Source organism: Delphinapterus leucas, chromosome X, assembly GCF_059928025.1.
Source record: "Delphinapterus leucas isolate spDelLeu-1000000601 "Yukka" chromosome X, BTC_Dleu_Yukka2, whole genome shotgun sequence".
In the NCBI taxonomy this organism is placed as follows: Eukaryota; Metazoa; Chordata; class Mammalia; order Artiodactyla; family Monodontidae; genus Delphinapterus; species Delphinapterus leucas.
In genome coordinates this window covers 30,658,689-30,760,627 of record NC_143150.1, presented here as the reverse complement: position 1 = coordinate 30,760,627, position 101,939 = coordinate 30,658,689, and the positions used below count along the sequence as shown (strand labels likewise).

Here is a 101,939-nt window from a genome sequence, read left to right as displayed (position 1 = left end):
AAGATTTTGCCTCTGTGTATGGCATCTTAAAACTTTTTCCAACAGGCTTTTTTCTCTTCTGTTTTCCTCTTTATTGAGCTGTGATTCACACACCGTATGATTCACCCATTTGAAATGCACAATTCAAGGGTTTTTAGTATATTCAGAGTTGTGCAACCATCACCACAATTAATTTTAGAAATTTTCATCACTCCAAAAAGAAACCCCATACACATTAGCAGTCACTCCCCATTGCCCACCAACCAGCCCCCAGCCCCTGACAATCAGTAATCAACTTTCTGTATCTACAGATCTGTATTCTGGACATTTCATATAAATAGAATCACACAATATGTGGCCTTCTGTGGAACTAGCTTCTTTCATTTAGCATAATATTCTCAAGGCTCATCCATGTTGTAGCATGTATCAGAATTTCACTCCTTTTTAATGGCTGAATAATATTCCTTTTGTATGGATACACCACATTTAATCTGTTCATCAGTTGATGGACATTTGGGTTATTTTTGCTTTGGGGCTATTATTGATAATGTTGCTATGAACACCCACGTACAAGTTTTTGTGTGGATATGTTTTCATTTGTCTTGGGCGTATACCTAGGAGTTGAATTACTGGGTCATATGGTAACTCTACGTTTAGCGTTTTGAAGGACTGCCAGACTGTTTCCCGCAGCAGCTGCCCCACTTTACAGTGCCGGCAGCAGTAAATAAGGATTCCAATTTCTCAGTATTCTCAGCAACACTTGTTATTATCTGCCTCTTTGATCATCACCTTCCTAGTGGGTGTGAAGTGGTATCTCATTGGGGTTTTTGTTTGCATTTCCCAAATGGCTAATGAAGTTGATCATTCTTTCATGTGTTCGTTGACTATTTTTATGTTCTTTGGAGACAAATCTTTTCAGATTCTTTACCCATTTTTAAACATTGGTTTGTCTTTTTATTGTTGAGTTGCAAGAGTTCTTTATATGTTCTAGATGGAAGTTCCTTATCAGATATATGACTTCCATATATTTCTGTGGGTTGCCTTTTCACTTTTGTGATGGTGTCCTTTGAAACAAAAGTTTTTAATTTTGATGAAGTCCAATTTACCTACGTTTTCTTTTGTCGCTTGTGCTTTGATATTGTACCTAAGAAGACATTGCCTAATCCAAGGTCATGGAGATTTATACCTACATTCCCTTCAAGTTTGGGAGTTTTAACTCTTACTTTTAGGTCTTTGATCCATTTCAAGCTGGTTTTTGTATATGGTGTGAGACAGGGCTTCAAATTCATTCTTTTGCACGTGGCTATCCAGTTGTCTTTGTACCATTTGTTGAAAAGACCATTCTCCCCCATTGAATTGTCTTGGCACCCTTTTCAAAAATCTATTGACCATAAATGTACAGGTTTATTCTGGGCTCTCAGTTCTTTTCCACTGATCTGTATGTCTGTCCCTATGCCAGTACTGCATTGTCTTGATTACTGTAGCTTTGTAGTAAGTTTTTAAATTGGGAAGTGCAGGTCCTCCAACTTCAATCTTTTTCAAGACTGTTTTGGGTATTCTGGGTCCCTTGCATTTCCATATGAATTTTAGACTCAGATTATCAATTTTTGCAAAAAAAAAAAAGTAGCTGGGATTTTGGTAGAATTTGCTGTGAATCTGTAATTTAATTTGGGGAATATTGCCACCTTAACAATATTAAGTGTCCCAATCCATGAACGTAGGATGTTTTTCTGTTTGCTTTGGTTGTCTTTAATTTCTTTCAAAAGTATTTTGTGGTTTTCAGTTTAGAAGTCTTACACTTCTTTTGTTAAAGTTATTCCTTAGTATTTTATTCTTTTTAATGCTATTGTAAAGGGAGTTTTTTTTTAATTTCATTTTCCGATTGTTCATTGCTAGTTTATAGAAATACAACTGACTTTCGTATATTGACCTTGTATCCCGAAACCTTGCTGAATGCATTTATTAGCTTTAATGGTTTTTTATGGGTTCTTCAGTGTTTTCTATGTAAGATCATGTCATCTGAAAATACAGATAGTTTTACTTCTTCCTTTCCAATCTTGATTCTTTTTATTTCATGTTCTTACTTGGCACTTGGCTAGAACTTCCAGTAGAATGTTAAATAGCAGTGGTGAGAGCAAGACGTCCTTGTCCTAGTACTGATCTTGGGGAGAAAGCTTTCAGTCTTTCACCTTTAAGTATGGTATTAGCTGTGGGTTTTTCACAGATGCTTTTTATCAGGTTGAGGAAGTTCCCCCCCAACATGACTTGCATCTGTTTTCCAATTCAGTTTCCCCTGGTAATCATATGATCCGTGTATGACATGTAAGGAAATAGATGAGAAATGGTTAAGAAATGTACTCAAGGTACACATCAAATTAGAGATGAAACCAAGGCATCCTAACTCAGTCCACAGTGTTTTCAACTATTATATGCTATTTCCTATAGTCTCCTGCTGCAACTTCCTGCAGCTTTCTACAGAGACCAAAAAAGTTTCCTCTCTCCCTTTTTACTAAGAAGGTAAGCTCCATAAAGGTAGAGTCTGTGTCTAATTTTTCACCTCTGTTTCCTTGAAATCTAAAAGTGCCTGCCACAGAATAAGTACTTGAGCGGTCTCTAGGAAATAAAGCCAGTTTAGATAAGCAGATACTTCCAGGGCTTTTATTATGATCAAGCCAATGTAGACAATATCCCAGCCCTCGGAGACAGTGCGGTTGAGAAGGTAAGACATAGTCACATAAGGTATGAAGAGGTCTGATAATAGCAAATCAGTGGTAATGGCAAGTGCTTGAATAGGCAGAGCTTTTCTAGATGTAGAACAAAAAAGGCTTCGTGGAGGAGCACAGCCTTGAAGGATGGGTAGGAACTAGCGTGTGTGCATTAAGGAAGTACGTTAGGCAGGGATTTTAACGAGAAGTTGAAAAATTAACTTCATTTTAATTATCATGTGGACTCTGACCGTTAAAACCAATCAGTATCACAAGGAACATGCAAAGGAAAAATAATAATAGAGTGCATGTAAAATCAAGTAACATTCTCTATCTTGTTTTTCTGACTCCCTTATCCTTTCGTCTTAGATTCAAACTGAGTAAATCAGTCTTTTCTTTTTGTCTAGAAAATGTATGCTCTAGTTGCTTCATTCCCACGTTAGAAAACTTTTTCAGCCTACCTCAGTCAAGTTCTGACCAACAAGTCTTGTTCTTTGTGCATTGTAGCATTTTGTAATAATCACTGCTTCAGTAGATCTCCTAGTTGAGAGTCTTAAAAAGCTCTGGACCCCTCATTCTGCATGCCGAGTGTGTGCCTCTGATAGGAAACCAATGGAAGCTATCATGTGAGCAGTTCAGGGCTGCAATCCGCGAATTGTAGACCATTCGCCACAATTTTTTTTTTTTTTTTTTTTTTTTTGGCGGTACGCGGGCCTCTCACTGTTGCGGCCTCTCCCGCTGCAGAGCACAGGCTCCGGACACGCAGGCCCAGCGGCCATGGCTCACGGACCCAGCCGCCCCGCGGCGTGTGGGATCCTCCCAGACGGGGGCACGAACCCGCGTCCCCTACGTCGGCAGGCGGACTCCCAACCACTGCGCCACCAGGGAAGCCCTCGCCACAATGTTTTGATCTCCCATCGTGAACCAGGTATATGAATGATCAAGGCAGTATTCGGTGGGCAGGTATACAGATGAGAGATTATAATTAAAATCTAGTAGTTATTCCAAGGGTAGTCTTTTTCTGTCAATAACTGGACTGGGTCTTCTGAATTCTGTATCCCTGAAGAGAAACATCTTATGTCTCTTTGAGGGATATAAATAATAGTGTCTGGAACTGATATACTTGAACATTTAATATTAAGAAGCAAAAGCAGACCTAAAATCGATGTGGAGTTCTGTTCAATGCAAAGACGATCAGGTCCTATAGTGCTCAGGCAGTGAATTATTTCAGAATTCTTCTTTGTCAGGATTTGAGATGCTTCCAGAACCACTGTAAATCGTGATGATAGTACTATGCCCTCCCTCCACATCCCAAACTAAATCTAGACACACAAACACAGACAAAATGAAAGAGGTCGAGTGAGGGAAAAGGGCCGAGTTGACAAAATTATCCCTATCAGAACAACTACGGTGAAAATGAAAGACTTCTGGAAGGAAACTTGGCTGCACTTTGTTCCACTGCAACCCCAAGTAGGTACAAGGTCAGCTGAAGACAATTCAGGTCACATGTAAGAGAATTTATGGTCAGGGAAGTAATTTGGGGGTATTTACGCAGAAAATAAGGTAACCCCCCCACCACCACCACCACCTCCTCCTCCTGTGTTACGGAAACAGAACTTAAAGTTCTAGCCCTGGAAGGAGAATCTTCAGGAGGGGAAGTTCCACCTTTGTCCCCGTTGGTTTAACCATCTTGTGATTATTCTGCTTTCTCTTAGAACTGCCACCACTGTGACGGCCCCCAGGGGTGTTTCATGATAACCCTGTGCTTCTAGATGAGCCTTTGGCAGGGGGTGGACCAGTTAGGGGTCCTCCTAGCCTACCCAGGGGCTTTGTCTGCCCTCCAGTGATTACTCTCATTTTGAGAGTTTCGGCATTCCTTCTATATAGCATATGGTGGTTAAGTGCACAGACTCTGAAAACCAACTGTCATTTACCAAGCTGTGGGACCTTGGGCATGTTACTTGATCCCTCTATGCCTTCATTTTCTCATCTGTAAAACGGAGGTATTCATTTGACCTACCTCCTGACGTTATTGTGAAAACTCAATGAAGTAAGGTATGTAAAGCCCAGACAGTGATACCTGGCACATCTGTTTGACTGTTACATCTATATGTGTGTTAGCTAAGAAATGTAATCTTTACCCCAGAGCATAGCAGAATTTTGCCAGCCACCACACCCTGTATGTCTCTGGACCCATCTCTCCATTCCAGGTGGAAGTGGGGTAGGGACAATGGGTGGGTCAAGGTCAGGCCATTTTTACCACTTGATATTCCACAGATCACCCCTGGCCTCACTAGATCTCACCATGTGCTGGAGAGCTGTGCCCCGTGCAAGGACGTTATTTCCTGTGTGGTACGGGCGCCGACAAACATGCACAGATGCTGGCTGTTAGCAGCAAACACTGCCATACTGGTGTATCCTGGATGAATATCAGCCCTGCCCCTGTGTCTATCTTCCTGAACAGAAGCCGGTTATTTATCTTTATAGCTTCCACACACATCTGAGCATTGACAAGCTGTCCCTTAGGCCCCTGAGCTCTAGGACCTCTCGGCTTACCTCCTCTGGCTTCCTTCTGCTCTCAGAATTACACAGAAGTGGTTTTGGATTTGCGATTGAACTGGTGGGATTTACTCCCTCAGTATTCCCTCTATAGAGAGTCTCTAAATACACAGCCTCCTTCAACTGAGTTTAATTTGTATTTCTCATTTGGATTTCTGCTGTCAATGTTCACAGATAACCAGCTCTCATGAAAAAGATCAGGAAAGTTTTCAGTTTCCCTTTCCCATTTCCTACCCATTTCTTTGTAGCTATAGAAATCCTTTAGGGGCAAATTTGCCCAACCAATCTTGTTTAAAGACATTTCATCGTCACTTTAGGTGACGGGGCTTGGAGTTGAGGCCTACTGTCCCCGTGCATTGCAGTGAAGCGCCGGCCCCTCCCTCCCAATCCCCTCCTAGACCCTGTCCTCTTCCTCCTTCATCCAAGAGCTTGCCACACTCCTATGCTGTGCGCTCTCCTCACACTAGCTTCTCAGCGATCACTGTCCGAATGAATCAGCTTCCACAGCTGTGACCCATAACTCCAGCTCATCTCACCTAAGGGCATTTCAGCAAGCTTCTGCAGCCACTGCAGCTTGGAGAAACTGACATTTAGTCAAGATCGGACAAGCCTGCATTAAGGAAATGTCTTGAGGTGGAACTGGCTATATTTTCCCTCTCTCCACCCCAAATCTGAAGTTTTCCTCATGGATGGATACCTCTCTACCGTCATTCTCCCTCCCTGCCAGGTATTCCCCAGCAAGGATTTCTTCCTTCAGATGGCCGTGAGCAAATCAGTCCCTGTCCCTACTCTGCTTCCTCCCCCTGCTCTGATGTTGGGGCATCCGTAGGAAGTCAGCTACCCGCACCATCCCACCCCATCTACCAGGATGTGGCAGAGTGTGGGTGGTTATCTCGCACTTCCCGTTTCTAGGAGGCCAACCGGCCAAGACTGAATTGCCTTAGACCCTAAACTTCAGCACCAGCACCCTGCTGGCTGACCTCACATGCTCACTTCTTTGGTTATTCCTTCGCTCTCTGGTCCCTTAGATCTCAGAATGGTGGTTCTTAATTGGGAGTGATGCCCCCTGCCGCCCCCCGCCCCCCGCCAAAGACATATGGCAATGTCTGGAGACATTTTGGAAGGTGGGGTAGCTACTGTCAGGAGGGCACAAGTTGCACTGCTGCCTACCTCACTGGACTCCTTGAAGGCTACTCCACCAGCTGGTTTGTCCTCAAGGACCCTTCTGCTGGCCATCCTACCAATAGTCCACTGGGAGATCTCTCCTCCCGACTAATGACGTTTTTTTACCCTCAACTGCAACTATATGCCTGCTTGCGTGCCTGACCTTCATCTCTAACTCGGCACTTGGTCTGCAGATGGGCTCTGCTCAAGAACCTGAGGATGCTCAAGGTCTGCTTCACCACCTCCGTAGCTGTCCCTTCCACTTTCTGGTGAAGTCTTTCTCACTACTAGTGACACTCCCAACTCGCTAACTTGGCCAAACGATTCCAATTCTATTGCTGCTGCCACCTATAAAGCAGCTTAATTCCTCTAATAAAACAAAACCCAAGACTTCTACGATATTAGCCGTGAAAGAAAGAAGCATTAGGTCGAGAAGACTATCTACTGAGCGATGTAAAAATCAAGTCCTGAATCAATGGCGTTGCATACCTTGTCACAATTATAAAGATGTGACTTCTCTGCTAAATATCTAAATTCAATGCGATCCTAATCAAAATCCCTAAAGGATATTTTTAACTTGAAAAAATGATTCTCAAGTTTATCAGAGAGAATAAAGATGAAAAAATAGCGAAGAGAATACCCCAAATAGACGAATAAGAAACAAAGGCTTGCCCTAGCAGACCTTAAAATGAAGAATATACCTATTTAAAACTGGGCATTTACAGAAGAACAAAATTGGGAGGACTAATTACCTGACTTCCAGACTTACTGTGAAGCTACAATAATCAAGGCAGTGTGGTGTTAGCAAGAGAATAGACAAAGGGATCAATGGGACAGAATAGAGACTCCAGAAATAGACCCCCATAAATATAGTCAATTGATCTTTGACAGAGGAGCAAAGGCAATGCAATGGAGCAAATATAGTCTTTTCAACACATGATACTGGAAGAAATGGACATCCACAGGCAAAAGAACAAATCTAGACAGAGACCTTACACCCTTCACAAAAATTAACTGAAAATGGATCACAGATCTAAATGTAAAATGCAAAACTATAAAGCTCCCAGAAGATAACATAGCAGAAAACCTAGATGACCTTGGGCATAGTGATGCCTTTTTAGATACAACACCAAAGACAGGTCCATGAAAGAACTAATTAATAAGCTGGACTTCATTAAAATTAAAAACTTGTTCTCTGTGAAAGACAATGTCAAGAGAATGAGAAGACAAGCCACGAACTGGGAGAACGTAGTTGTGAAAAAGAAGTATTTACAAAAATGTTCCACATTATATCTCATCAAGAAAATGCAAATTAAAACAACAATGAGATACCACTACACATCTATTAGACTGGGCTAAAATCTAGAACACTGACAACACCAAACGCTGGCAAGGATATGGAGCAGCAGGAACTCCATTCGTCGCTAATGGTGAGGCAAAATGGTACAGTCACTTTGGAAGACAGATTTCTACAAACTAGAGATACTCTTATCATATGATCCAGCTATTTACCCAAAGGAAATGATAACATGTCCACACAAAAACCTGCACAGGAATATTTATAGCAGTTTTATTCACCATTGCCAAAACTTGGAAGCAACCAAGATGCCCTTCTTGGTAGCTGAGTGGATAAATAAACTGAGGTACGTCCAGACAATGGAATATTATTCAGCCCTAAAAAGAAGTGAGCTATCAAGCCCTAAAAAGACGTGGAGGAACCCTAAATGCATATTACTAAGGGAAAGAAGCCAGTCTGAAAACGCTACATACTGTATGACTCCAACTATATGACATTCTAGAAAAGGCAAAACTATGGAAAGGCTTCCCTGGCGGTCCAGTGGTTAAGACCCCACGCTTCCAACGCAGGGGGCGCAGGTTCAATCCCTGGTCGAGGAACCAGGATCCCGCATGACGCAAAGTGCAGCCCAAAAATAAATAAATAAATTCTGGAAAAAAGGTGGACATCCTCGTTAAAAAAAAAAAAAAAAGGCAAAACTATGGAGACAATAAAAACATCAGTGATTGCTGTTTGGAAAGTGGGTGGAGGGAGATGAATAGGCAGAGCACAGAGGATTTTTAGGGCAGGGAAAATACTCTGTATGATATTATAATGATGGATACATATCATTATAGATTTGTCCAAACCCATAGAATGTACACCACCAAGAGCGAGCCATAAGGTAAACTACAGACTTCGGGTGATTCTGATGTGTCAGTGTAGCTTCATCCTTGGTAACAAATGCACCCCTCTGGTGGGGGCTGTGGGTAATGGGGGAGGCCGCGCACGTGTGGGAAAGGGGTACATGGGAAATCTCTGCACCTTCCTCTCAATTTTGCTGTGAACCTAAAACTGCTCCAAAAGAAAAAGTCAATAATTTTTTTCAAACCGGGAACTTACTAATATGGAAATAGGCAGGCAGAAGGACGTAACAGAATAATATATGTAAAAATCTATATGACAAAGCTTTAATTTCAAAAAATAAATCAATAAATCATGTTGGGATTATTCAATAAATAGTATTGTAATAATCAGCTAAGTATGTGCACAAAAGTTAAGGGATCCCTGCCTTACTATTTACACAAAAATCAATTTCAAATTGATCATAGGTTTAAAAGTTAAAAAAACAAGACCCTTAAAGAGCTAGAATTGAACATGTATTGCTATGTGTACAGTCTTGAGGTTGGGAAGGTCTTTCCAATGAAGACTCAGAATTCAGAAGTCAAAAAGAACAAGCAACTGATAAATTCGATCCCCCAAATTGTATTTATTTTTATTTTTTATTTTATCTTTAATTTTATTTTTTTTTGGCCGCGCCGCAGTGTGCGGGATCTCGCTTCCCCAGCCAGGGATCGAACCCGTGCTCCCTGCAGTGGAGCGCGGAGTCTTAACCGCTGGACTGCCAGGGAAGTCCCCCCAAAATTTTAAACTAAAAACATTATAAGTAAAGTCAAAAGAAAAATAACTGAGTAAAATATTTGCAGCTCTATGATAGATTATAAATATCCTTAATATAAAAAGCATTCTTACAAATCAATAAGATGAATTTTCTAATAGGAAAATGGGTAAAGAACATGAATAGGCAATTTTCAGGAGGGAAAACACAAATGGTTTATAAATATATGAACAAATGTTCAACTTTCTTATTAAAGAAATGTAAATTAAAACAATGACAGTCAAAGGAGGAAGGAAGGACATCTTTATTAAACTCTAAGGAGGAACAAAAAGGAAGTAAACATCTGAGACATCTAGCCTTAAAAAAGACTGGCACAACTTCAGAGACTTCTTAACCTGGGGTCCTCGCTTTTTCTCCCTGCTTCTCACCACCCACAGCCTACTTCTCAGCCCGGGAGGTCCCTCCTAGACACTGTGACACCTTCCCGGGGAAGATGGAGAGTCAGTGTCCCAATAGATATGCCAATGAAGGTTCTCCTGCCCAGGGCAAGTCGGTTGTTTGTTTTTGGTTTGAGAGACAGGCATCTTACCGAGGTGACCGACACCTGGAATTGACTGATTCACGTGAGGATTCACCTCTGTGAGGTTCCACATTGAATAAATACACAACAACCGCAGCACTCACGAAAGGAAACTCAAGCCTAGGCAGTAATCCAAGTGGGATCATTGCAGGACAGTAAACAATGAGGAAAGGAGAAAAAAGGATGTGGAAGGGAATGATGACATAAATAATAACTCAGACAGTACTTAAATATGTGCCTGGCACTGTTATAAGTGCTTTGCATACAAGAATTCATTTCATTCTCACTACAAATTTGTGAGGCAATTACTAATATTACCCACCATCTTATGACTGGGGAAACTGAGGCACGGTGACGCTAGATAAGTTGTTTGAGATCACACAATAAGTGGCAGAGCTGGAGTTTGAACCCAGGGAATCTGGTGTAAAAATTCACACTCTGAGCCACCGCACTGAGATGAATCAAGGGAAAAAGAAGAGAGATGCTGGAGCATAAAAAGATGAGGAAGGAAGGAAAGAGGAGGAAAGCCTCAGTTTCCTGACGTTGGAAGGCAGTTGCTAGATATATACATATATCCACTCTTCCTTAGATTCTTTTCCCATGTAGGTCATTACAGAGTACTGAGTAGAGTTCCCTGTGCTGTACAGTAGGTCCTTATTAGTATCTATTTTATATATAGTAGTGTGTACATGTCAATCCCAATCTCCCAATTTAGCCCCCTCCTCCCTTTTCCCCCCTGGTGACCATAAGTTTGTTTCTACATCTGTGACTCTATTTCTGTCTTGTAAATAAGTTCATTTGTACCATTTTTTTAGATTCCACATATAAGCGATATCATATTTGTCTTTCTCTGTCTGACTGACTTCACTTACTATGATAATCTCTAGTTGCATCCATGTTGCTGCAAATGGCATTATTCCATTCTTTTTTATGGCTGAGTCATATTCTAATGTTATTTTTATATTGTGAGAGTCAATTGTTTTCAGAAGCAACCCATGTGAATTCAGGAATACCAAAATGCTGCCTTTTGGGTTTGTTTTTCTCCCCTCTGCCGAAGCACAACCTAGAGCAGCAAAATCAGGGCGAGAGAGAGGCATGGACATATATACACTACCAAACGTAAGGTAGATAGCTAGTGGGAAGCAGCCGCATGGCACAGGGAGATCGGCTCGGTGCTTTGTGACCGCCTGGAGGGGTGGGATAGGGAGGGTGGGAGGGAGGGAGGGAGACGCAAGAGGGAAGAGATATGGGAACATATGTATACGTATAACTGATTCACTTTGTTATAAAGCAGAAACTAACACACCATTGTAAAGCAATTATACCCCAATAAAGATGTTTAAAAAAAAAAAAAAGATCTACCTATGCCCCCTCCCACCTCCCCATTTAGCTGTAATTTAAACAAGAAAAGGCCTTACGTCCTAGGAAGACTGGAGACTAAACTGAAGATAATTCCAATTCTCAGATAAATTCTTAAAAGCCCTCTAGTCTTCACCTGCACCATGCCACATCTTTAGGGTTCTAAACGAAATTACAGCTTTATGGCTAAAGCAAACACTGAAATTGAGGAAAAACTGGGAATTCTAAGGCCACTACCAAAATAGTTGGAAGAGACTGTGGGATTTGGGGCATTTACTTCTGAAGAAGGGGAAGGGCGCCAGTATTCACCAGCTCGGTGTCCTGCCCTGGCCTCTCTCCCAAGTTCTAGAGCCTTATACCCAGCTGCTTGCTGGGCTTCTCACCTTGGGGGCCCATGGGCACCTCAGGATCACCATGCCCCCACCCAACCTCCTCCTCTTCCCTAGAAACCTGCTTCTCTTCCTGTGTTCCCCATCTCAGCGATGACACCTCCCATCCAGTCACCCAGGCCACAAACCCACAAGTCATCTAGGTCGGCGTACTTTTTCCATGAAGGGCCAAATAGGAAATATTTGAGGCTTTGCAGGCCGCATGGTCTCTGTCACAACTACTCAACCCTGCCATTGCAGAATGAAAGCAGCCATAGATAGCATGTAGCAAATGGGTGGGGCTGAGCTCCAATAAACCTGCAGTTAGGTGCACTGAAATATTTTCACATAATTTTCATATGTTACAAAATAGTCTTCTTTTGATTTTTGCCAGCTATTTAAAAATGTAAAATCCATTCTTAGGCCATGGGTCGTACAGAAGTAAGTGGGCTGGATTTTGTTGCTCTAGAATCCTCACCTTCCTTCCCACATCTAATCGGGCAAGTCCTACAGAGCTCACTTCCTAAATACTTCTCGAATCTGTCCCACCTCTTCATCCATATCTACACCGTTTTAATTCGGGTACTTGTCCATATTGCTTTCTGACATGGACAGTTAAAGTCGAAGGCTGCAAAGAAAAATCCTCTATAACTATGGCAGGTGGAAGCACATGTCCCTTCCCAGGTTTTTTAAGTTCCTCATAGCGCGAAGCATAAGCTACAGATTAGTTTGCCACTTCCTTCATCTGGCACTGGAGAAACAATCTATTAATGTATGCCACTGTTTCATGAGGTGGCCTGGGAGGAGAGGGTAAATGATGCTCTGTAATCGAGTCCCGGTGAAAAGCAGAGAATGGGAGCGAGCGCTTGAATGCATGCTGGCTCCGTCTAACCTCAGGGGCCGGCTGGACTAGGTCTGGCCCTTGTCTCCACTGGTCTCCAGACTGGACATTCAGACGTGCTTTAGCTTGGGGCCAAGCCGTCTGCTGGTGGCTAGGACTCAGCTAATCTACCCAAGACATCTGTGGCATTGGTCCTCAATTTCTAGTCCTTTGCCCTATGTTTTCAGTGTGGCATTGGACAGCAGCAGTGTTCTTCTCTGGAAACGAGACCAGTGGCCAAACATCACGGGAGTTCACCCTGCCTGTATGATGACACTCACCAAGTCTTGGTGGGAGCAAGAGACATTAGACGAATCACTCCCTGATGTCACACCTCCCACGTAAATAAAGGGGAAAGCCAATTTAGTTTCTATTTTATCCACTTTCTGGAATTTAAGAAACATTTTAGATTTTTAAAAAAATTGTATTGAAGTAGAGTTGATTTACAATGTTGGGTTAATTTCTGCTGTACAGCAAAGTGATTCCGTTATACTTAACATACATTTTTTTTTCATATTCTTTTCCATGATGGTTTATCACAGGATACTGAAAATAGCTCCTTGTGCTATAGAGTAGGACCTTCTTGTTTATCCATTCTCTATATAATAGTTTGCATCTGCTAATCCCAAACTCCCAGTCCTTCCGTCCCCCACCCCCCTCCCCCTTGGCAACCACAAGTCTGTTCTCTATGTCTGTGAGTCTGTAAGAAACATTTTAGATTTTTGATTGTTTCTTTTTTCTATGTTGTCTAACATGTCAGTTTCTTAAGTAAAGCATCTTTTGGCTTATTTTGGATAGGATGATTGTAAGTACCTACATGTCTTTTAATTTAAAATGACCTTTTTCCCTCATCATAAAAGTGAGCTACAACAGCAAACTGCTCATTGGATGACGCAAAAATCCCTCCCACAACGAACACCTAGAAATGTTGTACAAAATATAACATCACAAGTAGATATTTCAGGACTTCCCTGGTGGTGCAGTGGTTAAGAATCTGCCTGCCAGTGCAGGGGACATGGGTTTGAGCCCTGGTCCGGGAAGATCCCACATGCCACGGAGCAACTAAGCCCGTGCACCACCACTGCTGAGCCTGCACGCCTAGAGCCCGCGCTCTGCAACAAAGAGAAGCCACTGCAATGAGAAGCCCACATACCACAATGAAGAGCAGCCCCTGCTCACCACAACTAGAGAAAGCCAGCGTGCAGAGAGCCAACGCAGCCAAAAATAAACAAATAAAAAATTTATTAAAAAAAAATAAAGCAGCATCTTCACTGTCTGTTCCTTGATTCTACCTTATAATCCTACTTTGCATAATGTTGCATAATATACTATATTTTAAAAAAAGATATTTCACACCGTCTCCCCCCTCCTCAAACCTCCAGTTTTCTCTCTACCATGTCACTGTTAGCAAATGATTTTTCTACTGATTTCACTGAAAAAAAAAGGAATAAGAAGAGAATGTTCTGGGCTTCCCTGGTGGCGCAGTGGTTAAGAATCCACCTGCCAATGCAGGGAACACGGGTTCGAGGCCTGGTCAGGGAAGATCCCACATGCTGCGGAGCAACTAAGCCCGTGCGCCACAACTATTGAGCCTGCGCTCTAGAGCCCGCGAGCCACAACTGCTGGGCCCGCGTGCCACAACTACTGAAGCCTGTGCACCTAGAGCCCATGCTGCACAACAAGAGAAGCCACCGCAATGAGAAGCCCACGCACCGCAACGAAGAGCAGCCCCCGCTCGCCGCATCTAGAGAAAGCCTGCACACAGCAAAGAAGACCCAACACAGCCAATAAATAAATAAATGAATGAATAAAATTTTTTTAAAAATTAAATTATATTAAGAAAAGAAAAACAACCTTCCAATGGCCTCTCTTCTCACTCCAATAAAAGCAAAATCCTTCGACGCTCTGGCTGATCTGGCACTTTGGAACCTCTGGTGTACTGCTGCTCTCTCTCTCTCCACTTTCCAGCCATGCTCCAGTCACACAGGCCTCCTTGCTGTTCCTTGAACATACCATGTCCACTTCCACCTCAGGGCATTTGCACTGGCTCTTGCCTCTGCCTGAAATGCTCTCACCCAAAATAACGTCGTAGCTTTCTTCCTCATTTCATTTAGGTTTCTACCCAAACGTCGGCTTTCCCTGAAATAATAACTGCTCCCTCCACTCCCAGCACTCCCCATCCCCTTAGTAAACATGCTTCACTTTTCTCCATCCCAATTCATACCCTCTGACATTATAGTATTGTACTTTCTGGTTTGTTTGTGGTCTGCCTCCTTCAATTAGAATGTAAGCTTCATGAGGGCAGAGCTTTTGCCTTGTTCACTGGTGTAACTCCTGAAAACAGTTCCTGGTTCCATAGTAGATGCTCAATAAATATTTATTGAATGACTGTCTGAAAGGCACAGTTGAGAGTACAAGAAAATAAGGTGGCAGAAAGGATGAGAGAACTAAAAACTATAGTGGTATATGGGTAACTTGTCATCTAATGACTTGAGATTTGACCACTGTGGCCAAGACTGTCATCCCCCAATATCCATTCTCCTCTGTATCTATAACAGAACTCCTAATTTTTAGTTGGACACAGTCACACAGAATAAAGACTACCATGACTAAGTTCTGACCAATGGGATATGAAAGAAAATGTTATTTGGAAGCTACTGAGGATCTTCCTTAAAAGACAGCTGCCATGTCCCTTCTTCTTGACCTCCTACTCTTTTCTGCTGGCTGGAATGTACAAGCGAAGGCTAGAGCTGGAGCAGCCATCTTGGACCATGAGGTGACCTGAGATACAGAGACCACATGGACTGGAAGAACAATATAGAAAGAGCCTGGGTACCTGAGACCATGGTAGGGACAAACACTCCTTGCCGGCGTGGCCTGCCTTACTCTGGACTGTTACATGGGACAATTTTTCTCTCACTTATACCTCTATTATTTTGGAGCTCTGTTGCCCTCAGCTGAACCTAGTACTAATCAGTACAATGCACATGCAGAGAGAAGAGCCAAGGCTTTGGAACCAAGAACCTTATATTAGTGTTGGACCATCAATTAGTTTTCCCCTCAGTGAAATGGCAAATTAGGAAAAAACCTGTCCACTGGCAGAGGAGACTAAATGAAAGATTGCCTACCTAGGCCTGGGTTCTGGGCAGAAAAATAGAGTTCCTTTGAAAATTCATAACCACTAATAGGGTAAGATTTTTTAAACAATAAAAAGCACAACCCAAAGGGGGAAATGATAAATCTGAGTATATTATTTATTTATTTATTTATTTATTTGTGCGGTACGCAGGCCTCTCACTGTTGTGGCCTCTCCCATTGCGGAGCACAGGCTCCGGACGCGCAGGCTCAGCGGCCATGGCTCACGGGCCCAGCCGCTCCGCGGCATGTGGGATGTTCCCGGACCGGGGCACGAACCCGCGTCCCCTGCATCGGCAGGCGGACTCTCAACCACTGCGCCACCAGGGAAGCCCTGAATATATTAAAATAAAAAAATATAATTCTGAATGACAAAAGACACCATAAATGAAGTTAAAGACAGGCCACAGAATACATAAGCAACAAAGGATTAGTGCAAGAAAATATAAAGACTTCTATAAATCAATAAGAAAAAGGCAACCTAGTAGAAGAACAACGGGGAAGGGACATGAAGAGGTACTTCACAGAAGAGGAAACTTTTTTTTTAACATCTTTATGGGAGTATAATTGCTTTACAATGTTGTGTTAGTTTCTGCTGTATAAAAAAGTGAATCAGCTATATGTATACATATATCCCTATATCTCCTCCCTCTTGCATCTCCCTCCCACCCTCCCTTTCCCACCCCTCTAGGTGGTCACAAAGCAGCGAGCTGATCTCCCTGTGCTATGCGGCTGCTTCCCACTAGCTATCTATTTTACGTTTGGTAGTGTATATATGTCCACGCCACTCTCTCACTTCGTCCCAGCTTACCCTTCCCCCTCCCCGTGTCCTCAAGTTCATTCTCTATGTCTGCGTCTTTATTCCTGTCCTGCCCCTAGGTTCTTTAGAACCTTTTTTTTTTTTTTAGATTCCACATATATGTGTTAGCCTACAGTATTTGTTTTTCAGAACAGGAAACTTTTAATGACCAGCAAACAAATGAAAAGGTGCCCAACCCATATTGATTATGGAAATGGTAATTAAAATAATAACTCATCCTTACTGAGACCCTACTATGCGCCAGGCAACATTCTAAAGGCTTTACATAAGAAACCATTTCATATCCATCAAACTGGCAAAACTTTTAAAAGCACAGCAAATAACAACTTCTGGCGAGGATGTGAAGCAATGGAAACTTCCAGGCATGGCTGGTGAGAGTACAAGTACTTTACAAGGCAATTTGGCAATATCTAGTCAAGTGGAAGATACGAATATCACTTCTAGATGGACGTTTAGAGAGATCTGTACATATGCCCAAGAATTTTCAGAGCAACCCCATTTGTAACAGTGAAAACATGGAAATGATATAAATGTCCTCCTTCAGGAGAATGGATAAGTGAACACACACACTCTGGAGCTCTCTACAACAAGGAAAATGAATGAACTAGAGCTACATGTATCGACATGAATGAGTCTCACAAAGTACTGAATGGAAAAGATTGTTTCAGAATGATACATGTACAGATTACCATTTGTATAGAGTTTTAAAATATGCAAAACCCCCTATATTATTTATGAATACCCTCATTGTAGTAGTATAAAAATATTCAAGATAATGGCACTTCTAGGGAGAGGTGGTGTTGGAGAGACAGGGAAAGGTGCATACAGGGTGTCAACTCTGTAACGTTTTAATTCTTAAAGGAAACTCAGGTAAATAGGGCATGGGGTTACAGTTTAATAAAGCTAAGTAATGGGTATACGTGTGTTCACCATGTTGGTCTCTATACATTTCTGTAGGCTTGAAATATTAACAATAAAATTATATAAACAAATAAAAGTAATCCAGTCATTTTGAGAAAAAAATTAGAAACTGGCTTAAAACTTACATAATTGTATCATCCAAAAATGTTAACATTTTAATCTAAACTTTTTCACCGAATTCTAATACTTACTGAGCCCCTACTTTGTGCCCAATCAGGATACTGGACATTCTAGATACCTGGGGCCAATAAGACTGTGACATCCCTGCTATATGTGCCGCCAAAATCTCCAGCAAAAGGGTTACAGCTCTGTTAAGAAGTGTCTTTAAAATGTATGTTTAAGTTTTTTCACTGGACAAATATTCAATATTCATCAAAGGGATTACCCACAGTTTTCTGGAAATAACAGTAACTGATACTTTCATTGAGTGTTTACTATCTGCCAGGATCTGTTCTGAGCACTTTACATGTATTAACACATCTAATCCTCACAACAGCTCTCTGAAGTAGGTGCCATTATTATCATAATCATCCCCATTTTCAACAGGAGGACGCTGAGGCACAGAGAAGTTAGGTAACTTGCACAAGGTCACACAGCTAGTAAACGATGGAGCCAGGATTCAGACCAGTCTGACTCCAGAGCCCTTGCTCTTAACCACGGTGAAATCTTATTTTCAGTATCACTAATTTTACAATAATAATGCTTTCGGTTAGTTGTGTGTGGCAAGTGGACATGAGTTGATAATTGAACTCCAACATGGCATCGTCTTAATTAATCTCATTTCATGTGTGTATGGCTTGTCTCCTTAATCAGAGAGCAAGCTTCTGAAAGGCAGACACCATGGTTTAAGACAATATTTTTTGTTGTTGATCACTATGTACCTTCAGTAGTGTTATTTTCCCACAGAAAAATTGCAATAAATACTTACTGAATGACTGAGGGGAAATACAAGAAAACCCATGAACATTTCCACACGGAGGCATAAGAGTTTAATTTCCTAGGTCAATCAGGAAAGATATTCCTCAAGAGTCTTTTCTACGATTTTGGTTTTCATTAACCTTTTTGTTAACGAAAGCTTTATTGAGATATAACTCACTCATTTAAAGTGAATTTAGTGATTTTCAGTATAGCCACTGAGTTGTATGACCATCACCACAATCAATTTAAAACATGATCATCTTTCCGCCTCAAAAAACCCTGTGTCCATTAACACAATTAGCAGCCTTTCCTCTTTTCATCCCATGTCTCCTCCTAGCCCGAGGCAGCCACTAAACCAGTTTCTGTCTCTATGGACTTGCCTCTTCCAGACCTCTCACAGAAATGAATCCTACAATACGTGGTCTTCTGTGACTGGCTTCTCTCACTTAGCATAATGTTTTCAAGGTGGTATATCCCTACAATGAACTATTACTTGGCAATAAAAAGGAATGACTCATTAACTATTTTATGCAACCAATGTATTGCAAGATTTCAAACATACTTATACTTAATTTGTTTATTTTTATTTTTTGCGGTACGCGGGCCTCTCACTGTTGCGGCCTCTCCCGTTGCGGAGCAACAGGCTCCGGACGCGCAGGCTCAGCGGCCACGGCTCACGGGCCCAGCCGCTCCGCGGCATGCGGGATCTTCCCGGACCGGGACACGAACCCGTGTCCCCTGCATCGGCAGGCGGACTCTCAACCACTGCGCCACCAGGGAAGCCCCTTATACTTAATCTTTAAAAAACTTTTTGTGGTGAAATATTCATAACGTAAACATTTCCATTTTAACCATTTTTAAGTGTACAAATCAGAGACATTAAGTATATTCACATTATCGTACCACCATCACTACTATCCATCTCCAGAAATTTTTCATCATCCCAAACTGAAATGCTGTATGCATTAAGCAATAGCACCCCATTCTTCCCTCCCCCCAGCCTCTGGCTGCTACCACTGTACTTTCTATCAATCTGACTCTTCTAGATACCTCATATAAGAGGAATAATGCAGTATTTGTTCATTTGTTACTGGCTTATTTCACTTAGCATAACGTCTTCAATGTGCATCACTGTTGTAGCATGTCTCAGAATTTCCTTCCTTTTTAAGACTGAATAATATTCTACTGTATGAACACACCATATTTGGCTTCCGTTCATCTGTCTGTGGATATCTGGGCTGCTTCCATGTTTCAGCTATTGTGAATAATGCTGCTATAAACATGGATGTACAAAAATCTGTTCACGTCACTCCTCTCAATTCTTTTGGATATATACCTAGAAGTAGAATTGTTGGATCATATGATAACTCTATGTTTTAACTTTTTGAGGAACTGCTACACAGTCTTCCACAGCAGCTGCACCATTTTATATTCCTACCAGCAATGCACAAGCATTCCAACTTCTCCACATCCTTGCCAAAGCTTGTTTCTTTTCTTTCTTTTTCTTTTTTTTTTTTGCGGTACGCGGGCCTCTCACTGTTGTGGCCTCTCCCGTTGCGGAGCACAGGCTCCGGACGCGCCGGGCTCAGCGGCCACGGCTCACGGGCCCAGCCGCTCCGCGGCATGTGGGATCTTCCCGGACCGGGGCACGAACCCGTGTCCCCTGCATCGGCAGGCGGACTCTCAACCACTGCGCCACCAGGGAAGCCCTCTTTCTTTTTCTAATAATAGCCATCCTAATGGGTGTCATGTGGTACCTCACTGTGGTTTTAATTTGCATTTCCCTAATGGTTATACCTTATTTTTCGTAAATCCTATTATCCAAGAAATACCTTAAGAGATTTTAAAAACCTCTTTACAAAATGAATAATCCCCACATGTAGCTGAGGAAACTGGTTGCTGCCATACTTTAAGCATAAATATGGTAGGTCCTGTGCTGGACACTTGTCACAGGTTAAGTTCCCCCAGGAAGTGAACTCTGAGACAGTTCAGAGTGCAGGCTGTTAAGTAAGGAGTGCCCTTGGGATGAACAGCTGTGGGAGAGGGGTCCTCGATAATTTTTAAGAGTTTAAAGGGGTCCTGAGATCAAAAAATTTGAGATCCACAGTCTGGAGCATGCTAGGTGAGGTAAAACCCCCTCAGAGTCACTTTAAATCAAATATCAGCCATAAAAAAGGAACAGAATTGGGTCATTTGTAGAGACGTGGATGGACCTAGAGACTGTCGTACAGAGTGAAGCAAGTCAGAAAGAGAAAAACAAATATCGTATATTAACGCATATATGTGGAATCTGGAAAAATGGTACAGATGAACCAGTTTGCAGGGCAGAAACAGAGACACAGATGTAGAGAACAAATGTGTGGACACCAAGGGGAGGAAAGCAGGGGGTGGGATGAATTGGGAGATTGGGATTGACACATATACACTAATATGTATGAAATTGATAAGTAATAAGAACCTGCTTATTAAAAAAATAAATTAAGTTCAAAAAATCAATGAATCAATCAATCAAATATTTACCTGACTACTAAAATTGGAAGACCCTCTCTCCCATTTCCAATCTGTCTGTCTCTCTCTCTCTCTGTCTCTCTCTCTCTCTGACCTTCATTCCTTTTCCCACCTTATCCTAGAACTCTCTCACCTTCCTTGATGTGTTTCACTCTGCATCCCTGTCTCCAGCATATGTTTATCTCACCTTCTCCTCCAGACCTTTTCTGTGGATTGCAAGAAATTAAACTGCTCCTGTTTCCATGCTGGCAGTAGCATTCTCTTGGATGAAGATAAATACAATACATTATATATAGTTTGGTTTTTTAGAACTTCTGAATCACAGAGAGGCATTTTGTTATTGTGTATGCTGACAGGGGTGTACCGCATTTCATTTACATTGTAAGTTGAAATTGCACTTTTGTAATAAAGAAATTTCAAAAAATACCAACAGCGTCTATTTAAAGTTTATCGTAAAGAATAAAAGTATATGCTGAATTGCCATCAAAAGATTAGACTCTCATATTTCCGTGAGGCCCATTCAAAATATGGATGAACAACACCGCTGCTTATTTCAATCCAAGTACAGAAACCACCAGAGAACCGAAAACTACCCAAAACTCAACCAAGTTCCAATGTGCCTCTGGTGACATAATCTCTCTTGGAAGAATGTCATGGACACAGAAAAAGTAAAGATCTGAAGTAGGTGGAGTAAGGAATCATCATGGCAATCAAATACGAGATGAGAAGAGGGCTTTCTTTTTGGTCTGGGGAGTTTTTGCTATTTGGAAACATAATGTGCTGCTTTCTCCAAGCATCACACACACACACACACAAAGTACGTAGCTTGCTAAATTTAGTTGCAGTTCTGTTGCAACAATGGTGACAAAATTTTCCTCTGACCACAATGTGTTTGAGTAAAAATGCTTCCTCTTTCCAGGCTCTGGTTAGTACATATGCAAATTCCTAGTGAGGTGGCACCCACTGTCCCACAGCAGGACTCCTTCTTGAGAGCAGACAGCGAGGATCCGGCCATCCTCTCTAGGCACAGGTGCAAAGGAATTAAACTGTATCCTAGCTGTGAGTTCTCTGGCCTTATACCCATTTCACAGAAACCGATGATCGCAGCTGATCCAGTTTCACCGTGGTCAGCCAAGAGTGACACACAGATTCGGCCGCGTGTTGGGCAGTACCTTTGTCACCTTGTGAAATGGGAATCAGTGGACAAGGCATCGCTGTCTCTCCTCCTGCCCCTGCTGCGCCACAGAGCCCCCCCACGCTGACTCTCTTCCCCAAGGGGGTTCACCACTGCAGCTTGCACATGGAGCTGGCTTGGGGATGAAAGGGTGAGCAGAAACAGGAAATCAAATGGCAGGAAAGGAGAAATGAAAGAAAAGGGACTGAAAACAAATGGAATATTGTCAGCAGAAAGGAGAACAACAGAAGCAGAACCGTGAGAGACAAGGGAACCCTAAATATGAAAGAGTACTACAACTTCTAATAATGGTTCCCATTTAGTAGTGCTTACTATGTGTTAGGCACTGGATAAATATTTTATGTGAGTTTCTTCATCTCATTTAATCCTTACAACAAAACCTGTGGCAGGCAGTATTATTATGACTATTTTATGAAAAATAAACCATGCTCTTGCAATGAAAAAACAACCCCCCACATACACACACAACATTTAAAAGAAGTCAAAAGTGGAGAGGATAAAAAGGAACAGAAAAAAAGGGACACACAGAAAGCACAAAATCAGATAGTAGAAATAAGTATAAACATACTAGAACTAAACTGTACAGTTAAAAGACAAGACTGATATGATTCCAATTTTCTTAAATTTTCTGAGGCTTGATTTGTGACCCAAGATGTTCTGACGACAACGCTATGAGATTGGAAATCAATTACAGGAAAAAAACTGTAAAAAACACAAATACATGGAGGCTAAACAGTGCACTACTAAATAACCAAGAGATGGCTGAAGAAATCAAAGAAGAGATAAAAAAATACAAAGAAGCAAATGACAGTGAAAACACGATGACCCCAAACCTATGGGATACAGCAAAAGCAGTTCTAAGAGGGAAGTTTATAGCAATTCAATCTCACCTCAAGCAACAAGAAAAATACCAAATAAACAATCAAACCCTACACTTAAAACACCTAGAGAAAGAAGAACAAAGAAAATCCAAAGTCGGTAGAAGGAAAGAAATCATAAAGATCAGAGCAGAAATAAATGAAATAGAAATGAAGAAAACAATAGCAAAGGTCAATAAAATGAAAAGCTGGCTCTTTGAGAAGATAAACAAAACTGATAAACCCTTAGCCAGACGCATCAAGAAAGAAAGGGAGAGGACGCAAATCAATAAGATTAGAAATGAAAAAGGAGAAATCACAACTGACACTGCAGAAATGCAAAGAATTACAAGAGACTCGTGCAAAAAATTATATGCCAATAAAATGGACAACCACAAAGAAATGGACAAATTCTTGGAAAGGTACAATTTTTCAAGGCAGAACCAGGAAGAATTAGAAAATATAAACAGACCTATCACAAGCAATGAAATTAAAAATCTTCCAACAAACAAAAGTCCAGGACCACATGGCCTCACAGGCGAATTCTATCAAATATTTAGAGAAGAGCTAACACTGGTCCTTCTCAAACTCTTCCAAAAAATTGCAGAGGGAGAAACACTCCCAAATTCATTCTACGAAGCCACCATCACCCTGATACCAAAACCAGAAAAAGATATCACAAAAAAAGAAAATTATAGACCAATACCACTGATGAACATAGATGCAAAAATCCTGAACAAAATACTAGCAAACAGAATCCGACAACACATTAAAAGGATCATACAATACAAAATGATCAAGTGGGATTTATCCCAGGGATGCAAGGATTCTTCAATATATGCAAATCAATCAATGTGATACACCACATTAACAAATTAAGGAATAAAAACTATATGATCATCTCAATAGATGCAGAAAAACTTTTGACAAAATTCAACACCCATTTATGATAAAAACTCTCCAGAAAATGGGCATAGAGGGAACCTACCTCAACATAATAAAGGCCATATATGACAAACACACAGCAAGCATCATACTCAATGGTGAAAATCTGAAATCATTTCTACTAAGATCAGGAACAAGACAAGGATGTCCACTCTCGCCACTCTTTTATTTTTTTTTATTTTTATTTTTTATTTTTGGCTGCTTTCGGTCTTTGCTGCTGTGTATGGGATTGTCTTTAGTTGCGGCGGGCGGGGGCTACTCTTCATTGCGGTGCACAGGCTTCTCATTGGGTGGCTTCTCTTGTTGCAGAGCATGGGCTCTAGGCGTGCAGGCTTCAGTAGCTGTGGCACCCGGGCTCAGTAGTTGTGGCTCGTGGACTCTAGCATGCGGGCTCAGTAGTTGTGATGCATGGGCTTAGCTGCTCCGCAGCATGTGGGATCTTCCTGGAGCAGGGCCTGAACCCATGTCCCCTGCATTGGCAGGCGGATTCTTAACCACTGCGCCACCAGGGAAGCCCATCACCACTCTTATTCAACATAGCTTTGGAAGTCCTAGCCACGGCAATCAGAGAAGAAAAAGAAATAAAAGGAATACAAATTGGAAAGGAAGAAGTAAAACTGTCACTCTTTGCAGATGACATGATACTATACATAGAAAATCCTAAAGATGCCACCAGAAAACTACTAGAACTAATCAAAGAATTTGGTAAGGTTACAGGATAAAAAATTAATGCAGAGAAATCTCTGGCATTCGTATACACCAACAACGAAAAATCAGAAAGAGAAATTAAGGAAGCACTCCCATTTACCATTGCAACAAAAAGAATAAAATACTTAGGAATAAACCTACCTAAGGAGACAAAAGACCTGTATGCAGAAAATTATAAGATACTGATGAAAGAAATTAAAGATGATACAAATAGATGGAGAGATATACCAAGTTCTTGGATTGGAAGACTCAACATTGTGAAAATGACTATACTACCCAAAGCAATCTACAGGTTCAATGCAATCCCTATCAAACTACCAATGACATTCTTTACAGAATTAGAACAAAAAATTTTACAGTTCGTATGGAAACACAAAAGACCCCGAATAGCCAAAACAATCTTGAGAAAGAAAAATGGAGTTGGAGGAATCAGGCTCCCCGACTTCAGACTATACCACAAAGCTACAGTAATCAAGACAGTAGGGTACTGGCACAAAAACAGAAATATAGATCAGTCGAACAGGATAGAAAACCCAGCGATAAAACCACACACATATGGGAACCTAATTTATGACATAGGAGGCAAGAACATACAGTGGAGAAAAGACAGCCTCTTCAATAAGTGGTGCTGGGAAAACTGGGCAGCTACATGTAAAAGAATGAAATTAGAATACTAGGTAACACCATACAAAAAAAAAAACTCCAAATGGATTAAAGGCTTAAATATAAGACCAGACACTATAAAATTCTTAGAGGAAAACATAGGAGAAACACTCTTTTACATAGACCACAGCAAGATCTTTTTGGACCTACCTCCTAGAGTAACGGAAATAAAAACAAAAATGAAAAAATGGGACTTAAACTTAAAAGCTTTTGCACAGCAAAGGAAACCATAAACAAGACAAAAAGACAACCCTCAGAATGGGAGAAAATATTTGCAAATGAAACAATAGACAAAGGATTAATCTCCAAAATATACAAACAGATCATGGAGCTCAATATAAAAAAAACAAACAATCCAGTTAAAAAATGGGTGGAAGACAGAAATAGACACTTCACCAAGGAAGACATAGAGATGGCCAAGAGGCACATGAAAAGATGCTCGACATCACTAATTATTAGAAAAATGCAAATCAAAACTACAATGAGGTATCACCTCACGCTGGTCAGAATGGCCATTATCAAAAAATCTAGAAACAATAAATGCTGGAGAGGGTGTGGAGAAAAGGGAACCCTCTTGCCCTGTTGGTGGGAATGTGAATTGATACAGCCACTATGGAGAACAGTATGGAGGTTCCTTAAAAAACTAAAAATAGAACTACCATCTGACCCAGCAATCCCACTACTGGGCATATACCCTGAGAAAACCACAAGTCAAAAAGAGACATGGGGGGGGCTTCCCTGGTGGCTCAGTGGTTAAGAATCCGCCTGTCAATGCAGGGGACACGGGGTCAAGCCCTGGTCTGGGAAGATCTCACATGCCGCGGAGCAACTAAGCCCGTGTGCCACAACTACTGAGCCTGCGCGCCTAGAGCGCATGCTCCTCAACAAGAGAAGCCACCTCAATGAGAAGCCCATGCACCGCATCGAAGAGTAGACCCTGCTCGCCGCAACTAGAGAAAGCCCACGCACAGCAATGATGACCCAACTCAGCCAAAAATAAATAAATAAATAAATTAATTTTTTTTTTAAAAAGAGAGACATGTACCGTAATGTTCATTGCAGCACTATTTACAATAGCCAGGACATGGAAGTGACCTAAGTGTCTGTCGATAGATGAATGGATAAAGAAGATGTGGTACATATATACAATGGAATATTAGTTAGCCATAAAAAGAAACGAAATTGAGTTATTTGTAGTGAGGTGGATGGACCTAGAGTCTGTCATACAGAGTGAAGTAAGTCAGAAAGAGAAAAATAAATACCGTATGCTAATGCATATATATGGAATCTAAAAAAAAGAATGGTACTGATGAACCTAGTTGCAAGGCAGGAATAAAGAGGTAGACATAGAGAATGGACTTGAGGACATGGGGTGGGAGGGCGAAGCTGGGGCGAAGTGAGAGTAGCATCGACATATATACACTACTGAATATAAAATAGTTGGCTGGTGGGAAGCAGCAACATAGCACAGGGAGATCAGCTCGCTGCTTTGTGACCACCTAGAGGGGTGGGATATGGAGGGTGGGAGGGAGGCTCAGGAGAGGGGATATGGGGACATGTGTATGCATATGGCTGGTTTGCTTTGTTGTGCAACAGAAACTAACACAGTATCGTGAAGCAGTTATACTCCAATAACGATCTATTTTTTTTAAAAAAAGACAATGATTGACTATCGGATAGAAAAGAAACAAATTTGCACTATATGTTGTTTCCAAGAGCACATCTAAAACATAATAGCAGGGACAGGAAAGTAAGGATGCGGGGAAAACGTACGAGGCACATACTACTGACCACAAGAAAGCTTATGAAGTTATACTAATATTAGAATAAACCCTGAGGGCAAAAGCATCCATAGATTAATGAAAGTTACTTCATAATGATTAATGACTTGCTTTACTATGAAGCTATAACAGTTCTAGACTTGCATGCATCTGATGAAATAGCCTCAAAAACACATATATATAAAGCAAAAATCAACAGAATTATAAGGAGAACTTGACAGATACGCCATCATAGTATGATGGTGGGAGATTTTAACACGTCTCAGTAACTGATAGGTCCAACAGGAAAAAAAAAAACAACTCAGCAAGTACATGGATTTGACCAACACAATCCACAAACTTGATATAATGGACACATGTAGAACATTTGGCCCAATAATTGGAGAATTGTTCCTCAAACGCTCATGAAACACTTACAGAAATGAAGTATACGTTGTGTCATAAAGCAAACCTCATCAAATCCGCAAGGCTTGGTACCATCCTGGGAAGGGAGGATGCAGAGAAGTTAAGTTCCGGCCTTTGCCTCCGTGGCTGAGAAGTGGGGAGGGTGGCGCAGAATGCACACAGCCATGGCCCAGCTCCAGGAATGCTACCCACTACGTGGTCGTGCTGCAGCCATCCTGCTGTAAGCAGCCCAGTCAGAAAGGGCAATCCAGGTAAAGGGCTGTGGGCGATATGGCATAATTCAGGAACTAAATCGAAACGGATTTTGCTGCTCCCCCGCCCTCCCCCAAGCCTGGTGTTTTCCAAGTGAAAATTGAGGCCTCAGTCCCTCAGAGGGCACTGTGCAACAGCCAGATAGGCGAAGTGACCTCTGGGGATGTGCAAATTGGAGCACTGATTCCTTAGCCAGTCCTCTGGGAGGCACAGTAGATTGAGGCAAGAGGGACTGGAGGGTTCTACGTTCAAATGTAAATAGTAACTACCCTACACATTCAAGACAAACAATGGAGACTTTTCAGGACAAAAAGATGCAGGCAACTAACATGCAAGTGATGCATTTGAATCTTTAAACTGAAGAGTCCTGAGTGGTGAGGCGCTAGCACAGATGGGACTGTTGAAGGCTGTGCTTGGCAGTGTGCAAAGATTGGTCCTGCCTGGGCCAGGGAAGGGGCCAGGACCTAAATAGGGTCTTACATCCAGGGTGGAGAGGGTACAGTGAGAAGGCTGCAGGAATCCTGGCTGAGATGCTGGGGTAGTGGGCCCAACGACAGCACCCCAACCTGAGGCCAAAGGAGGAGCCCCGGATTCCCGACAAGGCACAGAAAGTGTCGGAAAGCAGAACGGGGCCAGCTCCGTAGAGGGAGGGTTTACGGTCTGAAGGGAGTGAGGCCACGGAGTCCCTGAAAGGGATCTTGAATGCTTTCCAGGGGAGAGAGGGAGAGAGAGAGTAGGGGTGCCAGGCCCCAGGCGTACGTCCTTTGCAACACAGCGCCCCAAGTTGTTTGGCCCAGGGAAGAATTGGCCTCACAGCCCCGGGGGTCTGATGGTGGAGCCCGCAGTTTGCCTAGAGGCTGACCCTGTCCCTGACTGCCAAGCCTCAAATAGTCTTTCCCTAGCCTTCTTCCCTCTGGGCAAGAACTAAGGAAGTCTTGATAATTCCTCTTAGACAACCAGATCTCCTAAACACCACTTTTATTATGTAAGTCACCACCTTGCTGGTAAAAGTCTCCTTATTACTTCTGAGATCTAGCCTTGAGCTGACTGCTGTTGGCTTATGCTCTCTCTGTCCCTCCCTCCCCCTCCCTCTCCCTCCCTCCCTTTCCCCCCACCCCTTTCCCTAAGTTCTGGTCATCCTTCAAGGTCTAGTTCAACTCCCAACTACTCCAAGAAGACTTCAAAAGCAATTCCAACCACACTGATCTGTCTCGCCTTTCTCTGAAACCTGTACCACAAAAGAGCATTTTTGCCATTTATGTTTGTTTGTTCCATTTCCTCTAATTGTTTTATATACCTTTCCATACTTAGGCTGGAAGTTTCCCAAGGGCAACAGCGAGAACTGTTGTCTTTTGTTGGTTGGTTGGTTGGTATCCCTCATAGCACCTATCAAAGTGTAGCTTATTCATTCATTCAAACGTATTTATTGAGTATGTACTATGTGTCAGGTACAGTTCTGAGTGCTGGGGATACAGCTGGGGGAAAAAATCAGAAAAAATTCCCTGCCCTCCTGAAGCTTACATTCGAGTGTTAGAGAGACAGAGTGACCCAGGAAGGGAGATAGGGAGTGTTGACGGGGTTTGCAATTTTTGATGAGGCGGCCAGAGCAGGCCTCAATGAGCTATCTGAATGAGGTGAGGGAGTGGGGCAAGTAGCAGCGGAAGCAGGCAGGGCAAAGGCCCTGAGGCAGGAGTGCGCTTGGCCTGTGTGAGGAACGGCCACAGTCCTGTCACAGGCCTCTTGTGCAAACAGCACTTCCTTGAGTGCACCCTTTTCTAGAAGAAAACCACTTGCTGAAGAGCAAGAACCTTTAAGTCAATTAAATCTGGACTGATCATGTTACATTCATCTTCATATTCTCTGTGGTGCCAGACGCTGTCTTCCCTACAGCCACCCCAAATAAACTTATAACCTAAGTCAGGGCAGTGTGCTTGCATGCTGTACGCATGGCCTCCAATCAGATTGCTGGCCCCAAGCTCCTCCTAGGTGGAAATCCTGGAGTCACCCTGGAGAGAGTCTCCGGCCTCCAGGAACGTAAATCCAGTGACAGAAATTGACTTGCACGCAAACCTCTGTATTATCTGCTATGGTAGAGGAATTTGTCGAGTGCTATGGGCACACGTATAGGAGGGAGTAAAGTATTTTGCATTTGGGGGTTAAAGAAGCTAAAAAAATAAGTGACATTTGAAGAATGGAAAAGCTTTCTGGACAACAGAACAGCAAGAGGAAAGGTCTGTAGTGAGAAAATACCAGAGGTGACAAACAAGTAGTAAGTAAGGGGAGTAGGCCAGGCCAGGGAGCTTAGGGCCTGTGCAGACAAAGAGACACATGCCCTCTTGGTGAGGTGGCAGCCCTGTTTAGCGCCCTCTGACAGCTGGCACAGTGAAACGCAGGCCCAGTGTTAGCAGAACTTCTGGTTTCTTAAGAGAAGCTAAAGATCTGCGGTGTTATGCAAAATCGCCTGTTTATTTTTTTTCTTCATTTCTGGCATCTACATCTAAATAAATACAAACATGTTGTGAACCAAACAAAATTGCCTGCAAGGGACATTCAGCCTGAAGGTGGCCAGCAGCTAGGAGGGCTAGAGCTTCCAGTGACCTGGGGAGTCTGGCTGGACATAAAGCTGGGAAGAGTTTGGGGAATCAGTCACGAAGAAACAAGCCTGCAGGCAAAGGAGTTGGGACTGCCTTTTGTGGCATTTGAGAGGAGGGGGTGTCACTGAAGAAGCTTAAGCTGGGAGTGAAATGGTCAGATTTTCACATTGGGAAGGTCTGTCTCCTGGAGGGTGGATTTGAAGACCATTGTGATCTATAAGGGCAAGACGATAAGGACCTGAACAGAAAAGTGGAGGTGAGGAGGGGGAAAGGGTAGATCTGAGAGATGTTTTCCCGTCTAAGTGACCTCATGGCTAATTGGCGGGGTGGGCAGACTATGTACACTAGATACAGGGAAGGGAGGTGTCAAGGATAAGTTTTAGCATTAATGTCTCACTGATTTTTGGTGGGCATGAGGACAGTGGCTGGGTAGGGATAAAGTACAAAAGATAACAAAGTACGCTAGCTCAGAATTTCTCAATTATTGTCATTTTGTGCCGGGGAAGTCTGTTCTGGGGGATCATCCTGTGCATTGTTGGATGTTTTGCAGCATCCTTGGCCTCTACCCACTAGATCCCTCAAGTTGTGACTGCCAAGAATATCTCCAGACGTTGCTTCCCCCGCAGAGGCAAAATCGCCCCTGTTTGGGAACCATCTCTAGTGTCAGGAGGGAAATTCCCTGTTTGCTACTTCCCTTTTTTCTTTGCATTGCAGTGGTGCTGAGGGTCTGTTCTGGTTTCGCTTAGTAAAAGGTAGAAGACCTTTTGTGAGATTTTTTCCTAAGGAGCCAGAATTCTTGACTAAGCCCTTGGTCTGTGTTGGGGTCTGTGTCCTTTTTTTTTTTTTAATTTTATTTTTGGCTGCATTGGGACTTCATTGCTGCGCACGGGCTTTCTCTAGTTGCGGCGAGCGGGGGCTACTCTTCATTGCAGTGCGCAGGCTTCTCACTGTGGTGGCTTCTCTTGTTGTGGAGCACGGGCTCTAGGCGTGCGGGCTTTGGTAGTTGTAGCACGTGGGCTCAGTAGTTGTGGCTCGCGGGCTCTAGAGCGCAGGCTCAGTAGTTGTGGAGCACGGGCATCGTTGCTCCGCGGCATGTGGGATCTTCCCAGACCAGGGCTTGAACCCGTGTCCCCTGCATTGGCAGGCGGATTCTTAACCACTGCACCATGAGGGAAGCCCGGGTCTGTGTCCTTTATGAACTCAGCAGGGGGCCTCTCGCTGGCTGGAAGGAGATCTGACTTTGGAAAGGGGGACATCATTCTCTCCCCCCAGATACTTTCTTGTTTGTGCCCCTTTCTAACTCCATTTACAGAAAAGAAGAAAGCCTTCGTGAGAAGGGTAAAAATCAAGAAAGCCAACTGGATGCGCCAGTCAGCCCAGAACTCAAGCCACGACCAGCCAAAGTGAAAAGAACTGCAACCGGGAATCTCACACCCAAGTCATCAGGGCTCAATGGATTAAAGGTTAAAGCTAAACTTGATGTTGACTCATCAGGACTTTGATTACACAAAGCCAAAATGAGAGCTCTTTGTTTATTGCAGTTCCTGGAAAGCCTTGCATCTGTCTTCATCTTCTTGTACGCGGGGGCAGCGGCCTAACTGAATCAAGATGTTCTTTGAGTAAAAGTACACAGAGATTACAAATAAAAGCTTGATGTTGAAGAAACAGCATTCCTAACCCTCGCCTAGCCCTACAAAAAAAATTCTTTTTTTTCAAATGTTGCATGACGTTTAGGGTCTAGAGGAAATGGAACTGACTATAAGAGTCTTACCCATGACAGCAGGCCAGGACTGTCGAGGCCATGCCACCACGCTTGGTTTTTTTCCCTCACGATGTGCACACTTTCAGGGCCTTTTCTGAAGGCTAATGACAAGTCGTGACCCTTATTTTTCTAATCGTTTGCAGCCATTACTGTTCATTTCATTAAGGACTTGCTCAGTCTATGCCAGGCGGTGCCCACGATGGCACTCAGCCAGTCCCCAGGGGCTCCTGTTCCAACTGGAGACTTCTTAAAAGGCAGATGACATCATCATTTTGGAAACATTATTATAAACTTATTGTATAATGTTTATAGCAAATGTCAACAAGTGTATGTGTGTGGTGATGGGGAAGGGGAGGTCTTAGGTTAGAGAGTGGCTAGTCTATTTGTGGGGCGACTTAGAAATGATAGTAATCTCTGAGTTCTGCTGGATTCAATAGTTTACACAGTGTTTTCATAAACATTATTTTGTTCGGTAATATACACAGGCAAGGATTCATTCTGAACTTTGGAGTGCAAGACTCAATATCTCAAAATTCAGCGCGGGCAGGCCTGCCCTCTGGAAGCCTCTCCTGCCTCTGCCCTCCCATAGGTTGTCCCTTCTTTGTGTCCCACAGTTCCCTGTTCTTGACCTTATGATCGCCCCTCACACTGGCTGCAGCTCTTTGTTGGCAGGGCCTGCTTTTAATGAGTGTCTACTGCAGTCTAGAAGGACAATAATATTTATTGAACTTGAGGGCCTTAATTCCGAGAGTGAGGCCTTTGTGTCGGATAGGTTAAACATCCCCAGGCTCTTTGAGTAGGGTCTAGACTAGGTGTATTATCTGCAATTTTATTGCTATATTTTTTGCAAAAGATTTCAGGTGTGTCCATTGGCTTAATTCAACTCAAACACACCCTAGTTAGTGGGTCTCATCATCCATCCAGACATGACACTTTTTTGGCAGGATAGTGCCAGAATAATCCCCCCCCAATGGTGTACATGACCTAACCCCAGACAACTGTGAATATGTTTGTTACCTTATATGGCACAAGTGACGTTGTAGGTGTGATTAAATCAAGGATTTTTCAAAATTCATTTTTATTGGAGTATAGTTGATTTACAATGTTGTGTTAGTTCCAGGTGTACAGCAAAGTGAATCAGTTATACATATACGTATATCCACTCTTTTTAAGATTCTTTTCCCATATAGGTCATTACAGAGTATTGAGTAGAGTTCCCTGTGCTATACAGTAGGTTCTTATTAGTTATTAATCAAGGATTTTGAGATAGGGAGATTATCATGGATTATCTGGTAGGTCCAAATCTATTTTTTTCCTTAAAAAAATTGTTTTTAAATTTATTTTTGGCTGCATCAGGTCTTAGTTGCGGCATGAGGGATCTTCGCCACGCACGCGGGCTTCTCTCTAGTTGAGGTGCTTGAACTCAGTAGTTGTGGCACGCAGCCTTAGTTGCCCCGCAGGCGTGTGGGATCTTAGTTCCCCGACCAGGGATGGAACTTGCGTCCCCTGCACTGGAAGGCGGACTCTTTACCACCGGACCCCCAGGGAAATCCCCCACCCCCCCAATTTTTAAAAATTTGTCCACAATTTAAAAAGGTTACACTCCGTTTACAGCTATTACAGAATATTGGCTATACTCCCCGTGTTGTAGAATACATCCTTCTAGCCTATCTACACCCAGTAGTTTGTACCTCCCACTCCCCCACCCCTGTATGCCCCCCCCCAACCACTAGTTCCTTCTCTATATCTGGTAGGTTCAATCAAATCACAAGGGTTTTTATAAATGTAAAAGGAAGGCAGGAAGGTCAGAGTATGTGACGAGGGAAGCAGAGGTCTGAGTGGTACAGGAACGAGCCAGGGAATGTAGGCAGTCTCTAGAAGCTGGAAAAGGCGAGGAATAGATTCTCCCTTAGAGCCTCCAGAAGGAACGCAGCTCTGCCTACACCTAGATTTTAGCCCAGGGAGACTTCTGACTGCCAGAACTCTAATATAATACAGCTGGGTTGTTTTAAGTCACTAAATTTGTGGTAATTTGTTACAGCAGGCACAGGAAACTAAAGGGTTCCCGTTTTCCTCCACCCTCAGCGTCATTAATCTTCATAGTCACCCGCTTTCAACATATTCAATGTGTATCCTTCCCGCTCACCTTCCGTCTCTCAATATATATCTATCAAAAAGAAAGATGAAGAAAGTTCTTTGTGAGCTTTGAAAAATCGAAGTACATAGTATGGCACTGTCCCTCATATTTAGAATTTTTTTTTTCTTCGACTCAACATTATGTCTCACCAGCTTTCAAATATACCTTTTGTCCCGTTGACAAAGCACACTCCCGCCAAGTCCCCTCCTTGGTCTTCCAAGTCCTCCCTGTGAGGTCAGGCCTGGGTTTACTAACCCCGGGGTCAGAATTTAGGAAACAAGGACTCAGAGGCCAACGATTGGAAGCCTCGTCTCCAGACTCCCAGGGCAAGGCTCCTTCCCCGAGGCCGCCCGGGCCCGGTGCCCAGCAGGGCACAGCCCGGGACCTGTCCGAGGCTCAGCCAGGCTGCACAGTCCGCACCGGGCCGGGCGGCGGGGGGGCCGCGCCGCAACAAGGTCAGGGAAGTTCTGTCTGGCCCGCGATCGGACTCCGGGGGCGCGGTGGCGGCTCGGCTGCCGCGGGGCCAGGCGTCGCGCCGCGGGAGCCGCGGGCGCCCCGCCCCTCTGCCCTCGCTGACCGCCTGGGGTTACCTGCGGCCTGTGGGCGGGGCGGCTCTTCCAGTCTGCGCCGGCCCCCGGCCTCCAGGGCGGCGGAGCCGGGAAGTGGGAGAGGGAGCGAAGGAGGCGGAGACTGCAGCGGCTGCAGCCCGGCCGGGCTCCGAGCGAGGGACTGCATGGAGTGGCCGGCGCGGCTCTGCGGGCTGTGGGCGCTGCTGCTCTGCGCCGGCGGCGGCGGCGGGGTGGCCGCGCCCGCGGGTGAGTGCGGCCGCTGGGGCCCGGGGCGGCGGGGGTCGCAGCCGAGAGGCCAGCAGGGGCGCTCCGGGGGCGCCGCGGCGGGGGTGGGCGCCGGGGGCCGTCCCCACGACGCCCCGCGCCCGCGGCGGCGGCCGCCGCCTCCCTCGCCCGGCTAGAGGTGGGGGAACCGGAGCGGCCGGGTTTTTCCGGATCCCGGGCGGCGGGGGCGGCGGCGGGGCCGGAGGACGACGACTTGTCGCCGCGCTTTCCTCGGTCGTCGGGAAGCGCCGAGCCTAGCGCCGGGGCCCGGGGCCGAAACGAGTCCGTGGCATCGGAGGGCCGCGGGGTCGGGAGCCGGAATGTCGCCGGTGCCCCCGGGAGGGGATGAGGGGCCGGGAGGCCGCGGGGACGGCAAGCTAGGTCCGGGCGAGCTGGGACGCGCCGGGGCTTCTTGCGCGGCCGGTCCAGCGAGGGGGTGGGAGTCGAAGGGAACCTCTAAAGCTCCTAGTCCCTGTAGGAAAAGGACGTGAGGGTCGCGGCCACCTCTGGCGTCCAAGAAATCCGGTGGGAATCTCGGAGTAGCATCCACGTGGATGCCTTTTCCTTTATTAACCTTTATATTTTGGAATAATTTTCGATTGACAGAAAAGTTGCAAAGATAGTATAGAGAGTTCTCGTATACCCCTCACCCTGGTGCGGCAATTTAAATTAATCAACCAGAGTTACTGTGAAAAGTTGAGGGCTAATGAATTCCTCACGGCCAGCTTTTGCCATGAGCGGCCTAATGGACATTTTTGGTGACGATAGTATAACTCCAAATTCTAGCCCCAAATTCGATAGGTCTTATTGTCACATTGACACAAACACCCACAATTTGTTTATTGCATTTTCAACCAGTGTGTTGTGCTTTGAAACCCAAGTTGAAATGTTGATTAGGAAACCTCGATAGCCTCTATTGATTCAGTCAACAAAACGAATGCACAGTCTCCTCTGTGCTGGGCAGTGTTCTAGGGGCAGAGAGTGGAGCCGTGAGCAAAACAGGTCAAGTCCCTGCCCTTTGGAGTTTATATGCTGTTGGCAGTCAGAGGAAGGGGCCGGGGGCAGGGGGGGAGGGGAGTAAAATATAAGATATGTCGGGACGGCGATAAGTACTATGGAGAAAAACAAAGCAGGGAAAGGGTTTGCCATTGTAAATAGGGTGGAGTAGGAAGACCTCCACTGAAAAGGTGGCATTTGAGTAGAGACTTGAGGGAGGTTTGAAGTTTGACAGTCAATGATTCAAGTGCCTGCCTTGTTTAGTACTGAGCCAGGCTCTGTAGGTCGGCTTAGAACCTTAGAGTATACTGCGTAATCGTTGCCCCCAGTTCACTTGGGGGGATCTGATTCCCATAATCATTATGGGGCAGCTGCAGTCCAAAGAAGGGAGGGGGTCACCCATCTCATTAGTCTCCTGATTTTCACAGTGCTACTCTAACCCCCTCCCTCCTACAGATTTCCTCCCCCCACGCACCTGGAACAACAAACAGCTGGCCTTCTAGTAATACTGGCAACCCCCAACTTAATCAGTTTTGTCACAGAAGTTCATTAGTAACTTGGTTACTTAGAAATAGAAAACCTTTTTTCCCATTGGAAATATTGATAGAAGTGCATGGTAAAAAAAAAAAAGAAAGAAAGAAAAAAAACAGTCAGGGGACTTGAGTTTTAGTGGTCTGACATTTCCCAGGTGTGGGACTTCAGGGCTTGTCATTTCCCCTCCCTTGCACAGCAGCTTTCTCATCTGTGACAGGAGGTTGAACTCCATAAGTTTTAAGGGCTCTTCAGCGCTAATCTTTTGAGTGTCTATAAAAGATTAGGTTACCAGCTTAGTTTAGTCTGTTTAGATTGGTAGCCCACATTGTGGCATGTCTTAATAACAGCTAGCATTTATATAGTGTTTACTCTGCCGGGCAGCGTTCTAAGTTTTCCACTTGAACTATTTCATTTAATTTTTACACAAAACCCTCCTGTAGGTGCTGTTATTAGTCCTGTTTTGTATGTGAGGAAGCTGAGGCACAGCAAGGCCCAGCGCTCTCGTAGGTGATAGAGTGGAGGAGCTTGGCTTCCGACCCTGGCAGCCTGGTTCCAGAGGCCGTGCCCCTAACCACTGTATTCAGTGCCTCTCTCTGCAGAAGTGAAGGGAGTCCTTGGCTGGGAGAGGAGCTGGGCCCCTCCCAGAGTAGCAGGGCAGGACTGGTTGGCACCCATGCAAGTATGTACAGGCCATTGGTATGAAGTGAATGATCATGTATTGGAGACTTGCTTTATAATTGCCAGACTGTGTAGTCCAAGCAATAAGTACTGTAGGCGTTCAGAAGAGGGGAAACTGAGGGCTGGGAGTGTCGTGGAAGAGCTAAAGTTTGAGCTAGACTTTTAGGGTGGGTGACATTTGAGTAGGTGGAGGAGAAGTTATTCCCAGTTGGGGGGAATAGCAGCTACAGAGGCCCAGAGGTAAGGGTGAGGGTGTCCTTTTGTGCTCAGCGAGGAGCCCAGCTTGGCAGGAGGGTGCATTGGTAAAATCAGTCCAGGCAGAAGGGCTTCACTTGCCCTTGAAGCTGAGTGGGGCGCAGCGTGAGGGAAATGACACTGGAGGAGAAGCCAGCAGGGAGACTTGACTGAGTGTGGGGAATCACTGGAGTGCGAAGCGACGCAGGGATCTAGGGTTGGAGGTGGCCACTAGAAAGATGTGCTGTGCACGCCTTCTGTCCAGGCCCGTGCCTTACTGCTGTATGTCCGCCTGGCTCACGGGGCCCAGCAGAGCGCATTAGTGTGATTGGGATGATTGAGAGAGGTGTGACAGGACTTCCCTGGTGGCGCAGTGGTTAAGAATCCACCTGCCAATGCAGGGGACGTGGGTTCGAGCCCTGGTCCGGGAAGATCCCACATGCCGTGGAGCAACTAAGCCCACGCGCCACAACTACTGAGCCTGCGCTCTAGAGCCCACGAGCCACAACTACTGAGCCCACGTGCCACAACTACTGAAGCCCGTGTGCCTAGAGCCTGTGCTCCGCAACAAGAAAAGCCCCCGCTCGCTGCAAGTAGAGAAAGCCCACGTGCAGCAATGAAGAGCCAGTGCAGCCAAAAATAAATAAATACATAAATTTATTTTTTAAAAAAGTGTTGCAGAAAGCTCTGAAGGAGGTTGATGACTGAGTAGATGTAAAGGAAGGAGATGAATGACTCATGTATAACTCTTGTGATTTCCTTGACTTTTCCCGAAATATGCATGCTTCTGCCAGCTCCTGTGATTGAACAAGAGAGAGGAAAAACTTTTAGTTAAGTAACATGCCTTATTATTAGAAACAGCATTGATCATGTTAATTCATAATTCGAATGGGATCTTGTGCTAGATGTCCACACAGACTCACTTGAGGTTTGAAGTTGAGGGAGCTACTTGAGTCCCTCTCTCCTTCCCACTCCCCTTTCTGGTGAGTGATCAACCCCTAAGAAATGGTTAGAATTAGATGCTTAAGGAAAGCTTATCAGGCAGAGAAGCTTGTGTCTCTAAGGCCACGGACACATATCAATTCCAGAGAAAACCAAAGCAACTGTTTAGAACTGTTTCGTCTCTTCAAAAAGAAAGAAAGCAGACAGCACACATTTACACAGCACTTGTTCTGTGCCAGGCACTGTTCTGAGTTTTTTTTATCTGTATTAACTCATTTAATCCTCATAATAACCCTTTTTCATTAGTTTACTATTATCACCCTCACATTATAGATGCAAACACCGAGGCAGAGAGAGGTTAAGTAACTTGGCAGCTAGTGTGTAGCAGAGCTGGCATATGAGCTCAGGCAGTAGGGCTCCAGAGTCCGTGCTCTTAATCACTACACTACACTGAAATGATGTGTCTTACAGATGAGGAGCTGTTACAGACTTTTACAAGAAGCACAGTCTCCACTTATTTATGTGTCTGGATGTATTTTACCCACATACATATATTCAGATATATTTAAACATTTGGAGATTGTATCGCAAGAGGGAGGAGGTATGGGGATATATGTTTATGTATAGCTGATTCACTTTGTTATACAGCATAAACTAAAACAGCACTGTAAAGCAATTGTACTCCAATAAAGATGTTAAAAAAGTAAAAATTAAAAAAAGAGTTTCTGTGAGCGTGTGTGCTTTTTAAAGTATAGGAAGTAGAAAAATCTTAAGAGAAATGGAAGGAACCATTAGGGGGAAAAAAAAAAGGATGGCAGATAGCCACAAGTAGCCTAAAATGCAAACCTGTTAGAAGATCTGACTAAAGGATACTTCAGAACAGATGGGGGAAAATGAAATCCGTTTGAGAGACTGGAAATAGGGCCGGCTATTGTTCTATTAAAATACTGAGGTTAAAAAATAGATTTAAAAAGGTCTTAGACTACCTTGAAAATTGGGGTATGATTTAAGCAAACCATAAATAGGTAATATTTTTATTGTTAGGGCTTTAATTTTTGTGTGGGAGTGGGAGGTTTGTGGGAAGGCAGAGCGTCAGGAAGTGCTAAGCCAGCTATCCTGGACTTTTGCTCTAGTGTGTTTCTGGAAACTGCACAGTAAGGGAGATAATCCTAAAGTAAATTGTAATCTTCGGTAGGAACAAAGTTTTCATTAGAGACTCTATACCTGATAAACAATTTGCCTTCAAAAATATCATTGACGTGGGCTTCCCTGGTGGCGCAGTGGTTGAGAGTCCGCCTGCCGATGCAGGGGACACGGGTTCGTGCCCCGGTCCGGGAAGATCCCACATGCCACGGAGCAGCTGGGCCCGTGAGCCATGGCCGCTGAGCCTGCGCGTCCAGAGCCTGTGCTCCGCAACGGGAGAGGCCGCAACAGTGAGAGGCCCGCGTACGGTAAAAATAAATAAATAAATAAAAAATATCATTGACGTGATGTTCGAAAGGCCAAACTGGAATAGCTATACACTCCTGTAATCACTTAAAATCCTAACTTAAAATCACTGTCGCCTGAGCCATTGGTGCTCCTGGCACTGGCTGGGTTTTAATGCAGTGCAATAGGAACCCCGTGCTTCCACAAGGACTTGGCCTGCTGTGGCCTCCTCCTCCCCATGGTTGGGCCTTTGGTCTACCTTTCAGAAAGCCTAATGGTAGTTGAGTTAGGAAAGGCGGAATGAATATTGAGAGTTCAGGGTCTGTGCAGGCTGCTGTGTATAAACCTGACTTAGGGGGGAATCCCACCTCTGTAGTGCCTGTGGGGTTGATGTTTTGGGACAAATGGTGTTTTTTGTTCAGTTAAAGAGGAAGGCAATGGCATAAATACTGCAGATTATGTAAGAGGCCCAGAGCACTCCAAAGTGTTGGCATAGAGTATAAAATAGAACTACTGATTGATAAATTAATAAAACTGTAGTCCTTAAGTAATTAATAATGATTAAGTTTGCCACTTTAGACAATTTGGGGGGATTGTTTTTAAAATTAGTTTAATAAACTTTATTTTATAAATTTCGACTTACAGAAAAGTTGCAAAGATAGGACAGAGGAGCCCTCATACAGTTTCCGGGGGACGATTTTGGCCTCAGGAGAAGTCCTCAGGAAAGTTTGAAATGATGTTTCCTTTCCCTCCTCTATATGTACTTCCCTGCATTTGGCAGAAGCATGAAAACTCCTATCCCCGATCCTAAAGCTGGGTCCAGGATAATAGAGCCAGTAAATATTTGGTGGAGACAGTGGTGGGTTTTCTCAAAATGAAACACATTTTTTAAGACACTGGTTCACAGTTTCTCATCTTTTCGTCCCTCTTCAGATTTGTCAAAGCTGCAGTTCCAGTTGTTTAGTGTCAGACCTCAGGGGAGCAACAGGGTTGTTAGATCTCTTTCTCAGTACTTCTTTGGAAAAGTTATAAGAACAATTGCCAGGTCACGTGAGCAAGCACGATTAAAGATGAGCCACTTAAACTGACTTGCAGAACTGCTGGGATTGAACTGTCTGTATTGAGTGGGCCTGGGCGCGCAGTGTAGGGGACCCCAAATACCCACCGGAGGAAAACTTGGACATTTAAGAATATACTCTCCTCTGTGTTCACACCATAGCAAGTGGTTAAGAATGCGGCCTGGGGGGCTTCCCTGGTGGCGCAGTGGTTGAGAGTCCGCCTGCCGATGCAGGGGACACGGGTTCGTGCCCCGGTCCGGGAGGATCCCACATGCCGTGGAGCGGCTGGGCCCGTGAGCCATGGCCGCTGAGCCTGCGCGTCCGGAGCCTGTGCTCCGCAACGGGAGAGGCCACAACAGTGAGAGGCCCGCGTACCGCAAAAAAAAAAAAAAAAAAAAAAAGCATTGACTGGCCATGGGATATGGGGCCAGTGATTCAATGTCCCTGTGCCTCAGTCGCCTCATCTTTACATGAGGCTGAGAGTCCCTGTCTCATAAGGTTGTGGAGAGTACTTAGAATGCTGCCTGGCTCAATAAATGTTAGCTCTTGATAACTCAGTTTTCTGATTCTTGGTCTTCAGGACTTGGAGGAATGGATTAAATTAACCACTGAAAACACTGGCTGCTGTGGATAAATGTATTTCTTGTGCTTGATTTGAACAGAAACTCAGCCACCTGTGACGAATTTGAGTGTGTCTGTTGAAAACCTCTGCACAGTCACATGGACATGGAATCCTCCTGAGGGAGCCAGCCCGAATTGTAGTCTAAAGTATTTTAGTCATTTTGGCAACAAACAAGATAAGGTAAGTTTTCTGGAACATATTGCATTGATAAGGTAAAGTGAACCCTGTGAGTTGGAGCTAAGAATAAGCCAAATTCTAATCTTACTTCAAAGTGGGATTTTTATTTTTGAGTTGTGTCCAAATGTTTTAACTGGGAAAATTATGGAAACAACTGTTGACAAAATTGAACATTAGAAAATATTTGCCAATCAAATACAGTTGAGATTATTACTCTTTTAGGAAATACTAGGCACTCAGTAAATAATTAATTATGTTAAAGTTGGTTCCTGTAGGCACCCAGTGAATAATTAATTATGTTAACATTGGTTTCTGTGTTGCTGCCTGAAGCCTTGTATTTATATAACACTTTCCATTCCTCAGGGAATTTTCAAATTTACCATCTCACTAATCGCATGCACAGATAGATACGCAAGAACTACGTGATGCAAAAGTAAATGGCCATATGGAAAATGAAAAAATAAGATGTCAGTGGCAGGTGAGGTTGACCAGACAGTTCCCTGATGCTTGAGGAAAAATGAGAGAAACTTTCAGCCTTTCCAGTCGGATGTGTGACCGATTTAAGTGAATGTTTGTTAACAAGATTGGATAATTTCGGATTCTTTATGATAGTCTTATTCAATGGAAGTTCCTTTTGAGCCTTATTGGTTTGTAGCCCCTGCTAATTGACAGGTTCCTCAAAGCATCATATCGTCTGTTCAAAACTGTTTTATATCTTTATACAGTCCTTGGGTTCTGCATCTGTGGATTCAGCCAGCTGCAGATGGAAAATATTAGGGAAAAAAAATTCCAGGAAATTCCAAAAAGGAAAACTTGAATGCCTTGTACTGGCAACTATTTACATATCATTTACGTTGCACTAGGTATTATAAGTAATTTAGAGATGATGTAAAGTATAGGAGAGGATGTGCCTAGGTCATATGCAAACACTACACCATTTTAATTAAAGACTCGAGCATCCATGCATTTTGGTGTCCGTGGTGGGTCCTGGAACCAATGCAATGCCCCTCGGGTGTAAGAGGGATGACTGTATCTTCTTTCAGTGTGTGGGTGGGGGAGGTGGAGGATGTTTGGGGTTGAATTTGTCCTGGATTTTGAGAAGGCCAATGAGAAGTTGTTATTAATGACAGTACTTTGGCTCAGTGAACTGTGGAATCACCGTGTTCGAGCAGTTTGGTGGCAGGAAGAGTCTGGAGAACTAGTTAGTGCACCATTCAGGTAGCTCAGTGGCCTGGGGTAAATTCCTTAACCTCTGTGAGCCTTCATTTCCTCATGTGTAAAGTGTGGCTCTACTCACGTCTCTGGCTTGCTGGTCCACCAAAAATAATGTATGGGAAACTTAATGAAGTGAGGGTAGAATGGGCTCTTCCTCTAGAGGGAAACTTGCTAATCTGCCTTCCTGCTTTCCTGCAGAGGTGTTAATTATAGTTTAGGTGTTGATTGATAAGGAATTGAGGCTTGTCAGAAATATTTGTGTTTTAAAAGAGGTCCTCCAAATGCAGAAGCCTGGTAGGCCAGTTCCCCTTTTCACACTGTTGGCTTCCTCTTGTTCCTAAGGAGGGGCCTTAGACAGTTGGAGTCTTAGTGGCAACTTTTGGTAGTTCAGCCTTGAGAAATTCCAGGAAAGACCCTTTAGTGCGTCACCTAAGTATCTAACTGAAACCCCTAGGAGAGGTCACCATCTTTCTAACATGTCCTTATTCATTAGCCCGTCAACCGCGCTCAAGGATCAGTCAGGTAGACATGCTGATATGCTAGTGTAGAAATGGGGCTAATTCCTCAGTATAGTTACAGAAATTTAGACTTGAAAGTAACTTTAGGAGGCAGTGGAATCAGATAGAATTGGGTTTGAAATTTTGTCTCTTTCCCTTTCGAGTTTTGTGGCCTTAGGCAAGTCATTTAACCTATCTGAGCCTGAGCCTCCATTTCCTTGTTTGTAGAATGCTGGGGGGAAAGGCTAGTAAAAGTACCTACTTCATATGAATGGTGTGTGTTTGTTAAAGGAGATAATGTTTGTGATACACCTGGCCCAGAGTTAGTGTTCAATAATTGTTAGCTTTTATTATTATTACTGTTGTTAGATTCAACCATATGAAATTGTTGCCTTTATAGGTCATATTATATGGTTCAACCTAATATTATCGTTTAATCTTGGTCCCTCCGTTTTGCCCCTGAAGAGACCAGATGGAGACCATAAAGGGTGGCCGCTGCCTAAGGCCTCCTCCTTTATTCCAGCCATTTGACAGCTTTGAAGGCTGCCAATGCGGCAGTTGTGATAAACACAGATTATTCTTTCCAGTCAGTGATGGGGGATTTCCTGTCTGGACCTTTTGGAAGTTTACAATCCTGAGACTCAGAATCAATGGGAGGAGTGGTTTTCCTTCCCTCTTCCTGTCCTTTGGACACAGCATTAATGTCGTCAGACCACACCGGGGTGTATATATGCTTTGAAGCATGTTGAAGCAGTGGCATTATGATAGTTTGTACATGTTACAGGGCTTTTATGACCGTCTAACAGTCCCAAATTGCTAAATGAGGTAAATCCTTGAGGTCATTTTCAATCTTCAGATTGGAGGACCATTAAGATGAGAGATATGGAATCATAGATGATTTTTTTTTTTTGCAGTACGCGGGCCTCTCACTGCTGTGGCCTCTCCTGTTGCGGAGCACAGGCTCCGGACACGCAGGCTCAGCGGCCATGGCTCACGGGCCCAGCCGCTCCATGGCATGTGGAATCTTCCCGGACCGGGGCACGAACCCGCGTCCCCTGCATCGGCAGGCGGACTCTCAACCGCTGCGCCACCAGGGAAGCCCCATAGATGATTAAAAAAAAAAATTCAATACAAGACTAGCTTAAGTGGCTGCCCTTCACCATTGTTTTAGCAATGTGTAATCTGGCAATTAGAAGAAGGATCTGGCATCAGATTTTAGATCTCTTTCATCACCAAGAGATAAGCAAGTCTTACTAGGTGAATAAATTAAAAGGATGTTGTTCTGTCTAGGCATCCAAAGAGACTGAAGCTGAAGCTGACTCCCCTTTCCTTCTGAGAAAGGATTAGCAGTTGGGAAAGCTGCGATCTAGCCAAATGAACTTTGGTCTTGAGGCGGAGGGATCGGTTCAGGACTCTGGTCTTGATTTTTGATAAATTTTCAAAGGAGCCCAGATTCTCTGACAGGTGGAACATAATGTCATACAGCAGCTACCAGTGGAATGAGTCACCACAGCCGAAAGTCACGTGGGAGCGATCACACATACTTCATCAAGATCTTCTGGGAGGGATTTAGTTCCTTGTCTGATACAGAGAGGTGCACTTGACTTGGCGATCATTGACAATTGGGGTTCCTACTTTATTCATGCCAATTTAATATTATTTGCCTTGAGCTTTGAAAGAGATTTTTTAAAAGTATTTTATCTTACCCCCTACCGTGTCTTTTCTAAGTTATTTTTTTATTCATATGCCCAAAACAAAAGGTTCAGGTTTAGGGCTTCCCTGATGGCGCAGTGGTTAAGAGTCCGCCTGCCAATGCAGGGGCCACAGATTCAAGCCCTGGTCCAGAAAGATCCTACATGCCGCGGAGCAACTAAGCCCGTGAACCACAACTACTGAGCCCACGTGCCACAACTACTGAAGCTCGCATGCCTAGAGCCCGTGCCCCGCGACAAGAGAAGCTACCGCAATGAGAAGCCTGTGCACTGCAACGAAGAGTAGCCCCCATTCGCCGCAACTAGAGAAAGCCCGCCCGCAGCAATGAAGACCCAATGCAGCCCAAAATAAATAAATTAATAAAGGGTCTGAATCAATAACCGATTAACTTTGAAAATGAAGGTTTTTTTTAAAAAAAGGTTCAGATTTAGATGCTAAAGTATGTTTTTACTTTAAGAAATACCATTTATTAAAAATACTTGTGTAATAAAACTCCTCAGCCCTCTCACTGGAACAATATCTAATATAAGAGAACTGGGATTTTTCCATAATGATTCTAATTTATGGCATTTGACTGTACATTTTCCCCCGGGTGTCCTCAGAGGGCAAATGCAGCTTCCACACAAGAGTTATCAAGGATTCTTGGGTCAGGGTGGCTCCTTCAGGGGTATATGGGACTTCTGCTTAGTAAAATTGTGTGGTTGGTGAAATTTGCATTCGGAGCTTTCCTGCCACCATTACCAACAATCCTTGTTTCCTCAGCACACATTCATCAATTAAGGGCCAGTTTCCTTACTTCGCCATGAGAACTATAATGGTGAAACATTCTCGAGAGCCTTCTCTTGACTCAATTAGTATGTTCTATTCCTGTAGGCAGCAAATATATGGAAAGCCAAATGATAAGTAGGTTTCTTGGCAAGGAATCAGGAATTTGTTGTGAAAATGTACTTGACTCAGAATAGCTGGAGGCCCCACTGAAGGTAGGCAGGGCTTTGCTGCTGGGACAAAAATAATCAATGTCCATGGAGCTGAATCACCCTCTCTTTTCTCCCTGTCAGAATTTTGTTTGCAGGCATTTCTTTTTCTCTTCTTCCAGGGCTGACCAGCTAACTCCTTTTTTAGAGTGCTTTCTTGCCTGGGCCTAAGAGCTGTTCGGTCTGTACAAAGTGTTGTTTGTTTTCTTCCCCATGTCTTTGCTGTGGTTCGTTAATTGATGATTTGCTGGCTACCTCTCAGAGGACATCCTTGTGCCTGGTTTTGAGAGTCTCTCACAGTTGCCCTCATGCTCAGTTGGCAGCAGGCATGTGAAATGGCAGAGTACCCCTTAGGGTGGTAGATAAAGGTAACTCTGACAAAATTTCCCTTCATGGCTATCAGCTCGTATATACAAGGAAATGCTGTCTCCAACTTGAGTCAGAAACTATTGCAAAACAGGAAGCTCCTTGGAGCTCTGATTAAAAGCAGCTCTGTTCTTAATTATCCCAACTCTGTCACTTTGGAAAATGTTAATTTCCTCAAGAGCCTTTAATCTCATTATTCTAAATCATAATAACCAGGCTTGTGATTGTTATCCATAAGCTGTGTATAAGTTGGCTTTCCGTGGTTCCACAAAGCTTATCTACCTTTTAGAATAAGAGCGTGCTATACTCAGTGCCTATAATATCAACCCTTATAATTCATATGTGTATATGAGATAGTCAAAATGGTCAAACAGTGCAGAAAGGTGTTTCCTGAAAAGTCTCCTCAGCCCTCAGGCTCCCCTTCTTTACTTCCTCTCCTCAGAGGTGACCAGGATTGCCAGATTCTTAAAGCAGTCCTTTTTACCTTGATCTTGATGTCATACTGCATCTACTTGGAATTGAATTTTGATAAGCTTATTGTGTTTCCTTTGAAATTGCTCTTAGACGTATGTGTTAGCATGGTAGGTTTGTAGTAAATGTCATGATGTTTATACATTGAAAATGCAGGAAACTGTCTTTTATCTATACCATGGTTTCTCAATGATGGCACTACGGACATTTGATGCGGGATAATTTGTTGTTGTTGGGGGAGGGAAGGCTGTCTTGTGCATTATAGGATGTTTGGCAGCATCCTTGGCCTCTACCCAGTAGATGCCAGTAGCAGCCCCCTCCCAAGTTATGACAACGAAAAATGTTCTTAGACATTAACAAATGTCCCCCGGGAATGGGAGGACAGAATCACCCGAAGCTGAGAATCACTGAACTGCATACCATTTGATAACTTCCCATTTTCTTTACACAACTGTATTTCTGTGTGTTTGCTACTGCAATGCCTTTTTAAATTTCCTTATCTTAGAAAATTGCTCCAGAAACTTATCGTTCGAAAGAAGTGCCCCTGAATGAGAGGATTTGTCTGCAAGTGGGGTCCCAGTGTAGCACCAACGAAAGTGAGAAGCCTAGCATTTTGGTGGAAAAGTGCATCTCACCCCCTGAAGGTAACAGCTAAAAGCACTGTCTCTTGGCATTTAGAGAATAAATCCAAATTATCCATATGCTTATGTTCAGTGTTCATTAATTCATTTAATTTTCAAACATTTGTTGAGTCTAATAAGTGTCAGGCACTGGTACTAGATGCTGACAACACACCAACAACTGTCAGGACATCTCTGCCTTTGACGTGCTCACAGACAACTTGAATAACAATGCCTGATAGTTATAGACTACTTAATAACTTGGAAAGTGACACACACACACACACACGCACACACACACACACACATACGCCTCTCCCCTAAATTGAGCTTCTCAAGCTTATTCGGTGAAATGAGCAAGGCATGTATTATTACCCTGATCTATTTTGTGAGGAAGAAGGGAACTGAGTGAGTTGCTGTAGATCTTCAGGTCCCAGGTCCAGTACCTTAAACAAATGAAAATATTGATAGTGTCTCACTCATTATATAGAGAGATTAGATTGATATACAGGATATATTTGGGGAAAGATGTTAAAAGAGGAAAGTGGGCATGTTGGCCCAGCTGTGACTCAAGACTAGCCCTAGAAAAAGCTGTCAAGTAGTCAGCTTGATCATTGTTCCCAGCTCTTATGTTACATGCAGGGAGTAGCATATACTCAGGAAGAGCAGGGCTACCAGAGCCCAGATGTCCAAGTTTAAATCTCAGCTCTGCCAGCTTCTAGTTGTGTGACCTTAGGCAGATCACTTAGCCCCTTCTCTCTTCAGTTTCCTCACCTGTAAAAAGGGATGATGATAGTACTTACCTCCCAGGAATGTTGAAAGGATTACATCAATCAGTACACATGAGGTGCTGAGAATACTGCCTGGCAGACAGTAAATGCTAGATACATATTATCTATTCACATCATGTTGCCCTTTGGTTGGGCAAGGTCCCATCTCCTACCTCCAAACCTTAACACTACATGACTTGTTTTCTAGGACGTTCTCTGTACCTGTATGCACAGATCAAAAGTATATGAAGTAATATTTGTAAAATTATAAAATTCAGTACTGCTAGGAGGCTGGGAGCATGGTTTACAGCAAGTTACCTCCCCTATACTCGTTTCTTGAGGACTTTAATAATCTGAAAGAAACTAAATTGTATTATGACGAAAAGGTGGGTGGTGATGGCTCAGCACAGTACGCCTTTAAGGAGCACGAGGGATAACAGGTTTGAATTTTAAACATAGGCATTTAATTTAGAGACGTGATGTCTTAACTTAAAAGGCTTTATAAAGGTAGAGATTTCAGATCATCAAGATTTTAGGGCTCCTAAGGCCATAACCCCCAATAGACAACTACTAAGAGTTACGTTTTGCTTACCTTTCCCCAAATTGCCTCAGGAGGAAGGTTTGTTTAATTTTTAAAACAAGGCGTGTCAGTATTGCTCGAAAGACAAGGTAAATTATAACTCAGAACACTTGTTTTGTTTTTTAAAAAGACAGGTAGATATAATGGTTGTTTATATTTTCACATTCATTTGGGAAATTCCATGGTCGTTTCCTATGACTGAAATGTTTGACCTTCAGACTCTCTCTCCAGGTAGGAATACAGGAGTTAGGGTCCCTCAGTGATAGTAAAGAGAGAAAGTTGTGAACAAATTAGATTTGGGTTTTCTTCCGCCTGGGTGCCTTCTGGGTCAAATGGGGTGAGAGGTTAGGGATTAGCTTTCCGGAGAAGCAGCCGGAAGCACGCTTGCCATCCCCCAGCCCCTAGAGTGACTGGCCAGCTCGCAGGGCAAGGAGATAAGGGTCCTAAACTCTTGGCTGCATATTCCAGGCGATCCTGAGTCCGCTGTTACTGAACTACAATGCATTTGGTATAACCTGAGCTACATGAAGTGCTCTTGGCTCCCTGGAAGGAATACAAATCCTGACACTAACTATACTCTCTACTATTGGTGAGTATGCACAGGAGACTTACTGGAGAGGGACTGACTGTGATTGCGTTGGGAGCCTTTGCACCTAACTTAGTTAAAACAAACCCCAAAATGGACCAGCCTATTCTTTTCTACACATTGCTTCATGGAAAATGCATCTGCTTTTGGTGTCTCATTTAAAAAAAAAAAACTCTTAAAAAATAATTATAGATTCCATATATATACGTGTTAGCATACGGTATTTGTTTTTCTCTTTCTGACTTACTTCACTCTGTATGACAGACTCTGGGTCCATCCACCTCACTACAAATAACTGAGTTTCGTTTCTTTTTATGGCTCAGTAATATTCCATTGTATGCTAACACGTATATATGGAATCTAAAAAAAAAATGGTCATGAAGAACCTAGGGGCAAGACGGGAATAAAGACACAGACCTACTAGAGAATGGACTTGAGGACACGGGGAGGGGGAAGGGTAAGCTGGGACAAAGTGAGAGAGTGGTAGTGTGGCATGGACATATATACACTACCAAACGTAAAATAGAGAGCTAGTGGGAAGCAGTCGCATAGCACAGGGAGATCAGCTCGGTGCTTTGTGACCACCTAGAGGGGTGGGATAGGGAGGGTGGGAGGGAGACGCAAGAGGGAGGGTATATGGGGATATATGTATACATATAGCTGACTCACTTTGTTGTAAAGCAGAAACTAACACACCATTGTAAAGCAATTATACTCCAACAAAAATGTTAAAAAAATTATAGATCCGCAAAATTAGATTGCAAAAATATATACAAAGAGATCTCATCTACCCTTCACCCAGTTTCTTCCAATGGTAGCATCTCGTATAACCAGAGTGCAATATCAAAACCAGAAAATTGCCATTGGTACAGTCCACTGACCTTATTCAAATTCCACTGGGGTTCCGTCCAGTTATTTGTGTGTGTGTGTAGGTCTATGCACTTTTACCATATGCGTAGATACAGAATAGCTCCATTACCACAAGGATCCCTTGAGTTGCCCTTTTATAGCTACACCCACCTCCCTCCTGCACACCCTCTCCCCACACTCCTCTCCCCCAAGTCTCTAACCTCTGTCATTTCAAGAATGTAACTGGAATGGAATCATACAGCATAGAACTGTCTGAGGCTGACTTTATCTTTTTTAGCCTCTGCATAATACCCTGGAGATCCATCCAAGCCGTTGTGTGTATCAATAGTTCATTCCCTTTTCTTGCTGAGTAGCGTTCCATGCTATGGATGTATTGGTTTGTTTAACCTTTAATTCATTGAAGGATATCTCGAGTGTTTCCAATTTTTTGCAAGTATGAATAAAACTACTATAAATATTCATATTCAGGTTTTTATGTGAACATCACTTTTCAGTTCCCTGGAATAAATGCCTTAGGGTGTAATTGCTGGATCATATGGTAATTGCATATCTAGTTTTATAAAAAAAAACCTGCCAAACTATTTTCTAGAGTGGCTGTACCGTTTTACATTCCCATCAACAATGTCTGAGTGATTGGTATCTACCTCTCAAAAGGAAACTTAAATCATTCCCGGGGTTAAAAAGTAGTTTAGTTCCCCACAAAATAACTTACATTTCATGTTTGTGACTATATCTACAAAATTTGTTAAAATTTTCTTTCTTTTCTAAATTAATCTTTCATCATTTCCTTTCTTTAGAGCCTAGAATTTTTTCTTAATTTTTAAATTTACTTTTATTTGTTTTTTTATACAGCAGGTTTGTATTAGTCATCGATTTTCTACATATTAGTGTATACATGTCAATCCCAATCACCCAATTCATCCCACCACCACCGCCACCCCCCACCACTTTCTCCCCTTGGTGTCCATATGTTTGCTCCCTACATCTGTGTCTCTATTTCTGCCCTGCAAACCGGTTCATCTGTACCATTTTTCTAGGTTCCACATATATGCGTTAATATACGATATTTGTTTTTCTCTTTCTGACTTACTTCACTCTGTATGACAGTCTCTAGATCCATCCACGTCTCAACAAATGACCCAATTTCATTCCTTTTTAGGGCTGAGTAATATTCCATTGTATATATGTGTCACATCTTCTTTATCCATTCGTCTGTCGATGGGCATTTAGGTTGTTTCCATGACCTGGCTGTTGTAAATAGTGCTGCAGTGAACATTGGGGTGCATGTGTCTTTTTGAATTATGGTTTTCTCCGGGTATATGCCCAGTAGTGGGATTGCTGGATCATATGGTAATTCTATTTTTAGTTTTTTAAGGAATCTCCGTACTGTTCTCCATAGTGGCTGTATCAATATACATTCCCACCAACAGTGCAAGAGGGTTCCCTTTTCTCCACACCCTCTCCAGCATTTGTTGTTTGTAGATTTTCTGATGATGGCCATTCTAACTGGTGTGAGGTGATACCTCACTGTAGTTTTGATTTGCATTTCTCTAATGATTAGTGATGTTGAGAAGCTTTTCATGTGCTTCTTGGCCATCTGCATGTCTTCTTTGGAGAAATGTCTGTTTAGGTCTTCTGCCCATTTTTCGATTGGGTTGTTTGTTTTTTTGTTATTGAGCTGCATGAGCTATTTATATATTTTGGAGATTAATCCTTTGTCCGTTGATTCATTTGCAAATATTTTCTCCCATCCTTAGGGTTGTCTTTTCGTCTCGTTTATGGTTTCCTTTGCTGCGCAAAAGCTTTGACGTTTCATTAGGTCCCATTTGTTTATATTTGTTTTTATTTCCATTACTCTAGGAGGTGGATCGAAAAAGATCTTGCTGTGATTTATGTCAAAGAGTGTTCTTCCTATGTTTTCCTCTGAGAGTTTGATAGTTTCTGGTCTTACATTTAGGTCTCTAATCCACTTTGAGTTTATTTTTGTGTATGGTGTGAGAGAGTGTTCTAATTTGATTCTTTTACATGTAGCTGTCCAATTTTCCCAGCACCACTTATTGAAGAGACTGTTTTTCTCCATTGTGTATCCTTGCCTCCTTTGTCATAGATTAGTTGACCATAGGTGCATGGGTTTATGTCTGGGCTTTCTATCCTGTTCCATTGATCTATGTTTCTGTTTTTGTGACAGTACCATATTGTTTTGATTACTGTAGCTTTATAGTATAGTCTGAAGTCAGGGAGTCTGATTCCTCCAGCTCCGTTCTTTTCCCTCAAGACTGCTTTGGCTATTCGGGGTCTTTTGTGTCTCCATACATATTTTAAGATTATTTGTTCTAGTTCCGTAAAAAATGCCATTGGTAATTTGATAGGGATTGCATTGAATCTGTAGATTGCTTTGGGTAGTATAGTCATTTTCACAATATTGATTCTTCCAATCCAAGAACATGGTATATCTCTCCATCTGTTGGTAACATCTTTAATTTCTTTCATCAGTGTCTTACGGTTTTCTGCATACAGGTCTTTTGTCTCCCTATGTAGGTTTATTCCTAGGTATTTTATTCTGTTTGTTGCAATGGTAAATGGGAGTGTTTCCTTAATTTCTCTTTCAGATGTTTCATCATTAGTGTATAGGAATGCCAGAGATTTCTGTGCATTAATTTTGTATCCTGCAACTTTACCAAATTCATTGATTAGCTCTAGTAGTTTTCTGGTGGCATCTTTAGGATTCTCTATGTATAGTATCATGTCATCTGCAAACAGTGACGGTTTTACTTCTTCTTTTCCAATTTGTATTCTTTTTATTTCTTTTTCTTCTCTGATTGCCGTGGCTAGGACTTCCAAAACTATGTTGTATAATAGTGGTGAGAGTGGACAACCTTGTCCTCTTCCTGATCTTAGAGGAAATGCTTTCAGTTTTTCACCATTGAGAATGATGTTTGCTGTGGGTTTGTTGTATATGGCCTTTATTATGTTGAGGTAGGTTCCCTCTATGCCCACTTTCTGGAGAATTTTTATCATAACTGGGTGTTGAATTTTGTCAAAAGCTTTTTCTGCATCTATTGAGATGATCATATGGTTTTTATTCTTCAATTTGTTAATATGGTGTATCACATTGATTGATTTGCATATATTGAAGAATCCTTGCATCCCTGGGTTAAATCCCACTTGATCATGGTGTATGATCCTTTTAATGTGTTATTGGGTTCTGTTTGCTAGTATTTTGTTGAGGATTTTTGCATCTATATTCATCAGTGATATTGGTCTGTAATTTTCTTTTTTTGTAGTGTCTTTTTCTGGTTTTGATATCAGGGTGATGGTGGCCTCATAGAACGAGTTTGGGAGTATTCCTTCCTCTGCAGTTTTTTGGAAGAGTTTCAGAAGGATGGGTGTTAGCTCTTCTCTAAATGTTTGATAGAATTCACCTGTGAAGCCATCTGGTCCTGGGCGTTTGTTTGTTGGAAGATTTTTAATCACAGTTTCAATTTCATTACTTGTGATTGGTCTGTTCATATTTTCTATTTCTTCCTGGTTCAGTCTTGGAAGGTTATACCTTTCTAAGAATTTGTCCATTCCTTCCATTTTATTGGCATAGAGTTGCTTGTAGTAGTCTCTTAGGATGCTTTGTATTTCTGCGGTGTCTGTTGTACCTTCTCCTTTTTCATTTCTGATTTTATTGATTTGAGTCCTCTCCCTCTTTTTCTTGATGAGTCTGGCTAATGGTTTATCAATTTTGTTTATGTTCTCAAAGCACCAGCTTTTAGTTTTATTGATCTTTGCTATTGTTTTCTTTGTTTCTATTTCATTTATTTCTGCTCTGATCTTGATGATTTCTTTCCTTCTGCCAACTTTGGGTTTTGTTTGTTCTTCTTTCTCTGGTTCCTTTAGGTGTAATGTTAGATTGTTTATTTGAGATTTTTCTTGTTTCTTGAGGTAGGCTTGTATAGCTATAAACTTCCCTCTTAGAACTGCTTTTGCTGCATCCCATAGGTTTTGGATTGTTGTGTTTTCATTGTCATTTGTCTCTAGGTATTTTTGATTTCCTCTTTGATTTCTTCAGTGATCTCTTGGTTATTTAGTAATGTAGGGTTTAGCCTCCATGTGTTTGTTTTTTTTACATTTTTTTCCCTGTAATTCATTTCTAATCTCATAGCGTTGTGGTCAGAAAAGATGCTTGATGTGATTTCAGTTTTCTTAAATTTGCTGAGGCTTGATTTGTGACCCAAGGTGTGATCTATCTTGGAGAATGTTCCATGCACACTTAAGAAGAAAGTGTAATCTGCTGTTTTTGGATGGAATGTCCTATTAATATCAATTAAATCTGTCTGGTCTATTGTGTCATTTAAAGCTTCTGTTTCCTTTTTTATTTTCATTTTGGATGATCTGTCTATTGGTGAAAGTGGGGTGTTAAAGTCCCCTACTATGTTTGTGTTACTGTCGATTTCCCCTTTTATGTCTGTTAGCATTTGCCTTATGTATTGAGGTGCTCCTATGTTGGGTGTATAAATATTTACAAATGTTATATGTTCTTCTTGGATTGATCATTATGTAATGTCCTTCTTTGTCTCTTGTAGTTGTATTTGTTTTAAAGTCTATTTTCTCAGATATGAGAATTGCTACTCCAGCTTTCTTTTGATTTCCATTTGCATGGATTATCTTTCTCCATCCCCTCACTTTCAGTCTGTATGTGTCCCTAGGTCTGACGTGGGTCTCCTGTAGACAGCATACATATGGGTCTTGTTTTTGTGTCCATTCAGCAAGCCTGTGTCTTTTGGTTGGAGCATTTAATCCATTCACGTTTATGGTAATTATCGATATGTATCTTCCTATGACCATTTTCTTAATTGTTTTGAGTTTGTTATTGTAGGTCCTTTTCTTGTCTTGTGTTACCTGCCTAGAGAAGTTCCTTTAGCATTTGTTGTAGAGCTGGTTTGTTGGTGCTGAATTCTCTTAGCTTTTACTTGTCTGTAAAGTTTTTGATTTCTCCATTGAATCTGAATGAGATCCTTGCTGGGCAGAGTAATCTTGGTTGTAGGTTCTTCCCTTTCATCACCTTAAGTATATCATGCCACTCCCTTCTGGCTTGTAGAGTTTCCTCTGAGAAATCAGCTGTTGACCTTATGGGGATTCCCTTGTACGTTATTTGTCATTTTTCCCTTGCTGCTTTCAGTAATTTTTCTTTGTCTTTAATTTTTGCCAAGTTGATTACTATGTGTCTCGGCGTGTTTCTCCTTGGGTTTATCCTGTATGGGACTCTCTGCACTTCCTGGACTTGGGTGGCTCTTTCCTTTCCCATGTTAAGGAAGTTTTTGACTATAATCTCTTCAGATATTTTCTCGGGTCCTTTCTCTCTCTCTTCTCCTTCTGGGACCCCTAGAATGCAAATGTTGTTGTGTTTAATGTTGTCCCAGAGGTCTCTTAGGCTGTCTTCATTTCTTTTCATTCTTTTTTCTTTATTCTGTTCTGCAGCAGTGAATTCCACCATTCTGTCTTCCAGGTCACTTATCTGTTCTTCTGCCTCAGTTACTCTGCTATTGATTCCTTCTAGTGTATTTTTCATTTCAGTTATTGTATTGTTCATCTCTGTTTGTTTGTTCTTTAATTCTTCTAGGTCTTTGTTAAACATTTCTTGCATCTTCTCGATCTTTGCCTCCATTCTTTTTCTGAGGTCCTGGATCATCTTCACTATCGTTATTCTGAATTCTTTTTCTGGAAGGTTGCCTATCTCCACTTCATTTAGTTGTTTTTCTGGATTTTATGTTGTTCCTTCATTTGGTACATAGCCCTCTGCCTTTTCATCTTGTCTATCTTTCTGTGAATGTGGTTTCTGTTCCACAGGCTGCAGGATTGTAGTTCTTCTTGCTTCTGATGTCTGCTCTCTCTAGAGCCTAGAATTATTAACAGCAGAACAAGGATGAAAGGGCCCGGATAATCAATTCAATTCAGTAAAACTTTAGCGCACATTGTGGGTAAAGCACTGAATGGGCAGCAGAGATAAGAAACATGTCTCTTCACTCCTAAAGCTTCAAATTTGGAGGAGACAGCACCGGGCACAATTGCCTATATAAAATAAGAGTGCATGATGGAGGCTTCCAGAAGCGTAGGCAGACTCTGTGGGAAGTGACGGTGGAGCTTGGGGTGGTGGCGGAGCGAGGCTGAGAGGCTTTGATAAAGGGGGTGCACTGCCTGGTTGGGGTGGAGTCTCCGAGGCTGGAGGTGGCACTGGGCAAGAGTGGTCTGAGGACTGGGGTCATTGAGTCTGTGTGATTCCAGGTGAGGAAGCAGGAGATCTAGTGTTGGCAGTCTGCCCTGCATGTGCCCTTGTCCCCCTGTCTATTGCTCCTTCAGACTGTTTCTGAGAGAGTGGGGTGTGAAAGGCCACATCCAGGACTTCTGAAGCTATAGTATAAACATGGCCTTTACCCTGGAATGTCCATTTTGCCTGATGACTTGCTGTAAAATATTTTTGGTATATGAAAACACTCACGGCTATGTCATGCAATAGAACGCAAAACAACCACGATTTTTTTTTTCAGGATTGAGAAACATTTATTGAATCAAAATCAAATACTTTCTTTTTATTATCTACAAGCCAACACTGAACTTACTTTATTCAAGAATGAACACTCTGTACAAAAAAATATGCTTATAGTATAAAAATATCACATGAATTTTTTAACAAAAACCTCCCAAGTTGCCGGGGGGTTAGCATTCACTCTCCTCCCCTGTCCCCAGAGGTGCTCCCGGTCAAGTTGAGAAGCACTGCAGGCGAAGCCAGACTGAGATTGTGCAGTTCAGTCCCCCCCCACCCCTCAGGACAGATCATTCTCACTTGAGGTTTTGCAGTTTCACTTGTCCGCTTGTGGTACCTGTTGTTTCTCCTTTACTTAAAGCCCTTCAGTGGCTCCCTGGTGGCTGCAGGATAAAGTCCAAACTCACCAGCGTGACCGACAAAGCCTTTTGTGCTCCAGCTCCTGCCCATCTCTGTAGCGTCAGTCTCGTCTCCCCCATGTACCCCCACCCCTCTTGCACCTACCTCCCAGCCCACACTGAACTTCTTCCAGTTCCTCAAACTCGCTCTTCAAACACTCAAACAGAAGAGTGGCAACCAAACCGAACGTTCAGCCAGAATAGCGGAAGCATCCTGCGTTCCCTCACAGCCCAAGCCTTGCCCTTTCACCTGGATGCCCCTTATTTGTCCTTCTTAGCTCAGACATCACTTCCCTTCCAGAAAGCCTTCCTTGACCTCTCAAGGCTAGATATGTCCCCAGTCATCATGTACCACAGTATCTGGCACCTTCCTGTGTCATAATACTCAGCACATCGTGTTGCATTTCCCGTTTACTTAGTGGTCACCCTCCCCAGACTGCCATCTCCCTTGAGGGCAGGGGCTGTGTCTTCTTTCCCCCTGTGCCTGATACATGGTAGAGATGCTCCATAAATAGGTTTTGAATGTTTGGTAGGATCCAAAGTTAGACAACATTCAGGACTGGGGTGAGGACTTAGAAGGGAGGGATAAACAACTCAAGAGCGTTATAGTTGATGAATAAAAACAGAGGAGGATTGAGTACATCTGCCACCCGAAGGAACTGCTAGTGAAAGGGACCGAGAACTAAGCTTTAAAAGGAGTAGCCTGGCCCTGATGATGTTGTGGTGAAGTCTGGAGAAAGCTGTTACTATAGGCTTTTTTTTTTTTTTTTTACATCTTTATTGGAGTATAATTGCTTTACAATGGTGTGTTACTTTCTGCTTTATAACAAAGTGAATCAGCTAACATATACATATATCCCCATATCTCCTCCCTCTTGCATCTCCCTCCCACCCTCCCTATCCCATCCCTCTAGGTGGTCACAGAGCACCGAGCTGATCTCCCTGTGCTATGCGGCTGCTTCCCACTAGCTATCCATTTTACGTTTGGTACTGTATATATGTCCATGCCACTCTCTCACTTTGTCACAGCTTACCCTTCCCCCTCCCTGTGTCCTCAAGTCCAGTCTCTACATCTGCGTCTTTATTCCTGTCCTGCCCCTAGGTTTTTCTTCAGAACCTTTTTATTTTTTTTAAGATTCCATATATATGTGTTAGCATACAGTATTTGTTTTTCTCTTTCTGACTTACTTCACTCTGTATGACACTCTCTAGGTCCATCCACCTCACTACAAATAACTCAGTTTTGTTTCTTTTTATGTCTGAGTAATATTCCATTGTATATACGTGCCACATCTTCTTTACCCATTCATCTGTCGATGGACACTTAGGTTGCTTCCATCTCCTGGCTGTTGTAAATAGAGCTGCAATGAACATTGTGGTCCATGACTCTTTTTGAATTATGGTTTTCTCACGGTATATGTAATCCCAGTAGTTGGATTGCTGGATCATATGGTAGTTCTATTTTTAGTTTTTTGAGGAACCTCCATACTGTTTTCCATAGTGGCTGTATCAATTTACATTCCCACCAACAGTGCAAGAGTGTTCCCTTTTCTCCACACGCTCTCCAGCATTTATTGTTTGTAGACTTTTTGAAGATGGCCATTCTGACTGGTGTGAGGTGATACCTCATTGTGGTTTCGATTTGCATTTCTCTAATGATTAGTGATGTTGAGCATTCTTTCATGTGTTTGTTGGTAATCTGTATGTCTTTGGAGAAATGTCTATTTAGGTTTTCTGCCCATTTTTGGATTGGGTTGTTCATTTTTTTGATATGGAGCTGCATGAATTGCTTGTAAATTTTGGAGATTAATCCTTTGTCAGTTACTTCATTTGCAAATGTTTTCTCCCATTCTGAGGGTTGTCTTTTGGTCTTGTTTATGGTTTCCTTTGCTGTGCAAAAGCTTTTAAGCTTCATTAGGTCCCATTTGTTTATTTTTGTTTTTATTTCCATTTCTCTAGGAGGTGGGTCAAAAAGGATCTTGCTGTGATTGATGTCATAGAGTGTTCTGCCTATGTTTTCCTCTAAGAGTTTTATAGTGTCTGGCCTTACATTTAGGTCTTTAATCCATTTTGAGTTTATTTTTGTGTATGGTGTTAGGGAGCATTCTAATTTCATTTTTTACATGTAGCTGTCCAGTTTTCCCAGCACCACTTATTGAAGAGACTGTCTTTTCTCCATTATATATTCTTGCCTCCTTTATCCAAGATAAGGTGACCCTATTTGTGTGCATTTATCTCTGGGCTTTCTATCCTGTTCCATTGATCTATATTTCTCTTTTTGTGCCAGTACCATACTGTCTTGATGACTGTAGCTTTGTAGTATAGTCTGAAGTCAGGGAGCCTGATTCCCCCAGCTCCGTCGTTCTCTCTCAAGATTGCTTTGGCTATTCAGGGTCCTTTGTGTTTCCATACAAGTTGTGAAATTTTTTGTTCTAGTTCTGTGAAAAATGCCATTGGTACTTTGATAGGGATTGCATTGAATCTGTAGATTGCTTTGGGCAGTATAGTCATTTTCACAATGTTGATTCTTCTAATCCAAGAACATGGTATATCTCTGTATCTGTTTGTATCACCTTTAATTTCTTTCATCAGTATCTTATAGTTTTCTGCATACAGGTCTTTTGTCTCCTTTGGTAGGTATATTCCTAGGTATTTTATTCTTTTTGTTGCTGTGGTAAATGGGAGTGTTTCTCTTTCAGCTTTTTCATCGTTAGTGTGTAGGAATGCCAGAGAGTTCTGTGCATTAATTTTGTATCCTGCTACTTTACCAAATTCATTGATTAGCTCTAGTAGTTTTCTGGTAGCATCTTTGGGATTCTCTGTGTATAGTATCTGTCATCTGCAAACAGTGACAGTTTTACTTCTTCTTTTCTGATTTGGATTCCTTTTATTTTTTTTTCTTCTCTGGTTGCTGTGGCTAAAACTTCCAAAACTATGTTGAATAATAGTGGTGAGAGTGGGCAACCTTGTCTTGTTCCTGATCTTAGTAGAAATGGTTTCAGTTTTTCACCACTGAGTACGATGCTGCCTGTAGGTTTGTCATATATGGCCTTTATTATGTTGAGGTAAGTTCCCTCTATGCCTACTTTCTGGAGAGTTTTTATCATAAATGGGTGTTGAATTTTCTCAAAAGGTTCTTCTGCATCTATTGAGATGATCATATGGTTTTTCTCCTTCAGTTTGTTAGTATGGTGTATCACTTTGATTGATTTGCATATATTGAAGAATCCTTGCGTTCCTGGGATAAACCCCACTTGATCATGGTGTATGACCCTTTTAATGTGCTGTTGGATTCTGTTTGCTAGTATTTTGTTGAGGATATTTGCATCTATGTTCATCAGTGATATTCGCCTGTAGTTTTCTTTCTTTGTGACATCTTTGTCTGGTTTTGGTATCAGGGTAATGGTGGCCTCGTAGAATGAATTTGGGAGTGTTCCTCCCTCTGCTATATTTTGGAAGAGTTTGAGAAGGATAGCTGTTAGCTCTTCTCTAAATGTTTGAGAGAATTCGCCTGTGAAGCCATCTGGTCCTGGGCATTTGTTTGTTGGAAGATTTTTAATCACAGGTTCAATTTCAGTGCTTGTGATTGGTCTGTTTATATTTTCTGTTTCTTCTTGGTTCAGTCTCGGGAGGTTGTGCATTTCTAAGAATTCGTCCATTTCTTCCAGGTTGTCCATTTTATTGGCATATAGTTGCTTGCAGTAATCTCTCATGAACCTTTGTATTTCTGCAGTGTCAGATGTTACTTCTCCTTTTTCATTTCTAATTCTATTGATGTGAGTCTTCCCCCTTTTTTTCTTGATGAGTCTGAGTAGTGGTTTATCAGTTTTGTTTATCTTGTCAAGGAACCAGCTTTTAGTTTTATTGATCTTAGCTATTGTTTCCTTCATTTCTTTTTTTTTTTTAACATCTTTATTGCGGTATAATTGCTTTACAATGGTGTGTTAGTTTCTGCTTTATAACAAAGTGAATCAGTTATACATATACATATGTTCCCATATCTCTTCCCTCTTGCGTCTCCCTCCCTCCCACCCTCCCTATCCTACCTCTCCAGGCAGTCACAAAGCACCGAGCCGATATCCCTGTGCCATGCGGCTGCTTCCCACTAGCTATCTACCTTACGTTTGTTAGTGTATATATGTCCATGCCTCTCTCTTGCCCTGTCACAGCTCACCCTTCCCCCTCCCCATATCCTCAAGTCCGTTCATTTCTTTTTCATTTATTTCTGATCTGATCTTTATGGTTTCTTTCCTTCTGCTAACTGTGGGGGTTTTTTGTTCTTCTTTCTCTAATTGCTTTAGGTCTAACGTTAGGTTGTTTATTTGAGATATTTCTTGTTTCTTGAGGTGGGATTGTATTGTTATAAACGTCCCTCTTAGAACTGCTTTTGCTGTATCCCATAGGTTTTGGGTCATCGTGTTTTCATTGTCATTTGTTTCTAGGTATTTTTTGATTTCCTCTTTGATTTCTTCAGTGATCTCTTGGTTATTTAGTAGTGTATTGTTTAGCATTCATGTGTTTGTATTTTTCACAGATTTTTTTTTCCTGAAATTGATATCCAGTCTCATAGCATTGTGGTCAGAAAAGATACTTGATATGATTTCAATTGTCTTAAATTTACCAAGGCTTGACTTGTGACCGAAGATATGATCTATCCTGGAGAATGTTCCATGAGCACTTGAGAAGAAAGTGTATTCCGTTGTTTTTGGATGGAATGTCCTATAAATGTCAATTAAGTCCATCTTGTTTAATGTATCATTTAAAGCTTGTGTTTCCTTATTTATTTTCATTTTGGATGATCTGTCCATTGGTGAAAGTGGAGTGTTAAAGTCCCCTACTATGATTGTGTTAACTGTCAATTTCCCCTTTTATGGCTGTTAGCCTTTGCCTTATGTATTGAGGTGCTCCTATGTTGGGTGCATAATTATTTACAGTTGTTATATGTTCTTCTTGGATTGATCTCTTGATAGTTATGTAATGTCTTTCTTTGTCTCTTCTCGTTGTATTTGTTTTAAAGTCTACTTTCTCTGATATGAGAATTGCTACTCCAGCTTTCTTTTGGTTTCCATTTGCATGGAATATCATTTTCCATCCCCTCACTTTCAGTCTGTATGTGTCCCTAAGTCTGAAGTGGGTCTCCTGTAGACAGCATATGTACAGGTCTTGTTTTTGTATCCATTCAGGCAGTCTGTGTCTTTTGGTTGGAGCATTAAATCCATTTAAATTTAAGGTAGTTATCAATATGTGTGTTCCTATTACCATTTTCTTAATTGTTTGTGGTTCGTTATTGTAGGTCTTGTGTTTCCTGCCTAGAGAAGTTCCTTTAGCATTTGTTGTAAAGCTGGTTTGTGGTGCTGAATTCTCTTAGCTTTTGCTTTTCCGTAAAGGTTTTAATTTCTCCGTCGAATCTGAATGAGATCCTTGCTTGGTAGAATAATCTTGGTTGTAGGTTTTTCTCTTTCATCACTTTAAATATGTCCTGCCACTCCCTTCTGGCTTGCAGAGTTTCTCCTGAAAGATCAGCTGTTAACCTTATGGGGATTCCCTTGTATGTTACTTGTTGTTTTTCCCTTGCTGCTTTTAATATTTTTTCTTTGTATTTAATTTTTGATAGTTTGATTAATATGTGTCTTGGCGTGTTTCTCCTTGGATTTATCCTGTATGGGACTCTCTGTGCTTCCTGGACTTGAGTAACTATTTCCTTTCCCATATTAGGGAAGTTTTCAACTATAATCTCTTCAAATATTTTCTCAGTCTCTTTCTTTTTCTCTTCTTCTTCTGGGACCCCTATAATTCGAATGTTGGTGCGTTTAATGTTGTCCCAGAAGTCTCTGAGACTGTCCTCAATTCTTTTCGTTCTTTTTTCTTTTTTCTGCTCTGTGGTAGTTATTTCCACTATTTTATCTTCCAGGTCACTTATCTGTTCTTCTGCCTCAGTTATTCTGCTCTTGATTCCTCTAGAGAATTTTTAATTTCATTTATTGTGTTGTTCATTGTTGTTTGTTTCATCTTTAGTTCTTCTAGGTCCTTGTTAAATGTTTCTTGCATTTTGTCTATTCTATTTCCAAGATTTTGGGTCATCTTTACTATTATTACTCTGAATTCTTTTTCAGGTAGACTGCCTATTTCCTCTTCATTTGTTTGGTCTGGTGGATTTTTACTTTGCTCCTTCATCTGCTGTGTATTTCTCTGTCTTCTCATTTTGCTTAACTTATTGTGTTTGGGGTCTCCTTTTCACAGGCTGCAGGTTCATAGTTCCCGTTGTTTTTGGTGTCTGCCCCAATGGGTGAGGTTGGTTCAGTGGGTTGTGTAGGCTTCCTGGTGGAGGGGACTGGTGCCTGTGTTCTGGTGCATAAGGCTGGATCTTGTCTTTCTGGTGAGCAGGACTGCATCCGGTGGTGTGCTTTGGGGTGTCTGTGACCTTATTATGATTTTAGGCAGCCTCTCTGCTAATGGGTGGGGTTGTGTTCCTGTCTTGTTAGTTGTTTTGCATAGGGTGTCCAGCACTGTAGCTTGCTGGTCGTTGTGTGGAGCTGGGTCTTAACGTTGAGATGGAGATCTCTGGAAGAGCTTTTGCCATTTGATATAATGTGGGGCCGGGAGGTCTCTGGTTGACCAATGTCCTGAATTTGGCTCTCCACCTCAGAGGCACAGGCCTGATACCTGGCCGGAGCACCAAGACCCTGTCTGCCACACGGCTCAGAAGAAAAGGGAGAAAAAGAAAGAAAGAAAAAGAAAAAGAAAGTTATTGAAATAAAAAAATTAAAATATATTATTAAAAATATAAAAGTAATAAAAAGAAGAAAGAAAGAGAGAAGAGAGCATCCAAACCAAGAAACAAATCCAGCAATGATAACAAGCGTGAAAAACTATACAAAAAAAAATGGACAGACAGAACCCTAGGACAAATGGTAAAAGCAAAGCTATACAGACAAAATCACAGAAAGAAGCATACACACACACACCCACAAAAGGAGAAAAAGGAAAAAAATATATATATATAAAAAAAAGGAAGAGGGCTTCCCTGGTGGCGCAGTGGTTGAGGGTCTGCCTGCCGATGCAGGGGACACGGGTTCGTGCCCCGTTCCGGGAAGATCCCACATGCCGTGGAGCAGCTGGGCCCGTGAGCCATGGCCGCTGAGCCTGCGCGTCCGGAGCCTGTGCTCCGCAATGGGAGAGGCCACAACAGTGAGAGGCCTGCGTACCGCAAAAAAAAAAAAAAAAAGGAAGAGAGCGACCAAATCAATAAACAAACCTACCAGTGATAGTAAGCTCTAAATACTAAAGTAAGATAAACATAAAACCTGAAACAAATTAGATGCAGACAGCAAACCCCAAGTCTACAGTTGCTCCCAGAGTCCACCACCTTAGTTTTGGGATGATTCGTTGTCTATTCATGTATTCCACAGATGCAGCGTGCATCAAGTTGATTGTGGAGCTTTAATCCACTGCTTCTGAGGCTGCTGGGAGAGATTTCCCTTTCTCTTCTTTGTTCGCACAGCTCCTGGGGTTCACGTTTGGATTTGGACCCGCCTCTGCGTGTAGGTCGCCTGAGGGCGTCTGTTCTTCGCTCAGACAGGACGGTGTTAAAGGAGCCGCTGATTCGCGGGCTCTGGCTCACTCAGGCCTGGGGGAGGGAGGGTTGCGGATGTGGGGCGAGCCTGCGGTGGCAGAGGCTGGCGTGACGTCGCACCAGCCTGAGGTGCGCCGTGCGTTCTCCTGGGGAAGTTGTCCCTGGATCATGGGACCCTGGCAGTGGCGGGCTGCACAGGCTCCCGGGAGAGGAGGTGTGGAGAGTGACCTGTGCTCGCACACAGGCTTCTTGGTGGCTGCAGCAGCAGCCTTAGCGTCTCATGCCCGTCTCTGGGGTCCGTGATGATAGTCCACGGCTCGCACTGTCTCTGGAGCTCATTTAGGCGGTGCTCTGAATCCCCTCTCCTCGTGTACCCCAAAACAATGGTCTCTTGTCTCTTAGGCAGTTCCAGACTTTTTCCCAGAGTCCCTTCCGGCTAGCTGTGGTGCACTAGCCCCCTTCAGGCTGTGTTCACCTAGCCAACCCCAGTCCTCTCCCTGGTATCTGACCTCCAAAGCCCGAGCCTCAGCTCCCAGCCCCACTTACCCCTGCGTGTAAGCAGACAAGCCTCTCGAGCTGGTGAGTGCAGGTCGGCACCAATCCTCTGTGCAGGAAGCTCTCCACTTTGCCCTCCACACCCCTGTTGCTGCGCTGTCCTCCACGGCTCCAAAGCTTCCCCCCTCCGCCACCCTGGTCTCCGCCAGTGAAGGGGCTTCCTAGTGTGTGGAAACCTTTCCTCCTTCACAGCTCCCTCCCAGAGGTGCAGGTCCCATCCCTATTCTTTTGTCTCTGTTTATTCTTTTTTCTTTTTCCCTACCCAGGTACGTGGGGAGTTTCTTGCCTTTTGGGAGGTCTGAGGTCTTCTGCCAGCGTTCAGCAGGTGTTCTGTAGGAGTTGTTCCACATGTAGACGTATTTCTGATGTATCTGTGGGGAGGAAGGTGATCTCCACGGCTTACTCCTCTGCCTTCTTGAAGCTTTCTCTCCAGTATCCCCTCTTGATGAATAAATTACAAAAAACTGGCCCGACCAAGTAGAAAGGCATTCTTCTTCCTCTGGGCTGAAACGTTCTGGGCCGATGCAGTGTCTTGCCAAAGCTGACAGCAGATGGTGCTCGGGCTGGCTTTCAGCCCTTAGTTCATGCCTTGGTGCAGGGGATAATCTACAGCTATGGGAGGTGGCGCAAGAAGCCATCCTCAGAGAGTGGGGGTTCGCTGGCACCCGGGGTGGGGGGAGCAGGCATCAGTAATACCACTTCTTGTCATACATGTTCCCAGAGTTGGTCATCAGCGCGGATGGACTCTTTCTGTAACATAGACCTGTGCTGGCCAATACAAGGGCCACTAGTCACACATGACTGTTTACGTTTTAATTTAAATTAATTAAAATTAAATCGAATTAAAACTTCAGTTGCTCAGTCTTAGTAGCCAATTTCACATATGGCTAGTGGCTGCTGAATCAGACAGCACAGATCTCAAACGTTTCCATAATCCCAGAAAACGTTGTTGGACAGTACTGGTATAAATTCTGTATCTTTTGCCCTTACTACCCCGCAGCTTATTTGTTTCTGGAGCCACACTGCCTTGGTTCAAATCCTGGCTCTCTTTCTTATTAGCAGTGTGATTTGGAGGTAGTCACTTCTCTCTGAGCCTCAGTTTTGTAATCTGTAAAATGGGGGTAGTAATAATAGTGCTACTTCTTAAGGATGTTGTGAGGGCTGTTATATGAAGAGTGTTGAGAGTTGTGCCTAACTGCTAACATTTATAGAGTAAGCACGCAATACATGGTGGCTATATTGTTTTTTTATTATTCATCCCCACTCCCTTGCAGATGTAGCCAGTATACATAGCTGGCCTCTTGCCCAACCTCGCATAATTAGCGCCTAGCCCATACCTCTTCCTCCCTGCTCTCCCCTAGAGAGGTCCTTTCCAATCAAAACCACAAAAGAAAGACATGTGGCTCATTCATAATCAAGCACTCAGAATTGGTTTAGGTACCAGTTTAAATCTTGTCAAACAAACTGCGGGAGACTGTTTCCCTAATCACCAGTCAGAAAACGCAGAGTCATTTTGAAGCCCCGGGGCAATGACTCGAAGTCCTGCAGGGATAGTCTGGCATTGAAGGGAGCCTGACCTTAATAGCTACAGACTAGCCGTGCCAATGAATTTTCGGGAATTTCTTACCATATTAATCATCTTTAGAGTGGGGAAATAGTCTTTAATTTGTCCATTTTCTCCTTATGTCTACAGTATGATTCTGTGGATTCCAGTGTTTGATTTTTAACAGGAAGCACTTGAATGCGTCCTATCTTAGGTTATCATCTAATCTTTCACAAAATTTTGAAAGTTGTCTATTCAAAACCGGTATTTTTCCTTTCGCTATTTTTTTTCTAAAGAACAACAAAATTTTTTTTTAATTTCATATCTGGGGTCCATGAGCATATATGAAATACTCAGGGTACAAAAATGAAAAAGGAATCTCAAAGGTTCATTATTGAAAAAAATTTAACTTTCTACATAGTTTTCTTTAGTTATGTAGAAATGATGTCATAAGTTTCTTCAGTTTTTTATTTTTGGCTGTGGGTGGAAAACATTTCAGGCCTGTCTGATCTAAAAGCTAGTCATGGCTGTAACTGAGCTTTTAAAAAACTGTTTCATTCATGAACCACAGGGGCCTACAACCACAAGAAAAATCTTATGTACTATCTCTTAAGGGACAAGGTCACTTTCTATATTGAAGCATTTCTTTGCACAGCTTTTGAAGAACTAAATACATTAGATCTGAATTTTTGTTTTCTTTTTCAAAAACGACATTATTTAGAACAGTTCTAGGTTTACAACAGAAGTGAGAGGAAGGTACAGAGATATTCCATATACCCACTGCCCCCACAATTAATAGCCTCCCCCGTTATCAACATTCCCCACCAATAGTACATTTGTTCCAATTGATGAAGCTACACTGATACATCATAATCACCCAGAGTCCATAGTTTACATTAGGGCTCACTCTTGGTGTTCTACATTCATGGGTTTGGACAAATGTATGACATATATCCATCGTTATAATATCACACAGAGTATTTTCATTGCCCTAAAAATCTTCTGTGTTCCGCCAATTCATCTCTCCCCTACCCCAACCCCTGGCAACCACTGATTTTTTTATCCTCCATGGTCAACCACTCATCTTTTTACTGTCTGCGTAGTTTTGCCTTTTCCACAATGTCATATAGTTGGAATCATACAGTATGTAGCATTTTCAGATTGGCTTCTTTCACTTAGTAATATGCATTTAAGGTTCCTCTATGTATTTCAGAGCTTGATAGCTCATTTCTTTTTAAGGCTAAATAATATTTTGTTGTCTGGATGTACCACAGTTTATTTATCCATTTGCCTACTGAAGGACATCTTGGTTGCTTCCAAGCTTTGGCAATGATGAATAAAGCTGCTTTAAACATTTGTATGCAGGTTTTCGTGTGCACATAAGTTTTCAGCTCCTTTAGGTAAATACCAAAGAGCACGATTGCTGATCATATGGTAAGAATATGTTTAGTTTTGTAAGGAAGTGCCAAACTGTCTTCCAAAGTGGCTGCACCATTGTGCATTCCCACCAGCAGTGAATGAGAGTTCCTGTTGCTCCACATCCTCGTCAGCATTTGGTGGTGTTGGTGTTCTGGATTATGGACATTCTAATTGGTGTGTAGTGGTATCTTATTGCTTTAATTTGCATTTCTCTGATGACATATGATGTGGAACATCTTTTCATATGCTTATTTGCCATCCATATATCTTCTTTGGTGGAGTGTCTGTGAAGATCTTTGGCCCATTTTTTAGTTGGGTTGTTTGTTTTATTGTTGAGTTTTAAGAGTTCTTTGTATATTTTGGATAACAGTCCTTTATCAGATGTATCTTTTGCAAATATTCTCTCCCTGTGTGTGGCTTGTTTTCTTATTCTCTTGGTATTATCTTTTGCAGAAGTTTTTAATTTTAATGGAATTCAGCTTATCAATTATTTCTTTTAAAGATCATGCCTTTGATGTTATATCTAAAAAGTCATCATCATACCCAAGGTTGTCTAGCTCTTCTCCTGTGTTATCTCCTAGGAGGTTTATAGTTTTGCATTTTACATTTAGGTCTGTGATCCATTGTGAGTTTAAGTTTAGTTTTGTGAATAGTGTAAGGTCTGTGACTAGATTCATTTTTTTTGCATGTGGATGTCCAGTTGTTCCAGCACCATTTGTTGAAGAGACTATCTTTGCTCCATTGTCTTGCCTTTGCTCCTTTGTCAAAGATCAATTGACTGTATTTATGGGAAAGATCTGAGTTTTATAAGACTGGATTTTGCAGCACAATCCCCTGGAGAATTGCTGTCAAAATGCTTATTCCTAGGCCCTGGACAAAACCTTCTAAGTAGGGTTCTCTGGGAGAAGGTTTGAGGAATCTGAATTTTTAAAATGAGCACAGGTGATTCTGAAGTAAACAGGTGAAGGGTTTGGGACTCTTTACTCTTAGTTCATTTTCTAAATTGTCTTCCTTTTCTGCAGAACCTTTGCACAACTCCCCTTGTGACTGATAATGTAAGGGTTGACTCTGTGTCTTCTGCCAGTTACTATAAAACAGAGTCCTTTGATAGTCTAGACAAAAAAGTGTAATGAGCACATTGTCTGCCTGCGCTGTGCTAGATGATCATTGGGGAAAGGTATATGTAGAGGTTTTTTGAAATGGGAAACAAGATGCCAGCATTTAGAACCACACAGTGGAGTAAGACACTTAGAAAGCTATTGTGTTCTGGAACATTGATCTGGCACTGGTTGGAGGACACTAATAAAGTCAGAGAGGTCAGTCTGGAGAAGCCATGAAGCCTCAAGTGATGAGGACCTGAAACAGGATGAGGGGAATATCATAGGAGAGAATCCCAGAAGCTTTGCAAAGGAAGAAGTAACAAAATTTGGTGATAGAATATAGGGAAAGCGAAGAGAGGTGATTTCAAAGGCCCTAATCGAGAAGCCCAGAGAAACTGAGTTCTGACTGATGGAAACTGGGATGGTTAGAAGAAAAGGCAGTTTGGCAGGGAAGAGGGGGCATCCGTTTTGGCTGCTGAATTTGAGGTGGGTGGAACACTCAGGTGGAGCAGTTAGGAATCTGGGACTAGCTCCAAGGCGAGAGGTCAGGATTAGGAAAATCCTCAGTGCAGAAATTCTAGTCAAGGGGTGGAAGTGATAAATGGGTGAATGGATGAGGGAGTAAGAAATAGAGAGGGATATGCAGCGGGCTGAGGACCGGATGTGAATCCTCTGAGAATAGGAGAAAGGAGAGGAGCAAGCCAAGAAAACAGGGAAGGAGCAGGCAGAGGGCCCAGAGGAGAACCATGGGATTGAGCAGATGAGGCATTTTCAGGAAGCGTAACATTTCTCATCCTGACCTCATGCCATCTCCCATACAGAAGAGGAAAAAGAGTCAGGACTCTTCTAGTTTCTCTAACTATTGAAAGTACCAATATTCATGAAAAAGGATCATTCACTTCTTCCTAGAGTATGAAATGGAGCCACATTATAAAATAGGGCTTTAAAAAATGCTACCCTGCCAGTTTGCAAATATGGCTTTTCATGGACATCTTCAGTCATTTAAAAACAACCAAACAAATAAACTTCTACCTTTGTTTCTTGAATATCTGGTTAAAAATAATGCAGAAGGTTGTCTTATTTTACCTTGCAGGCACAGCAGCCTAGGAAAAGTTCTTCAGTGTGAAGACATCTATAGAGAAGGTCAACACATTGGTTGTTCCTTTGCTCTGACTAAGGTGAAGGATTCCAGTTTTGAACAACACAGTGTCCAAGTAATGGTCAAGGACAATGCAGGAAAAATCAGACCATCCTTCAATATAGTGCCTTTAACTTCTCATGGTACGTTTTAGAAGTCCTCTAAGACAGTGTGGATAAAAGTGTTATTTTTTTTGAACATCAATAGAAGTAATAAAAAATGATGATTTTTGGTTTGAAGATCTTCCCAGAAAAAAAAGGGACTATATTTATGTATATATTTCTTCGCTCCTTTTTAAAGAAGCAAGCTTGGAAATTCTCATATTTATTGAGCACACATGCCACATGCTTTATCCTTGTTTACTTGTGAGTACGCTGAGCCTTAGAGCAAGTAGTCAGTTGCAGAACCGAGATTAGAACCTGGGCTCTGTGACTCAAGATCTGTTCTCTTTTACTTACACTCCAGAGGATGATGCTGCAGAATAAATGTGACTTAATATATAGTTCCTGGATAATCTGCCTCTTAGTTAAAAAAAAGCTTAGACTGGAGGTGGAGCGATCAGGGGTGATATTCAAACTGTCTAACATTCTGGGTGACCCAGGCACTGCTCAATCAGAACAACCAGTGCAGCTGAGTTTCAGCCCACTAGAAAGAGTCCTCAACTTAAAAACTTAAGAGACCTGCTTAAGGTCCTAGCTTCTTCACTTTGGACAAGGCATATACACTCTAAGTGCTTCCTCATCTGTAAAAGGGGGTACACAGTTCCTCTTGACCTCAAAGGATTGTTGTAAGGTCCAAATGATGTGAGCTGTATAAAAGCGTTTTGTAAGTCTCTATAGCAGAGTAGTATAAGCGTCACGTTTATTTATGTGTTGTGATATCCCAACAGAGAGCTCAGATTCTGGCTAAGTGGTACACAGAAAATTTATAGGCAAATAATCATGAATTGACAGAGGTTTCCAAGTCTGAGTAGAACGCTGTTTACCGCCGCTTCTGACAGCCATGGAAATGAATTCTAGTAGTGCATGCAGGGTAGCATAGTTTGTAGGCTGGGGCGGGGGGTTGGGGTGCGGGGGGTGTGCGGAAACTTGCCAAGTAGGATCATCTGAAGCAAAGACCTTCTCTGCACCCCCCGCCGCCCCCCGGCTTGGCAGGTTGTCCTTGTTGGACCTTTTAAAGCTCATTTTGCTGCTCTTCTTCCTAGAGATTAGTGGTGATATAAAGGGAGATCCTGGGCTTCCCTGGTGGTGCAGTGGTTAAGAATCCGCCTGCCAAAGCAGGGGACACGGGTTCGAGCCCTGGTCCGGGAAGATCCCACATGCCACGGGGCAACTAAGCCCGTGCGCCACAACTACCGAGACTGTGCTCTAGAGCCCACGAGTCACAACTACTGAGCCCGCGTGCCACAACTACTGAAGCCCGTGCTTCATGCTCTGCAACAAGAGAAGCCACCGCAATGAGAAGCCCGTGCACCGCAACGAAGAGCAGCCCCCACTCGCCGCAACTAGAGAAAGCCTGCACGCAGCAATGAAGACCCAAGGCAGCCAAAAATTAATTAATTAATTAATTAAAAAAATAAAATAAAGGGAGATCCTTCTCAGCTAGAAGATGACATTGTCAAGTTGTTTTCTGTTAATTATCCATTCTCTTTTGTTGCTCGGTCTTAAGCATAGTTGACTCCTGAAAAACTAAATTGACCAGGCTAATTTTTTGTTTTTTACTTTCCTTTAAATTGTGGTTATAATTATATAACATTAAATATACCATCTTAACCATTTTCAAGTGTACAGTTCAGTGGTGTTAAGTATATTCACATTGTTGTGCAACATATCTCTAGAACTTTCTCATCTTGTAATACTGAAACTCCATGCCCATGAAACACTAATTCCCCCTCCCCCTGTCCCCCTCCTCCCTCCCCCAGCCCCTGGTAATCACTTTCCTACTTTCTGTTTCTATGACTGACTACTTTAGGTACCTCGTATGACTGGAATCATACAGTATTGGTCCTTTTGTGATGGACTTATTTCATTTAGCGTAATGTCCTCAAGTTTCATCCATGTTGTAGCATGTGACAAAATTAGGCTGTTTTTTAATGTTTAATATTTATTTATTTATTGGCTGCGTTGGGTCTTAGTTGCAGCATGCGGGCTCATTTGTTGTGACACTCGGGCTCCAGAGTGCGTGGGCTCTGTAGTTGCAGCACGCGGGCTTAGTTGTCCCACGGAAAACTATGCTAATGTTTTTTTGTTTTGTTTTTTGCGGTATGCGGGTCTCTCACTGTTGTGGCCTCTCCCGTTGCGGAGCACAGGCTCCAGACGCGCAGGCTCAGCGGCCATGGCTCACGGGCCCAGCCGCTCCGCGGCACGTGGGATCCTCCCGCACCGGGGCACGAACCCGCGTCCCCTGCATCGGCAGGTGGACTCTCAACCACTGCGCCACCAGGGAAGCCCAATGCTAATGTTTTAATTGTGGTCTTTGATTGGCATAAGTGAGTGTCGCCTGGGGAAACCGCTTGTACCTGATGCTCCTTGGTACCCATCATGTAGAGGCATATCTGGACTTAAGCACTTCTTTTCTTTACCCTCCTTGTTGCAGCTAGATGTCCTGAGTATACCCCAGCCATGTCCTAAGCAGATGCAGATCAGAGTTCATGTCACCTGGCAGACACCCCAAAGATGTTCCTTAGATACATTTACTAGGGGCCCTATATTAATCGTGGCTAATCAGAAATTCTAGAACTGTATGTCTGATCATGTAAGGCCATTAAAAGCATCAGCCCTATTTTGATTTGCTCTGTGACCTTCATTGTCTCTACCCATATGTGTATCTCATCAAAATAAACTCTGGAAGCTAATTTGTATTCTTCTCTTTCTATCAGTGAAGCCTGATCCTCCACATATTAAAAATCTCTCCTTCCAAAATGGTGACTTATACGTGCAATGGAAGAATCCACAGAATTTTTATAGCAGATGCTTATCTTATGAAGTAGAAGTCAATAACAGCCAAGCTGAGACACATGACATTTTCTACGTAAGTTTTTTTTTTGATAGTTGTTATTTAGATGTTTTTCTTTCACTTGAATTCCTTACAGTGTAATAAATTGAAATATCAGTGAAATGTAGCTCTTAGATTTGTCGTCTGATGACGATGGTGATGAAACTTCTCTGAAATAGAGTATGGTGAAAGGTTTGGCAGTTTATGGTAGCATCGGCTGCAAGATTCCATCCATTCATTAATTCATTTGTTCAAAAACTTTTTATTACGTGCCTACCATGTGCCAGGCACTGTTTCATGTGCACATGACACCTGACGAAAAGAATTTTTTCCCCTCGAAGCTTACCTACTAGAAAACAAGTGTGTAAACGAGCAAGCTAATTTTAGAGAATGAATGTTATGCAGAAAATTAAATGGGGGTGATGGGAAGTCCTGAGGGAATATTAGGTAGGGTAGTCATCCGAAGTGATGACACTTGAGATGCACAGGAGCTAGCCATTTGACGATCTGGGGGCGGAGGGGACAGCATGTACAAAGGCTCTGAGGCAGGAATGAACTTGGCATGTGTGAGGAAAAGGAGACTGGTGTGACCAAAATATAGTAGGAAGAGATGTCTGAGCATGAGGCTGGGGTCAGATTATGTAGATACTTGGAGGCTCCAGTACAGCCATTCAGTTTTCTTGGAGTTTGTGGCAACTAAAGTAGTCAGTACTGAGTAGTCAGTATTTTTTGGATTATGTACATTTACGCTATTTGTAATCTAATACAAAACATGCTAATTAGGGGTCACTGTGGGGCACTGGGCATAACAGGATGTGGCATAACCTCCGGGCCTCAGTCGCATTGTTACGCTTTACAGCAGAGGACATGAACTCGGGCCTCAAACATTTCTGTTTGGACCACAAACAAAGTGGGGTTTTGTTTGCTTGTATATTAAATTTGAATTTTTTACCCAGATTTAAAACTGTGGTACCTGACAGTGTAGTTGCCATAAGGTGGCGCCTTAGGACCACGTGGACTGCCCCACTCATTTGTGTGCCACCTGCCTGGGCCCTGTGTGCATTTGAGTTTTAGAGGTTAGAAACCAAGTATATTATATTGATTTTTAAAGGAGTCCTGAATCTCACATGTGGGCAGATTCCTTGGTCCACTTGCTTTAGCTCATCATGGGAGTTTCAAAAACTAAATTATTTTATTTACTAAAATAAGCTGGTATTAACAGGCTGTAACTCCAAGAGGAAGTGACCAGGTCCACAGCTGAGCAGACCTCTTCTGGATATTTGCAAATGAAGGCGTTTGCTGAAATAGAATAATCATTACTCGTACCAGAAACCTGAATCCCCAAATAATGCCACAAAGGAAAAGGCAAAGGGCTTCCAAGTGGGGAGGGGGCGAGGCTTGAATTTACAACCAAGTGAGTTATCCGAAAGCCGAATATGCTTGACTATTCCAGCCTTTACTGTTCTCTTCTGTCTGAAATCCTGAGACACGTGCTGCTTGCATTACTCACTTGGTACTGAGTTATGTCCTGCTAGTTACCCATGATCTCTACCAAAAAATATAAGCTCCTGTAGGGAGGAGTTAGGTGGTGGTTACTTTGTGCCATTCCTGCTACTAATACCAGCTAACATATATTAAGCAATTACTATGTATTAGCTATTTTAATAAGCACTTTATTTGAATTGTCTCATTTGGTCCTCACAATAACTCCAAGGATCTAGGTCCTGTTTTTTTTTTTTTTTAATAAATTTATCTATTTACTTATTTATTTTTGGCTGCGTTGGGTCTTCGTTGCTGTGCACAGGCTTTCCCTAGTTGTGGTGAGCGGGGGCTACTCTTTGTTGCGGTGCATGGGCTTCTCATTGTGGTGGCTTCTCTTGTTGCAGAGCACAGGCTCTAGGTGCGCGGGTTTCGGTAGTTGTGGCACGTGGGCTCAGTAGTTGTGGCTCGCGGGTTCTAGAGCGCAGGCTCAGTAGTTGTGGCACACGGGCTTAGTTGCTCTGCGGCATGTGGGATCTTCCCAGACCAGGGCTCGAACCCGTGTCCCCTGCATTGGCAGGCGGATTCTTAACCACTGCACCACCGGGGAAGTCCCAAGGTCCTGTTGTTTTGTCCCCATTTTACAGATGAGAAAACTCGGTCCCAGAAGTTACTTGTAAGGTCACATTTCTAATAAGTGATAGAGTCAAGATTTCTGTAAAAGTCTGACCCCCGGGACCACCTCAATACTTCCTGTTAATAGTAGCAGCCATCACTTATTGTTTATGATGTGTTACAAATATACTCTTCTATGTACTTCTTATACAGTAGCTCATAACAATCGATGGAATAGGTTCTCTTTTAACCTACATTTTACTGAGCAGCTAAGGCTCAGAGAGGTTAAGTAACTTGCTACAGGCCACATAGCTTATAAGTATGACTTCAGAGGTTGGTCTCCATGTATTAAGCTTTGACCAAGAACACTTGGTATAAGACCATGTGCATAGTCACCACTTGATAAATTCTTGTCGAATTGTTACCTTTTTTTTTTCTTTTTGCAAACTTCTGAACTGAAGAGAGCACACTATACTGTGGAACTTATCCATCAAAACCAGAACTATAGTTGATTTGGAGTTAACTCTGTTTATACACTTGAGTTTAATGTTCTCTCTCTTAGCAGATGTTCACCAGCTGTTTCTTCCCCTAGAATGTCATCAGCTTTTTGTGTACTTGCCGATTTTGAGCTCTGCTGGTTAGACCCTTTTTGTTTCTTTCTGCAAGACTTTTTTGAGTAATTCTTTTGCCTGGTGTCCTAGTTAAGAGGGGGAAGTAGGCTGGAACATGAACTGGTGCCTTCACATGGTGCTGGGTCAGAGGTAGCTCATGACAGAATCATAAAGTAAGAAGTGACTTGTCTTTGACTACCTCCATCCCCGCCAGCTATCTACTTAGTGATCTGTGTCCTTGTTTTCCTTTTCTCATGGAAATATCTGAGCAGTTGGTAAACTACACAAGGAGATTTACATTTGAACAAGAGCCCAGAACTATCAATTTACACAATGATTTGCTGACTTTGGAATATATATATCTGGGAGATGGTCCAGGGGAGGGGGGACATCAGCCTGCAACCTGGTCCCTCAAGTGGTAGTTGGCACTTGTGATTCCCCAGCAGGCCTCTGATTCCGAACGGCCAGCACTGGTTGTACAGTAGCCCCCGAGTGGCCTTTGCTCTGCCCCTATATAAAATATGGATAGGATGGCTCTTCATCATTCAGTTGGCCTTTCACTCTTCACAAATGCTGGTAGGAACCATTTAGTGAATGACATTGAATGCCAAAGATCATAGCGTGTGTTCTGGTCTTTGTCCCATGTTTAAACATCTCTTTGATAGAAGTTGACTATTTTTTCCATCTTTATTGAGGTATGATTTACAAGTAAAAATTGTATATATTTAGGTTGTACAATGTGATTATTTTATGGTGTACAACATGATTTAATATACATATACATCGTGAGATGATTATCACAAACAAGTTAACACATTCATCACCTCACAAACCTACCTTCTTTGCGTGTGTGATGAGATAGTAGATTTACAATGTTGTGTTAGTTTCTGCACAACACAGTGTTAGTAACTGTAATCATCGTGCTGTACATCAGACCCCAGAACATATAACTGAAAATTTGCACCCTTGACCGACATCTTCCCATTTTCCTCACTCCCCAGCCTCTGGCAATTACCATTCTACTCTCCGCTTCAGTGAATTCGACTTCTTTGGATTCTACATACGAGTGAGATCATACAGTATTTGTTTTTCTCTCTCTGACTTATTTCACTCAGCATAATGCCCTCAAGTTCCATCCATGTTGTCACAAATGGCAGGATTTCCTTGGGGCTGCTAGATCGTATGGTAGTTCTATTTTTAATTTTTTGAGGAACCTCCGTACTGTTTTCCATAGTCACTGCACCAGTTTACATTCCCACCAACAGTGCACGAGGGTTTCCTTTTATCTACACCCTCTCCAGCACTTGTTATCACTTATCTTTTTGATGATAGCCACTTAACAAGTATGAGATAATATCGCATTGTGGTTTTGATCTGCATTTCGATAATGATTAGTGATGTTGAACATCTTTTCATGGACCTGTTGGCCAGAAGTAGACTATTTAACTAAGCAACAGATTTTCATGTGTTGTTGATTTGGAAATATTTACATTTTAGGAACTGGTTATTCTCTTTACTTCAGACAGCGCATGACTTAAGTTGTGTAGAGGAGAAAATTGCATTTTACTTTCTTTTCTCTAACCCGGTCATTTTTGGTATATTATACTCTCAACAACGGAGCATAATAGTTTTCTTTTTTTAACTTTTTATTATATATAGTATACTATAGAAAAATTGCAGAAGTCATTATGTACAGCTCAATGATTTTTCACAAATGATTTTTCACTTACATAACCAGTACCCTAGAAGCTCAATCATGACTCCTTTTGGTCACTACTTTCCCAAAGAACAATTATTATCCTGACTTCTAATCCCATAGATTAATTTTGTTGCCTCTTTTTAAACTTTATATAAACGAATTATACAGAACTCTTTTGTGTGTCTGTCTTCTCTTGTTCAATGTTACGTTTATGATATTCACGGATATTGTTGCCTGTGGTTGAAGGTGCATCTCATTGCATTCATTCCATCATGTCAATATACCACATTTGATTTCTCCATTCTCCCACTGATAGACATTTGAATAGTTTCCAGTTTGGAATTTTATGAATAGAGTTTTTATGAACATTTGCACACTTATTTCTTGGTGCACATGTGTGTACATTTCTGTTGCGCATATATGGGCCATAGGGTTACATATGATTGTCTCTAGTAGATAATAAGTTTTCCCAAATGGTTGTGCCGATTTACACTACTAAAAGCAGAAATTGAGAGCGCTAGATGCTTTACATCGTCACCAACGCTTGGTATTGTCCAGTAGGTGTGTGTATCGTTATCTTGTGGATTTAATATGCATTTTCCTGATAACTAATGAAGTTGAGCACTTTTTCCTATGTTTATTGGCAATTTGAATATCCTCTTGTGAAATGTCTGTTCAAGTCTTTTGCCACTTTTCTATTGGGTTGTCTGTCTTTTTCTTATTAATTTATGAGGTATATGTATGTGTGTGTATTATATATAAATATATATTTTATATATATATATGCAAGTCCTTTGTCATAAACTGCAAATATCTTTTCTCACTCTATGCATTACCTTTGAATTTCCTTAATAGGATATCTTTTGGTAAACAGAAGCTTTTAATTTTAATATAGATGATTTTTTTTTTTTTGCGGTACGCGGGCCTCTCACTGTTGTGGCCTCTCCCGTTGCGGAGCAACAGGCTCCGGACGCGCAGGCTCAGGGGCCATGGCTCACGGGCCCAGCCGCTCCGCGGCATGTGGGATCTTCCCGGACCGGGGCACGAACCCGTGTCCCCTGCATCGGCAGGCGGACCCCCAACCACTGCGCCACCAGGGAAGCCCTAATATAGATGATTTTATAAAAATTTTTCCTTTATGGTTAATATTTTTTTGGTCCTATTTAAGATATCTTCCTACTTTAAGGTCATGAGGATGTTGTATGTTCTCATCTAAAAGCTTGCTGTATTTATGTATTTATTTATTAATTTATTTTAACTTTCACATTTAGATCTGCAATCCATATGGAATTGACTTTGTAAATAGTGTGAGGTAGGGGTCAAGATTCTTTTTTTTCACATATGGATATGTAATTGACCACTTATTTTTAAAAACCTACCTCTTTTCACTGCACCTGGTCCTCTGATAATGGCATAAAAGAAAACTTGTTAAAACGGTTAAACGATATAAAGTGTGGTCTTTAAAACTTTTTGAATGTATTCATTTTTTATATTTTCAAGGTTGAAGAGGCCAAATGTCAGAATTCAGAATTTGAAGGAAACCTAGAGGTCAGTAAGTTCAATTTTAGCTATTTGGGCTTAAACTCATAGAGTAATTGGGGGTGGGACAGGGTGAGCATATCCTAAATTTGAACTGCTTTGAGAAAAACAAACTACTTTGTTCTGTGGATTATTGCCAATTTTCTTTTTCAGGAGTTAAAGTCAGATAATTTGTATTGCAATACAAAGTCTTAATCATATACAAAAGTTGGCAGATAATTATATTTAGGATTCAGAAGCAGAGAAAGAGAATAAGCTGGTAATATTCCTTGTGTGCTTTTATTTTATATCTAAGGGTACAATTTGTTTCATGGTCCCTGGTGTTCTTCCTGATACTTTGAACACAGTCAGAATAAGAGTCAAAACAAATAAGTTATGCTATGAGGATGACAAACTCTGGAGTAATTGGAGTCAAGCAATGAGTATAGGTAAGAGAATGGGATTTTATTAAAAGTTAAACCATTGATGCATGGAAACTTAAGTTGAAGCAGAAACTTGATTGTGGGAAAGGGCTGTTCTTCATTCTTTTTTAAAAATTTTATTTATGTTTGGCTGCGTTGGGTCTTCATTGCTGCATGCGGGGTTTCTCTAGTTGTGGCGAGCGGGGGCTGCTCTTCGTTGTGGCGCACGGGCTTCTCATTGCGGTGGCTTCTTTCGTTGCAGAGCACGGGCTCTAGGCGTGCAGGCTTCAGTAGTTGTGGCACGCGAGCTCAGTAGTTGTGGCTCGCAGGCTCTAGAGCGCAGGCTCAGTAGTTGTGGCGCACAGGCTTAGTTGCTCCGCGGCATGTGGGATCTTCCGGGACCAGGGCTCGAACCCGTGTCCCCTGCATTGGCAGGCGGATTCTTAACCACTGCGCCGCCAGGGAAGTCCCTGTTCTTTATTCTTGACGTCAGCCAGAGAATACTTACAATTGAAATGTATTTTCTGTTTAATTATTGTCGGATCACTCAGGGTTAATTTACGATATGCAACTCTTTGAAAATTTGCAGTCCAAATGGTGTTATCCTCTCTCCTGTCCTGTCTGTATCTTTGTTAACAACCTGAACAAAAATACAGAAGGCAGGCATGATTAAATCTGCAGACTGTGCAATGCTAGAGTACTATCCTACGTGCTGGTAACAGAATCAAGAGTAGGACAATGACCTTGATGGCATTTTATAGAGATAAACATATATCTAGGTTTGAAGAAAATCAGTTTCATTTATTAATTGAGAGGCTGAGCAAGCTATCTGCCAGGGTCAAGTACAGGATTGGAAAGACATGTCCCTTATGGATGTGTGTGCTGTGGGGTGAGGGATAGGGTTTTATTTGACTGTAAGCTCAAAGTGACTCAACATCGGTCCCTTAAATATCCCCCAAAGGCATATTGCAGTCATAGGCAGCAGTGATAGTGCAGCATCCAGAACAAGGGGATGCTGCAGGGTGGGGCACAGTGTCCTGGCCACATCAAAAGTATACAGCATCCCATCCTGGGCACCACATTGTAAGAGGTGCATTGGCAGACTGGAATCTTTCCTTGGAAGGGTAATCAGGATGTTGAAGAATCTCAAAATTTGGGGAAGAACAGTTAACGAAGTAAGCTTAGGGAGTCATAATTGCTGAATTCTAATGTTTGAGGTATTGTCAGGTAGAAGAGGGAGTAGGCTATCTTTTTTTGTGGCTCCATGGACCAAAACAGGACCAACTTAAGAACTTTCTAACAGCTATCTAACAGTCAGAGAGACAGGTTATTGAAGTAGTCAATTCCCTATTAATTGAAAGACTGAACAAGCTATGTGCCAGGCAAGGTTGTATTAGTTATCTATTATTGCATAACAAATTAGCTCCAAAATTAGTGGCTTACGAAACACATATTTGGACACAACATTGTAAAGCAACTATACTCCAATAAAAATTAATTTAAAAAAAACAAACAAAAAACAAGAAAACACAACATTGTAAAGCAACCATACTCCAATAAAAATTAATTAAAACAAACAAACAAACAAAAAACACATATATGGGACTTCCCTGGCGGTCCAGTGGTTAAGACTCCATGCTTCCAATGCAGGGAGCGTGGGTTCGATCCCTGGTTGGGGAACTAAGATCTCACATGCTGTGCAGTGCAGCCAAAAAATTAAAAAAAATAGCTAAAAAATAAAAAACACATATTTACTAGCTCACGGTTTCCATGGCTCAAAAATCTGGGCATAGCTTAGCTAGGTATGTCTGGCTCAAGTTCTCTCATAAGGTTCCAGTCAAGCTGTTGACTGGGACTTCAGTCTCATCTGAAGGCTTGACTGGGGCTGGAGAATCCACTTGCAAAATCACTCATATGGTCATGGGAAAGCCTCATTTCCACTCTGGATGCTGGATGGAGGCTGTAGCAGGTTGCATCATGTGCCCCAAAAAGATATGTTCAAGTTCCAACTCCTGGTACCTGTGAATGTGACCTTATTTGGAAATAGAGTTTTTGCAGATGTAAGCAAGTTAAGATGAGGTCATACCAGCTTAGAGCAGGCCCTAAATCCAATGACTAGTATCCTTATCAGAAGAAGAGAGGATACACAGAAACACAGAGAAGAGGGCCATGGGAAGATGAAGGCAGGGATTGGAGTGATGCAGCTACAAATCCAAGGAACACCAAGGATTCCTGGGAGCCACCAGAAGCTAGGAAGATGCAAGGAGAGAGTCTACTCTAGAGCCTTCAGAGGGAGCATGTCCCTGCTGATACCTCAATTTGGGATTTCTAGCCTCTAGAGCTGTGAGAGAATATATTTCTCCTGTTTTAAGCCAACCAGCGTGTGGTGATTTGTTACAGCAGCTCTAGGAAACTAATACAGAGGCCTCTCTCAGTTCCTTACCATTTGGATCTCTGCACAGGGCTACCTCATGACATGGCAGTTGGCTTCCCCCAGTGCGTAGTCCAAACAAGAAGGAGCATATGAGGAAACACCCAATATGAGAACTGCAGCCCTTTATAACCTTATCTCAGAAGTGACATCCCATCACTGTTGCTATTCACACATGTAGTCCAGCCCACCCTTAAGGGGAGAAAATTGTACAGGGGTGTGAATATCAGGAGGCAGGGATCATTTAGAGTCATCTTAGAGGCTGCCTAACACAATGTTAGGCCCTGAGATGCTTTCCAGATTTTCATGCCCTGGTGGAAAAGATGAGCATATATTGGGTTGGCCAAAAAGTTTGTTTGGGTTTTCTGTAAGATGTTATGGAAAAACCTGAACAAACTTTTTGGCCAACCCAATAAATAGACGTGCCATTCTAAGTGTTAGGTGTAGCAAGGCAGTTAATGAAAGTCTTTGGAATTGGACAGTGCTGGGTTTGAGGCTTGACTCCATCACTTACTAAACCCTCTGGACAAGCCACTGAACCTCTCTGAGCCTTACACTTCTCATCTGTATAAGTGGGAAGTAATATTATCTATCTCTTTAGCATAGATATAAGCATGCAAAATTACCTAGTATGATATCAGACATACAGTAGTTGCTCAATTAAGAATAGTAGCGGTAGTTGTTGTTAGGATTATTTTAGGTGCTCTAATAGTGCTAAGTAACCAATAAGAAAAGATAGTCACTGTTAATGAGATGACATATTTAACAAATATAACATCTTTGTTAATAGTGTCTGAAACCAGTTAAGATATCCTGGTTTCAGATAATCCTTAAGGTGCTTTTTCATCCATGGAATTTTAGGCACCAGAGCAGGACTTCTTTTTTTTCACTATTAAGATAACAAAAGATAAGAGGATTGAAGAGTTTTGGGAAATATGTTGGTGTAGAGGGCAGAAATATCTGTAATCTCATTAGTCTAATACAACTGTTGCTTGGTTTATTTCTAAAAGGGTTTTATTTCTCATGTCTTTCTCTTTGTTCTTCATTTTCCAGGTCAGAAGGCCAATCCAACATTTTACATAACCACGTTACTCATCATTCCAATCATCGTTGCAGCTGCAATCATAGTCCTTCTACTGTACCTGAAAAGGTAAGGCAGCTGCCCAGGCAGGCTTGACAGTTTCTGCTACCCTGGTTGCTATGGTTATTCTTCTTTGTGGGTGTGTTTGATGTTTCCCCAGTGTGTTGGAAGCATTTTGGCTATACCTAGCTTTCTGGTAGTACGGCATGGCAAAGAAATATTACTGTACCCATTTTCTGGTGAGAAAAGTGTTGGATCCCAGGGCTCTGCTCAGGCAGTGCTCTCTTTGTATATTTTTAGAATTGTTGATAAGACCTATGTTCACTCTACTCTTTCAAATGCCTAATTTCTCAACAGTTGGTTGGTAGATCATACGTTTTAGAAATGGAGACCATTACCAATTAAATGACTTGTCTAGTGTGAATGCAAAACAGGTTGCTACTTAATGCTATAGGAAAGAGAACTTCAAGTTGTCTCTAAGTTACAGCACCCATTCGTTGAGAATGTTTTACTTTCTCAATTTCATCATAGGGACTAGTCTGGTGCTATTATTTGCTCTTTCAGTAAATACCTAAAGTTGGAATAAGGTTATTAAGCTGGTTCTAGAATCAACATTTTATCATTATTTCAGTATTCTTGAAACATACGTTTGTTGAGTGCCTATTTATGTGCCAGGCACTGTTGTTATTGCTGGGGTTGTGGCAATGAACAGAACAAAGTCCCTATCTATGGTTTCACTTAGTGAGTAGTAAAGTTGTGGAGTTGGGCTGGGGAGAAAGGCTAGGAAGTGATATGAGGCTCATCTTACATAGGATGCCAGGGAAGTCCTCTCTGAGAAAGTGACATTTGAGGACAGAATTAAAAGAGCAAACCAGTCAGATATTCAAAGAAAGAGTATTCTAGGCCAAAGGAACAGCAAGTGCAAAGGTCCTGAGGCTGGAATGAACTCCGTGTGTCTTGTTAGAGGAGAGCATGCAAGGGGGAGAACAACAGGGAATGAGGCTGGAGAGGCTGGCAGGGCCAGATCATGTAGGCTATGGCAAGGAATTGAAATGTTATCCTAAGCATGATGGGGAAGCATGAGAGAGTTTTAATCAGGGGAGGGATGTGATTGGATTTACTGTCATAAAAGATCATTGTATTGCTGAGTGAAGACTTGACTTGGACAAGAGTGGAGGCCGCTAGACTAGTTAGGAGGTAGTAAGAGGTAGTCTGATGTGGAATATATTTTGAAGATGGAATTAATAGTGCTTGCTGATGGCTGCTTGTCTTCAAAGGTGTGAGGGAAATTGAGGATTCAAGGATAACTCTTAGATTTTTGGCTTCAGCAACTGAGTGAATGCTAGAGCCATTTACTAAGATGGAGAAGATTGGGAGGAGAGCTGGCTTTAGGGAAAAGGTGAGGACTTCAGTTTTGAACATGAGAAATTTGAGATACCTATTAGATATCTAAGTAGAGATGCTAAATAGGTACTTGTATACATGAATCTGGAGTTTAAGGGAGAGGTTTGGGCTGGAGATGGAATTTTGGGAGTCCTTGGCATGTAAATGGATTTAAAGCCCTAAGACTGGAAGAGAGCACTAATAAAGTGAGAGAGATAAAGAGGACAAAAGAGAATGCTGGGACACATCAACATTTAGAGACCTAGGAGATGAGGTAGGTCCGCCAAAGGGTACTACTATCAGATGCAAAAATAGAGAGTCCAGACAAAACTTTAATTCTAAAATATACGTGCACCCCTACGCTCATAGCAGCACTATTCACAATAGCCAAGACATGGAAACAACCTAAATGCCCATTGACAGAGGAATGGATAAAGAAGATGTGGTACATATATACAATGGAATACTACTCAGCCATAAAAAAAGAATGAAATAATGCCATTTGCAGCAACTAGAGATTATCATACTAAGTGAAGTAAGTCAGAGAGAGAAAGACAAATACCTTATGATATCACTTATAAGTGGAATCTAAAACGTGACCCAAATGAACATATCTATGAAACAGAAACAGAATCATGGACATAGAGAATAGACTGGGGTGGATGCCAAGGGGGAGGGAGGTGGGGGAGGGATGGAGTGGGAGTTTAGGATTATAAGATGCAAACTTTTTTTTGTGTGTGTGTGTGTGTGTGTGGTACATGGGCCTCTCACTGTTGTGACCTCTCCCGTTGCGGAGCACAGGCTCCGGACGCGCAGGCTCAGCAGCCATGGCTCACGGGCCCAGCCGCTTCCGCGGCATGTGGGATCTTCCCGGACCGGGGCACGAACCCGTGTCCCCTGCATCGGCAGGCGGACTCTCAACCACTGTGCCACCAGGGAAGCCCAAGATGCAAACTATTATGTATAGAATGGATAAACAACAAGGTCTTACTGTGTAGCACAGGGAACTAGATTCAATATCCTGTGATAAACCGTAATGGAAAAGAATGTGAAAAAGAACGTATATATATATGTATAACTGAGTCACTTTGCTGTACAGAAGTAATTAACACAACAATGTAAATCAACTATACTTCAATTAAAATTTTTTTTAATTAAAAAAAAAACAGAGAGGAGACAAGGAAAATAAGGAAGAGAAATTAAAGAGAATGCCCCCGTTCTCGGAAGATTATTTTTTTCAAAATTATAAACAGCAAGCTCCCATCTGATCTGTGATAAGTAAAGCACCATTTTTATTTAAATGATAGAGGATAACACACACAGTGCCACACACACAATTATAACTATGTGAGGTGATGGATGTGTTAATTAGCTTAATTGTGATCATCATTTCACAATGTACACATATATTAAAATGTCACTTTGTACACCTCAAATTTATACAATTTTTGTTTATCAAGTATATCTCAATAAAGCTGGAAAAATTTTTTTTCATTGAAAGGGTATAAGTAGTCTGCTACTGATGGGCCCTTTGCTTTATCCACACTTGATACTTTTAGGAGATCGATTTCTCAGCTTGTTTTAGAAATTTTTTCACAAGTACGTTATCACTAAAGATGACTTGTGTACCATGTCTTTTGTCCAAGCCTTCTTTTAATATGGCTGTATTTAAGTGGGACATTTCTGTGGAATGGAAGGTTTGATCAAAAATGTCTCTGTTTTCTTAAAGGCTCAAGATTATTATATTCCCTCCAATTCCTGATCCTGGCAAGATTTTTAAAGAAATGTTTGGAGACCAGAATGATGATACCCTGGTAAGCACTGACTCTGTGAAGTTTGAAATTGATTTTTGGGGGGGGGGAGGCTATGGGATTTTAAAAAAATTTGGTAAAACATAAAATTTACCATTTTAACCAGTTTTCAGTATCCAGTTCAATGGCATTAAGTACATTTACAGTGTTGTGCAACCATCTTCACTATTTCCAGAACTTTTTCATCATTCCAAACAGAAACTGTACCCATTAAGCAATAACTCTCCATTCCCCTCAAGCCCTGGTAACCTCTATTCTGCTTTCTGTCTCTCTGAATTTGCCTAACCTGGGTACCTCATATAAATGGAATCCTATAATATTTGTCCTTTTGTGTCTGGCTTCTTTCACTTAGCATAACATTTTCAAGGTTCATCCATGTTGTAGCATGTGTCAGAATTTCATTTCAAAATTGGTTATTTTAAGCTACGTTTTATCTAAAAGATTAAAGAAGAGCTGATTTAAAATGTTGTATCTCAGGCCAAGCATAGCTTTTAAGAAGTTCCCAGAATACTTCGTCTGTCTTGTTTCACGGGGCTTCATTCTCTCTCTGGGGTAGGGAACATATTTGATCTAAACCTGCAGGGGGTGGAGCCTCCTTTATGAAACTAAGCCAATAGGCAGGTCTTCTGACTGGAGTAATTTTTCAAACTTGATTTAGGGAAATAGAAAGATAAGGTAAACAATTGAAATAGATTGTGTTCATGCTATTGCCTGGAAAGCTGGCCTCCGAAGACATGGAACTAGAGCAAACCCACCCGAACTGTTAGAGTTAGCTGGCTGCAGACTCTCACGCTAGAATTTGTGGCTGGAAAAGCTAAGACCTTATGGGAACAAGAGAGTTTGAGGCTTCTCTGATAAATACATTCACCCAAATAAAATAATAAAGGCACTAAATGAAATAAATATCGATATTATTGTATATGTCTTAAGTTAGTCATTTCAGGCATAGGGCAGTTAATTCAGGGAAATAGTACAGCACAGTAGATAACAGCCTGCGCTCTGGAGTCAGATTGTCTGGATTCAAATCTCTGCTGTGTCATCTACCATCTGTTTGACCTTAGGTAACTTCCTTAACCTTCCTGTGCCTCAGTTTTCCCACTTGTAAAAAGTGGAGGTAACGATAGCACCTGCCTCATAGTGTTGTTATGTGGATTAAATTAATTTAATACGTAGAAACCACTTAGTGTGTCTGGCACATTATAGGTGCTTAGTAAGTGTTAGTGCTTAGCATTACTATTGATAGTACTTTCCATTTATCTTTAATGCCCAAACGATTCTTGTAATGACGGGTGATACACAGTGGCTAGGGAAGGAAGGCAGGGAGGCTCCCATGCTGTCAGAGGAAGAGCCATCTGGATCACTTTTTCACCAAGTCATGGGCATGGGCAGTGGGTAACTGTGCCAGATAGGGCACCACTAGCCAGGGAGGTCTAGAAGTCAGGTACCTGATGAAGGGCTGGTATACTGCCACTGAGGTGACGGTGTTTCTTCAGCTTTGAGTCACAGTCGACTGCAGTGCTTGTAGGAGTATAGAATCCTGGGCCCTACCTTCAGAAGTTCGGATTCACTGGCTCTGGGATGGGTCCCAGGAATCTGCATATTTCAAAGGAGCCCAAAGATGATTCCTATCCTGGCATGATCATTCACGGAGCACACTTTGAAAATCACTGTTATAGATATTTTCCTTAGGATCACCCGTGTGTCTTCATTTTGCCAGCTACTGAGACAGATGCTGGAGGTTGAGAATTGTGCAAGTATTCTAACAGCTCCTCTAACCAGTGATTGGAAGTCTACCGTGTGTACACAGTGTATTAAATGCTCCATCTTCATAACCACCCTGTGGTGTAGGTGCTGTTAGTACCATTTCACAGATGAGGAAATGGAGCCTCAGTGAGGTTAAATAACTCTACTGCAGCCACACAGCTAGTAGATAATAAGGTGAGATTTGACCCAGGACTGTCTGATTCTAGACTTTTCCCTTTCTTTCCACTCTGCTGCATTGCCTTTTGTAAGATAGAATGTTTGTCCTCAAGAACCTCACTACCTCCTTAGAGTTCTGTATGATAGAAGTACCGGGTTGGGATAGGGGAGTTCCGAGAAACAGATTTGGAGTCATGTTATGGCTGGCCTTACATGAGAAGGTATTAGGAATATCATTCTTTGTTTTTATAACTTTTTATTTTATATTGCAGTCTAGTTGATTAACAATGTTGGGTTAGTTTCAGGTGTACAGCAGAGTGATTCAGTTATACATATACATGTATCTATTCTTTTTCAAATTCTTTTCCCATTTATGTTGTTACATAATACTGAGCAGAGTTCCCTGTGCTCTACAGTAGGTCCTTGCTGGTTATCCATTTTAAATATAGCAGTGAGTACATGTCAATCCCAAACTCCCTAACTATCGCTCCCCCCCACCCTTCCCCCTGGTAACCATAAGTTTCTTCTCTTAAGTCTGTGAGTCTGTTTCTGTTTTGTAAATAAGTTCATTTGTATCAATTTTTTTAGATTCCGCATATAAGCGATATCATACGATATTTGTCTTTGTCTGACTTACTTCACTCAGTATGACGATCTCTAGGTCCATCCACGTTGCTGCAAATGGCATTCTTTCCTTCTTTTTAATGGCTGAGTAATATTCCATTGTATATATGTGCCACATCTTCTTTATCCATTCTTCTGTCGGTGGACATTTAGGTTGCTTCCATGTCCTGGCTATTGTAAATAGTGCTGCAATGAACATTGGGGTACCCTTTCAGACCATGTTTTTCTCCAGATATATGCCCAGGAGTGGGATTGCAGGATCATATGGTAGCTCTATTTTTAGTTTCTTTAGGGAACCTCCATACTGTTCTCCACAGTGGCTGCACCAATTTACATTCTCACCAACAGTGCCAGAGGGTTCCCTTCTCTCCACACCTATCATTCCGACAACAACCTGGAGGGAATGGATTAGAGAGGGGAGGCGCTAGCACGGTAGCAAACTGGGAACCTAGTCCTGAATTTGCCCCACAGATGTTTTGTTTGGCCAGCGTGGTGTATTTAAAATTTTTCAATTTGGGATCTTAAGCAGGGCATGCACTCTACCAGTTCATCTCAGGCCCTATTCCTGAGATTAGGAATTCCTGAGAATTCCTAATTCCCACTGTGGTTTCACATGTTGACCTAACATGCCAGACCCCTGAAAAGCATTTGAGTTTGCTACACCTTTTAGCAGAATGAAGACAGTCAAAGTGCCATGACACAGATGTCCAATATCTGTGAAAACATGTTTGGACTCACTGATATATACAAGACGTACAGCCAAAGCATTGATGAGATATACATTTCCAGCTTAATACATTTCTAAAAAGTGATAATATCCAGTGTTAACAAGTGGGTGGGGAACTGGCACTTTTCGTGCAACGCTGGTGGGCCTGTAAAATGGTATGTGTTCTTTCTGGAGGGCAACTTGGTAAAATGTAACAAGAATCTTTGATCTTGTCATTATTTCTTTAGGAATCTATTTTAGGGAAATAATCCAACAATGGTACAAGGATGGTCAATGCAGCATTTGTTTCTAAAACGAAAAATTAGAAACTAAGGAAACATCAACAATCGAGAATAAGTTTTTTGAAAAGTTAGGTTTTCAAAGCATTTAATGTCCTAGCAAAATACTCACGGTGTAAGTGCAAGAAACATATCATAAATGTGTAGTGTATTACAATCCTAATTTTTATAAAAAATGCATCAATATATACATAGAACAATGAGTGGAAGGAAATGCGTCAAAATAATCATCTCTGGGCAGGAAGACTGTGGATAATTGATATTATTCTCTCTCTACCTTTCTGAAATTTCCAAATTGCCTGTAATGAGCATGTATTACTTTTATAATAAAAGAAACACTGTACAAGTCATTAAGGGGAAAGAGAATATTGTGGTCATCCAGGTCTGTGAGATAATAGGGATTTGAATTTAGGTGGTGGCAGAGGAGATTGATGCAAGAGACATTATTAAAGGAAACTCATTACGACTTGGTGACTCTGTGTGGGTGATGAAAGGTGGCGAGAGTAAAAAATAATTGCAAGGTTTCAGGCCTGGGTGATAGAGTGAATGATGGTAACATTGACAGCAAAATCAGATCAATTATCTTTCTCAGAGATGGGAGAATTGCTTTTTTTCAATTTGCTGTCTAGAGGATAATATGTTGTCCTGATGAGTCAGATAATTCTATAATTTAGTGAGGTGGATACACTGACAAGATGGACCACTAAAAGCATAAGATGTTTTTGTTTGCGGTGGTTGCAGACCATTAAATAAAATCAGTGTTTAAAACTAAAAGTATAATAAAAATGCCAGACAGGGGAAAGGGTAATAGAACAAATTTCCATGTTTGCTTTATAACCAAATGAATAATCTACTTTCTCTACATGGCAGCAGTTCTCGAAAATTGAACTGCATATACAGCAGAAAGACTGTCCTTTTACTTCTAGAATCATCGAATTAGGGAATGAATAATTATGGAGTGAACATTGCCCTAGAGGTCATCTAATGAGGTGTATGTTTACATGTTTAGTTGTCTTTAACTATAGATTTTCAAAATTCTAGTCCAGCTCCTCACTTTAAAGATGGGGACATTGGGGACCATGGAGAAATTTCTCAAGGACTATCACATAGAGAGAGAATTGCAGAACCTGAAGTAGAAGCCATTGTAGCCCAAATTTACCAACTTCTAATCCCAAGAAATAATCCATGCCCTTTCTAAACAATTTCTTCTTCCACGCTGCACCATCAGTAGTGGTTGTTTTAAAAAAAAAAAAAACTTATTTAGGTTTAGCCACCAGTAAATTAAATCTTCTGTATCATTTTCCTTAAGGTTTCTACTGTTTTGACAATGTTTTGCTCATCACTGTAGTAACATTTTGGCCAGCAGCATTTTCTCCTGTTGCTTTGCTGTTTGCCTTTTCTGTGTGACTACTTGGGCTGCTGGCCATATTTGGGGGGTAGGGGGGCTTTGCGGAGGGAATTGCTTCTCTTCTGCATCTGCATTTCTTTTTCATCCATAAAATATTATCTATTCTTCCTCTGCTTCTTGGAAACCACTTACATTTTCAGTACTGTGCCAGTTTTGAATTCCTGATTGGAAAGCAGCTTTTTAACTTGGAGTTGATTTCCAAATACTGCTGAATTTTTTTTTTAACTTCAGTGTGTATCTTTAAAAGCTAAGATCGCTTTCCTACATAGCCAAAATAGCATGGCCGCACTTTAAAAATTATTAATTCCTTAATATCATCTAATACTCAGTCCATATTTAAATATTTCCAGCTGTCCCAATTGTCAGGAGACAGATAATATCCAGTTGTCCCACCATTAGTGAGATGGACCACTGTATTTAAGGTGATAATAGCATGTCCCCTCCTGCCATCTACACGTTTCCTCCCCTTGCCACCTGAAGATAATCTGTGTGCTGGTAATGTTAGCACCCTGTCAACTCTTCAGCTGATGCTTTTTAGTGGCCAATTAGTATCCTTGCTTGAATCAATAATCTCATTAGGGGTTGTGAAACGATGATGATTTTTCTCATCTATCATTTAATCTACATTTATAAGCTAGCATTTTCCTACAAAGCACTGCTTTCAGTCCTCAACTAGGCTTCTTAGTTGTTCTGAAATTCGGTTTCTGCTAGAAAGGTAGGAAACATGTTTAATTCTTTCCCTTTAATTATCAATTTTCAAAGTGAGTGTTTGAATTGATAGCCACCTCAAATGGTACCAAATTAGTCCCCTCCACACCACATTCAACAGGTTCCTTTTAAGCTGCAGTGATTTTTAAGGCGCGGGGATCTACAATTCATATTGTACAACTTTCTATTGTGTCTGTTGCTCTGAAGAAGACGGGGGCACATAATCAGCTGATTTGTACACACAAGGCCAGTGTTTTGCGTGGTGCTTAGGTGCATGAAACCCACTTCACCTCTGTTGGCAGTTCACTGTGGGAAATAACCAAATCTTGAAGGTACTCTTAAACTGAAACTTGATGTTCCATTATTCTATGACGTTTGTTTCTTTCTTTAAAAAAGATTCTATATACATACATGTATTTTTCTAGGATGACTAACAACTAAAAGCCAGTTGTGTTCACCACCCAAACACTGATGTGTTTTCATCTAGGATGTTTTTCATCTTTGGCCATTATCCTATTGTCAATTACCTTGTTTAAAAAGTCGGCAGGGTAAGAATTGAATTATGGACTGTAATTCTGTGGATTTTTTTTTTCTACAAGTCATTTTAAAGTTAGACTGACATATAATTCACAAAACTGAATAACAGGTCAGAGCCTTTGCTTTTGTCCCTTTTACCTTACATAGACATATGCATAGAAGCAGTGCTCAGGCAAAGGCCCTGATGCTGACGATGGGTGAAAATGAGAGTAATCAGAGTTTCAGGAATGAAAAAAGGCAATTAAAAAATTAATGTTTGGGCTTCCCTGGTGGCGCAGTGGTTGAGAGTCCGCCTGCCGATGCAGGGGACACGGGTTCGTGCCCCGGTCCGGGAGGATCCCACATGCCGCGGAGCCTCCGCGTCCGGAGCCTGTGCTCTGCAACGGGAGAGGCCGCAACAGTGAGAGGCCCTAGTACCGCAAAAACATAAATAAATAAAAAAATAATAATAATAAATTAATGTTTTCTTAGAAGCCATTTCTGCTGCAGTGTTCTGATTGCTTTTTTCCTGTCCAACACAGTTAAGCGTTGGGTCTAATGAGCAGACACCAATGAAAATGTAACATTCAGGGTGCATCTTTTAAATTAAAATAATATTTCTTTTAAAAGAAATATGTTTGTTATAGAGAAATGAGAAATACAGATAACCAAAAGAGAAAAATTAATCTTGTTATCCAGCTATAATCATCTTTAAGGTTATGAGAACAACATAGAGGAATGGAAATACAGTCGTCCCTTGGTATCTGTGGGGGATTGGCTTCAGGACTCCCTCGGATACCCAAATTCACGGATGTTCAAGTCCCTTAAATGGTGTAGTATTTGCACATAACCTATGCATCTCCTCCGGAGGGCTGACTGCACTTTTACTGGTAAATGGAATAATAGTAACAACAATAATAATAGCAGTTCATATTTATTGAACTTTCGCTATGTGTTAGACACTTTTCTAAGCACTTCCTTCATTAATTTGTCCCCATCCTGCAACAGGGATTATCTCCACTATACAGATGAAGACAGTGAAGCACCAGAGGGATTATATGTAACTTGTTTGAGGTTACACTGCTGCTGCCTAGCAGAGCTAGTATCCACATCTAACTAACAAGAGTTAGAGCTGGGATCTGAGCCCAGGCTTCCTGATCCTCCAGTCCACACTTTTAACAAATTATATAATATGTTTTCATAAAATGCTCATATTTATCTTTATTTGAATTTAACAGCTGAAAAGGAAACAGGTGGAACTGAAGGAATTTCTGAACTCTTGACAAACTATAAAATAATTTTCAACGATTATTAAAGACAGCAATTTTTCCATATGTTCTTCCCATTCTCTCCCCGTTCTTAAAGTTGTCCAGGATCTACATTTCCAGTGCATAAGGCCATTATATACTATATTGTCTCCCTATAGCCCTCTTTAGTCTTAATTCTATATGGTATGTATTTGATGCTAACCCCCGATCTTTATGTTGATGTCTCTCCAGTCATTTTGGTTTTTTGAAACTCCAAAACTTTTCTCAGGAAGGATTCATGGGACCAACATTTCCTGGATTATTTACATATTGATGGAGTTTCCTGCATTAATCACTGAAATTCATTTTAGCTAGATATAAAATCCATGGCTTACATGTTCTTGCTTTGGGTATCTTAAATATGTCATGCATTTTCTTCTGGCATAAAGTGTTGTCAAGGTCTGCTGACAATATAATACTCTTTCTGTGTTAAAACACTTGGTCTTTTTTGCCTGGTTGTCAAAAGATTTTTTCCTTCGAAGGCCTATAATTTTACTAGAATATGTCTTGGTATTAGTCATTCTGGGTTGATTTTCCAAGGTATATAGTGTGCCTTTTCAGTATGTAGTTTCAAATCTTTTTAAAAACTTTCAGTGAAAATGTCTTCACTTATAGACTTTGTTATTCTGTTCCCTTATTTTCCTTGCCTGTCTTCTATATTTGTCACATCCTTTCGAATAATTTTCATCTATCTTTATTTCTTTTTGATTAAAAAAAATCCTCCTTTTCATCTTTTGTTTCTCTTAAGTTTTATCTGTTGTGTTTATTTGCCCCTGTGTTTCCTCTAGCTAGTCTTCATTTCTGAAATGATTATTTTCTTTTACTTCTAATTGTTTCTTGGGTTTTACCATGTCATTTCTGAATTGTTCTTATTCTGAATTTTTATATTCTTCGATATCATGCACAGTTTTTCATATCACATAACTTCTTCTTAATATACTTTTGCTAGTTTTGAAATATTAAATTATAATTTTCATCTGTGTATATTTTGTGGACATCTTTCTGGCATCTTTTAATTCCATAAGAATATTATTCTGTTGCTTATTTTTACATGAAATTAGTTTCCCTAAAGTTTTAGGAGACGACTTGATTTAGGATAGTTTTTTTTTTTTTTCTAATTTCATGGCTATAGAGTTCCATCTTCTATTATTTTTGACAATTTCTCAAAACTATAGTGAATTCCTTCCTGAAATCTGGCTCTGCCTGTTCACCTCGTCTACTTTTATCTGGACTTTATAGTTTGTGTCTCTTGCCTGTGTCCTAGCCAGTGTGGAGTCTGTTCCTATCAGTTTCTCTTCAGAGTGGGACTTTGCCCAGGAAGGGAGCTTCGGATGGTTCTGAGAGTTCATAGGGCTCAGGTGGCTCTCAGGCTGTTCTGTGGACTCCTTGCATTTGGTCACTCTTTGGGCGGTGCAACCCCCTGCCAGGCTCACTTATTGTTCATAAGTTAGCTTGCTGAAGTTTGAGTGAGTTGTTTTAGAATTCTCCGATCTATCAGATGCCCTGCTGATTCCCTCTCCATACTCTCCCATAGCTAATACCATTTTGCTCTTGTAGCATCTCTAATTTGTCCCTACCCACTCATATTTCAGGGTTCATGGGGGGCATCACTTTCATCTGGTCTTGTTGCAGATTGTGTCCGTGGATTTTGGCTTTGCTTTCCTACTTACCCTACTTACCTTTCCTACTTGTGCTTTTTATAGTGGCTATGCTGCCATCCACTACCTTCCTCATAGGATTTCTCTGTAAACTACAGACTCCTGCCTGCCAGTTGTTTGTGTACAGGTTGCAAGCTGCGAATGGTGTTTACACTTTTAAGTAGTTGAAAAAATATAAAGAAGAAAATAATATGAAATTCAAATTTCGGCGTCCATAAATAAAGTTTTGTTGCAACACAGCCATGCCTATTCATTTATATATTGTCTATGGCTGCTTTCATGTTACAACAGCAGAGACTATATGGCCCTCAAAGCTGAAAATGTTTATTATCTACAGAAAAAGTTTGCCAACCCTGGTCCTATAATATACTTTTTCTTTTTTAAAAAATAAATTTATTTATTTATTTAATTTTGGCTGCGTTGGGTCTTCGTTGCTGCGCACAGGCTTTCTGTAGTTGCGGCGAGCAGGGGCTACTCTTCGTTGCGGTGCACGGGCTTCTCACTGCGGTGGCTTCTCTTGTTGCAGAGCACGGGCTCTAGGTGTGCAAGCTTCAGTGGTCGTGGCTCGTGGGCTCTATAGAGCACAGGCTGAGTAGAATTTGGATATTTTAAGCAGTGTCTTCCAACTTATCTCTCCATACGTTCTCTAAGACCGGATGCTCCTGACCTGCTGAGTCCATCTCCAGTTGCACAACCTGAGGCAGCTGAATCATCATTGTTGCTTGTTTCTATTTTTCCTTCTTTCCATTTCCTTTTCTAGGCTTATAGAACCAGAAAACAACAGAGCAGAAATGGAGCTTAGAAATAATCTAGTGCAGGGATTGGCAAACTTTTTCTATAAAGAGCCAGATAGTAAATATTTTTGGTTTCACAAGCCTTTTGGTCTGTTACAGCAACTCAACTGTGCTGTTGTAGCACGAAAACAGCCGTAGACAGTACAGAAACAAATGGGGGTGGCTCTGTTCCAATAAAACTTTATTTAAAAAAACAGGCAGCCTGCTGAATTTGGCCCTTAGACCATAGTTTGCAGTCCCCTGGTTTAGTCTAACAACTTTATTTTACAGATGAGGGGACTGAGCTCACATTTCACCCTTTCCTTTGACTTGTAAGGAAGGAAGGCAAGGACCAGGATATTGGCTTTCACCGTAAGATACACACTTAAATTGAGTTCAAGATGAGTTTACCTTATATGCATAATTCCCTGTCTCGCAAATGATGTTACATGAAGCTGTTAATGCAAGGTCTTTCAAAACTTTTAACTGCACTAAGACTTTTGGGACATTTTATATATTGCCGTTCACCTTGATGCCTTTTTGAGCCTATTGCATCTCTGGAGCAATGGTCAAATTTGAGTGGTAAAAAAATAAAGATAGAAACAGTTGAAGTAAGGAAAGCATGCTGCTCTTTTATTCTTCTTCAAAAGACTTCGTTTCCAATTTTGGAGGTGTCCACATTTATCTTTTGAGATGGCTATTAAATATCATATAACAGTCCCACGGTGTTTTTCACCTTTAACGTTAATTCCTGATTGTTTTGTTTAATTGATGGTTCAAATAGATGAAGATTCTTAGGTCAAAAAAAAAAAGACCCCAAACAAAACAGGAAAACATATACCCGGGGTTCCATGCACAGAAACCTGCGAGTACTCAGGGAAAGAACACTGTTTAGAAAAGTCATCGTGTATGTGTTTTTTCTTCCCTTCCAGCACTGGAAGAAGTACGACATCTATGAGAAGCAAACCAAAGAAGAAACTGACTCTGTAGTGCTGATAGAAAGCCTGAAGAGAGCCTCTCAGTGATGGGGATAATTTATTTTAACCTTCAATGTGACCTTGTGAAGATTCATTCCGTTTTCCATTTGTTATCTGGGAACTTGTTAAATGGAAACCGAAACTACTGGACCGTTTAAAAACAGGCAGCTCATAAGAGCCACAGGTCTTTATGTTGAGTCGTGCACCGAAAAACTAAAAATAATAATGGACCCTTTGGAGAAAAGAGTGGAGTCATGTCTGTTGAATTATAAAAGGCAGACGTCTTTTGCTAAGGCTTCAAACTAGAGGACAAAAGCAAAAAGTGATGATGGCAGTCGAGTTAATCTTACCAGGAGTTGTGACAACTTCCTGAGGGACCTATGCCTGCTTTGTATTCTTTGTCTCAAATAATACCAACAAATTTTATTTGTAGGAGAATTCATTTTGGGTGCAAATGCTAAAAGTCAGACTTGAGTCATAGAGAACATCTAGCAAACAAAATTGATAAAATCTGCTATCTGTTGTTTGGGATCCCACTGAGTAATGGCTGTGGCTATTAAAACTCTTTAATAGTCCGGAGTCTTCATCCCCTTCAGCAGCATTTTCCTCTGCTTTGAAAGGCCCAGGCATCCTTGTTGGTTGGCCGTGAGAAAAAGCAGAAGCAGCTTCTTTACTGAGATCTTTCAAAGCCATTTCAGGCTCTTAAGGGCAGTAGAGGCAGAATGACTTATTGGGTATTAGAGTTTGAGCGACACAGTCTCTAATGGTGCATTGTTTATTCTTCACCTCCGCTACTCAAATCAAGTATCTACTCTGCGTCCAGATTGTGTTAGGCCCCCAGGTGTGAGGCACCAACTCCCTCAAAGAATTCACAGTCTAGTTGGGGCTCCTCAGTTCTTTCTCCACCAGTCATTTTCCAGACCTTTCAACACCCCTCTTCCCACCTCGATTTCCCCTTTTGCATCTCCCTCATTCCCTTCGGTGTAGTCTTTCACCTCTCATGAGCAATTAGAATATAAATCTGCTCACAGCACCTAGAGGAGCAGGGAGTAATTTGCATCTCAGGAAAAGTGAGTAGACTGAGAAACAATGACTAATTCTCGCATATTTTGTAACTTCTGTGTGACTCTGCATTTATTTGAAGCTTTTCGGCATTTACTGTTTCTGTATGCATTTTATAAACAGAAAACAGGTATTATCTTCACCTAGAACTTTGCTATTTGCTTGAGAAAAAAAGAATAGTTGTGTCTTTCTCTTTTCCCTTACTCCCACAAATGGTTATTAGTAGGTTTTGTTTCTTATATTGATAACCAGCCATCCAAGGCTCCAACGTTTGTATTTTTTTTTGCATATGTTAAGGCTCCATTCTCACCCATCCCCACAACCTATCCATATATATATATTCCCTCTACTTCTACTTCCTCCATATTTAAAGTGTGGAAATGAGAAGTCCCCTCTAATGTTTCTCTCCTCACACACATAGACTCAGATTACTGGTAGGAACTTGAGAACTCTATATCACAGGTTCTCCAAACATTCATCCATTTGTATTAATAAGATAATGCTACTTCCAATTCCTGCTCTTAGGGGAAGGGAGATCAGACATCCCTGCTCTTTTCAGGTTTGGGCACAGTGGAGGACCACTGTGCCCTGGCTTTCCTGAGGAAATTGGGGTTCATGGCAATGGCAGATGTCAAGGTGTTTCCTCCCCCTGCTTTTATATTTGAGGTCAGATTGAGGCTGGGAGACGGGCATGGATGTTCTATTCTGTCCTACTCTTCTCTAGAAAGAATATTTGGTTTTCCTGTGTAGGGATGAGATTATTTCCTAGCCAGGTATTATACTTCTGCGAAACAAAACACCTAAATGCCTCACCCAAAGTCATTTTTCCTGTCATCCTATTTAGATGGCAGCACGGGGAGGGGATGCTTTGATATTCTGATTACCCAAAGAACTACTGATGACGGTCCTGTGGCCTGGGAATGGGCTGGGGGGGGTGGTGTTTCCATCTTGCTCTTTTAGTGGTAAAATAGTTGAGGGAAAAGTGGGCAGTGAATTATGGGAGTACCTGTGGCTGTTTTATAACTGCTGAAAACCGATCCCCAGGTCTTGAGAGCTCTTGGAGACTTTAACACATCAGTGGAATTCCCACTGCCTGTAGGAAACTAGTAGGTTCATGTGCTATTTTATGTCTAACTTTATGGATTTGTTTTCTCCACACATCAAAGTAAAGCCACTGTAAGGATGGTCCTTCTTATTCTTTCATTCAGATAAGTGTTTTTCTTCATCCCGCACTGAAGGGATATGTGAAACGATGTTAACATTATTGGTAATGCCTTCAAATGGGGATCATTTTGTTTAACTTCTTAACAGAAAAGCTTGAGTAAAATAAATATTAGTTGTCTTTTTGTATGTCACCCAAATGTTTTCCTTTGTCTTATTTTGGGGAAAGTGTCGTGAGGAGTGGGTGGCAGAAGAAATTGGAGTTAAAAGAATTGGGAAATGGCAAAGTTGGGAAAAAATTCCAAGACAGCTCTTTTATCTTACAAGCATGTATCATAAGCTTCCCTGCTCTTCTCGGCATGCCTGTGTTTTCTGATAAAGGCCTGCACTTGGTTTAGTACAGCCTTTGCGAACAGTACCTAAAGGGACGTAAGTATTTGCTAAATCGTGGTTCTGACAATTAAGGGAAATGGAGAACTGGTCCTTTCTAATTTCAAGCTTCAAATAGAGTGCAATGTACTTAAGGAGACTGTCATGGTATATACACCATGAGGGACCTCTAGTTATGAATTAATCACATAAACAGGTTAGATTTGAGACTAAGAAAATCAGTGTTCAATAGCTTCCCTCTTAAGAGATGGTAATGTAGTTTCATGTTTTCTGTAACTACAGCAAAATGGTTTGAGTGTCACGGAGGGTTTTTCTCATTTGTATTAAGTTCTGGGAGTGCGTCTTTAGCCCAACATTTGTTAATTACCCTGCATCTTTCCAGGATCCAAGCCCTAGGGTATGGGTAGGGGCTGCTGATCTTGCTCAGGTTACTTCTGTAACTATCTAAAATGATCCAAGAAGATTCTGGAAATCCACCTCCAGGTAAGTATACTTTTGTTTTGTTTTGAATAAGAAATCACCTTCTGGTCCTCAACACATCAACACGCTGAGTATTATGACAGAAAGCATTTAACTGAGGACCCTTGAGACTGTATATCTGTACGAGATCTATGGAAAACAAATTCCTGTAGCCACAAACATGTTCACCTTATCTCAGGGCAGAGGAGCCAGAATGACCTGAGACCATTTGCTTTCCAGGGTAATTTACCATTTTGTCATTTCCAAGAAGTCCTGCTCTTTTCCAAGCACAGCTCTGTACTCATGTGAGTAGCATATCATGCTACTAGAATATTAGTAGTTTTAGAAGAAAGTAAGGGGACAAGAACACTTATTTCAGAGACTCTATTTTCTTTTAAACCCTAATGATTAGATCAAGCAATAAAGTTCTTTGTAAATACCGAAGCGAAATCTTGGCATACTTTTACTTTAAGAGAAGAAGCAGTTTTACTGACATTTGGATGTGCTAGGTATTTTTGACACCAATTCCCAAGATGATTTCTTCCTGAAGGTTCTTTGGCCTTTAGCCATCTTTTCTAATGGTCACACTTTTAGTTTACCATTAGCAACAGGAAAACACTGCTAGTTTTCAACATTTATTAGGTAGACCATTCTATAAAAAAGAGAAAATTAATAGTTATTGAGTAGCTACTGTGTGCCACGTTACATGTGTTATTTCACTAAATCCCCATGTGAGTCCCATGAGATAGGTTGATTATTATCTTCATGTTACAGATAGGGAAACCAAGACATAAAATGATTGAGTGTATGTGTGCAAGATCACACAGATCGTGACTGAGAGAACCGGAAAACAAGTCAGCCTGGCTTTAGAGCCTGTATAATATAGCCAGTGATGTACTTATTTGTCCTAAGGAGGCAAAAGAAGAAACATCTTATTTCAAATTATTGCCAAATTTCTTATCAGCCGACAGACTGAGAATTTAAAATATTTAATTGCAAAGTGAGCTTTATGCGGTGTCTTAAGATTCATTCATGTGTCCATTCCTCTATGAGCCAGGCAATGTGCTAGGCACTAGGAATTTAGAAGTGAATAAGATTTGTCATGGTATCAGGTGTTTAGTCAGGGGGAGGCTACTTTGTACAGGAAAAGAAACCTGGATTAGAATGTAGGAGTTCCAAGTGACCTTGGGCAGGTATCTCTTCCTATCTGCATCTGCTTCCCCTTCTATAAAATGAAGATGTTAGACAGTGATGTGTCATCCCACCCAAGGCTCCTAACAGTGGCCATAAGTCGTAGAGCTCATTTAGAAGTGAGGATCTTTGCTACGTGCACTAACAATGCCACGGGCAGGCCCCCTCCTCTCCCTGGGCATCAGGGTTCTCATCTGTAAATTGAGACTGGACTAGATTAGCTCTATT

General features: G+C 41.8%; 1 protein-coding gene across 1 annotated transcript; it reads left to right on the top strand.

Moving 5' to 3' along the window:
- The first annotated feature begins 34,771 nt into the window (after window positions 1-34,771).
- Window positions 34,772-99,865, top strand: IL13RA1 (interleukin 13 receptor subunit alpha 1). Its single transcript, XM_022562948.3, has 11 exons — window positions 34,772-34,904; window positions 41,455-41,594; window positions 47,333-47,471; window positions 49,266-49,386; window positions 70,464-70,651; window positions 73,387-73,538; window positions 79,407-79,454; window positions 79,741-79,873; window positions 83,331-83,427; window positions 86,471-86,555; window positions 97,404-99,865. The coding sequence occupies exons 1-11, from the start codon at window positions 34,823-34,825 to the stop codon at window positions 97,494-97,496; spliced, it is 1,278 nt and encodes a 425-aa protein (XP_022418656.1). The 5' UTR covers window positions 34,772-34,822; the 3' UTR covers window positions 97,497-99,865.
- Window positions 99,866-101,939: the final 2,074 nt, after the last annotated feature.

Coding starts and splice junctions, on each gene's coding strand:
- IL13RA1 (XM_022562948.3), top strand. CDS start 34,823: ATGGAGTGGCCGGCGCGGCTCTGCGGGCTGTGGGCGCTGCTGCTCTGC. Junction 73,539..79,406: donor AGACACATGACATTTTCTAC/GTAAGTTTTTTT, acceptor TATATTTTCAAG/GTTGAAGAGGCCAAATGTCA. Junction 86,556..97,403: donor ACCAGAATGATGATACCCTG/GTAAGCACTGAC, acceptor CTTCCCTTCCAG/CACTGGAAGAAGTACGACAT.